The sequence below is a fragment of the Crotalus tigris genome, unplaced genomic scaffold, assembly GCF_016545835.1.
Source record: "Crotalus tigris isolate CLP2741 ecotype Arizona unplaced genomic scaffold, ASM1654583v1 scf7180000017999.2816498, whole genome shotgun sequence".
In the NCBI taxonomy this organism is placed as follows: Eukaryota; Metazoa; Chordata; class Lepidosauria; order Squamata; family Viperidae; genus Crotalus; species Crotalus tigris.
The window spans coordinates 1,161,288-1,305,466 of NW_024096765.1; the positions used below are offsets into that span (position 1 = coordinate 1,161,288).

Sequence of the window (144,179 nt, forward strand, 5' to 3'; positions counted from 1 at the left end):
AGGCCTTCAGCTGGGTTTTATAAAACCTTTTCGCTTTAGGCCGCCGCCGGTGCCATGTGCAAAAAAAAAAGGTTCAATCAGTCAATTTCAACTTGTTGTTGCTATGGAGACCCAGGTTTATGACACTGTGTGTCATCATTATTGTGGGTCATTTCCCTTCATTTCCCAGTGGATGTTATTGGGTACCTTTTTGTAGACACTCCTGGTAGATGTATGGAAGCTCCTCTTCAAATTTAATTAAACAGAACTAAAGGGACAACTTAATATCTATCCTGTTGCTTCTGATACATGGAATTTTTCCTTCCCTACCCTACTGCGTCATTTGAACATGCCAATAAAAAGAACGTTATATCCATAGACAGCTCTATGCATTTTGCTACTCATAATAAAATATTATGAACATTATTAATCATGCCCTCAAATATTCAGATTTTTTTAAAAAAAGTAATATATTTTGAAGGTTATCTAAAAATATTTGTATTAATTAAAAAAAACAATCTGCTTAATTCAGGATTATTTTCATTTATTAAGCATCAGCTGAATTTCCCACATATTCATTTGGCTTAGACAAAATATTATTAAAATGTCAATTAACAAGTACCACAAGAAACAAACACAGATTGAATTATTTAGGCTATAGATTACACATAGCAACACGTATCACTACATTGTTCCCCCTTTTGTCCATTATTATTATTATTTTAAAAAAATCTCAGAGCTTCAGTTGTGATTGCTGATCTTGGAACTATTGTGCTTAAATAACTGAACTGAAAAATAACCAATAAAGGAGAATATTCGTAGCTCAGGGTTCCTTGGTGCTCTCTGAGGTTGCTTGTTTTCTTTCACTACCTCAGGGGTCTTCAAACTTGGCCCTTTTATGACTTGTGGACTTCAACTCCCAGAATTCCTCAGTCAGCATGCCTGAGGAATTCTGGGAGTTGAAGTCCACAAGTCATAAAAGGGCCAAGTTTGAAGACCCCTGCATTACCTAAACCAGATAACATCATCAGTGCCGACTTTCTCACTGAAAAAAGAACATAAAGAGATTTATGTTGAGCAACCCATGTTAGAAGTGAGATCTGTTAGTGCTAGTAAGTATAACAAGGTACCATAAAATACATTTGTATTTCTATGTCAGCTTATTTTGGTCAGCTAAGAGATAATAGTTTGGTCAGTTTCTTATCTCTGCAATTGTTGGCTTGTTTGGTGAAAGTAATAGTATTTAATTTATATTTTAATGTCTTGCTTTTAGATATTTACATAGATTAATCAAGCCATTTTTTTAAAAAGGCAAGGTATAAGAAGTGAAGTTAAATATCATTTTTAACAAAACCATAAGCTTACCTGTTGTACAATGGTATCACAGCCACCAACCTTTGCAAGGGGATAAGAAGTAAAGTCCCATTCTTCTGCTTTAATAAAAAGAGCTCGTGAATAATTTTGTCATATTTAACTCCACAGCTAGATTTTTTTTCCCCAAGTTCTGAAAATTGCTGTTTGATTGCTGGTGTAAATGATTATTAAAGGAGAAGGGCAAAACTGGAAGGTTAGAATTGGCTGACTCTGGGCTGAAGGATCCATATTCATAATGTTTTATTTATTTATTTATTTATGAGACTTATATACCGCTTTAAGTGCAAGCACTCTCTAAGTGGTGTACACCAGTAAGCAATGTATATATATATATATATATATTTACATTGCCCCCAACAATCTGGGTCCTCATTTTACCTACCCCGGAAGGATGGAAGGCTGAGTCAACCTTGAGCCGGTGAGATTTGAACCGCTGACCTGCTGAACACAGTCAGCTAAAGTGGCCTGCAGTACTGCACTCTAACTGCTGCACCACCTTGGCTCATGTTTCCACTCTGAGAAAGTAGGAAGCTGGGGATTCCCCCCTCCTCTTTAGGGAATTTGCTTGCAGATGGTCCAAAGCTGAAGCAGCTCCAGATAAGATCTGGAAAGTTGCATTGAGAGTCAGGATCTAGAATGAGTTTACTCTCCCCACTAAAATCAATATTTTTCATTAGTTTTTGGTTTTGCAGGCAGTGTCTGCTGATTCCATTATAGTTTGTAAATGATGGTTTAAAGTTATAAAGTGTTGTATGACTTGTAGTTCATACTGAAAACCTAGTGGGAGAAACAAACTAGTATAAGGTATTTTCTTGTTTTCTTGTTTTATTTTCTCACCTTTCCTTGTGAGAACTACCTGATCAATAAAATCAGCAAAATCCTCAGGGTACATTTGTGACAAATACAGGTAGTCCTCAACTTAACAATCATTTCTTTAGTGACCAATCAAAGTTAAGATGGCCCTGAAAATAGTGACTTATGATTGATTGGTCCTTGATAATTGGTCCAATTAGCATCCCTTAAGTCAGGGGTGTCAAACTGCCAGCCCATGGGCCAGATGCGTCATGAAGAAACCGTGCCTACCCCATTGCTGGCAATGGGGAAAAAGCTCCGATAGGTCGTGTGATGTCACGTGACGTTGCGAGTTTGGCATGTCTGCCTTAAGTCATGTGATTGCAATTTGGGCTCTTGTCAACTCCATTATCATGAGTTCAGGTCCTGGTGACAGGTGATTGCCATTTGTGACTGTCCCATCCAGCTTCTGACAAGCAATGTCAATGAGGGAAGCAAAATGACTGTAGCAAAAAGGTTGTAAAATTGGGTGCAATTCACTGAATGAATGCATTACTTAGTGACGGAAGTACCAGTCCCAATGGTGATTGTATGTTGATGACTATCTGTAGGAAATTGCTTCCAGAAGAGAAGGTGCCGGTGGTAGACAATTTGTGTTGTGTAGGTTCAAAATTTGGAAGCAAGTAGCCTTGAACAAATCATTTTGTTCCTCTTCTTCTTGCTGTAATTGTGAAAAGGTGCTACTTTGTGTGCTTTGACTTTTCTACACGTGTTGTGGTTCTATGCACACATTTGGATTATGCGTAAATAAAAGAGATGCTATAAGCATAAACAGAGTTTCACAGATGTAACAATCTGTGGCTAAAGAAGTGGGAGAGACTTGGTACAATTTGGTGCGCTTGCACCTTAAAGGAATAAAAGAATCACTGGGTTAGTAACCACTAATATTTACTGTTGACTTTACATGTTGACTTAATGGTTTAATATGAAAAGTCAGATTTAAACTTAGCCAATTGTAACTTATTTCTTAATGTTTTAGTGTACAGGTAGTCCTTACGACCACAATTGAGTCCAAAATTCCTGTTGTTAAGTGAATTTTGCTCCACTTTATAACCTTTCTTGCCACAGTTAAGCAAATCACTCCAGTTGTTGAATTAGTAACTTGGTTGTTAAGTGAATCTGGCTTCTCCATTGACTTTGCTTGTCAGAAGGTCACAAAAGGTGATCACATGACCCCCTGGACACTGCAATCATCATAAATACAAGTCAGCTGCTAAGCATCTGGTTTTGATCACATGACCACAGGGATGCTGCAACAATCATAAGTGTGAAAAACGGTCATAAGCCACTTTTGTCAGTGCAATTGTAACTTTGAATGGTTACTAAATGAACTGTTGTAAGTCGAGGACTACTTGTACTGCCTGAACCTAGACTGATCATACCTGAGGCAGATGACCACTAGGTGGCACTAGAAGGTGGCCTCTAGTGGTCATCTGGAGTTTTGCAGGCCAAATAATTGGTATATGTCAGGCATGTCAAACTGTCATGCTGAAACCGCGCCCACCCCATTGCCGGCAATGGGGAAAAAGTTGTGATACGTCGTGCAATGTCATGTGATATTATGAGTTTGACATGCCTGGTCTATGTAGAGTACTTGGTTGTTGGCTCTTGATTACTCTTAACAGCTAGTGTATAAACTTCTTATAAGCTGAATTTATACTAGACTAGAGGAAGTTGGCTAGTTTGTACACCCATGATCAGTATGCTTTGCAAACCCATACAACTGCGTTAATAAACCATAGATTCTTTCTTTCTTTCTTTCTTTCTTTCTTTCTTTCTTTCTTTCTTTCTTTCTTTCTTTCTTTCTTTCTTTCTTTCTCTTCTCCTCTCCTCTCCTCTCCTCTCTCTCTCTCTCTCTCTCTCTCTCTCTCTCTCTCTCTCTTCTTTTTCTTTATTATGTTTACAATAACTCAAGGCAGTGAATATATCCAACACACTTTCCTCCTATTTTCCCCACAACAACAACTGTGTGAGGTGGGTTGGGCTGAGAGAGAATGATTGGCTCAAGATCACCCAGCAGAATTTCTTGGCTGAGGTGGGACTTGAACTCACAGTCTCTTGCTTTTTAGCCTGATGCCTTATCCCAGGGGTCTTCAAACTCCCAGAATCCCTCAGCCCAGTCTTCAAACTTGGCAACTTTAAGACTTGTGGACTTCAACTCCCAGAATCCCTCAGCCTGGCTGGCTGAGGGATTCTGGGAGTTGAAGTCCACAAGTCTTAAAGTTGCCAAGTTTGAAGACCCCTGCCTTACCCAATAGACCAAACTGATTTTACTCTAATTACCCTAAGTGGTTAGTTGTGAAATCAGAGCCATGCTATTGATCATGGGATTGAATGGTAAATATGTATAATTAGACCTTTATGTTTATATAGCTGTGCTCATTTTCTTGAGATTAATCAACGTGTCCATTATTTTCCTTTTTCTGATTAAAACATACTGGTAAGGCTTATTACAATAAACACTTGGTATGTTTTCTGCTTGCTGTTGCCTATAGTTGAGGTTTTTAAGAATATATGGGGTTTCTAAATGGAGATGAATATCTGTTTGCTGGAAAGTTTGCATATAAATAAATTCAATAAACATTTGAACAGATCTGAGTATGTAATAATAAACTATCTAAAAATAAAAAAAATGGACAGGTTTGCACTATGTCATTTGTGTGGGCTGTATACTGTATCATGAAAACAGCTTGTATGTTGTCTGGGATTTAACAAGATTTCTTGTTCTGGCTTTGTTAAAACATAAGATATGTGGCCTCATTTTTTAAAAAATTCCAATTATTGTCCATATATTGTTGCATTGTCTAACTCAGGGGTAGGCAACTTTGGCTCTTTTATGACTCGTGGACTTCAACTCCCAGAATTCCTGAGCCAGCCATGTTAAGGGGAAAGGGAGAGGTTTCCAAGCTGAGCCATGCTGGCTCAGGAATTCTGGGAGTTGAAATCCACGAGTCATAAAAGAGCCAAGGTTGCCTACCCCTGGTCTAACTTATCAGGATTGATTTATGGGGCTTTATTTGCCTCACCATCTTCTAAAATGTGGGTGGTGCGATGGCTCAATGGTTAAGACACTGGACTTGTCGGCTGGAAAGCAATAGCCCAGGTTAGAGATCCGAGTGTTGTGTAATGGGGTGAGTGCCCTTCTTCACCTAGCTCTTGCCACCTACTGGTAGCAGTCCGAAAGGATGCAAATGTGAGTAGATAAATAGGTACCACTTCAGGAGGAAACAATGCTTTGCAATGTCATGCTGGCCACAGGATCATGGAAATGTCTTCAGACAGTGCTGGTTCATGGCCTCAAAATAGAGAAGAGTGCTGCCCCCTATAGTCAGCAATGAGTAACAGCAGTGGTGGGATTCAAATATGTGAACAACCAGTTATCTGTGTGGAAGCTGCTTCCGGAAGTCCATTCTGGGTCTGGGCAACAAAAAATTAGCTACTGGTTCTGCTGAAGTGGTGCGAACCGGTTGAATCCCACCACTGAGTAGCAGGGTAAAATCTGTAGTGACTTTCCTTCTTTCTAAAATGAATTATTGTTTTATAGTCTAACTTAAGAAACTGAGATCAACCAAACTTACCGAGGAAGAAGGTTAGATAAATATAGGCTGAGTGGAATGATGTGAGATATCTCTAAGGCTGTTTTTCATTGCTTATCAAAGCCAGTGGACGCATTGAGATGTGTGACATCAGATTCAGCCCTGGCCTTCTACTTTTATATTCATAATTCAGATAAAAAATTACATGTGTGTGTGAGAGAGGGACAGGACATAGGTTGTTTCAAGAATCAAAAGGAGATCGTGTGCAATAGAAAAGATGATGATTTTATTGACCCACAGTGTAGGACACAGAAGGATTTTGTTACAGAAAGATGGATTCTAGATGAAAGTAAGAGAGAACTTCCTAAGAAAGCAGTTTAGTAGATGATCAATTATCTAGTGAAGTAATGTTGCCCCCTTTTCAGAGAGGCTGGGACACTTTAATACAGATTTAGCTGAGCAGAGCACTGAGTCCAATGGCTTTTTATAACTTAATGGTGGAATTGACATAATATGTTCAATGAGATCTAGTGTAACATTTAATAATCTAGCAGCTGCATTATCACACTTAAATTTAGTTAGTTTTAACTTCAGTTGTGCTTTTATGCTCACTGGTATCAGATATTAGTAAATACCTGATTCAGGATATTGAGCAAATCCTTCATCATGGTTCAGTCCAAGCCGGGGATAAACAACATGGTGACTGCTTTAGAAAGAAGGTTGCAGTTTATTGAAGAGGAGAGCCAGACAGAAAGATGGGTCTGGGAGAAAAGAGAAAAAGGGCTGAGCACATGTAGGGAGTGGGTTTTTATACCCTCTGGAGCCTTTTGTTTGGAGTTGCTTCCAAAGTTGATCTGTGTCCCTTTGGCATCTGTGAGTTAATCCTATTATGTCCTGTCTTGGATTTTGGGTGGGGTATGTAGATTTTAGGTGTCTTTGTCTTCTTAATCTTCTAGCTGGGGCTTCCAACCTTACTGGATGGTTTACATCTACATTTGTACAGATCTAGTTTCTGCTTGGGGGAGGGAGACCTGGGGCTATCAAGAAAAACTGAGCATGCTTTTCTGCCTCTTTAAAATCCTTTGAGGAAATATATTTTTCTGCCCTTTTAACTTTTAATATTTCCTTCTCTGGGGGGGCTGACTTCTCACACCTGAAAATGAGTTAATCTAGTAACCAAAGTTGTGCAAAGAGACGAGATCCTCCTGGATATGAACCATCTGGACCAAAGTCTATGCCCTAACTATACTTGTACAAATACCTGTAGTTCTCCATTTATGACCACAATTGGTTCAAGAATGTCCATTGATAAGCAAGGTAATTAAGTGAGTTGCACTCAACTTTATGAACTGTTGTTAAGCAAATTGCTGCAGTTGTTAAATGAATCATATGATCATTAAGTGAATCATTAAGCTTCCCTCATTGTCTTTGCTTGTCAGAAAGTGGCTGGGAAGTTTGTAAATGGTGATCATGTGACCTCAGGATGCTGCAAACACGGTAGATATATTCTGGCTGCCAAGCAACCAGATTTGGACCATGTGACCATGGGAATGCTTTGAAGGTCGTAAGTGTGAGGAAGGGTATAAGTTTTGGACTACCTGGATAAAAACCCACAATAGTGCGATGGTAAGAAAGTTTTCTGTAGTTCCTTGCTCTATTGATGTGTGCAACTTTTGTATCTACAATCCTTCAGGCAGAAGGAATTATGGGAGTTGAAGTCCAAATGCTGGAACACAATAGATTATAGAAAGCTGTTCCTTCACTTCGTTTGTGTCTATGTGTAGCATAGATGTTGGTGGTCTCAAATTGCATGGGATGTGGAAAGCCTGTAGGTCTTCATAGTGAGGTCCAGCTGTTAAAATGGAAAAAGTGCCTTGAATGTTGGCTTCTCTAATGTTGCCAGCCTCAGAGGGAAAGGGAACAAGTATTGAAGTTCAGATATATTGTTTTGGAAGAAGGATAATTTTTTAAGTTGCATTTGAGAATAAAGTTCTGTACTGAGCTAAGGAAAAATTAAAATAAATTAGGTGCATGCTAGTATCATGGTAGATGACTGCTATTGTAGGAAACGACTATTTAGAATATAGATATATTCTAGAATCAAGAAAAAGAATAAATTGCCTTAAAATGTTAATTTGGCAGAGGAGAACAAAAACAAAATGGGCAAGATGTGTGGGAATAAATGGGCAGGAGTCCATATGTATATAAGAAGCAATATTGATTTTTGAAAATATTGAACTATGTTTAATTATAATTGCACTTTTAAAGGGACAGTAGATAATGACAAGAATTTCAAACATGATAATTACTGTGCTATACATTCCACTGAGACGGCATGTCTAAAAAAGCAGCTTCCAACTCTGCGGGCAGAGACTGAGCACACATTATGTGACTGGGGACTGTGAGTTTGTGTATAATGACTGCATCCAGGGTTTATGGGTATGTTAGTACTGTAACGATCTACTGATGTGTTAGAAGCAGCCATTTAAATAGGGTATTTCTGATAATTCCAGGTGCAATCTGCTCAGGTATTTCAGCTTTTATTAAATGTATATGCCGCCAAACAATTTCAGACTGAGTGGCTTAAAGTAACAATTTGCTGCCAGCCAAAAGCAATAAGAAATCTAGGAAAGAAAAGAATATATAGCCATTTTAAATGCTACGGTAGTTGTATTAGGTAGTCTTTGAATTGTCTCAAATGTGCTTTTTTTCAAAAGGCAGCCAATCTTTCTTGGTTTTTCGTTGAAGATATTTTACTTCTCATTTGAGAAGCTTTTGACTAGATCAGGAGTAGGCAACCTTGGCTCTTTTATGACTCGTGGACTTCAACTCCCAGAATTCCTGAGCCAGCACAGCTGGCTCAGGAATTCTGGGAGTTGAAGTCCACGAGTCATAAAAGAACCAAGGTTGCCTCTCCTTGGACTAGATGGTGTGTGGGGGGGGGGGGGGATGGAGGAAGAACCTCTTCATCCACCCACCATCCAGTCAGAACTGATGACACTTCTTGGATGAGAAGCGAGACCTCTTCAAGGAAAAACCAAGGAAGTCCTCTTGCCTCTTGAAAAAGCACCTTTGGGACAACCATGACCTGGATGACTGAGGATCTCTGTAGACCAGTGGTTCTCAACCTTTTTAATGCCGCGATCCCCAACCGGTCGTAAGTTGAGGACTACTCAACTGGTGCAGCACCGTTTGCAGAATGGGACTTTTGGCGGGCTCAGCAGGGCAGAGACAGCCTGGACAATTCCTATTGGCTTTTGAAAGCCAATAGAATTAAACTCTATTCAAGAGAGGGAGTAGCACAGCTACAGCTAAAAGGGAGTAGCACAGCTAAGGAAAAGGGGAAAAAAATGGCGGACTGCGTTGTTTGGCAACCCCTGTGAAATGGTCGTTTGACCCCAAATGGGGTCCCGACCCACAGGTTGAGAACCACTGTTGTAGACATTTAGTCCTTGAATTATGACTGCAATTGAGCCCTGAAGATATGGTTGCAAGTCATGATGGTTGTAAAGCAAGTCACCAAGTCACCAGACTCAATTTTACTTTTGCGGTGGTTGTTAAGCAAACCCATCGTTCGCTATGAGGCGTCTTTTGCCGGAAACCAGACGTAAACATTGTTTTTTTTTGGCATAAACATTGTAAATTATGGTCATATGACCATGGAGCGTTGCAAACTGTCGTAAATGTGGGCTGGTTGCTGAGTGCCCAGAATGCAGTCATGTGACAATAAAGAACTGGAGGGCTGGATGTCAAAACTGAGTTGTAAATAGCTTTTCGGTGAGCTGTTGTAACATCAAATGGTTGCTAAGCATCTGGTTGTAAGTCAAGGACCTCACCTGTATTCATAAAGTTAGGGTGTTTCTCAAGCTGCTGATGCTGTTCAACTTATCTAAGTTAGACGTACCCTGTAATAGCAGAGGGATCAATTGCTCAAATAGTGTAAAACACGCAAAGAGGAAATACTGTCATGAAATCGTTCTTTGCTGTCACCAGCTGTCCAGACTATTTTGTTCGTGTGGTTTAAATGGGTACTCATTATTGAGCAAATAGCAAGAGGTCATATACTGTAGGCCAGTGATTGCGAGTGTAGGCCAGTGGAGGACTAGCTGTACATAATTAACCTTTAGGACTTAAAATACTTTCAATGTACTTGTAAGGTGATATCAATCAGTCAATCAGAATACAGCTGGGAGGGACTTTGGAGGTCTTCTAGTCCAACCCCATGTTCAAGCAGAAGACCATTGATGGCGAACCTTTTAGAGACCGAGTGCCCAAACTGCAACCCAAAACCCACTTATGTATCGTTGGGTGCCGGGTGGGAGTGGCCTATTGGGTGGGTGTGGCCCATTGGGTGGATGTGGCTCATTGGGTGGGCGTGGCTGCGGTGGTAACGGCAGACTGGGTGGGACTAAAAAGTTCAATCAATCAATTCCAACTTTGCGAGAACTTTTTTTTCCCGTGAGAAGTTGAAATTGATTGATTGATTAAACCTTTTTTTTTTTTTGCACATGGCAGCAGAGGCTTAAAGCGAAAAGGTTTTATAAAACCCAGCTGAAGACCTAGGACTGGGGCGACGGCGTGCACGCCCACAGAGAGGGCTCTGTGTGCCATCTGTGGCACGTGTGCCATAGGTTCGCCACCACAGCTGTAGACTTTGAAAGGAAAATGCTAATAGTCATCATTTTAACCGTTGTCTATCCCAGTGGTTCCTAACCTTTTCTATACCCCGCACCCCTAGAATGCTTCTGATATATTCTCGCATCCCTTACAAAACAAATTATGCATATACACTATAATTTTGAAACTTCTAAACCCAAGTTTTCACATCCCCTGGGATATTGTTTCGCACCCCCAGGGGGTGTGAGCACCTCCGGTTGGGAACCCCTGGTCTATCCAGTGCAGGATGAAGGCCTCTTCCGCATGTTTCCAACCAATACCGTCTTGAGCTTTCCTTTGCCAATTGGGTAGCTCCCTCTGCCTTCTAGTTTAATTAAACATTCACCAGCTAAAACTTCCAAGAGAAAACAATGGTAATTTATTTGTACTATGTCAATGCTGCTAATATTGAATATTCTTGTTTTGACAAAATATGCAGAACTGTCTGGTATTTTTAGAGTTAATTCAGATGACAGAGAAAAGGGAGAGGAAATAACAAAAGCCAGGGGAAAGGAACGGAAGTGAATCTCTGCCCTCTGGGCTAATTGGAAGATGAGACTTGTGACTGCAAGATAAGGGAGGGGTTTAGCAAGAAAAGTTAGATGCCAGCAAGAGGAATTCAGATTCTGGCATAAACATCCATGATGTGCCGTCAATTTGTGACACTGGTAATAAAGGCTTTAGGACAGTGGTTCTCAACCTGTGGGTCAGGACCCCATTTGGGGTCGAACGACCATTTCACGGGGGTCGCCAAACAATGCAGTCCGCCATTTTTTTCCCCCTTTTCCTTAGCTGTGCTACTCCCTTTTATTCGATTGGCTTTTGAAAGCCAATAGAATAGACTCTCTTGAATAGAGTCTAATTCTATTGGCTTTCAAAAGCCAATAGGAATTGTCCAGGCTGTCTCTGCCCTGCTGAGCCTGCCAAAAGTCCCATTCTACAAATGGTGCTGCACCAGTTAAGTAGTCCTCGACTTACGACCGGTTGGGGGTCACGGCATTAAAAAGGTTGAGAACCACTGCTTTAGGATAAACATGCCTGGAAGTTCTTTGAAGTGTTTCATTAGTTGGAACTATGACATCCTACTTTGCAAAGAGGGTGTATCATGTACACACAGGTACAGTGGACACACCTTAAATCATTAATATTCTTTCTTTATATTCTCTATGGTCCTTGCAAAATTACCTCCCACCTTGTCCTCATTGGCTTAGTACTCATGCCATCTCAACCTATCCAAAGCGCCCAAAGTAAATATGTTATCTTCACACCTGATTACATCTCCCATTACTCTAATTCTATCTTCCCCATGCCCTTATTTACAAATGACCTTTTATGACTATAGTTCCTAGGGGTTGTCTTTAGAGTAACTATCATACCAGCAGATTCTGGTTAAAACCAATTTCTAGCATAGCAGAGGCATTCCTACATACAATTCTCAAGCTTCAACTAGAGATTAAAATATATACAATGTATTTCTTCACAGGCTAGCATATCTTCTTACAGTTTCTGTAAAAACAATAGGCCCTTTTTCCCACACCGCTGCCATGGGTAGTTTCTCTAGGGCAGGGGTAGGCAACCTTGGCTCTTTTATAACTCGTGGACTTCAACTCCCAGAATTCCTGAGCCAGTCATGCTGAGGGGACAGGGAGAGGTTTCCAAGCTGAGCCATGCCGGCTCAAGAATTCTGGGAGTTGAAGTCCACGAGTCATAAAAGAGCCAAGGTTGCCTACCCCTGCCCTAGGGCCTCCGGGAAATGAGGGTTGTTTTTGAGGTTGCATTCACATGTTGAAGGAATAGACGATAATCTGCCACGTTGGTCCAATGCAGATTGGCAGATGTGATTGGTGGTAGTCTAGGCCAGGGGTGTCAAACTGCCAGCCTGCGGGCCGGATGCGTCACACAGAAGCTGTGCCTACTCAAGCACCAGCAAGGGGAAAAAAGTTATGATACATCGCGACATGTCATGTGACGTGGCGAGTTTGACATCCCTGGTCTAGGTAGTATCCATCATGGCTTGGATGATCCTTCTGGACATATACATGTCCAATGACATAACCCACGAATTCATTTACTCACACAAGCCCCTTCGCCTCGTCAAGGCCCTGATCATAGAAGGGAGGCAATAGTCATACTGGACTTGATTTAGATTTTGGAGCTACTTGTACTGTAGTGTAGTGGTTAAGGTGCTGGATTGCTACTGCGCTAAGAATGAATTTCCACTGCAGAAGCTCATGGATGACTTGAGACTTTGGCCCAATCATTTTCTAGCAGTCCAGGGTGGTTACGGGATAGAAAAGTGGAAGGAGGGAATAATATAATCTACTTCTTGAACTTCTGAACAAAAGGTGTGAAATAAATCTAATGAATAAGAAAATAATTTTATTTTATGCTCTCTGACACAGCTTAATTAGAAAACTAGGCCTGAGGCTGCAATCATCACTATGAACAGCCATGTTGGTACTTTGTTGTCTGAATTTACTACGCCACATGAAAAAAGACGCTTATATTTCTCCTCTCCTTTAGACCACTAAAATTGTCTATAAGTAGTTCTTGACATATGACCATAATAGGGACCGGAAAATTTGTCCTTAAGTAAGGCAGCACATAACTACCCCCCCATTTTATAATCTTTTTTTGGCACGGTTGTTAAGCGAGATGTGACTTGCAACCTTCCCTGCTGGCTTCCCCATTGACTTTGCTTATCAGAAGCTGGCTGGAAAAAAATCACAAATGGCAATCAAGTGGCTGCAGGATGCTGTGACTGTCGTAAATGTGTGATGGTGGTCAAGCATCTGAATAACAATCACCCAATTGTGGGAATGCTGTGATGGTTTTAAGTTAGACCGTTTATAAATCATGTTTTTCAATTTTGTGGTAACTTCAAACGATTGTTAAAGGAATGGTCATAAGTTGAGGAGTACCTGTATTAATACATTACCCATTTCCATGAGACGTTATAGGCCAGTAAGGTACATCTAAATGCATAAACAGCTTATTGCAATATGTATTTATCAAGTGATAAAATAGATACAGAAGCATCCCTTTAGATAAAACATTCTTGTAGAGAATTCAATGAAGCTATGTTTAGTTTTGTTCTAAAAAAAATCTATGGATTCCAATTTTAAACATGGGTTGTATATCCGAAAGTGCAATTGCACTACTCAAAGTTAAAGTGTTTGTTTAGGATCTCAGTCTTCTTTTTTTTAATTGCAAAATTTTTTATTTTCAATTTTTCATTACATTGAATATCATCATAAAAATTTCAGACAAAGAATAAAATAAATTTATACACACCACTTCCGGAATTGCCCACCCATCTCCCCCCAAACAGCATCCACCCTCTATCTTCTTCTCTCACTTCCCTCTTACCTCGCTCTTTTTCTTTACCCTGCTCCTCTCCTCCAACTTCTCCTCAACCATTCTACTTGCTTCTACCCTTCTTACTCTCCCACTTCGGATGCTGTCCTGGGGAAATGCCCGGGCAATTCCTCTCTCCAAATTGAAACATTCATAATATATACAATAAAACTCATTCTACTTATCTGACCTATTTAACCTCCAACCTATCCTACCCCCCTCCCCCTCCCCCCACTCCCTCCCCCCCCACTTCTCCGAGCTAAGTACAGGGTTATACAAATATATATTTAACATAATCTACTTAAATTTACTAATTATACAATAACCAAAATCATATTAACCCTTAACTCTCTTCAAACCTTAACATCATAATTTTATACACAAATCTATGACTCATAAAATAAATGAAACTTTGTAGTTCCATATTTCTTCTGAACATATTCTATCCATCTTCTCCACAGAATAGCATGTCTCTCTTGCGAATGGTCCTTTAAATAAGCAGAAATCTTAGCCATTTCAGGATCTCAGTCTTCTTGTGGGTGTTAAGTTGTAGGTCTTTCTGAATTTCTAGGATTTTGAACTGGGATTTTGCCCATGGAAACAGAGGTCTATCATTGGATCCAATTACTTCTCAATTGGGGAGAATTTCTTTATTCTATCAAAATGGAGCCTAGGAAAATAAATACCTGATCAAATTTGAGATTTGTAAAGAAAGGACAAAGCCGAGCATTGACGAATAGGAAGATGAACTGTAGTGCTAAGAACACCTATGGTAAGGATTTTGACCAGTAATAAATGAAAGCGATTATGTATGGCAAACATTTTTTAATACAATGGAATTACAAAAATAGGCCAAAACCTTTTCAGAATATTTTTATGGCTTCAGTCTGTAAATTAAGTTAGGCAGATACTGATGGCTGCATAAAAATCCACCAGACTTAGGGCTGGCAGAAAAGAATGTCAACAGAAAATTTGTTCCCCAATTGCTGAGCACAATAAATAAATGGAAACTGGTGCTGTCCTTACTGTTTTAATGTGGGAGAAATTTAAAAAAGCAATTAAGCAGGTCTCCTATCCTTTGCTTCCTGTTCCATCAATCGTTGCCTCTCAAACAGAAAGCCACCACTGATCACTCTCCCTAGCATGGGTAGGGCAGAACTGGTTGAGTGTTTGTGCAAGAAATGAGACAACTGGCCACCTGACAAATTACTGGATTAACAGATTTTATGGATCAAGTACTCATCGGCTGCTTGATTTCTGAAGATGGGTTTAATGCTCTTTTGAAGGAGCATTGAACCATGTCCAAATATTATTGGGCTGACAGCCACAGGTTTAGAAGAGGAACAGTGAGCGAAATGATGAGTGAGTTTTGTGCCTGAGTAGATTTGCAAGGAATAGCAGTGCTAGCAGGAAGTTTAATTGTTTTCCTCCTGGTAGCACCTGGAAATGAGCTTGTGGGCATCATGGAGAAGGAATGGAATATAGCTAGTCCTTGACTTGCAGCTTACATTTGAAATTATGACAGACAACCTCATGACTATTTATGACCTGGATTTGAAGTTACAAAGGCCAGTCCCCCACTAGAATAACTGAATAACAAAGTTGGAAGGGACTTTGGAGGGCTTCTAGTCCAACCCACAGCTCAGGCAGGAAACCCTATACCAGTGGTTCTCAACCTGTGGGTCGGGACCCCATTTGGGGTCGAACGACCATTTCACGGGGGTTGCCAAACAACGCAGTCCGCCATTTCCCCCCCCCCTTTTCCTTAGCTGTGCTACTCCCTTTTATTCTATTGGCTTTTGAAAGCCAATAGAATAGACTCTCTTGAATAGAGTCTAATTCTATTGGCTTTCAAAAACCAATATGAATTGTCCAGGCTGTCTCTGCTCTGCTGAGCCCTCCAAAAGTCCCATTCTGCAAACGGTGCTGCACCAGTTGAGTAGTCCTCGACTTACGACCGGTTGGGGGTCGCGGCATTAAAAAGGTTGAGAATCACTGCCCTATACCATTTCAGGCAAATGGTTGTCCAATCTCTTCTTAAAAACCTCCAGTGATGGAGTACCCACAACTTCTGGAGGCACATGTTTCCACTGATTAATTGTGGAAATGGTCAGGAAATTTCTCCTTGGTTCTAGGTTGCTTCTCTCCTTGATTAATTTCCATCCTTCAGGCGCTTTGGAGAATAGGTTGACCCCCCTCTTCAACCTATTCAACCCCCGGTCATGTGATTGCATTTTCAGCGTTTGGCAACCAGCCCACATATATGGCTATTTGTAGCATCCCATGGTCACATGACCGCAATTTACAATGTTTTTTGCTGGAAACTGGTGTTTGTTTCCAGTTTTGAGCAAAAAAAAAAAAAAAAGCCCATTGGGAACAATTAATTTGCTTAATGACCCCCATACTTGCTTAACAGCCACCACGAAAAGAATGGTAAAATTGGATGCAGTCACATGGACACCTGCATAATGACTTATGACCATAATTTTGGGCTCCATTATGGTCCTAAGTCAAGGACTACTCCTAGATAAAATAGTGTGCCTTAGACACCAAAGTAATAAATAGCAATAAACAGAAAAAGTAAAGCTACTTGAAATCCTAGTACTGTAGTGAAAGCAATGGAAAACTTTTAATGGTCACAGAAACAGCAACGCACAGCTGGCAGAACCCCCTCCACCTGTACTTGTGGTTTAAAACAACCTTCTCTAAAAGACAATTATTATGATACTGTCAAGGGAGAGCTAGACCTATTTTTAAGCACAGATCTAGCTGTCCTTCAGAGGAGTGCTAAACCCATTTGTTTTAACTGTCTGGTGCGCTTTCAAAAGACCATCAAGTCTTATCTTTATAAGGAGCCAATATAAGATTTGACAAGCACGTGGTCAGTGGTGATTGGGCATCATGCAGTCAGATGCATCTGCATAAGCCCATTATCCAATCTTTTCGGCAGTCTATGTCCATGGAAAGTAGTTCCCAGTGACTGGAAGGGAATGGACATACTTACAAGTAGTCTTTGACTTGTGATGATTGGGACCAGAATTTGCACAGCTAAGTAAGCGAGTTGTGCCTGATTTGACCACCTTTTTGCCAAGGTTGATAAGCAAATCACAACCTGAATTTTGATCACCTGGCCATGGGGAAGCTGCAACAGTTGTAAGCATGAAGACCAGTTACAAGTCACTTTTTTTAGTGCATTGTATCTTCAAGCACTCCTTCAATGAGTTGAGACTATCTGTACAGTGATCCACAGGAACCGAGATGATGCTTGCTTGTGCTGCAGTTAGGACTGTATGAGGATGAGCTCAGTGGTGGGATTCAAATATGTGAATAACTGGTTCTCTGCATGGATGCCGCTTCTGGAAGTCCATTCTGGGCTTGGGCAACAAAAAATTAGCTACCAGTTCTGCTGAAGTGGTGCGAACAGGCTGAATCCCACTACTGGATGAACCTATACTTTGATTTATCAAACATTTAATGTTTCGTTTTCCTCCAATCCCCAATTATTAGGTACCTTATACCAACTTATTAAAAAAAAAGTACTTTCCTCCTTTCTTCCTGATATATTCCAATGCTTACATATGATTACACCCTTTATTTTTTTAATACCTTGAAATATGCTGTGGAAAGATGTTAAGCACCTGAGAATAACTGCCTTGTTTTACCCTCAAACTAGTATCTACTTAATAAAATCTAAATAAAAAGGCCTGGGTTTGTTTTTAGCCTCATCCTAAAATTGTACAAAAAAAGATGGGGAGGGGCCAAGTTCAGTTCCAATAGCAAGTTGTTGATTTGAGATATATCCATGGCAGGATACAAAAAAAGGTGGAAAATCTAATAGCACGGACAGATTGTAGGGCAGTGGGCAATCCTGCAACTCAGCATTAGCCATAGTGTTCCGGTAATCCTTGATTTACAACCACTCTTTTAGCAACTGTCCAAAGTTACAGTGACGCGGAGCCTTCGTTGTTGTTAGTTGCGAAGTCGTGTCCGACCCATCACAATCCCATGGACAACGTTCCTCCAGGCCTTCCTATCCTCTACCATCTTCTGGAGTCCATTTAAACTCATGCCTACTGTTTCAGTGACTCCATCCAGCCACCTCATTCTCTGTTGTCCCCTTCTTCTCTTGCCCTCAATCTTTCCCAGCATCAGGCTCTTCTCCAGTGAGTCCTTCCTTCTCATTAGGCGGCCAAAGTACTTGAGTTTCAACTTCAGGATCTGGCCTTCTAAAGAGCAATCAGGGTTGATCTCCTCTAGGACTGACCAGTTTGATCGCCTTGCAGTCCAGGGGATTCACTGGAGTCTTCTCCAGCACCATAGTTCAAAGGCCTCAATTCTTTGGCGCTCAGCCTTTCTTATGGTCCAACTTTCACAGCCATACATTGCAACTGGAAAAAACATGGCCTGGACTATACACACTTTTGTTTGCATGGTGGATGTCTCTGCTTTTTAGTATGCTGTCTAGATTTGCCATTTTTTTTCTGCTTGGCTCATCATATTGTGTGAACCAGCCTGTTTCTGGTTCAGTGTACAGGTATCTTCAGCTTACGACCACAACTGAGCCCAACATTTCTGTTGTTAAGCAAAACATTTGTTAAGTGAATTTTGCCACAGTTTTTAAGTGAATCACTGGAGTTGTTAAGTTAGTAACACGGTTAAGTGTTAAGTGAATCTGGTGTTTCCATTGATTTTGCTTGTCAGAAAGTCACAAAAGGGGACCACACGATCCTGGAATACTGCAACGGTGATACATATGAACCAGTTGCCAACCATCTGGCTCAGGAATTCTGGGAGTTGAAGTCCACGAGTCATAAAAGAGCCAAGGTTGCCTACCCCTGTAGGAGATATACATTTTCCTCATATTCCTCATTCTCTGTTGTCCCCTTCTTCTCTTGCCCTCAATCTTTCCCAGCATCAGGTTCTTCTCCAGTGAGTCCTTCCTTCTCATTAGGCAGCCAAAGTACTTGAGTTTCAACTTTACGATCTGGCCTTCTAAAGAGCAATCAGGGTTGATCTCCTCTAGGACTCCTCTAGGTTTGATCGCCTTGTAGTCCAGGGGACTCGCAGGAGTCTTCTTCAGCACCATAGTTCAAAGGCCTCAATTCTTTTGCACTAAGCCTTTCTTATGGTCCAACCATCCCTAGTAATGTGATCAAAATTTGGGCATTTAGCAACCGGCGTGTATTTTACAATAGTTGCAGCTTCTCAAGGTCGTCATTTGTGATTTTGTGACAAACCAAGTCAATGGAGAAAGCTGGATTTGCTTCACAACCATGCGATCCGCTTAATAACCATGGCAAAAAAAAAAAGAATGTAAATTCAGGCACGTTTCAGTTAACAACCTCCTTGCATAGCTATAAAAAACACTAGTCCCAACTGTAGTCGTAAGTCGAGGACTACCTGTATAAGGTTTTAATATGCCTCAGTGCGCATCTTGGCTTGAATCCATTAGTAACTAGCGCTCTGCAGCTGTTTCAACATAGGACTGATGTGGGACTTTATAAACACATTACTCACTAATTCAGTTATCCCCATTCAGTCTTTTTGCAGTTTCCAGGCTGTTTTAAAGAACATGGATACCTTTAGCATCAAATTTATTTTTCTATTCGGCAGGCTTACATCGCAGAAGAATTTGCCACTGGAACTGCAATAATAATCAAAGCTAGAACTGTTCTCTAGGAATACACTTGGATTATCAGTCAAAGATGACAAAAGACCCCCGTCCCTGTTGCATCACCTGTCCTCTGGAATGAGTTCCCCCTAAGATTTGAATGGCTCCCCCCCCTTTTCATTCTAGAAAGCCTCAAAGACCTGGGTTAGAAGGATTTGATGAGCCCTGGATTGGATGTCAGTTGCTGGTAAGATGTTTGGAGGGTTGCCAATTTGCTATTTTTTCTTCTTTGTCCAAGCCTGTGGTTAGTCCCTGTTATAATGTTCTGATATTATTTTGGTGGTATTGTGAGCAACCTAGATTTGTTGGGAGTTGGGCGGCATTAAATTGAATAAATAAATTACGCTTAAAAGTTGCTTTGAATCTCAAAAGAACTGAAGCTAAATCCAGTTAAGACACAGATAATGTAGACAGGTGGTTCCCAGGCCTGGGAATTAGGAAGATGGCATATTGCAGGAAACATTTTTACTTAAAGAGCAGGTATGTTATTGGTGCAGGTAGCCTTAGTAGCAAGAAAGCGTAGACCGAGTTTTGAGCAGGTGAGGCAGTCTTAGACCGGCATAGCCTAGCTCAGCGATTCATACCTTAGTAGCTACATAACTGGACTACTGCAATGTACTTTACGTGAAACTCTTTGAAAAATGGTCCAGAAACTCAAAATAAAGTGCATGGCTGTTGAAATGTTGAGTAGGATGTGAAATAGGATCACCCATAACCAGTTCTAAAAGCGATGCATTACTATAGTTATACTAATGAGGCCAAGTTAAGATGCTGACATTGACATACTGCGTTAAAGCATATGGTATCTTGGTACTTATAAGATTACCTCTCCCAACGCCATCCAGTAAGTCCAACTGAAGAGGACCTTATGAACGTAAATATATGTGTCCCAGGATATTTGAATAAGACATGCATTCTATTTAACAGCTACTATGATTGTTGGCTGAGCAGGGACAAAAATACCCAGAGAAATGATTGAAGCCTGGGAAATGGGCCCCTTGTCAGTCAATAGGAGTGCTGACTTACCACCAGCCTATTAGATATTTAGGATCCAAAGGTGCGGTGACTCAAGGAAACAATAATTAACAACTAAATAGCCAGCCATTAACAGCCTAACTAACAACTGAAAGCTATACACAACCAGCAACCATATAAATTTAACATGTAGAACAACCTAGTGCATATTCTGGGGAGAGAAGTTCCCAGATGATGGGCTCCATCATGAGCTCGAAAGCTTGGAAGAATAAACCTTTGGTCCAGATGACCAATTCAGATTGGATCCTGAAGAGGACCTCTTTAGGGTCCCAGAGTTTGGCCTGCCCTGTATCGTACTGACCAGGAATAAGGCCCTCATGGCAGTGCCCTGGTTAAGAAAATTTCTCCCAAAGTAAACTTGGCTTCCCGTCTTAACAGCCTTCTTTTAGGTAACAGTTGAAGACTTACCTACCAATACAGACATTTGCAGAGGGAATTTTCAAAACTATACTCTCCTTTAGGTCATCATTTACACTGCTTTTTCCTTAAGTGAAATTTAATTTTGTATTTTTTTTTGTTTCATTTTAATAATAAAATCAATAAAATAAAATAATAAAATTTATTCCTAGCGTTTTCCCACAAGTACAGGGTCTATTCTTTTGGGATCAACTGAGTCTTGATCCATTGGTTGCAAAAGGAATTGACCGGCTGGCTTGCCATCTGAGCCTGATGTCATGGGCTGAGAAATAGCAACCTGTACGAAGTCACCCAGCGGGCTTTCATGCCTAAGGCAGAGTAGAATTCAGAGTCTCCAGGTGATTGGACCAAAGTCACCCAGCCAACTTTTGTTATTAAGGTGGGACTAGAATTCAGTCTCCTGATGATTGACCCAAAGTCACCCAGTGGGCTTTCATGCCTAAGGCAGAGTAGAATTCAGAGTCTCCAGGTGATTGGACCAAAGTCACCCAGCCAACTTTTGTTATTAAGGTGGGACTAGAATTCAGTCTCCTGATGATTGACCCAAAGTCACCCAGTGGGCTTTCATGCCTAAGGCAGGACTAGAACTCAGTTTCCTGATTTCTAACCTGGTGTTTTAACCACTAGACCAGTGTTTCTCAACCTTGACAATTTTAAGGCATGTGGACTTCGACTCCCAGAATTCCACAGCCAGCAATGCTGGCTGTGGAATTCTGGGAGTCGAAATCCACATGCCTTAAAATTGTCAAGGTTGAGAAACACTGCACTAGACCAAAGTAGGTGTCTTGTTCACTACTATAATTGTACGAGCATATTATACTATTGTATTTTCACAAACTGCTCTAATGAAAAAAGACATAAAAACAAACAAGTAAAAAAATGACTCTGTCAAACAGAAGTAAGCAACAGTTCATTTTACTAAAATCCATAGCAAAACTATTCCGCTTAATAAGATTAAACTTGTTTAACTCTGGCTAAGTTCACACAACGTGCTGAAATCTATTTGCTAATCTGTGGTTCACCAAGCTAGATGAACCTAACCATTATCTTAGTATGTTGAATGAATCAGTCTGTTGTGCTAAGTCAGGCAGTTCATTTGAACATAGCGTTGGTTCTGTTTCTAGAATTGCTTCCTTCGTCTTCTCGATAATTTGCACTTAGACTTGATTTACAAAATATGGTAGCAGAATCGTCTTCCTAGTGTTTAATACTGAATTTTATTATTTCAAATGGAGCGCTTTTTTAAAAAAAACTCTACCAGAAGTTTCAAATATACAATCTAAAATTCTGCCCCTCGTGATGCATCCAGTGTACATCTTCATGTATGGATCAGCTGTCCACGCTCATTATGTTAAGAACAAGGGATTTAGTTCTCTGTCTGGCTTCTCTCTGTAAAACAGAATGATGTACGATGTCTCCAGGAGAAAGAAATTGGTGCTATCAAGCTCAGACTTGGAGCGAGACTGGCCTGCCAAAATCTTCCTAGGTACTCCAGATCATATTGTCTTACTGGGAGAATAAACTACAGTATGTTCCCATAGCTTTGTATGCTCAGCATAAGAATGCCAGAGGCCATGTTGTTCATAACCAACCAAACAACTAAATAAAAATTGCTTCATGTTACTACATGATCAATGTGTAAATACAATTTATTATTATTTTGACTCATTCTAATAGAAGACAATGATCTTATATATTAGAGGCATTTAAATTTTTACAGCTCTGGGTGTGTATGATGAAAAAAGAGAAATAATGAATTTAGAGACAAAATGTGAATCTAGAACAGATGTGGCGTATGGGTTACATGCAGCCCTGGACAGCTAGTAAAGCGGCCTCACAAGATTGTAAAACTTTTAACATTGTGTGATGTATATTATATATTTTATATGCGGCCAAGACAATTCCTCTTCACTTGGTGCAGCCCAAGCAATCAAAAAGGTTGCTAAGCCCATGATTTAGAACATACTTCCTAATAGTTAAGGATATGTAGGTAGGATAAATATGCCATCTATTTTTATTCTAAACAATATTTAAGGCAGTAAGCTACAACAAACCTAAATTTTGTTGCTTGTTGTCTTCTACATCAAATGTGCTTTCTATAAGTATGTCTCACATATTAATAAATATATATACTAATCAAAACTAAATGAAACTTACATGAATTGTTATTCACGTATTCACTTATTGTGAATTGTTTTTAAACTGTGAGTTTAAACTGCTTAGACTTGGAGTAGCCTGAATGTAGCTATATGGAAATGTGTGTTTTTTATTTTAAATTTAATTAAAAAAAACAGGAAAAACTTTCTTAGAGCAAATGAAATAACCCACCATCCACTACAATGATCCCAAGCCTTTTTAAAATGTGTTCTAGATTCCTTTAACTAAAGGAACTAAAGGAGAGAAGCAACCTAGAACTAAGGAGAAACTTCCTGAAAATTAGAACAATTAACCAGTGGAACAACCTGCCTCCAGAAGTGGTGAATGCTCCAACACTGGAAGTTTTTAAGAAGAGACTGGATGGGCATCTGTCTGAAATGGCATAGGGTTTCCTGCCTGGGCAGGGGTTGGATCAGATGACCTCCAAGGTCCCTTCCAACTTTATTATCATTATTATTATTATTGATCATCGCACAGTCAGCCAGATGTTCAGACTGGATTTGGCATTTTGTCTACCTATCGAGTCCTTACCCAGGACCTGGGATAGGCAGATGTGGATGTTTGATGGTATTACATATATCGTTGTTGTTGTTGTCATCATTATTATTATTATTAAATAGAAGCTGACGTGGTGCAGAGGGTCTAATCCATAACTGATTTATTTTCTTGAAAGCTTCCAAATCCAGACACCAGAGGCACACCAAGAAAATAAAAAAGGTGCACAGCTACAACCCAGTGTTGATTGGCAATGTGCATGCTTACCCAGAGAAAGGACGAGATACAGATGTTGTGGTCACAGAAAACAAGCAACAGGAAGCAACCTGACCTGTTTGCCTTATAGGAAATAGATGTTTTATGACTAGCTGTGACTATCATACAGAGCCAGTTTGGTGTCAGGGTTAAGGCTTCAGGCAAGAAACCAGGAAACTATGAGTTTAAGTTCTGCTTTGAAGCCAGTTCACTTTGGGCCAGTCACTCCCCCTCAACCCCAGGAAACAGGCAATGGCAAACCACTGCTGCAAAGCCTTGCCAAGAAAACTACAGGGACTTGTTTGAAAATTTTGTCGGAGAATCAGACATGAAGGGAAAAAATGACTACCATAGTAATGATACTATATTGTGATAGTCAAGTTCTCCTTTAGCAACCATATGGTCAGAATACCACTAAACGTTCTTAATATCCCAAATGTTCTTTCAGACTCCATGCTATTCCTTCTCCCTGATAAAGGAAATGGAGAGTAGGATCACATACGGGCCACGGTTTGCCTCATGCTTGCATCTGAACTGACTTTCCTCAACAGCGGATTGGACTTTGAGCAGCAATTGTAAGCATGCTTGTTATCACATCATTGCTGCCATGTAAGCTACAGTTAAGCCTACTTCAGAAGTATTTTGTATCATGTAAATGTTTTTTTTTTCCTGTTCTGAAGACTGATTAAAAAGGTTACTGATAATTAGTTCACACACACACACACACACACACACACACACACACACACACACACAGAGCAGGTGACAGAAAAGGCAAATTTCTTTAGCTTGGAAGCTTAGTGGCAAGTCTGTACCAAAAGCAGATAGGACAAAGGTAAATGAAAGCATAAATAAGGAAGTTGATGTAGGAAAGAATGACTGACAACTTGTAACTTGTTCCTAGCCAACCTGGACTTTGGTAATTTGCATACAGTACTGCCTACTTATTGAATACCACAGCATTTCTACAATAGCTCTTTTAATTGTTTAACTTAATGGTTCTGAAGCACAATCTCAACTAATGGCAGACACTAGCAGTAACTAAGCAAAATGTCTAATTATCCAAGTGGAAAAATGAGGGCAAATGTAGAAGAGATTGCAAGGTGATCAATTACTGTATTGAGGACTACCTGCATATTTTTTTTTCAGCGTTGAAATCCCAAGTAGATTATATATAGTGTGGGCATTAGTTTGTATGTTGGTGGTCAAAACAGAAGACCTGGTAAATCTTTCTTAAAGCAGATTTGGTAACTTTTTTATTTTATGTAAAGACTTATCCATTGCAGGGAAGGGTTAATATTGTTCTCTATGATTCATTGGGGCTTCAGGAGGTCCAAGCATCTTCTAGTCCATCTTGGCTCTTCTAGAAAGCTAAGCTAAAGTAGCCTTGGTATTATTTGTATGGGAGACCACCTGCAAATCTTGGTGTTGACTAAAATATAAAGTCAAATCTTGAAAGATGTCAATGGCACTCTCCCCCACTTCATGATGTTCCAAAAATTATATTGACGCACCTTAGAAATTCAGGAAGAGTCAACCTGGATTCAGTTTGAGGCTTCTCCTGGACTTGCAGCTTCTCCTTGAGGAACAAATTGCAACTGTGGCTAGAAAAGCCTTTCCACAGCTTCATCTTGTAGGTTAATATTATCATTTCCTGGATCAGGAGGCGCTTCTCATGGCCACTCATACCTTAGTCGCTCGTGTATAATTACTATAATGTGCTCTACATGAGGCTGCCCTTGAAGAAAACTCAAAAACTAGAGCAAGTCCAGAATGCAGCAACATGTGCGTTACAGGTAGTGCTTGACTTCGTTTGTTTAGTGACCAATATGAAGTTACAACAGCACTGAAAAAAGTGATTTACGAGAGTTTTTCACACTTATGACCATCCCCATGGTCACATGATCAAAATTCAGACACTTGGCAACTGACTCATATTTATAACAATTGCAGTGTCCAAGGGTCATGCAATCAACTTTTGTGACCTTCTGACAAGCAAAGTCAATGGGGAAGCCAGATTCGCTTAATAGCCATGTTACTAACTTAACAACTGTGGCAAGAAAGGTCATAAAACGGGGCAAAACTCACTTAACAAATGTCTCACCGAGCAACAGAAATTTTGAGCTCAATTGTGGTCATAAATCAAGGATGAGCCTTGGTACCCCCATTAACTCCTCCGCTACTTAAGTTGGAGGTTACTAGTAGGCCTCTAGTTGCAGGTAAATATTTGTAAAGCACAGGACATTTACAGCACTGTCTTCTTCCAGGGCAGTTTCTGCTGACCCATTAGTTCCGATAGTTTGGCGTACTTTGCATCCCATGTATTCAACAATGTCATTTCATGGTACCTGGGACACATTCTATGTTGCTATTCCTGCTCTCTGGCTGGAGAATTCTGGGAGTCCATACATTTTAAAATCCCAAGGTAAGAAACACTACCTGAAATGTACAATATACCATTGCTAGCTCCCATTATCTACAAAATTGACAAAAGCAACACAACAGTACAATGAGCAGCTCCCTTGTATACAATGTGCTCATTATTCTTAGCCACATTTTAATTAAAAAAACAACAGTTAATGTATTTCCTGCAAGTTGCCAACTAGACCTTTACAACGCTGTGCAGTGTCACGGACAGCAAATCTTGATCTTATTAATACTTTTTAAGAATAAAACAAGGAAACTCCATCCTTTTGTCTTAGCAATGGGACTCATTTGAGTTCTTCAAGAGTTTAATATTCCATAAATTAAAAAAAAATCCGCTTTGCACTGATTTTTAAAGTAAAACATCAATTTAAACAGATGTTTACTTCCCTTCTAATTTGACCAATTTAAAAGCCTCACTAGAAGCATAAATTATAAAGTATTGCCACCCAATATGAGTCCTCAGGATGAGGCGGGTTAAAAGACAGTAATAATAAAGGGCAAAAGAAACATAAGGTATCTCTGCAAGGGTGATAGTGATTATAAAATCCAAAATGTTTTTCAATTTCATTCTTATAAAACAGAAAAGGGGGATGGAATACAAAGGGTCTGCTGAATGATCTATTATTCAATTGATCTGACATGGTGAAGTATTGATTTTGCGTTCTTGTCTGGAGAAGGGAGGAGACAGCAAGGACCAGAATAAACAATTTTAGAACATAACCTAATCTTTTTTTTTTTAAAGCATGTTTTTGCAGATGGTTTTATTCAAGAAAAGGGATCCCTAAAAAAATCAGGTTGGCACTAGCAGAAAAAGGCTACATGCAAGAAGCTGAGGAAGTCAAAGTAAACAATTTCAGAGGGGGAAAAAAAAATTATAGGCAGAAAGAGATGGGCCCTCCCTTCCTTTTGGCTGATACTTCTCAGGACGTCTGCTCTGGCTTCTCCCTAAAATAAAACCTATAAACAGCTGTATCTTATCTTTGCACCACGGAATCTATTTTTGACTGCCTGTGACAGAGAAGGTAGGAAGACATGGCTGCGATACGCATTTTCAGCTGCTCGCAACTAGTCCCTAAAGTGTGCAAGTATGTAGATGCCATAAATAAAAAAGGCGGTTGGACGCGTAAGTGATGCTTGACGGAAAAGAAGGAAGTAGCCGAGCGCTTGAAAAAGAAAGGCGGGAGAGGACGCTGTTTTGACACCCGCAGCTCCGTCGAAACGGCAGCAGCTTTTCCTTTATGGGGAACAGAAAAGGGACTGTTTTGGAGGTGACAAGGCAGAGCCATAGTGTCAAGGGGTAGGGGAGCAAGGGGGATTCGGAGTGCGCGGGCCATTGTCCAGCAAAACCGGCCAGCCAAACTTTGGCACAAGTGTGGAGGCGAGGCGGAGGAAAGCCTGGCTTAGCTGTCCGCCAATGCGGAGGCGCGCTCAGGCCGGACTCAAGGGCGCGGCAACAGCCTGACCCACGTCCCGAGGTCGGTCAGCGAGGAAGACACGGGTCTTTTTCGGCGAGGCTCGGCTGGACACGAACGGGCGGCGGGGAACGCCCGCTAACTCGACACGGCGGGACGCGGCCGGCCTTGTCCGTGCACCAGGCAGGCCCCACGCCAGCCTCCCCGTCCAGAGAGGCCGGGTTGTTTTCATAAGCTGGCACACGTGCGGGGCATCCTTCAGGCTCCAGCCGGCCAGGGAGCCCCAGGCGCGCTGGCAAGAGGCGCCTCAGCCGCTGCCGCGGAGCATGCAGCCATTTTGGGCTTCGCCAGACAAAGGACGACAGCGACCGTCGCGGCCAGCCCCGAGGCGTCGGCGGCCGCAACCCGTAGCACCGCCTCCACTTCCCCTCATCGTCTCCTCGGCCAGCACCGGGCGCGCGCGGCCAGCCCGACTTTCGGCGGCCAGCCCCTCTCGCTAGGCCGCAGCCGGGCCCTTGGCGCCCGTTCCCTGTCTGAGCGCTCGCAGCCATTTGCCTCAGTATTTATAGCCGGTCGCCGGCCAATCAGGAACCGACGGAATCCCTCTCGGGCCGCTGAGGTGACGCCTCGACGCTCCCCCTCCCCAGCCCGCTCGCGCGGAGTTTTCGTCGCGCATGCTCCGTGGCGGAGGCCGAGGCGGGAGGGGAGACCAGCGTATGTGTAAAATGAGTGAGTGAGGTGGGGGGGAGAGCAGGAGGAGGGCGGAGGAGGAGGAGGGCAGAGGGAGGAGTGAAAGGGGGGGGCGGCGGGCGGGAGGGAGCCGCTCGCCAGGAACCCTCCGAAAAAAGATGGCGGCGGGCTCGGATCTGCTGGATGAGGTTTTCCTAAACGCTGAGGTGGATGAGAAGGTGGTGAGCGACCTGGTAGGCTCCCTGGAGTCTCAGCTGGCGGCCTCGGGCCATCACCACCCGCACCACAAGGCGCAGGAGCCCCTCAGGGTCGCCGGGGGGCTGCTGGGGAACCATGTTGTGAGCAGCGGCAGCAGCAGCAGCAACAGCCCTAGCCCTAGCCCAGGAGGAGGAGGAGGAGGAGGAGGAGTAGGAGGCAATGCTAATGTCCAAACAGAGAACCCCGGCAGCCGCACCACCGGCAGCAGCACCAGCAGCACCGCCGCCGCCGCCGCCGCCGCCAAGATGGGACTCAGTGGCCCGGAGATCACCAAGCCAGGTAACCTGGCGAGGCAAGCCGGGGCGCGGGGGGGTTGCCTCCTCCTCTTCTTCCTCTTCTTCTTCTTGCCCTTCTCTCTCAGGAACGGGGGCCTCCCCCCTCCCGGGCTGGCTCCCTTTCTTTCTCCCCTGCCCCCCCCTCCCCTGATGGGGGCAGCAACTGGAGGGTGCCAGGGGGTGGCATGGAGTTGGGGAAGGGGAGGCGGCAAAGAGAGAGAGGCCTTCCTCAAATGCCAACCCCCTCCCTCCCTCCCCAACACCCTATTTTTGGCCGGGACGGTTCTCCCTCCTGCCTCTGCTGCACCTAGAGCCAGGAGCAGATGGGGGTGGGGGTGGGGGGGGTGAGTGTTGTGGTCAGGGAGTGCGTGTGTGGGTCCTGTAGGGGACGAAGAACCCGCTTCCTTTGCTGGGGTTCCCCTCCTCTGCTCTTAATTCTGTCATCTCTCTGTCTCCCGAGAGCAGGAGTGTTTTGGGGGGCTCCTGAGGACGAGGAAGGAAGAGACCTTACCTTTGGACTTCTGTGCCACCTTTCTCCCGCGTTCCTGGAGTCTGGAATCAGAAATGGTGCTCCCTGCCCTCCTTATCCATTTCGATATTCCCTGGCTGTCTTGGATTCTTTGCCCTCCCTGCCTGAAGTGCATTGGGGAGGGGGGGGGGGTGAGAGAAGCAATGTTATTAATCACAGCAGCAGCAGCAGCAGCTTCCCTTGGGAAGAGGAAGTGATGGGGGGACCTGAGGATCAGGAACCCCTTTTATAGAGATCTCTTTGCAAATACGGCACCGCTTAACTGCTCCTCCTCTGTGGTTGTAGGGGTTATGCCCCCGAACCTTTTGCTTTTCTTGAAATAATATGCCAGGCTGGGCTATGCAGAGAGTCACAGCACAACCTCTACTGCCTGTGGGACTGGAAGAATGACAGTCCATCTGTAAATATTTTCCCCCTTGTAAAAAGACGGTGCACGCTGAAGGAGTATGCTAACTCCAGGGTCCTGCCTTTCTGTACATGCAAAGACGGCCTTTTAAAGAAAGCAAAGGCAATGCTGATCCATTTACCCCAGCACAATTCCAATTCTATTCCTATGTATATAATCCCCCCCCCCTTTCCAGTTGCTCGAATATTACAAGGACGCTGTTGCTTGTCATGATACCAGGTTAATGAAAGGGGTGGGGTTTCAGAGAAATAACCTTCCCTTAGTCCTGATTTTTGTGACCCTGTGTTTCTGACTACAGTCCTTCTATTTGTGTTTACTAAATGCAGAGCCTGCGGAGACAGGGCTGATTTAAGTGACACTGGCAGGTTTTGGTAGGGATATTTGCTTTCTGGGGACATCAGGGGAAAAAAAAATCCCTCCCTTTCTGCTTGTATTTGTTTTCCTCTGAAAGCAGGGCAGTAGAACAGCAGGATTTAATGATTTTAAGAGAGAGGATGACGTCCCCTAAACTACCTTGCAATCTTTTCACTTATGTCACTTCTCTACTACTTCAGCCTCACTTTTTTCCACGTTGCTTTATTAGTCAAGAAATGCAATGGTTTTTGGATTTTTGTTCAGAAGATAAGGAGATGAAACAGAGGGGTTAGAGACCATGGGGTTTTCCTTTTTTTTACTTTTTCCTGTCTCTCTCCCCCCCCTAATTTTTCACCAATCTGATACAATTGCATGAGCAGACTTGCAGTAAAATGTCATTTAATGTGAAGTTATAAACATTGAAAGGGGGGGGGGGGAACTTGAAAACTTAGTTTTTTGCTGCATGTCAATGCAATTTGTATTTGTTTGTGTGACTACTTAGTTGTTAATGGAAGAGCATTATAACCATCAGTAGAGAGGGAACAGTAGCTAACTCTTAACTGTTATAAGATTTTTTTTTTCCTTTTGCAGTAGTTGTTTCAGTACTGTGGATGGATTGACACACAGACAGTATAGTTCGTGCTGGACTTATTGAGCCTTAGAATCTTTTGTTTTCTTTCTCACCTTTTATATTGTAATTAAACTTTTTTTTATTTGCAGGAACTGGTGGAGTACAAGGGAGTGTTATCAATCATAATGCCAGGTCCCAGGGCTCTACGTTGGATGGGACCACTACAACTAGCAGCAGCACCACTACAACTGTCCAAGGTGGCTCTGAAGCTGCTATTACCCCAGGGACCCTCAATCAGGGCAAATCAGTGGTAATCAGTACCATGGCAACAGCTTTATCTACCAGGAATGGTAAAATTGGGACCACTGCAGTGCAGACTTTGAATGGAAGTAACGTGGTGATGAATTCCCATGCTTCTTTCTCCGCCACTCCTGTAACAGCAAATCCTACTGTGGTCCCTGCTGTTGCCCCTCTCGTTAACAATGGACCTGGAAATATTGGAAAAGTCAACACCGTTAATGCTGTCTTGCCATCTGCTTCAAGTACTGTCATCCAGACTTCTTTCCTTGGCGCTGGAGTGTCCTCTGCCTCTTCACCTTCACCTACAGTGATCTCTTCACAACAGCCCCCCAATATGGGGGCTGGGGGGCCAACAGTAGCATTGGTAAGGCCGCCCATTCACGCGGCAGGACCCTCATTGGCTGCCGCCACCCAAAATGGGAGCAGTACTGTGATCAATTCAACCATCAACGTGGGAGGTTTCCCGACTGCAGCTGTTGCAGCTGCCACGGTTGGTTCAGGGGTGTCTCTCCAGACCTCTCTCGTGAACAGCCAGCCAGGCTCTGGGGTATCAGCTGCTGCACCCACCACACAGGTCATCAAAGCAGAGTCTCCTAAAACTATTGTGCAAGCAGTCACCCAACAGCAAACTCTGGCTGCAGCTGGCCAGCCTAGTACTACAGGGGGTAACATGATCATTGGGCAAACTATGCAAGCTGGCCTGCCCAACGTAGCTCCTAATCCTGGTGGAGTACCTCCTGCACCTCCAGGGACTCCCACAGGTCTGGCTAAGGGTGCTGCCAATACAGTGGCACAGAGCCTGCCCAGGACTGCAACTGCAACCACCGGTGGAATCAGAGCAACTTTGACTCCCACTGTTTTAGCACCTCGTCTGCCTCAGCCTTCTCAGAATCCAACAAATATTCAGAACTTTCAATTGCCACCAGGTAAGAAAAGACTGGAGAGACATTCCTGTTTTACTCTAGACTTGCATCGGGATCTCTTGCTTAAATAAAAGGGTTTGGGAAGTCTGCGTAAAAGCACGGTCGGACAGCCTGTGTGATGGGATGTCTTTGGGGCTGCATTTTGTCCTGCAGTTGTTGTTTGTGAAATAGATAGTATGGATAGCCCTCGACTTACGACCGCAGTTGAGCCCAGAATTTATGCTGCTAAGTGAGAAATTTGCTAAGTGAGTTTTAACCCAATTTTGTGACTTTTCTTGCCACGTTAGGTGAATCACTGCAGTTGTTAAATTAGTAACACAGTTGTTAAGTGAATCTGGCTTCCCCATTGACTTTTGCTGGTCAGAAGGTCGCAAAAGAGGATCACGTGGTCATAAGTCACTTTTTTCAGTGCTGATGTAATTTGGAATGGTTACTAAATAAAACTTGTTGTAAGTCGAGGACTACCTGTAGTACAAGAACTAATGAGAGGTCTTGTGTTGATTTGACAGCATTTTGAATTGGACTCTGTTTTTAGATTATTTTTGAAGAAAAGAGACTAGGTTCTGAGCTTTTCTCCAGTATCTTTGGTCTGTTGATTTCTCTAGATGTGTAAGCATGCATGAAGACTAGAAGTGCAAGTTTGTTAAGAAGTGAAAACTGAGATTGTTCAGGTTCTAACAGTACCTATCAGCTCCACAACTGTAAATCATATTGATGTGTTTTTTTTTTCAAAGAGGCATATGACATCTACAGAATTTAGGGTTTCATGTGCACATTGGCTTAAATCTTTTAAGCTAACGCATGGCATGATAGATTTTTCCATGCGTGATCAAAGTAGCAAACCTAGTATAAAATGAAATGTTATGTTAATATATTCAGGGAAGATGAGCTGTCCTAGGATATGTCTAGTCTTCATACTTCTCTGTTTTAGCTTGCTGCTGTTGCCACAGAAGCAGCAGAGAGCAAGTACAATTTGCTACTCTTGAAAAATTTCTGTCAGTTGAAAATTATCAGGGACTATATGACATGTCTACAGTAACATTCCAATTACAGTCTGTCCTCACCTCACCTCATTTTGTGTAATGCTGTGTAGCACATGCAGTCGCTAAGATCATGTTTGAAGACCAGATAACATAGGCAGGAGTTTCTGGGTCTAAACCTAATTGGATTGCATGAATTTCATTGCTTCCATTTGATGACAAAGGCAATCTAAACTTCATATTTAGTAACTGAGATTTTTTAAATGTTCTTATTGAATGTTACATAGACAACTTTCTCACATTTTGAGAAATATCTTTGGAATTCTAGAAAAATGATGGCAAGGATCTTGCTTTCCCAGATCCTTAGACCACTTAGTTTTAACTTAGTTTGAGTGTCTGTGGAATAGTTGAGCGTAAGATGTTTTATTTGCCAGGCGTATGTTTTAATGTGCTTCTTTGAAGGGCTTTAAATAGCAAAAATAGTATTTGTCTTGATCTATACTCTGTCTATCTTGATCTATGCTTAGACTGATAGGCATACTATATAAGAAATTAAGGATTCTACATTGCTTTTCTGATAATCTCCGAGTACTTTGCAAATTGTAACAAGTTACCTAGCTAGCTTTTTACACATTCAGAAAGCTTTGGACACTTCCATTGTTAAAATCTTCCTGCACCGCGTGTTGCCTATTGAAATACAAAATGATGCTCCAGTGAGTTTGGTCTTCTTGAAGAAACAGTCACGAAAATGACAGTTACAAAGGACCACTAGTACCCTTTTTGTAAAATGAAAGATTTTTTTTCCCCATTTAAAAAGTTGCTAGCTTTCAAACATGTGCCTTAAAGGTGACCCAGTGGGTGGTTTACTCTCTAGAACAGAGGTCCCCAACCCCTGTTAGGAACTGGACTGCACAGCTGGAGGTGAGCAGTGAGTGAGCAAAGGTGAGCAGTGAGTAAGCGAAATGCGCATGCGCAGGAACTAGGTTGTGCGCTTCTCCTTCCTTGCCCCCCCCTCCTCCGTCCATGGAAAAATTATTTCTACGAAATCGGACCTTGATGTCAAAAAGGTTGGGACCGCTGGTATAGAATATTTGGATTTGTGATCATGGCAAAATACCAAAACTTCCTTAAGAGGAAAATTAAAGTCTTTACCAGAACTTTGTTGTACTCACTTCAGTAAACATGCAGAGAATTGGGTAAGTTGCATCTCTTGTACTGCAAAAGGCACAGTGTCATAGCAGAAATGTTTTTGTGTGCTCCTTTTGCACATGAAGGCCATCAGCTTCATTGCTTAAATATTATATTTAATCAGCACTTTGTGAAAAATGCCCAATGTGACACATGTGGTTTAGGTTTGTAAAAGAATAACACAAAAGTATAAAAACTAGTAGAAAATTGCAATATCAGGGATAAAAACCAGATAATTTCAAACATGCCAGTGCTTTTTAATAACTTACTGGATCTGGATAGCCCTCAGCTCCGAACAAGAGCCACACCCTCCAATTTGGGGAGGGTCTAGAGTGCAATATTAGAGCGCCTGATTCTGTCTTAAGTGGATATAGTTGAAAGAAATTGTAACAATGTCAGATTGAGGGATATTTGGGGTACAGTACAGAGGAATAGACTTTTGTGTTTTGGCACCTGAAAAGAAATATCATTTAGGAAAAACTGAAAACAGTTATTCTCAGTGACACCTGCACAAGAACCTTAGTGAGATGGAGGGTGTATAGCAGTTTAGCAAGCTTAAATTCTTAACTGAAATTTTTCTTGTAGGCCTCCTCACTGAGCTAATATGCATATTATAGTGAAGACATCAATTGCGATCGAGTTTTATAATGTGAAGTGCCTCCACTATGGAATTAGGAAAATCCGGATGAGGAGGGGAGCGTGATGCAGATTGCAGAATGTTGTTCTGCTCTTTTGCGTACAGGTAGTACACAGTTCTCGACTTATGACCACAACTGAGCCAAAGCGAGACATTTGTTAAGTGAGTTTTGCCCCATTTTACGACCTTTCTTGCCACAGTTGTTAAGCAAATTGCAGTTATTAAGTTAGTACAGAGGTAGGCAACCTTGGCTCTTTTATGACTCGTGGACTTCAACTCCCAGAATTCCTGAGCCAGCGATGCTGGCTCAGGAATTCTGGGAGTTGAAGTCCACGAGTCATAAAAGAGCCAAGGTTGCCTACCCCTGAGTTAGTAACATGATTGTGAAGTGAATCTGGCTTCCTCATTAACTTTGCTTGTCAGAAGGTCACACAAGGTGATCACAGGACTCTGGGATGCATCATAAATAGGAGTCAGTTGCCAAGAGTCCGAATTTTGATCACGTGACCCCAGGGATGCTGCAACAGTCAGAAGTGTGAAAAATGGTCATAAGTCACTTTTTTCAGTGTCACTGAATGAACGGTTGTAAGTTGAGGACTGCCTGTAGTTTAATAGATGGGCTATACAACTTAATCTGACCAAGACAAACTGCATCCTCACAAGTTGGAGTCAAAGCCTTCCTGCCCCAAATGGTGCAAGTACTTAGAAATGACGAAGAGATGAGGAAGAACGTTACTGAGAATCGCCAGGGTTCAAAATAAGACTCAAGATTTACTCAACCCTGGACATTTATTGGGATTTTTTAAAAAAATGTGACTGTGATTGGAGCTTCCTACCTCCCTCCTTTCCAAATTACTGCTAGCTGACTCTCTGTAATTAGGGCAGAATGCTGCAGTTAAATTGCTCAGTAGGTCTCCTTACCATATGTGTGATGGGTCTATAGCCAAACGTTTACCTCAGTGCCATTTTCCTACGTTATTATTGGTTTATAAGACCCTAAACAGTTTATGGCTAGGCTATCTAGACTGTATTCACTCACAGCACTAATGTGGCTTGTTCAGTCTAACTTTATATACGTTGTGCACAGGCAGTCTTGGTGGTTTAATCACCATGGTTTACATTTTTAATATGTTCTGTGCCTGTGGTAAATTGCGGCTTGTTGAACCATAGCTAAACAAACGAGTGTGAACTAGGTTACTATCTAGTTAGATTGTAACATTCTGTGGCAGATGTTTTGCTTATTATGCAGTGATTTACTTGAGTTTGTTTAACATGCGGAGGAAGACAGTCTTTTTTGTGATGTTTCTGTGGAATTATCCTCCTTTGGAGAGTAAGTAGGTTTCCAGAATAATACCCCATCAACAATAAAATATGTATTTTTTTAGCCTGAGACACTTGACTATATCATACCAGATTCCCTAAGTAATTTATTTAACTCAATTTACTGTTGATGCCACCAATTTTAAACTGATTCTGTGTGCAATCATATGATTTAATTTTTTGATGGGATTTTATTGCATTTATTGCATTTTAATGTATTACATAACTATCTTGATTTTATTTTTATTTATTTATTTATTGAATTTGTTTGCTGCCCATCTTGTAATGAAATGATTCTGTTGTAATCTAAGATATAGGATAAATCTAAAATGCAAATAAAATGCCACTGAAAGTACTTAATTGAATAAAAAAGGACATAATTTTTAATCTATCTATCTATCTATCTATCTATCTATCTATCTATCTATCTATCTATCTATCTATCTATCTATCTATCTACCTACCTACCTACCTACCTACCTACCTACCTACCTACCTACCTACCTACCTACCTACCTACCCATCTACCAACAATTTCATTAAAAAATTCTGCTCACCTTGTCCTACTTTGCCCAGGTTCATTCTCAAAATATTTTTGACATGAATATTCTTCACCTTAAAACAAAACAGTGAAAGATAATGGGCTGATGGAAGCAGCTGATAATATCTTGGAAATGATTAATGGTGAATTTTGCTTTTGGTGGGATCCAGCTGATCTTTTGTCTTTTGATATCTTTTCTCATAGCATGGAGGTTAGGTGAGTTGTTTTAAACAGTTTGCATTTCATTTGTTAGATTTTGGCATTGGCTTGTTTTCCTCTCTTTCTGTGACATCCTTTATTTTGGAGGATGTGAACTAATGTGTTTGGGGCTGCCGGGCTGCCTTGCATGAAGTGTATATAATTCTGCCGTTGGTAGGAAGTAAGTTGGTGATTCTTTAAGTTTTGGTAAATTTATTTATTTATTTATTTATTTATTTATGAGACTTATATACCGCTTTAAGTGCAAGCACTCTCTAAGCGGTGTACACCAGTAAGCAATGTATATATCTATTTACATTGCCCCCAACAATCTGGGTCCTCATTTTACCTACCCCGGAAGGATGGAAGGCTGAGTCAACCTTGAGCCGGTGAGATTTGAACCGCTGACCTGCTAAACACAGTCAGCTAAAGTGGCCTGCAGTACTGCACTCTAACTGCTGCGCCACCTCAGCGCAAAGCTGCAGGATATTTGAGGGCAGTAAATGAAACTGTAAATCTCAGGATTTGTTGTCTTAATGTCTCAGTTGCAGAGAGCATGTTCATACATTTGCACACAGCAGCATTCTAGTTCCTTTTCCAGAAAAATGCCTAATCCCACTACTTTGGGATCTGTGATTAAGTATCCTTGTATATCTTCATTCTGTTTTGAGAGTACAATAGGTTTAGGGACTTTAGCTCATTAATTCAACTACTGACAGTTGTGTGCTCTCCAATTTCTTCTTAGGCATCTTTATAGTAAAAGTCCTGAAGGATTGGGCTCTGAAGCATTAGAATACAGTTAGTCCTCGTTTTACGCTTACAATTGAGCCCAATATTTCTGTTGCTAAGTGAGACAGTTAATAGAGTTTTGCCCCATTTTACGAACTTTCTTGCCACAGCTGTTAAATGAATCACTGTAGTTGTTAAATTAGTAACATAGTTGTCAAGGCAATCTGGCTTCCCCATTGACTTTTCTTGTCAGAAGGTTGCAAAAGATGATTACGTGATCCTGGGACACTGAAACTGTCATAAATACATGTCAATTGCCAAGTGGCTGAATTTTGGTCACGTGACCACAGGGGTGCTGCAATGGTCATAAATGTGAAAAATGGTCATGTCCTTTTTTTCAATACCATTGAAACTTCAAACGGTCACTAAATGAACTGTTAAGTCGAGGACTACCTGTACTTTATTCAGAGATAGTGATGTTAATAGAATGCTGCTGAGTCTCAAAGAAAATTGTTTGTTAGTTTACCTGGTTCACCTTTTGGTTTTACTACTGATCTTAGGTGTTTATTCCATTTATTAATATTTCATAAAAGTAGGGTTTGAAACATTCAATCATTTAGCCTTTATTCCTTACAATTACCTGGTGTTTTTCAATGCTGCCATTCTCCAGCCTAATTTAAATATAATGATGCACATGGAAAGAAACGAAGCCCTGTGGCTGACTTCATAGTTATATTAGGTCTTCAGTTTCATGTGCAGTGTTCACCCATGGATGAATTTATGAATTTCTATTTGGACCATAGATTTCTCTTGTGTTAAAACTCTTATGTATGAGTGAAAATGGGCTTAAATGACATGTTAGTGTGGAATGATGGAGAACGTCAGGAGAACATGGTTGCCTAATGTCATTTGTACAAAAGTAGTCTTACATATCTTCCCTAATGCCTGAAAGTGGTTTGTTTGGTTGAGGTTTAGTTTATTATATAAACCTTTAGATTACACTTCATAATGCCTTGGTAAGGCCACACTTGGAATACTGTATCCAGTTTTGATTGCCATGATACAAAAAAGATGTTGAGCCTCTAGAACAGGCATATTAAACTGCCGGCCTGCGGGCAGATGCGTCATGCCAAAACCGCACCCACCCCATTGCTGGCAATGGGGAAAAAGTTTGCGTGATGTCATGTGACATCGCGAGTTTGACATGCCTGCTCTAGAAAGAGTGCAGAGAAGAGCAACAGAGATGATTAGGGGGCTAGAGCAGAGGTCCCCAACCCTTTGAGCACCAGGGACTGGTTCCGTGGAGAAAGGTTTTTCCACGGACCGGAAAGTGCGTGGTTTTGTGTGCTGCCTGCATCCTGTGCTTGTTTGTGCGGACCGGTTGCTGGCATGCCGCAGCCTGGTACTGGTCCATGGACCGGAGATTGCGGACCCCTGGGCTAGAGGCTACAACAAATGAAGAACGGTTGCTGGTTTAATGAAAAGAAGAACTAGCGGTGATATAGTAGTAGTGTTCCAATATCTGCCACAAACAATAGGGGTTAACCTATTCTCCAAAACACCTGAAGGCAGGACAAGAAGCAATGGATGGAAGCTTATCAAGGAGAGAAGCAACCTAGAAATAAGGAGAAATTTCTTGACAGAACAATTAATTAGTGGTACAACTTGCCTCTGGAAGTTTTTATGGGTACTCCATCACTGGAGGTTTTTAAGAAGCGATTGGACAGCCATTTGTCTGAAATAGTATAGGGTTTCCTGCTTGAGCAGGGGGTTGGTCTAGAAGACCTCCAAAGTCCCTTCCAACTATGTTATTCTGTTAACCCCAGTTATTGTGGTTAGCAATAGCATAAGTGAATTCAACTATACTTGGCTTAATAAAAAATAATGATTAAGTGATTCCTGTCTTGGGCAGACGGTTGGACTGGAAGACCTCTGAGATCTTCGTAATTCCAGATTTTTAAAATTGTAAGTACATTGTGGTATTGTGCAGTAAGTAAACTATCACTGCAATTGTGTGCATTCATTTCTGCTTTTATTTTTTTTTTACCTTCCCTTTCTTCTGTTCTGTGCTCTTTCTGTTCCTAACATTTCATTCAGGAGCTTCTTGTTCAACTGTATTTTTTTCTTAAATATTTTTGTAAAGCATGACATTAGTTAAATGTTCCTAACTATGAGTATATTTTTAACATATAGGTTAAAAAGGGAAAACTTTTCTTCCTTTTAAAAGGAAAAGTTTGTTACTAAAACCTCCTATCTTATTACCTTGTTTATTTTTATTTTCTGCTGTCAAGTCAAGCTCTCCAAAAAGATTAGATGCCTGGTCTCATAAACTTCTAATTGTCTAGTGGTTGACAAGTCAGAAAAAGTTTGGTTTCCAAAAACATGAATGACTCCTAGATATTGCAAATATCTCTTGGTTCTAAACAAAGGATGATTGTGAATATTCCATCTTTGGGGAGAAAAATAAAAGAACTGTCAGTTATTGCGACAGTTCCCAACCTGAGACATGCAAGGTGCAGACTTTTCATTAGATCATGCATAGATTTTGACAGCTCCACCTTTCTGCTTGTTGTCACTAACCCATTATCAAACCAAAACTCCCAAGATTTTTTTAAATTCTCAAGATGGCAAGGAAAGATATATATGAGACCAGAGGAACTGGGGTACATATTCTCTGTTTTGTTACAATCAAGAACTTGTGATAGTTTTATGTAGGTGTTATTGTGTCATGAACAAGGTTTTAAAAGGTCAACCCTTTTTGTGTTTATGTGGTTTTTTATTTTGCAGTGTGGTTATTTTTATATACTCACTGCAGTTCTGGTATTTTCCTGATAAATTAAATAAACACTTTCCTATGTTACTGATGGCTTATATTGTACTCTCCTTTTTATCTTAAGCAAAGAAGGCCTAAGAATGTTCAAAAAAGGATAGGCAGCTATAGAGTATGAAATAGTTCCTCAGTTTGACATTTAAGTCTAGAGAGGATTTAGTGTTACCTATTATTTCTTGGTTGCGGTACTTTACACAAACCAACACCATCAGGTTAAATATTGTCTCCCATTTTCTTTTAGATATCATTTTTATTAAAATGTTTTAAAAAGAAAATTAAAAATAAATATAAAGTAATATAAAGTAAGAAAAAGAAAAGTATCAAAATCAAAGAGAAAGCTAAAAGTGCAAGAACAGTTAGAACAATTAATCAGTGGAACAACCTGCCTCCAGAAATTGTGGGTACTCCAATACTGGAGGTTTTTAAGAAGAGACTGGATAGCCATTTGTCTGAAATGGTATAGGGTTTCCTGCTTGAGCAGGGGGTTGGACTAGAACAGCGGTTCTCAACCTATGGGTCGCGACCCCATTTGGGGTCGATCGACCATTTTTCGGGGGTCGCCAAAGAAGGCGATCCGCCATTTTCTCCCCTCAGAGGGCGCCGCCGCGCATGCGCGCCACGCATGGGGCAGCACCGCGCATGCGCAGAACGTTTGTGTGACGGGGGTCGCCGTCACACAAATGTTGAGAACCACTGGACTAGAAGACCTTCAAGGTCTCTTCCAACTCTGTTATTTTGGTAAAGGGGGGGGGGAAAGAAAAAATAGAAAAGAAAGAAAAAAAGATGCAAAGAAATCCCTTCCCATCTTCTTTTTAGCAATTACATAATTATAAATTTACCTCTTACGGTATAGTTACATAAGTTTCTTCTATCTATAATCTACCCGGTCTAATCATCAAAACCATAAATCATAAGTTTATTTTTTTCTATTTATGCAAAAAGTCTATGAGGGGTTTCCTCTTAGCAGCAAATGTAAATATTTTCTCTGATGAAAGAAGACAATTTGCTATCTCAGAAAGTTCCATCATCTTCGCCAATCACTCCTTCATTGTGGGTAGGGCTGAATCTTCCTATCTTTGTGCCTCTAATAATCTCTCTGCAATTATCATGTACAAAAGTAAAGTTCTATAACTTTTTGCAACTGTTTGTCCATCAATCCAAAAGAAAAACTGCTAGTTTTGATTGTATATTAAACTTTAAAATTCTCTGAATCAGTGCATTTATTTGTACCCTGAATTTTCTTGCCTTTCTACACATCCACAAAACATGTTAAAATAGCCTGCCCCGTTCTTCATATTTCCAATGTAAATTTGAAGCGCCTTTATAAATTCTAGTCTAGACAATTTCTCTGGTGACATATACAAATATGTATACATGTCTACAAATGGTACATCATTTTATAAATATTCTCTTTAAGATTTTTAACATAATTTCAGTCCTTTCAGCCACATATTTTCCCATTGTTCCATTTGTATATCATAACCAAAATGTTTAGCCCACTTTGCCATAATAGTTTCACTTGTTCTTCTGTTTCAAATTTTAATAGAAGTTTATACACTTTAGCAATTACATGTTCTTATTCACGATTCAGATGCAGTCTTACAAACACAAAACCATAAATTCTTTGCCTACTTTAAAACCTAATAATTGTAAATTAGAGAATTATTGACAATTACATCCCTGTGCCACTAGTTTTCCTCTTGTTTTTATTTTACATTCCTTGACAAAATTCTAGTATCTCACAATAAGTTAGCCATAAAGGTGTTTTCGGGCACAACTTGGGTTTATATCTATTCTATATTCTCAACATGGCATGTCTAACATAATGATTTTTAAAATGTATATTAACTTTGATTGTGCCACCCAAATCTCAGGTCATGTCCTTCTAACTCCCAAAGCTTTCTATTTCTAACCAACACCCATCCTTTCATTTGAACAAAACAGTAAGTTGTAGAATATAATTTCAAATCAGGGAAATCCAACCCTTCTTTTTCCTTTGCATCATGCAATGCCTTATATTTAACTTAAAACACAAGCTTTCTCCCACCACACAAATTTAGATCTATCCTTTTGCCACTGTTGCAATGGTGCATCAGTTGTCAAAACAGGTATTGTTTGAAAAAAAAATAATATTCTAGGCAAGTTACAGAATGCCATGTAATTTCTCCCATCTTAACATATCTTTTTAAACATCATTCTATGTCTTAACATAGTCATTTTGAAATTCATATTTGTCACAGTGGTACCGAGATACCTGCAACTCCATTTAATGAGAGAATTTCTCTTTCTCCCTTTTCTTTTCCCTTTCCTGAATGGTTGATTACCAAGGGACAACATTCTTTAATATATTAGAATCTGCGTGGAAGCAAATACAGCAATCCATAAAAGGTGCCTTAAAAGTCTTCCTGTTCCCATCTCTTGATTGCAGGAACCCTGTTTCATATTAGTGACAGAGGGAAATGAGAATTTATAGGTTAAGAGTAGCCTGCCTCTAATTTAATTAGGGTTAGGCAGAAAATACTCTGAGGTCAGATTAATATCATCCAGGTATTGTAGTTATTGCTGGACAAATGATTTCTTTCTGCAGGTAGCTCTCTGATAGATTTCCTTTTACATCAAGACACAAATAAAAAAATAGTATTATGGATAGCAGAAAGTTTCTTAAAACTATACTGAAAGATTTGTTTTGGAATACAATTCATTGATATCCAGAACAACTGGATATAGTTCATTTTTTTAAAAAAAAGTGTATCATATTGGGTTTCAGATTATTCTGGCAATGCATATTATTGTCTTGGAAAGAGGGCACAATAAACTGTCAGATCAAATAGAACACTTCCATTCAGATAAACAGTGATTTCTCACTGCTTAACACTAAAAAAAATTATCTTGGTCAAGTGATAAAACGTGAGCAGAACTTCTTTGAATCCTACTTATCTTCTTTGAGAGCCAACGCAGGCGGTTTTAAGAAGTGTATTTGCTTTTACAGCAGCGTCTATTGATATTTCAAATCATCCTTTCCCCCAAGAACTGGAGGGGGGAAAAAGAGAAGAATTAGCCTAGTACAGACTCATCAGGTGTATGACCCTAACAGAGTAGTTTAGCAATGGAATCATTGACTCAAAGGGACTAATTTCTTTTTAGTGGACATGGTCAAGTGGAGGCTACACAGATGTCAGTCTGGGATGCTTTAGTTTGCATTCATGGACTAAATGCGAGACACGGCCCCATAGCTGACATGGTCCCTTTCAACCTTGATTCTGTGTGAGCTTTTTGTAAAAAAATATTCCAACAGCGACTGCTAATTTGTCCAGTTTAGTTGTAGTTTTTAAACCCAGGTATTATGTTTACTGTATTAAGTTATGGTTTATTTTATTTATGTGTATCAAACCTTTGTTATTTTTTTTACAAATAACTCAAGGCGACAAACATATCCAACATACCTTCCTCCTCCTATTTTCTTCACAACAGCAACCCTGTGAGGTGGGTTGGTCTGAGAGAGAGTGATGGGCCCAAAGTCATCCAGATGGCTTTCAGACCTAAGGTGGGACTTGAACTCCCAATTTCCTGCACTTTCTAGCCTGGTGCTTTAACCAGTAGGCCAATAGCTGCTGCATTTACGTGTTACACCTGGAGTAAGACACTAGGGCTTGCTTTAGCAAATTATGATTAAAATAAGCTATGAGTTAGAGTGAGATGACCCAGCCAGTAACTGATTCTGCAATGTATGCCTACATCCATAGCTGTGTGTCTAATAATAATGATAATAATAATAATAATGATAATAATAATAATAATAATGGGTTTGAATGGCTCCTCTCCAAATCTAGCTCTATTACTTCGTCACACTGGTTGTCTTGTGAGATAGCATTTTATGTAACATGCACAGATGTTTGGTAACCAAAGCAATGCTGTGCTTTTGTAAATAAGCTATACTTTTGAGAAATGTTAGACATATTTACTCTTAAGATGTTACATACTACACGCATGTTTGGGCTTCTGCATGCTCCAAAGCACCTTTTGCAAATCAAATATGAAGTGCTATATAGTCTTAATATGAAGTATGGAGCAGCCAGCCAGTATAACACAGTGTTAAGTTGTTGCACCAGTATCTCAAGAGACTCGGAATCAAGTTTACTTCAGCCATGGAAGCTGAATGAATTAAACATTCCTTGCTGACAAAACTGGACCAAAGAGCACTATATGAGCCACTGAGAGGTCCAGAATGAAAGGAGGGATAGATTTCGAAGAAATAAAATAACTATAAAAACAGGCTGAATTGTTTGTTAACATGCATTATTAAAGTTAGTTAGATTTTGTAAAGTTGTATACATGCACTTAACTACACTAGTAATAGTAATAGTAGTAAAGTTGGAAGGGACCTTGGAGGTCATCTAGTCCAACCCCCTGCTCAGGCAGGAAACCCTACACCATTTCGGACAAATGGCTGTCTAGTCTCTTCTTAAAAACTTCCAGTGTTGGAGCATTTACTGCTTCTGGAGGCAGGCTATTCCACTGATTAATTGTTCTCACTGTCAGGAAGTTTCTCCTTAGTTCTAGGTTGCTTCTCTCCTTGATTAGTTTCCACCCATTGCTTCTTGTCCTGCCTTCAGGTGTTTTGGAAAATAGCTTAATTCCCTCTTCTTTATGGCAGCCCCTGAGATATTGGAATACTGCTATCATGTCCCCCCTTGTCCTTCTCTTCGTTAAACTAGACATACCCAAATCTAGCAACCGTTCCTTATATGTTTTAGCCTCCAGTCCCCTAATCATCTTTGTTGCTCTTCTCTGTACTCTTTCTAGAGTGTCAACATCTTTTTTACATCGTGGTGACCAAAACGATGTAATCATAAATGATATTCTCTGGAAAACCCTATAAAAAGGAAATTGAGGTCTTAACACTGTTTCTAGAGACCAGGGCATGTGTAAAATTACAGATCTATTAGCTTAGATTTCCCTGAATAAACAGTTGAAAATTCAGAGAATGTCTTTCATATCATTTGTATATTGAGTTTTCCAGTGTTGTGTTTCTCAACCTTGGCCGTTTGAAGATGTGTGGGCTTCGATTCCCAGAATTCCCCAGACAACTATGCTATGCTGTCTGGGAAATTCTGGGAATTGAAGTCTACACACCTTCAAACGGCCAAGATTGAGAAATACTGAATTATTCTACTAAACTTCTTTGACAAGTTTCAATTGTGTTTTCAGAGAAATTGAATTTGGAGTGGGTGTCCCAATTACCAGTGTAACATTCATTCTTGCAGAAAACTGCTCAAATGCTGGGTATCTAAAAACAAGGCTTAAGTGTCATTACAGTAGTGACCAGCAATAGGGACAAAGAAAATTGACGTATCCAATGGAGACACCTTCAATCATTGCAGCTTTTAAATCTTCCTGCTCTTATATTTTCTTTTTAAATGCCAGAGATGGACCTTGTTTCAGCGTGCAGGCTTCTTAGAATTGTACCTTAATGAAAGGGTGGCCATTTGAGTTTTTGTCAAATGCTATTTGAAAATTATTTGCTAATAATGTGTCCTTACAATCAGTTTCTGAACATTCCGCTTCTGTTTTAATCTGTGGCTTCAAAGTGGATCCCAAATAGGAAGGAGAGCCAGGTAGAATAATGACCTCTTGAAAAAGGGAATTTTCTACTTCTATAAGAATACAAAGAGCTTTCATTTTATCCTCGATATCTCTACTCCCTCATACACAGGTAGTCCTCGACTTATGAACACAACTGAGCCTAAAATTTCTGTTGCCTAAGTGAGATATTTGTTAAGTGAGTTTTGCCCCATTTTACGACCTTTCTCACCACAGTCGTTAAGTGAATCACTGCAGTTGTTAAATTAGTAACATGGTTGTTAAGTGACTCTGGCTTCTCCCTTGTCTTTGCTTGTCAAAAGGTCACAAAAGGTGATCACATGACCCCAGGACACTGCAAGCGTCATAAAAAATATGTTGCCAAGCTTCCAAATGTTGAACACATGACTGTGAAAAGTGGTCATAAGTCACTTCAGTGCTGTTGTAACTTCGAACAGTCACTAAATGAACTATTGTAAGTTGAGGACTATCTGTATATGAACTGGTTTCAAGTGGATTCAGTATAGCAGGTGTAACACGGACAATCTTCTCTAGAGCACTTCAGTTGTATTAGAAGAGCAGATTGTTTGTCTTGTGTACTTGATGCTTGACCCTTAAGATAATAAATGGAGCTAAAGGCTACCAGGACCGTGTTCATTTGCAGTGTTTCATAAAACTCTCCACCACAACTGCCCATACTTCACAGAGATGGTTCTCCACTATTCTTAAAAAAATTATTTAAAGCACTGTGCCTTTAAATATGCTAGAGAAATAAAATGAAAAAATACCTCTTCCAGTGTCTCCCCCTCCCCAATAGAAACTCACACTGTGAAGAAATATCTATATAGAGATGGGGGGGAGGGAAGGCCAATAATGTCCCTGAGACATTGGTGGGTTCATTCATTGCACTTAAGTTACATTTTGGGGTATTTCAATTTGGATTAAAGTGCTATACGGGTAATCCTCGACTTAAACTGTTCATTTAGTGACCGTTCGAAGTTACAACGGCACTGGAAAAAAGTGACTTCTGACCATTTTTTGCACACTTATGACCGTTTTAGCATCTCCATGGTCACACGATTTACATTCGGATGTATTTATAACAGTCGCAATGACCCGAGGTCATGCGATTGTCTTTTTTGCGATCTTGGACAAACAAAGTCAATTGTGAAGCCGGATTCACTTAACAACTGTATCACCAATTTTAACACCTGCAATTTTAACAAATGCGGGCAAAAAGGTCGTAAAACGGGGCAAAACTCAATTGTGGTCATAAATTGAGGACTACCTATAGAAACCTGCCTTTTTTGAGTTGCTAGCTGTTGTTGGCTTGTTATGCAAACTCAGCCAATTGTAGTCGGTTGAATTAAAATATACTTAAGTACAGGTAGTGCTCGGTCACAATTGGGACTAGAATTTCCATTGTTAAGGAATGGAAAATTTCACTGCTAGGTGAAAATTTTAATGTATAAATGAATTAATCAGATTAATCACCACTCTGGCAACTGCATTCTCACAACATGCTAAATGTTAGCATTAACATTGGTTGTTGTTAGTTGCGAAGTCGTGTCCGACCCATCGCGACCCCATGGACAATGTTCCTCCAGGCCTTCCTGTCCTCTACCATCTTCTGGAGTCCATTTAAGCTCACACCTACTGCTTCAGTGACTCCATCCAGCCACCTCATTCTCTGTCGTTCCCTTCTTCTATTGCCCTCCATCTTTCCCAGCATCAGGCTCTTCTCCGGTGAGTCCTTCCTTCTCATTAGGTGACCAAAGTACTTGAGTTTCAACTTCAGGATCTGACCTTCTAAAGAGCAGTCAGGGTTGATCTCCTCTAGGACTGACCGGTTGTATCGCTTTGCAGTCCAGGGGACTCGCAGGAGTCTTCTCCAGCACCATAGTTCAAAGGCCTCCATTCTTTGGCTTTCAGCCTTTCTTATGGTCCAACTTTCACAGCCATACATTGCAACTGGGAAAACCATGGCCTTGACTATACACACTTTTGTTCGCAGGGTGGATGTCTCTGCTTTTTATATGCTGTCTATATTTGCCATTTTTTTTCTGTTTGGCTCATCATATTGTGTGAACCAGCCTTTCTCCAGCAGGATGACTGTAGAGTCCAAATGGATGGTTCTATGACGGCCTTCCTGCCTGGCAGACTGGGTAAAAACTTCGGCCACACCCCTTCCTTTGGGCGTGACCCCAGTTTTGACTCAGTCTCGAAGCCTGGTACAAGTGCGAGAGGCAGCTCTCAGAAACAAACGAATTTAAACTCAAAAAAAAAAAAAAAAAAGGAATCCCCTCTTCTTCCCTTGACAAGAGAAACTTCCCGGCAGCGATTAGAACAGGATCGGCGGACTCGTGAGTGGGGCTAGCCGGGGAGGCTCGGAACGGGCCGGATCGCTCGCTTTCTTCCGGCCCGCCGAGCAGCTGTTCGGCGCGGGGGGGGGTTTTTCACCGGGTTGCGCATAGCCCTCCGGGCCCTCCCAACAGCTGAGCAGCCTGGCCGAGGGAGCTGAGCGCCACGGCGCGAAACAGCTGAGCCGCGCGGGAAGCGGCAAACCAGGTCGCCGCTCGGCTGCGATCAGCTGAGCGGCGCGATAAACAGCGCGGCAAGAGCAAAGCCGGCGCTGAATTCCCCTATACCCAGAGGAAAGGCGCAGCCCCTCATGACTAGAGGAGTCTTCCTGATTGCAAAAATCAGGATCCGCCATTACTCTTGAACCTCGTGGATTCCCGGGCTTCCATTGGGAGGCGTGGCTTCTTCCCCATTCACCATTTTGGAACTTGATCTTCCCGCCGTTTCCCCTTGGGGGCGGGGCCTTCACCCGGACTCCATTTTCCGGCAAACAAAGGGCTTTTTCCCTTGCAAGGATCTGAGGTTACCCAAGGAAACTGAGACAGAGGAAGGAAGAGGGAAAGTAAAATAACCGTTTCCTATCGTGGTCTGTTGCCACAGCCACAGACTGGGGGAGAGAGAGAGACATATGAACTGCACCTTGTCTGGACTAGGTGAGGAGGTGAGGAGGAACATTCTTCCCTAACTGTTCCCATAGTGGCCTTTAGTCACTGCCTTGCAGGATCTTCGGTCCAAAGAATCCTGTCTGTCCGGCCATTGTTTGTATAGGCAGAGGAGGGCACAGTCCCAAGCATCTGCCTCTGATCTGCGTACCTCATTCCCCCATCCCAGGCATTTCCTACTCGGGGTGTCTGGCACAATGGCAGACAATGTCTCGTATTCAGTCACACAGGTCCCTCAATTGTCCCCCCCACAACAGCAGCGAAAACGCAGATCCTCTGAATCAGAGGTGGGGGGGAAGAAGAAAGCTAAAACAAAGCACCTTACTCAGAAGGGACAGTCTAAAACGGCTGAGCGAGAGGCTCTGAGGAGACATTTGGCTTTAGAAAGACAAATTAGCAGGGCACAGAGATCCAATGCCAATGGGACAAATTTGGTTTCCCCTGTCCCAGTGGCGACCAGCACAGAACCTACTGCCGAGGAAGTGCTCAAGACTTGGTCTCCTCCTGGGGAAACTGAACAGTTAGATTCCTCCAATCCCTCCTCACCAGCTTCTTCTCCCTCACCCGACCACACTCCAGCGCCTCACCCCAGCGACAAAGCGCAGGAGAACATATGGTCGGCACGATTTCAGGCATTCATGCAGGATGCATTCTCCCAATTCATGGCCTCCAAAGGGCAAGTGGCCTTTCACACACCCCGTAAGGGACGAGCTAGGCCACCCCCTACCAACATCTCTGAATCTTCCTCTCAACTAGGAGAGGGTGACTCAGTAGATCTTGACATGTCAGACATGCCCCTATCGGAGGACGAGGAAACCGCACCTGAGCAGGAGACGAGCTCTGGCCTCTTTAACCCAGCGCTCCTAAAATCACTCCTGATTAAGGCAGTTTCCACAGTCAGCCTAACATCAGTACAGGATGAGAGGCCATCGACTAGCAAGGAGGCCAACCCTCTGTTTGCCAAAAAGGTCCCACAGGACAAGTACATTCCATGTGCGGAGGTCTTCATGACCACGCTGGAGGAACAATGGTCCTCACTTGCAAGCCCACCGGCACCTAACAGCGCGGAAAGAAAGCTTTTCAACCTATCTCCCTCCTTCTCTAACATGTTAGAGGTTCCCACTGTAGATAACCCCTTGATCTCATTATTCTCTACCTCCGCGATTCCAGGAGACATGGCGGAGGTCTTGAAACCTGAGGAGAAGAAATTTGAACACTCCTTCCGGCGTTCCCACATGGCTGCAGCCTGGGCGGCCAGAGCAGCCACCTCATCATCATTCTTCGCGAGGGCCTGCATCATGTGGCTGAGGGAACTGCAGGGCACGGTGCCTCCAGACCAGGTCAGAGTACACCAGACATTGGCCAAACTCCTCGCGGCCTCTCAGTTCATGTCTGACGCTTCACTGTACGCAACAAAGTATGCGGCAAGATCCATTGCGGCCACAGTGGCCTCGCGTAGGCTACTGTGGCTCAAAAACTGGAAGACAGACCTGAGGTCCAAATGGCGTCTCTCGACGTCCAAATACAGTGGAGAGGCCCTATTTGGTTCCATTCTGGATCCACATGTCAGCGAAGGCAGAGACAAGAAAAAAATCCTAGTACATCCATCAAAGAAGTTAGACAGGAGAGGCAGTCAGGACTTCCGGAGGCAGGGCTCCCGCCCAGGAAGCCCCTGGGAATGGAGGCAGCCCTTTCGATCAGGGCAATCCTGGGACTGGCCCAGAGGCTCACGATCCTTCTACCCGAGACAGGATCGAACCCAGGATCGCCAAAGCCCGGGAGCCAGGGGCCAGTTCCAGTCCAGACGCCCATATAGAGGAGCGGGAGGCAGATCCTTTAAGCGTACCAAGTGACGCCAAACAGGACACACCCATCGGGGGTCGGTTAGGAAATTTCACCGAGGTCTGGGAACAGACCACGACCGACGCCTGGGTCCTGGAAACGATCAGGCATGGCCTGACCTTAGACTTCTGTTCTCCCCCTCCAAACCGGTTCATCAGATGTCCCATCTCCAGAAGAGCACACAAGACAAGGCTGATAACTTCGGCCATAGATCACCTCCTGTCAATTCAAGCAATAGAGAAGGTACCAAAGGAAGAGGAAGGAAGAGGATTTTATTCTATCCTCTTCGTTATCCCAAAGACATCAGGAGGGTGGAGAGCAATCTTGGACCTGAAGGGCCTGAACTATTTCATAAAGTACAGGAGGTTCAAGATGCACTCCTTAAAGTCCATACTAGCCAGCGTCAGGGAAGACGATCTACTATCCTCAATAGATCTCACAGAGGCGTACCTACACATCCCCATCCACCCCAGCTACCGGAAATTCCTCAGATTTACCTACGCGGGGCGACATTACCAATACAGGGCATTACCCTTCGGACTGTCGTCAGCACCAAGGGTATTCACAAAGATCTTAGCTGTACTAGCGGCCCATCTCAGGTTGATTCCGGTTCGCGTCCAGTTTTATCTGGACGACATCTTGATTCAGTCCAGACCTCGGGAACAAGCAAGGACAGACCTCAAGACCACAATCCGAACCCTACAGGGGCACGGATTCTCGGTCAATCTAAACAAGAGCCACCTCATTCCCTCAAGGAGACTGCAACACCTGGGCGCGGTGATAGACACGTCACAGTGCAGGGTATTCCTTTCCCAGGAGCGACTGATCAACATATCCAAGCTAATCCACCAAATTCAAGAGATCAGGAGAGTGCCCTTGCTACAACTCTCGAAGCTCCTGGGAAAGATGATATCTTGCATGGGCATCATCCCATGGGCAAGGCTCCACTCGAGGGAGTTGCAGTGGTTCCTCCTACCCTACCAGAGGAGGAACCTCAGCACCTCCAACAGGAGTGTGCTGGTACCAGCACAGGTGATGAAATCACTAAAATGGTGGCTATCCCCCATGACACTCAAGGGGAGCATATTCAGGGAACCGAACAGGGTCACGCTCACGACAGATGCGAGCCTGTTCGGATGGGGAGCCCATCTGGGGACCCAGATAGCACAGGGCCAGTGGGGTCAGAAGGACCTGTCACACAGCATCAACTGGCTAGAGCTCCGGGCCATACACCTGGCCCTCCGTCATTTCTCACACCTAGTAACGAGGAGACACGTCCTCGTGCTTACAGACAATGTAGCAGCCAAGGCACATGTAAACAAGGAGGGAGGAACGAGATCAGTGGAACTAATGAAAGAAGCATTGGCTCTGGCTCGGTGGGCAGAAGCCAATGTGAGTTCCATCAGAGCGGAACACATCTCAGGGGAAACAAACACCCAGGCAGACTCCCTGAGCAGAGCCAAGGTGGACCAGTCGGAATGGCGTCTGGACCCGGCTCTCTTCGAGGAGATCTCCCGGAGGTTCGGACAACCGCACCTAGATCTATTTGCCAACCACAAGAATACACAACTCCCCAGGTTCTTCTCCAGATTCCCGTCCCCGGGATCGGAGGGAACGGATGCTCTCAGGTGCCGGTGGCCGGCGCAACTCCTGTACGCCTTCCCACCGCTGCCACTAATACCGGCAACCATACGCAAGATGATCCTGGAGGGCGCAGAAATGGTCTGCATTGCCCCTCACTGGCCACGGCGCCCGTGGTTTGCCGACCTCGTGGACCTTTCGATATCACCTCCGTGGAGGATTCCCCCGGACAGGGTAAAACTCAGTCAGGGCAAGCTTGTACACCCAGATCCCCAGTGGCTACAACTAGCCGCTTGGCATTTGAGCGGCAAAGCTTAACTAAACAATCTTATTCTGCAGGGGTGATATCGATCATACAGGCATCACGAAGGGCGTCCACCAATAGGATTTACGACGCTACATGGAAGGGATTCTGTAGGTGGTGCGCTTCGCTTCACCTAGACCCGACCGCAGTATCTATCCCCAATATCCTAGACTACCTATTGGAGGGTCTTAATAGGGGCCTATCAGTCAATACCATCCGCAGACAGATATCGGCCCTCTCAACCGTACTCTCCTGCGACAACTTAACTTCCCTAGCACAACATCCAGCGATTAATGCCTTTTTAAAAGGGGCGTCTAACACAAAGCCCCCAGTCATACACAGGTACCCGTCCTGGAACCTGCCTAGGGTCCTTCTAGCCTTGACATCTGCACCCTTCGAACCTCTTGAAACATGCTCACTCCATCACCTATCACTGAAGGTAGCTTTCCTTGTGGCAATTACTTCAGCAAGGAGAATCTCAGAACTAGCAGCACTGTCAGTAAGGAAGGATCTGTGTACCTTTTTCAAAGACAGGGTCGTTCTTAGACCAGACCCGACCTTCATCCCGAAGGTAAATAGCACCTTTCACAGATCTCAGGAACTTACGCTTCCTGATTTCTGTCCAAGACCCAAACATAAGCTAGAACACAGATGGCACAAGCTAGACGTACGGAGAGCACTGTGTTTCTACGTGAAACGCACCTCGGCTTTCCGAAAGACTGAAGCATTATTTGTGTCCTTTCAACCATCAACTATGGGAAAGAAGGTATCTTCTTCCACCATAGGCAGGTGGATCAGAGCCTGCATAGCGCAGGCCTACGTCTCACAGGATTTGCCAGCACCCACTCAGGTGACTGCCCACTCAACTCGGAGCGCAGCCACATCTGCGGCGTGGCTAACGCAAGCTCCGGTGGAAGAGATTTGCAGGGCCGCAACCTGGTCCTCACCTTCGGTTTTCATTCGACATTACCGTTTAGACTCCCTAGCAGCAGCAGACGCGGCTTTTGGCAGAAGAGTTCTTCAACAGGTCGTATCTGCTCAGAGTTCGGTAGCCTAGACATTCCCTCCCAGGGGGACATGAGGGCTTTGGTATGTCCCATCCATTTGGACTCTACAGTCATCCTGCTGGAGAAGGGGCGTTGTCTTACCTGAACGCCTTTTCTCAGCAGGATGATGTAGAGTCCAAGCCCACCCAGAGGATAGGTCTAGGCAGGGATATAATAAAGATATAATAAAGAGCTGCAAGGTTAATTCCAACAAAGTTTCTCGCCTAAGTCAAAACTGGGGTCACGCCCAAAGGAAGGGGTGTGGCCGAAGTTTTTACCCAGTCTGCCAGGCAGGAAGGCCGTCATAGAACCATCCATTTGGACTCTACATCATCCTGCTGAGAAAAGGCGTTCAGGTAAGACAACGCCCCGTTTCTGGTTCAGCATACAGGTATCTTCAGCTTACGACCACAACTGAACCCATCATTTCTGTTGTTAAGCAAAACATTTGTTAAGTGAATTTTGCCACAGTTTTTAAGTGAATCACTGGAGTTGTTAAGTTAGTAACACGGTTAAGTGTTAAGTGAATCTGGTGTTTCCATTGATTTTGCTTGTCAGAAAGTCACAAAAGGGGATCATACGATCCTGGAATACTGCAACCGTGATAAATATGAACCAGTTGCCAACCATCTGGCTCAGGAATTCTGGGAGTTGAAGTCCACGAGTCATAAAAGAGCCAAGGTTGTCTACCCCTGTAGGAGATATACATTTTCCTCATATTTGGAGCATTACAGTTTATGCATACAGGGAAGCATTCCACATGTTTAAAGAAAGTCTGGAGTTGGAGAAACATAACTTATTTGTTGAAAATCATTCCAAGTGGGCAAAAAAATCTGAGTAAACTCAATGACCCTACAACGCTGACTGACATGAGAAATGTGGGAATTGAGTGGGTTATCCTAGAAGACATGGATAGGTATGTGTCAGAATAGAAGCATTTCTCTACGGCAGCAATTTTTTGTGGTTCCCAGTTGTCCCATCCTTAAATACAAAGACTGAAAAAAAAAATACTCATTCTGCCTAGCTTTTTTGTTGGGGGTGGGTGGGGGTTATTTATGGTTTAATTGTTAAATAATTGGTTGGGTTACTATAAGAACACCGAGCCTAAAGCCACTGTTTACCAATCAGAGTAGTTGGGATCAGTGGTGGGATTCAGCCAATTCGCACCATTTCGGCAGAACCGGTAGCTAATTTTTTGTTGCCCAGGCCCAGAATGGACTTCTGGAAGCACCATCCATACAGAGAACCGGTTGCTCACATATTCGAATCCCACCACTGGTTGGGATCATACAACACTTTAAAGCAAAATCAACCAAACATATGATGGCTAGTGTGATTTGTGACCTGAGTCACTGAGTCTGAGCTAGCTCTCTGCTGTTGACTCTTAATTATCTGGTCTCCAAAGTTTCCAGAATGGGGTTTGTTTGTTTGTTTGTTTGTGTGTTTTGTATTACTTGGGTTTTTTTTTGCAAGAAAGACTGTGTTTTCTACATTTTAGATACCTCAGTTCTTCCCTTCTGCAGATTATTACTATCTACTTTTTAAAACCACGAATTAAAATTAGTTCAACCACCGTGGTCCCAACCCACAGAAATTTGCATCTGGGAGGGTTGGTTTTTTTTTTTTTTTTTAGTCAATGTTCTCTTCTGTCAAAGAAGCAGTAATTGCTATGATATGATATGGTAAAGCTTGCTTTGTCTGCCAGTCTGTAAAGGCATGTAAAGGGGCATGAGGGAAAACACGAGAGAATCTTTTTGACTGCAGTTCGATTTCCATAACTGTATACGATGAAAGAAGTGGAGCTTGTCTTCAGTTAATGATTATATTTGGGACTGGAAAGTTGCTAAGCCAGACCTGGGCATTTTACAGCCTGTGGGCCACATCTGATCTGCGGGATTGTGTGGTGATAGTGGTCCCAGTCTGGCCTGCAGCACTGGCAGGGTTGGAGGTGAGGGGCAGGGCAGCAGTGGGAAGTCAGGGCATCGTTGGTGGGCAGGGCATTGGTGGATCGGTGGGGCAGGAGGGGGGAAGCATCAGGAGCATTGGTGGTGGGACAGTGGCCATGATGATGGGGTGTGGTGGTGATAAACCTCCACAGCAGTCCCAGTTTCTCATGAGGCCCTTTGGGAAAATTAATTGCCCTTCCCTGTGGTAAGCAATGCAATTGCAAGCTGAACAACCACGTGATCGTGCTGACTCACAATGGCAGCTCAGGTTGTGATTGTTAAGGAATTGTGTGTGGTCGTTAAGTACAATATCATATGATGGCAGGTTTCCTCATTGACTTGACTTATTGGAAGTGAAGATCACAATGATGGCAATGATGTGACCGTGGGAAGCTGTGACCATTGTTGCCAAGTGCCCCAGTCATAATCATGTGATTGTGGGGACACTGCGACAACCACAACTTCAAGGACTGGCCATAAGTCTCCTTGTTGAGCCCCATTGTAACATCGAATGGTTGCTGAACAAGAAGTCCCTAAGTGAGCACTACCTTTATAGTTAAAAGCCCTTCTCTGTCTTTAATGGTTGACAAAATATAATGATACCTGATGGGGGAGAAAAGAAAATGGAGTTTCTTGGCCTCTGGTGGCTATATTTAAGGTTTTCTACAATATTTCTAGAGAGATAAAAGGGGGAAATATAGAACCTGTGCTCAATTTATTTCAGATATTTAAACTGTTAAAATATTTAACTGCAGTAATTCTGCCAGCCTAGGTTGCTCTCTCCTCTCCATCTATCAAAATAAAGTGTTTCCCTTAGAAATTTTGCTTTTGAGTGCTATGTATAGTCGGTTCCTTTGAGAGGTTAGCCATTGGCCTAAGTATCTACAAATGTGTTATTTTGAGATGGAAATAGAATGCAAAAACATAAGAGGAGCACTATATTTTGAATATGCAATGGATGGATGCTTATCAAGGAGAGATCCAACCTAGAAATAAAGAAAAGTTTCCGGACAGTTAAAACAATTAATCAGTGGAACAACCTGCCTCCAGAAGTTGTGGATGTTCCATCACTGGAAGTTTTTAAGAAGAGATTGGACAACCATTTGTCTGAAATGGTATAAGGTCTCCTGCTTGAGCGGGAGTTGGACTAGATGACCTTCAAGGTCACTTCACATGACCCTTGGACACTGTGACCGTCATAAATATGAATTAGTTGCCAAGCATCTGAATGTAAATCTCAAGACCCTGGAGATGCTGCAACATTCCAGCTGATCGGCGCTTCTTCTGGGCTCAGCAGAAGCACCAGGATCAGCGCTGAGCTCCAGCTGGAGCCTGGCACTGATCCTGGTGCTTCCACTGAGCCCTGATAGTCCCGAAGAAGCACTGATCCTGGTGCTTCCGCTGAGCCCTGACAGCCCTGCAGCTCCAGCCATCTCTCGCTCAGGCTTGTGCGGTGCTGCCACCGGTTCAGCTCATTCCCCCCCCCCCCCCGTTACCACTTTTCTAGGATGGTTGTGTACCACCTGCCAGGTGCCAATGTACCACAAGTGGTACTCGTACCACTGGTTGAAAAGCTCTGCTCTATATTGAATATTCTTTCTCTTTATTTCTCTGAATTGGGCCCAGGGCTTTTTTTCTCATAAAATACCCAAAATGGAGTTCCGGCACCTTTTTTGGATGGAACCTTGTAGGGTAGACAAGGCGGGTTATATGATATGTGTGAGTTCTGGCACTTTTTTATTTTTTTTTGGAAAAAAAGCACTGATTGGGCCCAACTATTTTTTACGTTGAACAAGTGATGGAGTTCACTTCAGTTCTAAAGGGTTGATTTTCAGTGTTAGTGGAAACTTCTGTGGCTATTGGGTAAGAACATTTTATTCAGCACCAGGTGAGTGTCTGGACATGTGTGCATCCTTGCTCTTTCATTACTATATGGGAAGTAGGAGAATAGGATATTAATATCCCTATTATGTTATCAAAGAAAAGCTGTTGCCTGATGTCCCAGTTACTGCATTCAGTAAAGTAAGCAACTAGGATGAACTAATAAAAAAAATTGTGTTGGCATAATTGTGTAGATTGTTAAATTTGCTTCTAAGCATAGTAAAAGACCACCATGTAACCTGGCAGATATTCTAGTAATTAAGACCACTGATTTAAGCCTGACTAGGAAAACTTTATTAGGGAGCAGTGAATATTACATAGGTGCAAAAGGATCTCGTTGAGTGGTTTGGAATGGTTGGTCTTTCTTGGACAAAGTGGTTGCCACATAGACAAAATCAAAGTGTTTTGTTTCCCTAGATGAAAAAGTGTTTGCTGTTCGCTTGGCTGCTCTTAATATGTATTCTTTGGGAAGTTCACCGTGACGTTTTTACAATAAGATTAAATAATATAAGAAATAGGTGGACTGGGAAGTTATAAGACAGGGGTCTTCAAACTTGGCCCTTTTATGACTTGTGGACTTCAACTCCCAGAATTCCTCAGCCAGGCACGCTGGCTGAGGAATTCTAGGAGTTCAAGTCCACAAGTCATAAAAGGGCCAAGTTTGAAGACCTCTGTTATAAGATATCACTAGAGTTTTAAAAAATCTGCAAGAGTTTTATTCCTTGAATTGAAGTTGTCTATAAATGGAAAAAATGAATTTAATTTTAGATTTATTTATCTAGTTAGATTTAAATTATTTATTTAATTATTTATTTTATTTTATTTTATTTTTAAAATTTATAAGCCACCCCACTCCCGAAGGACTCTGGGCGGCTAACAATAAAAAACGCATAAAACATAACAGGACAACAGTACAAAGACAATCATCCAGGGGTCAGGTTTTATAAACCCCAGGCCTGCCGGAAAAGCCAGGTCTTAAGTAGCTTACGGAAGACCAACAGGGTGGGAGCGGTCCTAATCTCCGGGGGGAGCTGGTTCCAAAGCATGGGCGCCATCACAGAGAAGGCCCTCCTCCGCGGCCCCGCCAAATGGCACTGCTTGGCCGACGGGGCCTGAAGGAGGCCCAGCCTGTGGGATCTAACCAGACGTAGGGAACTATGAGGTAGTAGGCGGTCTCGCAAATAGCCTGGCCCTGAGCCATATAGGGCTTTAAAGGTAATGACCAACACCTTGAATTGGACCCGGAGACCAATAGGCAACCAGTGCAGCTCACGGAGGATAGGTGTAACATGGGTGTATTACTGCCCTTATTATTATTATTTTTTATTGAAAATTTTTATAAATTTTTACAGAAAAACAAAAAAAATGACAATACAACAACAGTATAAAAGAAAAAAAAACCAAACCAAACCAAACCAAACAAAACAACCCTTCCCCAAAACACCCACTCCCTCCCCCCCCTGGAGCTTCCCAGAGCAGAATATAGGCTTAATTAAAAAAAGTTAAACAGATTATATAAAAAAAAGAATATAACACTAATATATATATATAAAAATAAGAGTTATAAAAAGGCTAAATGATATTTTTTTATATCCAATTTAAATTGTATAAACGTTATCCATTTATCCCAAACAGCAAGAAATTTCTCTTGTGATTGTTCTTTTAGGAAAGTCGAAACCTTTGCCATTTCCGCCAGATAAGATACTTTAAGAAACCATTCCTGCAAAGTAGGCAAAGATTCCTTCTTCCAATATTGTCCTACTAACAGCCTTGCGGCTGTAATCAAATTCAACATCAATATAACCTCCTTTGCATCACAATCAGTAACTATACCTAACAAAAATAATTGTGGAGTAAATTTTACCCTCTTTCTGAAAATTCTCTGAATATTCCACCATATCTTAATCCAAAAAGCTTTTATATTTCTGCACGACCACCAAATATGATAGTAGGTGGCATCCAAACAACCACATCTCCAACATTTAGGCTGTAGGTCAGGGTACATAAGAGACATTTTTTGTGGATCAAGGTTCCATCTATAAAACATTTTATAAAAATTCTCCCTTAGATTCTGTGCTTGTGTAAATTTAACATTTCTCACCCAAATAATTTCCCAGGTATCCAGTAGAACTGGTTTACCAAAATTCTGCGCCCATTTAATCATACAATCTTTAATTAATTCTGTTTCTGAATCCAATTCCACTAGAACCCCATAAATTCTCTTAATATGACTTTGTCTTTGGTCCTTTACTTGCTTAATAAGATTTTCATCTTCTCTGAGAAAACCCACCTTACGATCCATCTTCCATCTATCTGCTAATTGTCTATATTGAAACCAAGAATAAGTAATATTTTCATATACTAACTCTTCCAATAATTTTAACTGCCAGTTTTGTCCATCCCATCTGAGTAACTGTGTATAAGACACCGTATCCATTCTGACACCTCTTTTTATCCCCTCTATCGAATGCCAAGGTATAGCCCATAATGGTATTTTAAAGTCACTCTTATAATATTTTCTCCAAACCCTAAGTAAAGAGATTCTTATAATATGAGATTTAAAAACCCTTATTATTTTTATAAGTAATTGAAGGCAATGAACATACCTAATTCTTCCTCTTCCTATTTTCCTCACAAGAACAACTCTGTGAGTTGGGCTGAGAGAGGGTGACTGGCTCAAAGACACCCAGTCACCTTTAATGCCTAAGGCGGGACTAGAACTCACACTCTCCTGGTGATTGATCCAAAATCACCCAGCCAGCTCTCCAGCCTAAAGCGGGACTAGAACTCACTGTCTCCTGGTGTCTAGCCTGGTGGCTTAACCGTAAGTTAAGCAAAGCCATAACATGACATGCAACAGTAGCTAAATCTCTGTACTAGATTTATTTATGTATTTATTTACTGCATTTATGATCTCAAATGATTTAGGGTGGTATACAGCAAAGTAAAAATAAAATAAAAAGACAGCAATTAGAACCATTTCTGCATAATAAATTGTACAAATACTTAATTACATAAATACACAGATGCAATTCATCAGTTGCCACAGCCACTCAAAAGGAGCTGAACACTTGATGAAACAAGAACATTTTAACAAATTTGCAAAATATTAGAAGAACCTCTTTGGGTTTCTGCGGGAAAATATATATTTTTTTCATAAGACAGGGCCTGCTAGACAAAATGCCTGCCATCTTATCCTAGTGCCAGGAACCTAACAAGAGGAAAGTTTGGGTCCTGGATGGGTGAAATTGACTTTGGTACACCCCAGGATTGTTAGCTTTGAACTGACTTAAGTAGTGTGTTTATGCTCCTTGTTAATTGCTGTCTTGAATGGAGTTGAAACGCACATACTTATTGATTAAGAAAATTTATATGGCCACCCAACTCACAGTGACTCTGGGGAACTCACAAAAATAAAAACCCAATACAAAAGCTAATACATCCCCATCCCTGACGACAACAATCCGATCAACCACTTGGTGGGCTCTGTATCACTCTGGGATTCCAGGCCTGCTTGCAAAACCATGTCTTCAGGGTCTTTTGAAAGCATGTCAAGGTGGGGGGGGGGGAAATCTTACTATTTCCACATGGATGATGTCCCACATATATCTTCAATTCCTCCTGCAGAAATCCAAAAGATAAAATGTTTTAATAATGTGAAGACTGACTAAATAAAAGTAGCAAGCTTCTTGCCAAAATAAGTTTATTTTGCTATGAAGTCCATAGATATATATATTACTTTGGTCATAAAAAAAGAAAACCTGTTAATGCTATACAGGGAAAGTCCAGTACAAGCAAATAATGATTTAAATCAGTGGTTCTCAACCTGGGGCTCGGGACCCCATTTGGGGTCAAACGACCATTTCACGGGGGTCGCCAAACAACGCAGTCCGCCATTTTTTCCCCCTTTTCCTTAGCTGTGCTACTCCCTTTTATTCTATTGGCTTTTGAAAGCCAATAGAATAGACTCTCTTGAATAGAGTCTAATTCTATTGGCTTTCAAAAGCCAATAGGAATTGTCCAGGCTGTCTCTGCCCTGCTGAGCCTGCCAAAAGTCCCATTCTACAAACGGTGCTGCACCAGTTGAGTAGTCCTCGACTTACGACCGGTTGAGTAGTCCTCGACTTACAACCGGTTGGGGGTCGCGGCATTAAAAAGGTTGAGAACCACTGATTTAAATGGATCTAGTATCCCTACTGTATCTGTTTAAGAGTATATACAGAATAGATAACGTTTCTTTATGTAGAATAAACATGCTTTTATCTGGTTGCAACAGAAACATAATATTGCTTATATACAAACTATATGCCTCTGGAGAAACTGTTACGTCATAGAAAAAAAAATCTGTAATTGTTTTCTGCCTACCATTAGGAACCGGGGTATCTGGACCAGAAATAATCTTAAACAATGGGTCTAAGATTTCATATGGGAGACCCAGTCAAAGTACAAATCTGAAATGATGGGGCTTAAAGTCCTCATATTTCATAATATGGTTTTAATTAGATAACTCATTGCTAAGCTTTATGGGAGAAAGGGATTGGAAATAAAATTGCTGTCCTAATAACTTGAATATAGATGTGATGCAATTCAGTTGGATGAAGGAAAGGACAAGGAAAAAAAACAGCAACCATTCCAAATAGCCCTGATTGCTTCATCTTAAACAGATTGCCATAATCTTGCAAAGAGAAACTAAAGCGATGAGGTGTTGTTGTTGCCTTTTAGCCATGCAAAATAAGCTAAATACTGCACAGTTGGAATTGTTTTGGGTGGAGGTAGTAGGTTTATAAAACTATGAAGTATACAGAAAAGAGACATAAAGAGAAAATGCGCAGAATATAAAGTATTGTCCAATGAATATAATCGCATCCATTCAAGGACAAGAAAAAAAAAAGTATATGAATTTCTATAGAATTCCCAGCCCTGTTGATTTCTGTGACTTCAATAGACTATCTATAAAAAACATATCACTATGTTAACATCTTTGGGACAGAATATTCATGAGTATTAGTTTGTGAGACATATAACAGGAGCCATTAAGCCCTATTTATGGGTTTTCTGGAAAACAATGTCTGCTGTTGGTTTTAGGAGTCTGAACTTAGAAGCCCTAGTAGAGCAGGGGTCCCCAACCGTGGCAACTTTAAGACCTGTGGACTTCAACTCCCAGAATTCCCCAGCCAGCATGGCTGGTTGGGGAATTCTGGGAATTGAAGTCCACAAGTCTTAAAGTTGCCACGGTTGGGGATCCCTGTAGTAGAATTTAGCATTATGGGGACTCCTCAACTTACAACCGTTAGTTTAGTGACTGCTCAAAGTTACAGTGGCATTGAAAAAAATGACTTACGGCCATTTTTCATACTTACGACCCTTGCAGCATCCCCACGGTCATGTGATCAAAATTTAGACACTTGGTAACCGGCTCATATTTATGACGATTGGGATCACGTGATCACCTTTTGTGACCTTCTGACAGAGTGAAAGGAGGAGCCAAATTCACAAAACCACCGTGTTACTAGCTCTCCCCCCCCCCCGAGGGGAGTCATGTGATCTTAATCTGAGTGCTCGACCACCTGTTTGCACTTTACAATGGGTTGCCAAGTATTCACGATCCTTGATCACCATTTGCAATCTTTTCTGCTAGTTGATCACCATTTGCAATCTTTTCTGCTGGCTTCCCCAGAAAGTCACTGGGGAGAAATTTGCAGGGAAGGTTACAAACTGCTGCCACCTGCCAAAGGATTTCCCCTCCCCTCCAGGATTGGGGCAGGGAGCCGTGGAAATGCTTTGTGGGGCTGTAAAAACAAAGCTCAGATCTTCCCTTCCAAAAGGGAAGGAAGAGGAATTCCTGCGATGAGCCTGAGCTGGAGAAATGAAGCATGGAGGTGAAGGAAACTCCTCCAGAGGGTTGCAGAAATGATCCCGAAATCAGATCCCAAAAATCCAAGCTTTGTTTCTGCAGCCTGCTCTGGGAGATCCCACAGACAGAGTGGAGGAGCTGCCTGCCCTCCTTGGCTCTCTCGCTCTATTGACTTAATGATCCACCTGGTCGCTTAAGCGCAACTGAGAGAGCTGGAATTGCAGTCGATAAGAAAAAGCGGTCTCACTAAACGACCACTTTACTCAAAGACCAAGATTCTGATTCCAGTTGTGGTCATAAGGCGAGGACTACTTGTAATTCCTGATGGATGGGGGATTTATTTGTGGAAGTGAACTATTTGAGTGCAAGTGATTTGTGTAGCATCCATGACCTATTTCCTTTATGTTTGTGTAACCATAAATAATTAAGTTCAGTTCAAGGTTTCATTTTAGCGTGCTTTTATTTTTATAGTAGCCTCAGTTGGGATACGAATGCAATAAAGAGCGAAGACAGTAAGTCTTTATTAATGAAGTTTAGTCCATGTGAATGTTACAAGCCCTGAGTTCAAGTGTCTCGCAAAAGGATCTCCATCACACGGGTACCACTCTGTTACTGTTATACAGAATAAAACAAGCAAAATCATTCTTTGATATCATAGTGGCTTTTCTCAAGTTATGCATTAAACCAATGTATATGTCATTAACTCTAAGGCAACATTTCAAAACATTTATGCTTGACCAAAAAAAAAAGGGAAGATTTTGATTTCTGGGTTCTTCCTCTGAAAAACTCTTCTGTGTCTATGTTAAGAGATCCTTCCTGTATAATTCTGTTTACTTTTAGCCTGCAGCATTCTCTGCTAAATCTATTGGAGCTTCACCTGCTGCATATCTCACATAATGGTTTAAGTAGACTGTCAATGGAGCAGTCCATCTCTTCTTCATCTGATTGCTGCATTTCTGTGTTCAACATATAGAAAACTGCTTCTGCATGTCCAATACAGCAGTGGCCCCCAACCTTTTGGGCACCAGGGACCATTTTCATGGAGAGAGGTTTTTTCCGCAACCCAGAGGGGATGTGGTTTTGTGTGCTACCTGCACCCCATAGACGAGGCTTTGCTTGTTTGCATGGCCTAGTTTCTGGCATGCCTCAGCCCAGTGCCAGACCATGGATTGGGGGTTGGAGACCCCTGCTATATAGAAATGTAGTCAACTGCCAGCAACTGACTTGGCTTCTGTCATGAATGGAGAAAAAAGTTCTTACTTAGATTTAACAGAAATGCAACAGACTGAGATGGTTCAAAAGAATTATGCTTCTTCTGGAAAAGTTACATACTCAAATGAAATTCCAAATTACTTATGGTGACCAGGTGGAAGCCCCCAAAACATCTGATATAATTGCTTTTTAGAAAATGAAAACATTTTCTTTACATTCTTTCAAAGGAGTGACAGGTACTTCAGCAAATCTTCTTGTTCTTCTACAAGTTAATTCTATTTGTTTTCTTCTTCACTACAATAATATGAACCAGTAAACTACTGACATTATTGGTATCACAAATAAATAGAGGTTTTAAGCAAAGATCCTGAAGTAGCACGGTACTGAATGAAGTGTAATAATACCAAATGTGTTCAATTCATTATTCTCCCCCACTATAAAACCGAAAGAGACACTCCTTTTTAGATTATAAATAGAGGAGGAAAAGACAAGAAGCTTTGCTATAAACATATGGGACAGAAGAGAAACAACTGCTAAGTCAAAAGTGAAGAGCCTAAAGCTGAGTCATTTTTCTTTTTTTTATGAACCATAACCGGTGTGTTTAATTGCTTTTAAAAAATGTGATTGTACTGGAGGAAATGGAGGATTGATCTTGGCATCCAGCTGTAAATTGTGCACAGAATGTGAACTGAAAACCTGTGGATAACTTGGAACACAGAAGCTCACTTGGAGCACAGAAACATATGCATAAGTGTGGTGCATCAGACAAATTTTGCACTAAAGTGGTCGCATTAACTCGGCCATAATCAGTCAACTGTTCAAATCCTGTTGAGCTGTAGAATATTAGGAGTGTTGGGTGCAATGATTTCTCTGCAATCATTCACATTTAAAACCACTGCTTTTAGCCTTAGATTTTGATGTTAGAAAATAGTTTTTTTTTAAGTAAAGGCTAGTAAGATAAAAAAAATTGGTGACAGTTTTCCAGAAAGCATGAAAACCTGAATTTTTCCAACAGGCTGTAAGCTGAGTATCATCTTGCATGCAATCATAAGATTGTTCTGTGTGGATTTTATTGATGATTTGGAGAAGGTCTATGTGATTTCTAAAAAATATGGACTTGATGGTGCACAATCATAGCTCATATTAATTTAAACATTATTCATTTTGCTTTTTATGAAAGTTAGTAATAGTAGTAAAGTTGGAAGGGACCTTGGAGGTCATCTAGTCCAACCCCCTGCTCGGGCAGGAAACCCTACACCATTTCGGACAAATGGCTGTCCAGTCTCTTCTTAAAAACTTCCAGTGTTGGAGCATTTACTGCTTCTGGAGGCAAGCTGTTCCACTGATTAATTGTTCTCACTGTCAGGAAGTTTCTCCTTAGTTCTAGGTTGCTTCTCTCCTTGATTAGTTTCCACCCGTTGCTTCTTGTCCTGCCTTCAGGTGCTTTGGAAAATAGCTTAATTCCCTCTTCTTTATGGCAGCCCCTGAGATATTGGAATACTGCTATCATGTCCCCCCTTGTCCTTCTCTTCGTTAAACTAGACATACCCAATTCTCGCAACCGTTCCTTATATGTTTTAGCCTCCAGTCCCCTAATCATCTTTGTTGCTCTTCTCTGTACTCTTTCTAGAGTCTCAACATCTTTTTTACATCGTGGTGACCACGTTCTAGTATCATAGTGTCCACAATGCATGTTTTATTGTTACATTCTTATCAGAGATGTTTTAATTATCTGTTTAAGCATCCCTTATTCAATGGATATTTTTATTGTTTTGTAAGCTGAAATGGACTGGCATGTACACATTTTATAAATAGTAATAAATGGTTTTGAGGGCATGTGATTGAGATTATAGAATACCAGATTTGAAATGAAAAGACTCACATTGAAATTTGTCTATAAAGAATAAATGATAAACCCGAGCCTTATGAGGGTAAAAGGAGAAGAAGAAAATCTGATTCTAAAATCCTGGAGGAAGGTGTGATAAACATGCGATAGAGGTTTGGGCTGTTTAACACTTCAGATTGACTTTTTTTTTTAAAAAAAAAACATTTTAGAGCAGTGTTTCTCAACCTCAGCTACTTTAAGATGTGTGGACTTCGACTCCCAGAATCCCCTAACCAGCATAAGCCTAAACCTGAAAATCATGCTTATCAGATGTTATATTTTTTCTATCCTGCTCTATGGAGTAGAGAGTTGGTTTCTGACAGAAGGCCACCTGAAGAGACTAGAAGTATTTGAAATGTGGATTTACAGGCGGCTGCTACGTATAAAAGCTGGATTGACAAGATCAGAAATGAGGCGATAAGCCGCCTGGGAAAGCCAAGGGAAATCATCAAAACAATTAAAAAACGAAAGTTAGAATATTTCGGACCTGTGATGCATCACCCAGAAAAATATGGCATACTCCATTTAATCCTCCAGGGAAAGATGGAAGGCAAACGAAGTCCAGGCAGAAGAAGAACATCGTGGCTTCAAAATCTAAAGGACTGGTTTGAACAAAACTCAGCAGCACTTTTTCATGCGGCTGCTGATAAAACCAGGATTGCCAACATGATCGCCAATGTCCGATAACGGATATGGCACAAGAAGAAGAAGAGCAAATTTTTAGAGCAGACATGAGCTTGTCAGAGGGAGATCCAACTTGGAACTAAGGAGGAATTTCCTAGTAGAATAATTAATAAATGGAACTCCTTGCCTCCTGGAGTTGTGGATGCTTCATCGCTGGAGGTTTCAAGAAAAGATTGGATAACTGTTTGTCTGGAATGGTATGAAGACTCATCCTTGGGCAGGGGATTGGACTAGAACAGGGGTCCCCAACCTCCGGTCTGTGGATCAGTACCGGGCTTGCGGCATGGCATGCCAGCAACCGGTCTGCACAAACAAGGAAAGCCCCATCTGCGGGATGCAGGCAGCACACAAAACTCCAGTCTGCGGAAAAACCTCTCTCCATATAACCGATCCCTGGTGCCCAAAAAGTTGCGGACCTCTGGACTAGAAGACCTCCAATTCCCTTCTAGCCCCATGATTCTATGATTCTAAACATTTATGATAACGGTTGATCAGTCCTGCATATCAGCTTGAAGGAAGTTTAGCCCATTCCTCCTTGCAGAACAGTTGCAACTCTGGGATGTTGGTGGGCTTCCTCACGTGACTTGCTTGTTCAAGCCTTTCCATAACATTTCAGGGACACACAGACACTGAAGTGGAAAGGAAGTGGAAGAATTTATACTCTTACTTATACCTACAAACCTTTATTCTTTTTTGATATGCCCAAGATCACCCCACCACTACCTACCACATCACATTACAGTAAAACGTCAATTTAATGGACCATTTGAAAGGGATCTCCATTAAATTTATACTTAATTGCCAACTATGTAAATGGACGCAGTTGACATAAAACGTCAACTATACAGTGATGCAAATGATGTTAAGCTAAACCAATTTGCCAGACTGCTTCAGAGACTGCAGGTTCTGTCCCTTCTTTCAGAGTGAAGTCCCCCCTAAAATGTCAATTACAACTGTCCTCTGTTAAATGGGTGTTACTTTAATTCTGAGTGTCCAAGAAGTTTTGGAGTTTGCATTTCCTGATCAGCAGGTGCTATTTTTCATTTTTCATACCCTGTAATATTCCAAGTTTGAGGCTGAGACAAACAAATGTTATTTATGATGGATCCTCATAGTTTTGGCCATTGCAGAGTCTCTGCAGTCATGCGGAGTTCACAGTTTTGACATTGCAGTGAGTTGCATTCACATGATCACAATTTATGATATTGTCTGTTGGCTTTCCATAGGCAAAGTCACTTAACAACCTGTGCAGTCCTCAACTACATCATGTTTTGCGACTGTGCTGGTTAGTGATGGCAATTGTGGTTCCAGTTTTTGTTGTTAGTCAGGGATTCCCTGTATTACATAGGAAAATCAAGAATCAGATTATACATATGGCTACAGAATTCGTTGGTTGCCTCTAATAAATTTCTTTCTTAGCTCAACATAATTTTAAATTATCGTTGTGAAAGCAAAATGAGAAAGATGCTCTCGCTATACTATATAGGTGGGACAACCAAATAAAGTTTTGAAAACTGAACCACATTAGTCCTTGAACAGTTTTTTCAGGTTTTATTTATTTATTGGTTTATGACATTTATATGGCTACCTATCATTCACATACATACATACATACATACATACATACATACCTAACAAAATGAAAAATGCAAATGCACAGGTATAGTTTAGGAGGTACCTTGCTCAGTAGTAGTAATTGTGAGAGGGATCGTGGAGTCCTAGTGGACAATCACTTAAATATGACCCAGCAGTGTGCTGCAACTGCCAAAAAAGCCAACACAGTGCTAGGCTGCATTAACAGAGGGATAGAATCAAAATCATGTGAAATGTTAATATCATTTTACAATGCCTTGATAAGGCCACACTTGGAATAATGTATCCAGTTTTGGTCACCATGATATAAAAAAGATGTTGAGACTCTAGAAAGAGTACAGAGAAGAGCAACAAAGATGATCAGGGGACTGGAGGCTAAAACATATAAGGAATGATTGCTAGAATTGGGTATGTCTAGTTTAATGAAGAGAAGGACGAGGGGGGACATGATAGCAGTGTTCCAATATCTCAGGGCTGTCACAAAGAAGAGGGAATCAAGCTATTCTCCAAAGCGCCTGAAATCAAGACAAGAAGCAACGCATGGAAACTAACCAAAGAGAGAAGCAACCTAGAACTAAGGAGAAAATTCCTGACAGTTAGAACAATTAATCAGTGGAACAACCAGCCTCCAGAAGCTGATTGAAAAAGTCAGTACTTTCAGTGCTACGTATTTATTTCATGAAATATATTTATGTATTTCTGTGTGTACTACGTTTGGAGTTTCCAGCCTGCTGCTTGTAGACATTAGTATGCCTTGAGAGATCTCCTTTACTATCTATCTCACTTATTTCTGTCCCCCTCCGTTCTTTAATTAAGATTTGAAATTATTATATTTAAAATAAAAATAAAAATATGAGAAGCTGGTATGCAGTTACCAGCATCTTTCCTCTGCTAAGAGTACCTTTTTATAGATGAAGATAAATTACAGTGATAGCTGACCTCAGCTCAGCAGTTGGTTCTGAAGCGTGCCCAACCAGCAAGAAACCTCAGAAACGAACAAAACCCCAAACGTAGGCTGGTAGACACTGGCAGTGTTTTGGTGTGGTAATATGTGCTTTGCCTGTTTTACTGTTTTGCTTTTTTTAGCTAATGTGTGCACTTTTCTGAGCATCAACAGGTTTCTGGTAATGGTATCCTGTTATGCTATGTTGGACACCTATGGCAATAGCACTTATATATTGCCCCACAGCACTTTGCAGCCCTGTCTGGGCAGTTTCCAATGTCAGACTATTGCCCCCAACAATCTGGGTCCTCATTATACTGACCTTGGAAGGATGGAAGGCTGAGTCACTTATGTGTGTCTGATTTTTGGAGCTCAGATTTTACTTCTGCTTGCATTTGGTTTTGATCAAGATATTTGTGTTCCTAAGTTGGCCCTTTGTGAAATGGGTGCTAAAGTTAAAAAAAAAATAGGATCAAATGAATGAAGCCAGTAATTAATAAAAACAATAAGCATCATTTAGTTTCTGAGCAATTTCTAACCCCTTTTAATTGAACGTACTGGTAGTCCTCAACTTATGACTGGTTGCTTAGCACCCATTCGAAGATACAATGGATTTTCCCCACCCCTTGTCTCAAAGTTCTGACATCCCCTGAGTCACGTGATCATATTTTGGCACTTGCCAACTGGCTCTTGTTTACAACCATTTGCAATGTCCTGTGGTCACATAACAGCAATTTACAACCTTTATTTTTTTTCTTGAAACTGGCATTTACTTCTGGTTTCCAGCCAAAAACGCCCATTGGGTTCAATGGGTTTGTTTAACAGCCCTGGAATTTGTTTTAACGACTGCGGCAAAAAAGGGTCATAAAATTGGGTACGGTCATGTGATCTGCTTAACACGACTTACAACCATAATTCCAGGCTCAGTTATGTCTGTAAGTTGAGGGCTGTTGCAAGTTTGTAGTTCATGAGTATAATCTTTTGTAGCAGTGTCTTGCAATCACAACTGAAAGAATTCCCATCAGGGATGGCCAGAAGTCCAGCTTGCCTGGAGGGCATGAGGCAGAAAACAGCTGTGCAACAATGTTTTTTGTGGCCCTCTTCGAAATGACTGGCGGCTGTTGTAATTATTAATGTTGTTAACACTATTTTATAGCCTCAGAAAGGGGTATTTTCTCTCAGGAAACAGTCAATAAAGTATTTTATTTGGATTTGCAGTTGAGAGTGCTGTCAAAATTAAGTGCCTGTCATCAGTAGTTCAGCATGGCTGAATGAACGTTGTGATCATTTTGAAATGATTTCAGAAAAAAAAGGATGATATTTAAGGCAACTTGTTACTCTGTAAAAGAAATTAGTAAACGCCTCAAAGTTTGGATTAAACGTTCAATATTGGGCTAGAATGGAATGGCTGGTGAACACAAAACTCCACCATCATGATTTCTTTTACTGTAATGTGTTCCTAAGCACATTTACTTCAGAGTAAGTCACATTGATTTTGCTTATTCCCTACTAAATTTACTTAAAATTGTAACCCCAATCACTTATTGGAACTAAGATCGTAACCTTGCCATTTTTACTAATACAGTTTCCCAATTACCACAACAGGTTGCATATGTAACTGAGACTGGTAATAGACTAGCCAACTTAGGAGACATTGGTAGTTTTGGAGTGCCCCTCTGAAGAATCCCAAAGTTCTTCATTATGAATACACGTAGTCCTCAAGTTACGGCAGCAGTTGGGACTGGGATTGCCATAGCCAAGTGTTGAGGTCACGAAGTGCGAAGAAAAATGTAAGGACTTAGTGACAGCAATACCTGCAGTTCTGGTTGTTGCTGTAATTCCAAGACACACAGGTGAATAAATGGGAAGCGGTGGGAGTCCCAGGGTAAGGGATAGAGGGGAAGGGCTGGTGTAAGCCATGTGTGAGTACAAAAAAGCATGGGAGAGGGATGGTGTGGTGGGGCATGAGTGGGGGGTACCGGGGTGGTGGTATGATGTGAAGGCAAGCAAGCCGGGATGTGTGGATAATAATAATAAAGTTGGAAGGGACCTTGGAGGTCATCTAATCCAACCCCCTGCTCAGGCAGGAAACCCTATACCATTTTGGACAAATGGCTGTCTAGTCTCTTCTTAAAAACTTCCAGTGTTGGAGCATTCACCACTTCTGGAGGCAGGTTGTTCCACTGGTTAATTGTTCTAACTGTCAGAAGTTTCTCCTTGCTTTCTCTCTTTGGTCAGTTTCCATACGTTGCTCCTTGTCCTGCCTTCAGGCGCTTTGGAAAATAGCTTGACTCCCTCTTCTTTGGGGCAACCCCTGAGATACTGGAACACTGCTATCATGTCCCCCCTGGTCCTTCTCTTCATTAAAATAGACATACCCAATTCCAGCAGCCGTTCCTTATATGTTTTAGCCTCCAGTCCCCTAATCATTTTTGTTGCTCTTCTCTGTACTCTTTCTAGAGTCTCAACATCTTTTTTTACATCGTGGTGACCAAAACCGGATGCAATATTCCAAGTGTGGCCTTACCAAGGCATTGTAAAGTGGTATTAATACTTCACGTGATCTTGATTCTATCCCTCTGTTAATGCAGTCTAGTACTGTGTTGGCTTTTTTGGCAGCTGCAACACACTGCATGGCATGATGGGATGTGGGCACAGGGAGGCTGTGAGGTCGACCAAGAGTGACTTGCAACTTTCTCTGCTTAGCTTCTCCATTGACTTTATGGAAGCCAACAGGAAAGGTTGCAAATGATAGTCACATGACCACAGGATGCTACAATCTTCATACGTGCAAGTTTGTTGCCTAATCCCCGAATGGCAATCACGAGACTGGTGTTTGTGGGGTGCGATGGCTTAAACTTTAAGGGCTGGTTGCAAGTGCCACTCGTTCAGCACCATCACAACTTCAAACAGTCACTGAGCAGGTGGTCAGTAAGCGAGAACTATCCGTATCACTAAACAAGGGCAGGCTTCTTTAATATGATTGCTTGGTGCTTGAGTGGGTAATGTAACTTTTAGAGCCATTTTCAATCTAGGCTGTCATGACCTGAGTGTCCCAAAGGTATTTTTCCAAAAAGCAACAGGAATTTTTTGGTTTTGTTTTTCTCCCTTTGAAAATGTTTCGCTTTTCATCCAAGAAGCTTCTTAAGTTCTTGGAGCTTCTTGGATGAGAAGCGAAACGCTTCCAAAGGGGGGGGGGAAAAACCCCAACCCAAGAAAGTCCAGTTGTTTTGGGACAATCACCTTTGGGACAACCATGACTGGGACGATTGAGAATCTCCATCAACTCTTGGCCTGACTATGGCTATGACTCAGTACTCAACAAAACACAATGGAAAACATTGTGGGAATTGCTGAACAGAAAGGGTGCTTAAAAAGCACCTTTTTCTATAAGATGGATAGCTACTGGTAACTAGATTTATTGATTATGTGCCATCACGTTGGTGTCAACTCTTAGTGAATATATAATTCTTTTGCATGCCTATCTGTCCACAACTTGTTCCTTTAAGTCTTACGATTGTGTCCCCATTGATACTGGTATTGATTTCATCCACCTGGTTGTTAATTGTCCTCTTCTTCTAGAAACTGAGTCATATAGATATTGTATCTCTTGGGAGACACTTATGCCTTCCTCATTTGTCTCCGAAACCTCTGCTTTGGTGATCAATATTTAAAAGTGGCACTTGATACATTGTTCTTAAGAGCAGATTTCTCCCTTTCTGAGTGTGGTGAATCACTGTTTCAGAACAAAGATGTAACATAGAAATGGGCAAAAAGTACCTTGCAATTTTATAGGCACGCTAGAACAAAGATACCAGGTTTTGAAATGAGAGGCTCTTAAAAGTTTATAGCAGTGCTTTCACAACCTTAGCAACTCTTTAGGATGTGTGGATTTCAACTCCCAGAATTCCACTGCTAACCAAGTTGTCAAGGTCAAGAAACATTGGTTTAGAGTAGCTCTCAACTTGTTGCACCTGATAAGCATAATCTAGTGAAGTGAAGTTATTTCTGCATCAAAATCGGGAGTGGGAACATTTAGCCGTGCATGTTTTGCTTCCAGTATTATCTGTGAGACAGCAAAATCTCAGTTTAGCATACTCTGATGCAATGGACTTGGCACAAAGGAGTCCAGTTTTCCTCAGACCTATTAATATCAATTTGTGTAATAATGTTATTTCACAGACGATGCCTTTTACATAATGTGTGCAGTGATATTGTGACACATATGATACAGTTTGCATCATGTTTGAAATGGTTATTTGTTGTTTATACTGCTACTGAAAGTTGTGATGTAGATCAACATGTTTAAAAATATGAATCCTAAACCTATTATTTTTTTTAACTGTTTTTAAAACTTTTTTTCTGAGGTTTCCAGTATTTTAATCATAGTGTATATTACTGTATTCAGCCAGCATTCGAAACAAAATAATCATTCTGGTGATTTCCTCCAGAAAAATTAGTGGTGGATCGGAACAAACAAAGAAATCCTTCTAGGGAAGATTACATTTTGTGTGTGAGTGTGTATTAAAGTTGTTATATCAGCTATCACTGAATTTTCTCAGTGGTTTGCATAAAACTAATAGTATAAGCTTTCATATATTGCCAAGTGTGTGACCTTTTATCAAGTGTGCATGTATATATACATCTATTTATGAATGGGTAATTGTGGTGGTGACAGTAATTTGTGAAGTCAGAGGAAAATTGCATGTAGAAGGAAAAATGTTTCTTGGATATCTCCATATTTTATGTGGTTCATGCTCATCTATTCTTTAATACAGAGATTAGCCAGTCTGGCTTATATATATAGCAGTAGAGTACTGATGATTATATCTTATTGGAAAGTGAATGGATGTATAAATTACAGGATGGCCTTGTTTAGTGACTGTTCAAAATTATGGCAGTGATGAAATGGTAAGTTTACGACCAATTCTCACATTTACAAACTTTTCAGGTCTGTAAAACTAAGGAAATCTGAATCTTAGCTTCCTAAGCACAGTTCTAGTTTTACTTAGAGACAGGTTTACTTAACGAGTTGCCTATCCCAGTTGTGGTTGCTAAAGGAGGACTAGCTGCATTGCTGTTAAAGTGTTTAAGTGATGGTAGTAATATTCTGCAAGAATAAAAGTGTAGGCTTAAATCTATTATCATGTTTGGTTCACTTTTCTGAATTGCTGGCCTGTTCTGTTCTTGCTGGTAAATAGCTGTTTTAACAAATAAGTAGCTGTGGATTTGAAATGTAGCAAAATAGAAATTTCTGAGCGCGGTGCATTTGGATCGGTATTTCAGCTTTACTAATCTCTTAAGGACTTCTTTAGTTTTAAGAGTAGAAGATTTAGATACATATTTTTAGATATCGACAAATTTTTACCTGAGCTTTTGTTAGGCAAGATTTAGTTACAATGGCCATCAAAAATGCAGTCTATATTAAAGTGGCTTTCCACTCCTGCAAGATGCATTTCGTTTATGCTTGGCAAGCATGAGCTTACCCTGTAACAGAATTAAGGAGCCCAGTTCACTGTATAGACAATATTTCTGGCCATATGCAGTCCCTTTGTGCAAATTAAATTTTGCCCATTCTGCTGTGGCAGGTCCTAGCCTAGAAAGCACCTGTTTTCAAAACTTAAAATGATAAACATGATACTTTCCTTTCCCATAAACAAGTTTCTCTCTTCTCTTCTCTTCTCTTCTCTTCTCTTCTCTTCTCTTCTCTTCTCTTCTCTTCTCTTCTCTTCTCTTCTCTTCTCTTCTCTTCTCTTCTCTTCTCTTTCCCTTCCCTTCCCTTCCCTTCCCTGCCCTTCCCTTCCCTTCCCTTCCCTTCCCTTCCCTTTCCTTTTCTTTCCTTCCCTTCCCTCATCCCATCCCATCCCATCCCATCCCATCCCATCTTCCTTTACTCTCCTCTCCTCTCCTCTCCCCCTCTCCCCCGTCCTTCGAGCTCCGTTTCACAGTCTTTTTTAGCTGGCATAGTTTCAGTTCTGGAATGTGTGGAAGAAAGTTTCTAAAAATGTGCACACACATCGATAAAGATAGGAACCTGCTGCATGTGCAGGGCTGGTGAATACACACAAAATGAAGAGGTAAAGGATCAGAGGAAATAATCAGGTGCAAAAAAGATTTATTAAATAGATGAGAGAATCTCAATTAAGCAATTTACAAAGCAAACTTCCTATTATTGGTTACAACAAAAAAAATCTATCCACAGTTACAGGGAAGTGGCAGGAGTGTTCTGAGGGAAAGACTAAGCAAGGAGCGTGGCCAGGGGAGAAAAAAAAGTGGCTAAGTGTGAAAAGCAGGTTTGCACATGCAGAAAACGAAAATGGAAATGCAATACTAGATAAGAATTTGAAGGGTGATCATAACGGATTCTTTAGAATTGTTTCAGAAAGCAGGGGAAGAAATAACAGCCCATGTTGAACTGGGCAGCCATAGAAATGGAACCAACCAACCAACCAAACAAACAAATAAATAAATTTCAAGGGAATAAAAGAGTTTTGTTGGACATCAGAGAACAATTCCTAACAATAAAAGTTGTTTAACAATGAGCAACCTGTTAAATAGAAGCTGGATGGCTGTGATAGTGAATTCCTGCACTACTCAGGAGGAAGGATTTGAAGGTCTCCTTCCAACCCTTATATTGTAGCTGGTCCTTGGTTAACAATGGCAACCGGGATCAGAATTGTCATAAAATGTGATGTCACATGATCATGCCCCTTAGTGACGGCAATTCCAGCAGTCCTGGTACTTGCGGTTAAGTGTGGGCTGCACAGTTATTAAGTGAAGACCTTGTGTGTCCATGAGTTTCAACTTCCTCCTGGCCTTCCCATTGACTTGTGTTTGTGGAAAGCTGGCAAGGAAGACCACAAATCACAATCATGTGAACGTGGGGATGCTGCGACGGCCAGAACTCTTAGGACCAGTCATAACCAGCCCTTGTTCAGTAACCTTTGCAAGTTTGAATGACGAATCATTAATCAAGGATCACCTGTATATGCTTCTATAAAGCTTAAAACGGACTGTTGTGTTTCCAATGAGTTGAGGTTACAGTGGGGCTGTTTTGATCTTGGAGCATTCTCAGAAGTTAGAACAATCCAATTTCCATTCAAAAGACCTAATCTGATCAGCCCCCCCCCTTTCTCTAGGAAGATCTCCTCAATAAGCGCACTTTTTTAAAAAAATAGCAAAAGAACATTCAGCTCTCTTACTAAACTTTTACATTTTAAAATGTTTTGATTTTCCAAATGAAAGCAGGTATTCTTATGGCACCAATTTTGTTACCACTGTTATCTGCATGGAATGAATAGTAACTTGAAGATCTAGACCAGGAGTCTTCAAACCTGGCCCTTTTATGACTTGTGTGCCTGGCTGAGGAATTCTGGGAGTTGAAGTCCACAAGTCATAAAAGGGCCAAGTTTGAAGACCCCTGGCCTAGACTAGGGGTAGGCAACCTTGGTTCTTTTATGACTTGTGGACTTCAACTCCCAGAATTCCTCAGCCAGCACGGCTGGCTCAAGAATTCTGGAAGTTGAAGTCCATGAGTCATAAAAGAGCCAAGGTTGCCTATCCCTAGCCTAGACTTTTGTTTGTACATACGTTAACATACCTTCGTTTATTTATATTTCACTTATTTTTGTGTGGAACGTGTGAAATGCATTATGCTTTGAAAGGATAAAAAAAAATCAATCTGTAATAGCTGTTTTATACCCACAGTAATAAATATGCAATTTTAAATTATTTCCATTTAAATGAATTAACTGTATTAATTTTGCTGCGTTCCAGTTTTGCTCCTCGGAATTGGAGCCGCTGCATGGACTTTTAAGCTTTTCCTTCTTCTCCCTGCCCATAACTATTGTAGTAAGCTCATTCTGTAGATCTATGAAGCTGAGCAGAGAACGGCAAGCCTACTTGCCTCCCTTTAATTTTTCTTTGGGGATGTAATTCAGTGCTGCACCGTCTGTTACAGATGCACTGGAGGGCAGTTATGGTTTTTATAACCACTTTTGTGACTAAATCTGTTATGGAAAATTAATTTAGAAGTTTGTGTTTCTATTTCTGAAACTTTGCGTTTAATTGGCTGGTGGCTTTTAAGGCTGGTTGAATAAAACCATGTTCAGTGTTAGGTTTTTTTCCCTCCAGTTGTTCTTTTCAGAAGGGAGTAAAGTATTGGAAAAGTGGGAGAGCATTCCAAGACAAATATTTTTACATATGTGTGAAACCAGCAAAATGTAGTGAACTGTATGGTAGATGAAAGAATGGAATTTAAATCTACTAACAAATAAGTTGTCCCTCATTGAGACTTTTCAATCATTCCTCAACTTAACGCTATTTTGTGTGGTTATTATGCAGTTAATAAGGGTGGTCCACATGTATATTAGATTGGACATCTTGAAGGAAGGATCTTATTTAGAGATACAATTTTCCAAGACAGAAAGACCTCTCCATGGCATTTCTTTGCAAAATTTCAAGTGTTCATACATGTATTTTCTTTTTTTACCTTTTAAATGACTGTAGAACTTACTTTGCTGCAGACAGGAGAGAGCTAAGATTGAGTTGCTTGTCAACTAGTATTGCCGCTCGCTGAAACTCAGAATGCATCAACGGAAGCTTTGTTGAAGAAAATTTCTGTTTTTGTTGTAAGAGCTGTCCAGCAGCTCTTAATCTTTGTTGAAACTGGGTCAAAATAAATTTTGTATGCTGGCTCTCTATCTAAACGCTATTTGCTTGCAAATTATGAGGTGAAGTATAAAGTTTAAAGGCCAAGTAATCCTTTTTCTCCTCGGAACAGTATCTTAATCAAAACTCAACCAATGTTTCTCTTAGCCTCTTCAGTGATGTTTGTTTCATCTTCCTTCCTTCTCAGCTGGGGTTGACTTCCTTTCTAAAACCAACTCTGATGGGTGATTTCTCTGTTTCCTGTCAGGCATGGTCATTGTACGTAGTGAGAGTGGCCAGTTACTGATGATCCCTCAACATGCTTTGGCGCAAATGCAAGCCCAAGCCCATGCACAGTCTCAGTCTCAAACGACCATGACTCCTCGTCCTGCCACATCTACCAGTGCTTCTCCGGTCCAGCTCTCGACTGTGCAGGTCAGTTCCCTGAGAAATGTAAGTAAAATAATACCTCAAATTCTTCCTTACGTTGAAGGTATCAGTAATGGAATGTGAGAATGATCTTGGAAGATGGGGAGGAAAGATGCTACTTAGGGAATGGTCAGATAAAAGGGGGAGGAACCCACAATTAAATAGTGGGTGGAGAAAGAAATTTAGAAAGGATCCGCCCTAATTAATCAGGTGGTAAAAAGAGATGGCGGGAGATTTGTACTTTCAGACTTGGTTCTGCTAAGGTAGTCTCTATAATAAAGGAGAATTTGCTCATCTTGTTATGTTTCCTATCTGGTCTACTTGGGAGGCTGACATTATTGGAGTTGGCTTTTTTCACTCTTTTGTTCTGCCTAGGAACCCCTGCCCTATACCCTGTTTTTATCCTAGGATCCTCTGAAAAGTATTCTCTGTGCTAGCCAGATGTAGCCCTGCCCTGCCCTATAATATTCAAGTGTTCTGCTTCTTGTCCTTCAGGAATCAAATCTTACATTTCCAGTAGTTTCATAAATGTGGGTTAAAAGATGTCCTGGAAAGCAAGCAGCTAATTGCTGGAATCTACCTGGGTTCCTTCTGCTAGAACCTCTGCAATTCTGCCAGAGGCGCTTCATAATCCAACCACGCACCTGGTATTAAGAAAGAGTAAAACCTCAGCCTCAAAAGACAAATGCCCAAATGGGGGGCAAAACGATGAAGATCAATTTTGTGTCCATCTGCAGTATTATTATCAAGCTGAATCTTCCGAACCTCTTATAAGTGAGGGACTACAAAATGTCTAAAAACTTTATGTGTGGGAATCAATGCTGATATTGATTATAATTGTATGAAAAAGCCCTCCTTCTTCATGTGATATCGCCAGCAGATTATATTTATGGCTAGCACTCTCTGTTTTGATTTTGACACAGAAGCCATCCATCTTGTCTTTCTTTCCTCCCATTAGAATTGAGGTCTTTTAAGGGTTTTTGTTAATGCATGTTGACAAACTACAGAAGGAAGTCAAACTAATTCCAGGATGACCACTCTTGACATCAATCCTTAAGCACATATTACCTTATGTATTATCAAATAAAAATGATATATTGATAATTCCTGATTTTGATTGTTTGGCTTCAAATTTTAAATAAGTGGGAAGGAACCCTAGGAAGTTAAAAGGAAAAATACTGTAGTTCCCCTAGTTTACTTTACTATGTCTCTTTTCAGAATTGCTCCCCTGATCGATCGATCTATTTATTCTCATTCTCTCTCTCTCTCTCTCTCTCTCTCTCTCTCTCTCTCTCTCTCTCTCTCTCTCTCTCTCTCTCTCTCCCTCCCTCCCTCCTTCCCTCCCTCCCTTCCTTCCTCTCTCTTTGTGTGTGTGTGTGTGTGTGTGTGTGTGAGAGAGAGAGAGATGTGATTGTTGCAGCGTGTGAAGAGAATTGGATATCTTCTTCTTCTAAACAGCTTCACAAATTATCAGCTTATGATAGTTGCATATAGCTTTGAATAGAAAAAATAGAATAGAAAATTTTTTTGGCATGAAAGAGTTAAGAATTTCCATGCCAGGGAAAAGAAGGTGTTATCTATTTCTGTAGACTGAAGGTTTTATTTTCTAATTACTTTTTTTTAAAGATTATTTTGATTTTCTTTTGGGAAAGCCTGTGGTTATTGAATACCAAAGCTTCAGTCCCATTTATCTTGTAATGGCTTTTCAGTGATAATGATAATATTGAATAATAATTAGTAGTAATTAATAATCAGGAGAGCCAGTTTGGGACATCCTGTTAATACTTAGTTGGTGCTGAGCATTTTCTAATTCTGAAGTAAATTGCAATCAAGAACCTTTGGGGGAAATCAATACAACACAACACAACACAACACCAACCACACACCACACACAATACAAAACACAATATAAAACACAATACAATACACAATACAATACAAAACACAATACAAAACAACACAAATCACAATACAAAACACAACACAACACAATACAAATACCTTGGAGGTCTTCTAATCCAACCCTCTGTTCAGGCAGGAAACCCTATACCATTTCGGACAAATGGCTGTCCAGTCTCTTCTTAAAAACTTCCAGTGTTGGAGCATTCACCGCTTCTGGAGGCAGGTTGTTCCACTGGTTAATTGTTCTAACTGTCAGGAAATTTCTGACAGTTAGGGGGTTTCTTGACTGGCTTTTGTTTGTATGTTTATCCTTTGCTTTTAACAGTCCACGTTTTTTTAGTAAATCCAATTTCCTCAAATGTAAAAGAAAAAAAAAGTTTGCGTGCTTTATATAGTTTTTTTTTTTAAAAAAAAAATTCCATACATTTAAGATTTTAAAGGTGCTGGGATATTTAGCCACATCACAAGGACATAAGCAGTTCAAAGCATTTGAGATGCGGATGGAAGCTAGGGCGGATCACTTTAAGTACCTAGCTGAGAGTTTTGCGTTTAATAATTAATTATATTCTGTTTCCCAGTTGTGCCAGTTTTCACTTTGAGTGTATACAGGATAGCTTTTATATTATTAATATAAAATATGTAGCATCCTTACTTAATATCAATGCCATCACACTTCTTGCAGCCTGGAAAAGTGTTTATGTCCATCAAAATCAAATTGATAGCTTAAGGCAGAGGTCTTCAAACCTGGCCGCTTTAAGACTTGTGGACTTCAATTCCCAGAATTCCTCAGCTGACCATGCCGGCTGAGGAATTCTGGGAGTTGAAGTCTACAAGTCTTAAAGCGGCCAAGTTTGGAGACCCCCTGGCTTAGGGTCTCAGAATCAAGTCAGAATTTCTGATGAAATCAGCTTTGGTCTTAAATTTTAGACAGAGGTTTTTGTGATTTGATTTTTTTTTTTTAGAATTTAATGTTGAAATATTGTAGCAATCGTGTACATTACCTCATAACAAATTTTACTCCCAATCATGGCTTGATTTTGATTTACCTTCTTAGCGTTTCTTTGCAACTTGTCCTTTCAATTTTGAGGTCAGGATTGTTTTTATATACAGGTAATCCTTGACTTAACAACCATTTGTTTAGCGGCCGTTCACAATTATGACAGAAGTGACTCAGGACCAATCCTTATGCTTTTGACTATCACAGCATCTCCACAAATCACGTGGTCAAAATTTGGGCAACCCAACATGTATTTACACTGATTGCAGCATCCCAGGTCACTTGCTTGTATTTGCAGCCTTTCCAAGGTGCTTCCAACAAGTAAAGTTGATGGGGAAAGCTGGATTCATTTAATGACCATAGCAAAGAAGGACATAAAATCAGGCACGGTTTGCTTAATGACCAACTCACTTAATGACGGAAGTTCCAGTTCAAATTGTGGTTGTAAGTTGAGAACTACCCATGTTTTCTTGCTTGCTAAACATTTTTCCAAGGCCGTTGAATGTGACTTTGGGCAGGGTGCAACCCTAATAGGAGAATTATACTACAGGTCTGCTAGTAGTAACTGGCCCTGGTATACTTTTTCTTCTCTGTTTACTTTTTGTCGTAGTTTCCTGGTGGGCTGGAATTCTTCCTGATGGCTTTATTCTTCCAATCCTCTTTTTCTAGACCCCTATCTCAGAGCCCATTTGTGACATCATCACAACTTAACAAAAAACTGTCATAAGCCACTTTATCCTCATCCTCATCCCCCACCATTTGCATTTAATCCATCTTTGAATGTAGCGGTTCTCTGTTCTTAGTATTCTTTATTTTATATTAATTGCATTGAATGTGAAAAATAATTATTCAGTGACCTCTGGAATCTCAGGGGAAAAAAAGAGCTTTGTTCAGATTTTAGCTTGCAAAATTGCAATGCTCTGTAGGATTGTGTTGTCACAGGCAGGTTTTTATATTTACCGTAAACCTTAGTGAAAAAGGTCAAAAACCACGTTTTTGAAATGACTACAGATCAGATAGCAATTAGGCCACAGGTGTCAAACTCGCGACGTCACGTGACATGTCGCGACGTGTCATGACTTTTTTCCCATTGCCGGCAATTGGGTGGACACAGTTTTAGTATGATGTTTGACACCCCTGAGTTAGGCTGTAGGCATATTTTGAAGGAGAAGCAGCTGAAGAAAGTGCATGTTATTTTAAGTCAAGTTTTACAAAGTACTGTTCTCCCTGTCCCTCTTTCTGCTAAATTATTTCATGACTCCACTTTTATTTAATTATATTAAACTGCTTCTTGGTGAATGTACCTTTTTGCAGGCACCGGGAACCCCTATAATTGCTCGGCAGGTAGCACCAACCACTATAATCAAACAAGTGTCTCAGGCACAGACAACTGTACAACCTACAACAACGTTACAGAGGCCACCTGTAGTCCAGGTAAGTGGTTTCATTTTTGTTTTTAAAGCCAGCTGATATTCCTTCCGATACTTATCATAATAATATTATAAATATCCCTGCTACTTTCTCCTATTGGTTTCTTATGATTTATCAATTGTTGTTTGTAACTTATGATTAATAATTGTAACTATAATTATGACCTATGACCTATTTGCTATTTATATGTTCACTGTGAGTTTGTGCACCTGAGACAAATTCCTTGTGTGTCCAATCACACTTGGCCAATAAAGAAATTCTATTCTATTCTATTCTATTCTATTCTATTCTATTCTATTCTATTCTATTCTATTCTATTCTATTCTATTCTATTCTATTCTATTCTATTCTATTCTATTCCATTCCATTCCATTCCATTCCATTCCATTCCATTCCATTCCATTCCATCCCATCCCATCCCATCCCATACACCCTACACCAGGGATGGGGAGCCTTGACTCTTTTATGACTTGTGGAGTTCAACTCCCAGAATTCCTGAGCCAGCATGGCTGGCTCAGGAATTCTGGGAGTTGAAGTCCACAACTCATAAAAGAGCCAAGGTTCCCCACCCCTGCCCTACACCCTACACACTACACTCTACTGAAGGGAACAATTAGCCAATTTTCCTTCAGTCCAGTTACCTTTTGAAAAAGCAACTTTGAGACAACCATGACCTGGATGACTGAGAATCTCCACAGACAGGCTTCTGTGTTAACTAAAAATACTTGGTGAGGTTAGTGGACATTCTCCCAAATAGACAGGTGTGCCCTACTATACAAAATGGGTTTGCTATTAAGCCATATGCAAAGGCTTGCAGTTGACTTCTTGAAGTAGCAGTGGATCCCGAACAAGGAGATTGATTGGGAACTTTGTAAGGCTCTTTGATCAATAAAAGTCCTAAGCTTCTATGAAGATTGGGAAGCTGAACAGGATTGTTTGGGCATTTTATTAAAGTGTAATCTCAGATTTGTAAGATTATCTTCTTATAGCTGGAATTCACACACATTACAAGTAATATTCCAGAAACCCCTCTTAGATATTTACTTTTAATCACTAAGACTTTGTAAATTAGATAGCATAAGTTCCTATATTTGGACATTGTTCACAGTAGATAAAATTCAGCACAAAAATATTCCCGATAGATTGCAAGCTTGAAAACCTTTGGGAAAAACAACAAACCTGGATTTGTCCGTGTCAGGTTAATGCAGGCATTATTGTGACTGCATGGTTATCGCCGACTTATATTTATCCATCCTCTGTTTCAGTCTGTCTTAGCAGATGACTCCCTTTTTATATTTCATTTCATGTATATAATAATAATAATGATGATGATGATGATGATGATGATGATGATGGAAGGGACCTTGGAGGTCATCTAGTCCAACTCCCTGCTCAGGCAGGAAACCCAATACCATTTCGGACAAATGGCTGTCCAGTCACTTCTTAAAAACTTCCACTGTTGGAGCATTCACCGCTTCTGGAGGCAGGTTGTTTCACTGGTTAATTGTTCTAAATGTCAGGAAATTTCTCCTTAATTCTAGCTTGCTTCTCTCTTCGGTTATTTTCCATCCATTGCTTCTTGTCCTGCCTTCAGACGCCTTGGAAAATAGCTTGTCTCCCTCTTCTTTGTGGCAGCCCCTGAGATAGGGGAACTTTGCTATCATGTCCCCCCTCGTCCTTCTCTTCATTAAACTAGACATACCCAATTCCAGCAGCCATTCCTAATGTTGCAAATGGTTTAGATTAATGCTTGTAAATTAATTATTTCCTGACATTTGGACTTTTGATAGTTGTCATGCAGTAAACCCATTGAAGAGGCTTTTCTCAAAGGAAGCTACATGCCTGAAAATATGTTTGAGCTGTTCCTTTAAATAATACCTTTTAAACTACCCAATACATTGTTGTGCCTTCTTTCATAAATTGTGGTTTTAGGCTACTGTTGGGACATGTCAGCAAACATTCCCACCTATCATCCACCTTCCCTGTCCATGATGAATGTCTTATGTGTGTTTGTTTGGCCAGCAGACCCATAGTTGGGGGCAGTTCTTAACAAGCGAAAGCGAAACAAGTTTATTGGCTCTATCAGTCAGCTGTAAGCAAGGTCAGCTGTAAGCAATTGCTTACAGCTCTGTGTGCAAATTCTACCACCTTCTGCTATTTTAAGCAGTACTTTTTAAAATCCACTTCCAAGGTTTTCAGTTGAATGTATGGGAGTTTGTGCCATCTGGTGGCCCTTCTTTTAAGCAGCATTAAACAGCAGCAAAGCGGTATCTGTTTTGGGAGATCTACTACGGAAGACCATCTGATCGTAATGAATTCTCTCTTTATTTCTTTTCCTTCCTCTTCTCCCTCCCCACCTCCAATCTGATATCTTTTATGTTGCAGCCTCAGATTGTTCTGGGCAGCCCTGCACAAACAACAGCATTAGGAACAGCAACGGCTGTGCAGACTGGAACCCCTCAAAGGACGGTGCAAGGAGCCACAACAACCTCCACAGCAGCCACAGTAAGACGCTGATAGCAGTTTTGCTGCTAGTCAAAAGGCGGATCTTGTTAGCTTGTCAAGAACAGAATCTCTCGTCAAATAAACGTTCAGTGTGGAACATGAGATTGTTAGTAGAGTCCTATAGAACAGGGGTCCCCAACCCCCAGTCCGTGGACCAGTACCGGGCCACGGCATGCCAGGAACCGGGCCACACAAACAAAGCCCCATCCGCGAGATGCAGGCAGCACATAAAGCCACGCCTCCTCCGGTCCGTGGAAAAACCTCTCTCCACGGAACCGGTCCCTGGTGCCCAGAAGGTTGGGGACCTCTGATATACACTATGACAGAGGTAGGCAACCTTGGCTCTTTTATGACTCGTGGACTTCAACTCCCAGAATTCCTGAGCCAGCCATGCTGAGGGGAAAGGGAGAGGTTTCCAAGCTGAGCCATGGCTGGCTCAGGAATTCTGGGAGTTGAAGTCCACGAGTCATAAAAGAGCCAAGGTTGCCTACCCCTGGACTATGACATACTTTAAAAGTATGAAACTACAGTCCCTAAGTAAGTCCTTGGTCTACAAGCACAATTTTTCCCACGGTTGCTAAGCAAATCACTGTAGCTGTTAAGTGAGTCATGTAGTCATTAAGCAAATCCTGCTTCCACCATTGACTGTGCTTGTTGGAAATTGGCTGCCCATAGCAATCACATGACATTACAGTTATCGTAAATACATGCTGGTTGCTAAGTGCCGGAATTTTGATCACTGACCCTGGGGATGCTGCAGTAGTTGTAAGCTTGAGGGACCAAGTTAACAGTCATTATTCAGTGCTGCTGCAACTTTGAAGGGTCACTGAATGAACGAGTTGTAAGTCGAGGATTAATCTGTATGTTGTGATGCTATAAATGTCAATGGGAGCGAAGATAATAATACTAATACTAATAATACTAATACTACTAATACTAATACTACTACTACTACTACTACTACTAATACTACTACTACTACTACTACTACTAATAATAATAATAATAATAAAGTTGGAAGGGCCATTTGTCCAAAATGGTATAGGGTTTCCTGCCTGAGCAGGGGGTTGGGCTAGATGACCTCCAAGGTCCTTTCCAACTTTATTATTATGGCCGACTGTGCGATGATCCATAATAATAAAGTTGGAAGGGACCTTGGAGGTCATCCAATCCCCTGCTCAGGCAGGAAACCCTATACCATTTAGGACAAATGGCTGTCCAGTCTCCTCTTAAAAACTTCCAGTGTTGGAGCATTCACCGCTTCTGGAGGCAGGTTGTTCCACTGGTTAATTGTTCTAACTGTCAGGAAGTTTCTCTTTAGTTCTAGGTTGCTTCTCTCCTTGATTAGTTTCCATCCATTGCTTCTTGTCCTGCCTTCAGGCGCTTTGGAGAATAGATTGACTCCCTCTTCTTTGGGGCAGCGCCTGAGATACGGGAACACTGTTATCATGTCCCCCCTCGTCCTTCTCTTCATTAGACTAGATATACCCAATTCCAGCAGCCGTTCCTTATATGCTTTAGCCTCCAGTCCCCTAATCATCTTTGTTGCTCTTCTCTGTACTCTTTCTAGAGTCTCAACATCTTTTTTTTTTTTAACCTGGGTGCTATGAGAGCAAAAATCTTCACTAATGTGGCCTGCCACGTATCATGTTTTATGTAGTGTATATTGGGGTGAATGCAGCAACATTTCAATTTCATTTTAATGTATGCTGATCAGTGTACATTTAAAGTGACAATAAAGTTAGTCTGTAAGCAAAATCCACATTTTATCATTTTATAAAAGTAATATATTGTCTGTTTAAATTCTTGTGGTGTTTTTGTTTTGTTTACTATTAAATTTACTCACGTCAGACCCTTACAAATGGTATGAGGGTCAAAGAGCTGCACACAGCTATGCCCATTTCCTTAAGTTGATTATCCAGTCACCCTTTTAGATCTCAGAACCTGTTTTTTTCCCCCTATCTTGACATTTTAAAAGCTGACCTGTTTACCTTATTTGTTTTAATAGGAAACCATGGAAAATGTGAAGAAATGCAAGAATTTTCTCTCTACGCTAATAAAACTAGCCTCTTCTGGAAAGCAGTCGACGGAGACTGCAGCTAATGTGAAAGAGCTAGTCCAGAACTTGCTGGTAAGAGAACGATAGGATCTGTTCAAATAAGGATTATAACCACGGATGGCTTAGATCATGTGATTTTAAGCAATGTTGTGGATACAATAACATTTTTAAAAAATTAAAACACAATATTGTTTAAAGATTACCTCCTTAACCATAACTTTAAACCTTTTACAGTTTCTTGGAAGAGCCAAATCTTGACAGTTTTAGGGGTTACTTTGTGAGATTTTGCAAGGCCAGGGGTCGGCAACCTTGGCTCTTTTATGAGGCGTGGACTTCAACTCCCAGAATTCCTGAGCCAGCCATGCTGAGGGGAAAGGGAGAGGTTTCCAAGCTGAGCCATGCTGGCTCAGGAATTCTGGGAGTTGAAGTCCATGAGTCATAAAAGAGCCAAGGTTGCCGACCCCTGGCCTAGGTTATGATGCTGACCCGTGGATTAAAAAAGAACTGGCGGGTCTCTCTTCCGTTCTCTCCAATGTTTGACTTATCTAATAGTCCCTTTTTCATTTTAGTAAAGTCCGTAAGGTGTCACCCTTAAGCAAAAGTAGATATTTAATTGAATTAGTAAAAGACTATTTATTATTTTATTTTATTTTTAAAATTTATAAGCCGCCCACTCCCGAAGGACTCTGGGCGGCTAACAATAAAAAACACATAAAACATAACAAACAACAATACAAAAACAATCATCCAGGGGTCAGGTTTTATAAACCCCAGGCCTGCCGGAAAAGCCAGGTCTTAAGTAGCTTACGGAAGACCAACAGGGTGGGAGCGGTCCTAATCTCTGGGGGGAGCTGATTCCAAAGCGTGGGCGCCATCACAGAGAAGGCCCTCCTCCGCGGCCCCGCCAAATGGCACTGCTTGGCCGACGGGGCCTGAAGGAGGCCCAGCCTGTGGGATCTAACCGGACGTAGGGAACTATGAGGTAGTAGGCGGTCTCGCAAATAGCCTGGCCCTGAGCCATATAGGGCTTTAAAGGTAATGACCAACACCATGAATTGGACCCGGAGACCAATAGGCAACCAGTGCAGCTCACGGAGGATAGGTGTAATGTGGGTGTATCGAGGAGCACCCACTATCACTCGCGCGGCTGCATTCTGGACCAACTGTAGTCTCCGAATACTTTTTAAAGGTAGCCCCATATAGAGCGCGTTGCAGTAGTCTAAACGTGAGGTGACAAGGGCAATTAATTAACGAAAGAAAGTTGTATAATGTTGCTATGAATTATCACAATTATGGTATCTTTATTTGTGAGGTTAAACATAGGAAGATTTAGTATTGTAATTTATCTCTTGTAAAGTATGAGTTTGAACTGTGTTTCACAGGATGGAAAGATTGAAGCAGAAGATTTCACCAGTAGGTTATACCGGGAACTTAATTCTTCACCTCAACCATACCTTGTGCCTTTCTTGAAGGTAATAATATATCTTTTCATTAGTTTTGTATTTCCTGCAACAATAAACTTGGTTCTTCTTAGGAAAGATGCTGCAAACAAAGGCACTGGAAAAGAGCTAACAGAAATGCTGAATAATTATTCCTCTCTTCCTTGACAAGATTGTAGAGGACTCATAGGAAGATTTGGTGATACAGAAAAACTCATAACTGAGTTCAGAAATAGTAGTAAGCAGAATATTAAACTAATATTGCTGATTGTTTGGAAGTGTCTTATGCTGAATAAAGTAACAAACCTATAATGTAATCGGCATAGTGGTTATTGTATACACAGTGAGTATACGTATACTTCATTTTTTTTAAAAAAGGGTATGTATGTGTGAGAGAGTGTACATGTGTCTAAGAGCTAAAGTTTTAAAACTATAACGCAGAGATGTCTAACCTTAGAAACTTTTAAGACTTCAACTCCCAGAATTCTCCAGCTGACTATGTTGGCTGGGGAATTCTGGGAGTTGAAGTCCACAAGTCTTAAAGTTGCCAAGGTTGGAGACCCCTGGTATAATATACTATACAAGTTCGATATAATTAAGGGCAATGTGGTTTGCTATAAACTTAGGGCATTGATAGGTCAATTTTGTGAATTGTTTGTAGAGCAATGTGATAATGGCTCTAATTACAATGCAATATATGTTACCATATTTGTTTGAATCCCTCAAATGTTGTAATAAAATCTATAGTATTTCCAGGCTGTCTTAAGAGATTCACACGGGAACACCAGTGCTTATGTCCAGAAACCATTCTTTGTCAGAAGTTGGAGAATCTTAAGCATTTCTGTCTGTGTACACTATGGTTTTTCTTTTAGTTTTTGATTGATTCCACACACACCAGTTTTCATGTTGGGAATATTGAAAAATGTGCAAGTTATAAGCAGTCCCTTCAACACCATCAACATATGCTTTCATGGGACCAATAATTTGTGCCAATGTATAATGAAAAAAATGAAATATTTTATGGCGGTAAATGCTTTGCTTATAAATAAAAAAAGTTTTCCATTCATAAATAATGATATTAATCTATTCTGCTGCTTGTTTAAATGCTTGTACCTTTCTGGTTAAGGACTTTAGGGTGTGGTTGTGATGAAGTTTCAGCTAGTCTAGAACACAGCGGTGTGGATAGTCATGACTATGCTTCATTTCACCTTTGTAGCACATTTACTCTGCAAGTTATATTGGTTCTTTAGTGGATTTCCAGGTGCAATTCAGGGTGTTGGTTATTACCCGCAAAGCCTCTCTCGTAAGCCAGGCTATTTGCAGGACAGTCTGTCTGATTGTCTGCTTGTCCCATGAGGTCTGGCAGGGTCCCTTCTGTCAAGCCATGTCACCTAATTGGACCCTGGGGGTTGCCTTCTCTGTTATGGCACTTCCCCAGTGGTGCAACATAAGGTTCGGATGACCCTGATTGTGCCAGCTGTTTAAGGCATTAAAGACCTGGTTCTTCTCCTGAGCTTTGCGCCTGAGTATTGGGTGAGTTTCTTTAGTGGCAATTTATTTGCATTTTGCTCCATGTATGCCATGTCCCTTTTGTTTCAAGTGTGTGTTGTGGTTGTTTCATTGATTGTTGCTGAATTTGGGCAGCCGCATACAATAAATCTATTTAAATAACCCTAAATAACACCCGCTGCATGTTTTGAGAAAAGTGAAGAAGAGAGGTTATGATTCTACCTTATATCATTGGGTGTAAATAGTTGAGCTGTCTCTTGGTCCTAATGTAGGGGAGACTAGCAAAAGACTTACTGTAACTGACAATGTTCAATAAGTGGATCTTTGAACAGCATAATTGACATGCTGGCTTTTCTGAATTGCATTTATCCCCTAATTAATCTTTGTACAGTTTCCTCTCTTTGTCCGGATAATTAGGACTCTGCACTCTGAAACCTATTTGAAGCTGAGTAATGAAATGCTTCTTGTGATGGTTACAATGGAATGGGTGCAGAAACCAGTATGTGCTTTTGATTGGTAGGTGGGGTTAATGAATGTGTGACTCTAGTCTTGCCATAGAAGAAAATTTGGATCCCTGAGATAGAGCTCACATGATTGAATTTCTTCCCCATAAAAAAAAAAAAAACAACACCTTGATATAGGAGATTACTGCTGAAATGAGCTTCCTTTCTCCTTTGACTTAGTATGATCTCTTGAGTCCACACATTGTGGTTCAGAGACCATACTCAGTCAAAAGCAGAGGAAGCTCATTATGGAGGGGAAGGGTTTTTAAATTTATTGAAGAGAAGAGCTATTGAAAATAATCTAGCTCAGTGGTTCTCAACCTTTTTAATGCCGCGACCCCCAACCGGTTGTAAGTCGAGGACTACTCAACCGGTCGTAAGTCGAGGACTACTCAACTGGTGCAGCACCGTTTGCAGAATGGGACTTTTGGCGGGCTCAGCAGGGCAGAGACAGCCTGGACAATTCCTATTGGCTTTTGAAAGCCAATAGAATTAGACTCTATTCAAGAGAGTCTATTCTATTGGCTTTCAAAAGCCAATAGAATCAAAGGGAGTAGCACAGCTAAGGAAAAGGGGGAAAAAATGGCGGACTGCATTGTTTGGTGACCCCCATGAAATGGTCGTTCGGCCCCAAATGGGATCCTGACCCACAGGTTGAGAACCACTGATCTAGCTGAAGGCTGAAGGTGCTGCTGCTAAAAAACACGGTTTGAGAGAGAGACCATGCCTGTTGAATGTTGGGAATATGCCAATAGGAAATCAATTACATTTTCTGAATGGGATACCTTATTTTCCAGGCAGCTTATGTTAATTAGCAATTATCAGCTCAATTGATAATTGGCTGGGTTTTTTTGAGTGCGTGGTTTCTGACAGGTGGGTCTCAGGACATTTCTTTAGAGGGGACTCATTGAGTGGATCTGTGGTTGAAAGTGAATTGAAAAATGACATGGGCCCAAAACAAGGGACAAATCGCAGCCAGGTGGTAGATTCAATTTAGAAAGAGTTTATTTTATTTAGTCATTCCATTTACATATTCTCTAGAGAAAAATTCTATCGGCAGTCCTCAATTTATGAAGCTTTGTTTGATGATGGTTCCAAGTTACGCTGGCCTCGGAAGTGACTTACTACTTGTACCCACACTGTTACATCACCCTCGAGGTCACGTGGTAACAGTGTGAGGACTTAGCAACCAGTTTGCATTTACGATCGACCGGTTGCCGTGTGCTACAGTCATGTGGGTGATGATTTGCGACCTTGTTTTGCTGATTTCCAGCAAAAAAAAAAAATTGTGCTTTCAGAAAGCTGAATTTGCTTAATGGCTGGTGTGATCCTCTTAACACACTGTAAAAAATTGTCATAAAAATTATAAGTTGAGGACTATCTATTCTGTGAATTATTCAGTTCTCTCATCCCCCCCCCAAAATAACAGCCTTAAATTAACTTCTGGTACCCAATTACAAGTAGTCCTCACTTAAGACCATTCGCTTAATGACTTGTTGACGTTAGGATGGACTTCAAAAAAGCTATTTAACGATCCGTCCTCAAGGTTACGACTGCCTCCCTCCCCCCCCCACTGTCATGTGTTCGGATTTCAGGTGCTTGGCAACAGGCTCGCAATAGCCCACAATTAATGGACCACAGCTTGTGACTTTTTTCCCCATTTTCTTGCAGAAAATACCCTCCCCCCAAAAGCCCATTGGCTATGCTGGATTTGCTTCTTAACCACATGATTTGCTTAACTGCAATGACTTGCTTTACAATGATTGTAAAATCAAGTCAGGTCATGGGGTGACCGGCTTAACGGCTGCAACTACTCAATGACCAACATTCCAGGCTCGATTTTGGTTATCAGTCAAGGGCTACCTGTATATAGCAAACTTTATATTCCCTTCGTAACAATATATTGCATTAAAAGTGCCATTTATGTAAGCTTTTGTTATTTGAACTACTACACTTTTAGGTACCTCCACTGTCGGTGGAATAAACAATGCAAAAAGGAATTTTTTGGGGGGTGGGGGGTGGGTAGTTTGTGATTTGAATGGTTCTCTTCACTTGCCAAGAGGTATTGCATCTGTTTCTTTTCTGATCTTACAGCGGAGTTTGCCTGCCTTGAGACATCTGACTCCCGACTCGGCTGCTTTCATTCAGCAAAGCCAGCAACAGCAGCCTTTGACACAGCCCACCACTGCTCTGACCGCTGTGATGTTGAGCAGCTCGGTCCAGCGTACGGCGGGAAAGACCACCGCCGCAGTCACGAGTACCTTGCAGCAGCCGGTCATCAGCCTAACACAGCCAACCCAAGTGGGGGTTGGCAAGCAAGGGCAGCCTACGCAGGTGGTGTGTAAACCGAACTGGATTCCTGTCTCTCTTGGTCTCCCAGCACCTAAAACCCATTTCCTTCCTAAACCTAACCAGTGACGCATATATAAATATGATTTATGTACAATATGAAAGCAACACATTCCCTTATCCCACATGTTCAGCATCAAATTAGCTGCTACGCATGTTTAATTCTTTCGGCTACAGCCCTGTTAAGCCCCCCAACCAGGGAAAACACATTGTCAGCAAAGATACAAACGATTTGCATTTTAATTTTTTTCGTACCTGACGCATTTTTGCTGAAAAGTCATCTTGGCTGTGTTCTAGACGCTTATCAATAAGGGGAAAAAGAATGGTTCATTCAGTCGTACATCCCTATTGTGCTGTTCTCTCCCTGCTCAACATCATTATGTTGATCTGGGAGGGAGCAGCATAATAGGACCCCCTCATCATTATGTAGAGTGCAGAAAAGGCATAAGTAAAAGCCAGCCAAATAAATGAAACATGTCAGAAAAGAAAAGAAAAAAAAAAAGAATGATTATAGCTGAACACTGTTTGCTGTATTTCTTCACAAGTGTGTGACTTTGCAGATCATTCTTGCTTCTGGATGCTAGTTCATACATTGCCTCTTATTCTTTAAAATCGGTACCATTTTTCATCTTAAAGATTCTATCCAGCAACTGATCTTCCATTCACTCTCCATATATTTCTTTTACAATTTGCTCCATATGACCATATGGTGGCGCGGCGGTTAAGATGTTGGGTTTTTCAACTGAAAAGCAGGCCGCCTAGGTTCGAGACCCGAGCGCCACACAATGGGGTGAGCTCCTGTCCTTGCCCCAGCTGCTGCCAAACGTGCAGTTTGAAAGCATGCAAACACGAGTAGATAAATAGGTATCACTTCAGAGGGAAGGTAACATCACTCTGTGATGTCATGCTGGCCACATGACAGTGGAAACGTCTTCAGATAGCGCTGAAACAGAGAGGAGCACCGTCCACTATAGTGGAGTGAAATCCTCAAGAGACCCCTTTATCTTTTACTTTACCATACAACAAAACCACTTCAAAACCCTTTAATATTTAATTCTCTAATATGTATCCAATCATTCTCTAATATGTACCTTGGACCCATACCAGCGTTCTGTTAACCACATGAGGAATATCCACACCACTTGCATATCTTTGCCTTGATTTAAACTGCATTTCTCCAGTTGTTTGCTTTTATTCGAGAATCTAGATTCTTGCTAGAAAAGCCCCCCCCCCAAAAGCCCACCCTGATAAGTTCCAGGCTTTGTCAGTTGCAGCTTTTCTCAAGGAAGCTAAATGGAGGAACAGCAACTGTTGAATCTTTTCAGATGCAAACTTGTTCCTCAGGTAATGCAATAACACTATTGTTGTTTCTCCAAACTTTTTCCAGGTTATCCAGCAGTCTCAAAAACAAGGTACATTAATTAGGCCTCCGCAGGTGACATTGACCCAGACGCCCATGGTGGCCTTGCGGCCACCCCACAATCGTATTATGTTGACTGCTCCTCAACAAATTCAGCTGAATGCACTTCAGACAGGTAAGAGCTAAGCATTCTCGGTGTGCCATCTGGTGTTCGCTGGTAAAACTGCGCCTGGAAATCGTGTCAGGTGCAAGTAACCAGGAGCGAGAGTTGAGTTCAAAGCACTAGAAGTTTATTACACCTCTACCTATACACAAGAATCTTCTAATGGTCAGGCCAAATTGGTGCTAGATAAGGGTCACCATAATTCATGGGGGGCGGGGAGGCTGGACCTGGGTCTCTTGTGGGAATATAATGACTCCAGATTTATGATGCATTTAACTCCGCCCTTGGGCTTAGCTTGCTCATCTCCTGTAATAAGCCCCTTGATTTTTTTTTTTGGCCTGGAATAAATCAAAGTATGCTGCTAACAGAGATGGTCTGGGCTGTCAATGAACAGACTGCATCATCTGCTACTTACTGAGTAGGTCATATTCTGAATTGTGTGTTTTAATCTCTCCTCTCCTCTCCTCTCTACCCCTCCCTTCCCTTCCTTTGAATAAACTTACAATTAGAATCATTGTAAGCTCCAATTATAGCTCTAATTTCATTATTCTATGTATTTGCCCCATCATCTTTTCTGTACAGAAATGACAACGGAGCAAATAGAAAGAATAACGAACTCAGAGCTATAACATTGGAGCATCCCTTATGTAGATCTTGTGCGCAAAAGAGAGCAGTTTAAATTTTCCCTTTTCTTGATTCTTCCCCAAAGCAAGCTTGGATTTGTGAGCTACTTAAAATTCTGAGTAATAAGCAAGTTTACACCTCTCACCTTTAATTTGCATAGATTTTTCTGCAGTTTTTGGTGTGCTAATCTCGCCTACGGAGCACCCATGCTGATTTCCTTTTCTTACAGTCCCCGTGGTAAAGCAAACAGTATTACCAGGAACCAAAGCTCTTTCTACTCTTTCAGCCCAAGCTGCAATTGCTCAGAAAAATAAACTGAAAGAACCCGGGGGAGGTTCTTTTCGGTAAGTGATCTTATTCGTTCTTGAAGAAAAATTGTACCATGTATTCCTTTTTTCCTGATTTATTTTGCAAAAGAGAGTTTGTAACTCTAGGAAGTAAATTCTGGACTCTTTGAAGACTTCTCACAAAAAGATAAGGTTACTTTGCTTATGTTCGGCTCCATCCTTCAACATTTAATTCAACATTCAACTTCTCTTCCTCTGATGGTGTGGAATTGGGGCTATTGTCAACAAAGTAGAACAACGTAGAACCAAGGACAAATTTCCTGACACTAAAAAATAAATAAATAAATGGAACAACATGCCTCCAGAAGTTGTGGGTGCTCCATCACTGGAGATTTTTTAAAAATTGGACAGCCATTTGTCTGAAATAGAATAGGCCCTCCTACTTGAGCAGGCGATTGGACTAAAAGACCTCCAAGGTCCCTTACGACTGTGTTATTCTGTTTTTCCAACATAACCTGGCTATGTTGATTAGTAATGATGGAAGTTGTAGTCCAATGTACTTGGAAAGTGCCAGGTTGGAGAAAGCTGGGTTAGTTCATGCTATCTGTGATTATACATAAGAGTTTGGAGATTTACGCAAAAGGATGCCAAGTCCTCAATTCCCACTTCTGTGAGACATTAAGGGATGCATTGAGGTGTTTGGAGGGAGAAGAGCAATATATGTGGGCATGAGTATGTTTACTAAAAAAAAAAGGGGGGGACAGGAAGGGGTTTTTGGTGACATTGCCTAAATGCTGTTCCTGATTTTAAAAATAATTTTAAAATTGAGTGACTTGGGGAAGGAGAATAGGAAAAAGTCATATATCAAGTGGTCTTTTTTTTACACACTTTTAGTAAGGGTTCTCCAAGCAGAGGGAAATCAGTATTGATATACTGTTCAGTATTTGTAATGAATCTGAGCTACTGTTATCCGAAGGAATTCTTCTCTCTCTTATTTTTATCTCGTTTTTTCATTTTTGTATAACTATGTCAAAAGCTGGGAAACTTTTCCCACCTCCGGCCACCGGAAATAGGAAGTTGCTCTCTCTCTTGTCTTCTCTTCCACTCATAAGGACCTGCCTCGTTACTTTCACTTGAGATGAAATTGACATATTTTGGCTGCAGAGCGGTCTACCTGAGTATATTTGATGGTTTTTACCAGTGGGAAGGGAAAGGAAGAGGAAAACATCGTGCTAGAAAACAGTGAGATAAATTTAACAAAAGAATAAATAATAAAATGAAGACTAATTAATGCAGTGGTTAGAATGCAGTGCTGCAGGCTAACTCTGCATTTCACTGCCATGAATTCGATCCATACCGGCTCAAGGTTGACTCAGCCTTCCAGCCTTCTGAGGTCAGTAAAATAAGGACCCAGATTGTTGGGGGGGGGGACAATATCCTGACTTTGTAAACTGCTTAGAGCAGTTTTTCTCAACCTTGGCAAGTTTAAGATCGGTGGACTTCTGGGAGTTGAAGTCCACCCATCTTAAACTTGCCAAGGTTGAGAAACACTGGCTTAGAAAGTGTGCAGTATGAAGTGATATATAAGTCTTAAATGTTATTGCTATTGCCAACTAACGAGAAAACAAACCAGATAGTTTCTCTTTATGTTTTAGCTTCCAGGTTAGGAAATAGCACCCCTTGCTGGCCATTGAATAGTTTAGTGAGCTGAATCCCCCTCTCCCTCCCCCAAAAAATCTGCCTTGGACCCACAGCTCACCATTTCACACACGCGAGACACTTTAAGAAGTGTCATTCCAGCCAGCTGAGAGGTCCTGTGAATTCTATACCAGGTCTATTCTTCACTTCGTGTCCTCAGAAAAGGTGTTTATTTTAGTTTAGTCTTGCCAAACTGTTTCTAAATTCTTGGCACGTTGATAGCACTTTTTTTTTATAGGTGTTAATAAGATGTTTTCTTTTTTTTTTCTGAAGGGACGATGATGATATTAACGACGTTGCCTCTATGGCAGGAGTCAACCTATCGGAAGAAAGCGCACGTATATTGGCCACTAATTCTGAGTTGGTGGGCACTTTAACAAGGTCGTGTAAAGATGAAACTTTTCTTCTCCCAACACCCTTGCAAAGAAGAATATTAGAAATAGGTGGGTTTCCGCTAGCAGCGTGATTTAATAGTTTATAGCAATCTGTGCTTTTAATAGGAAATGTATTTAGCACTTTATAATAATTTATTGGCTTGGAGGGCTGTTCCACATATTACCCCTAAACCAGGGGTAGGCAACCTTGGCTCTTTTACGACTCGTGGACTTCAACTCCCAGAATTCCTGAGCCAGGCACGCTGGCTGAGGAATTCTGGGAGTTGAAGTCCACAAGTCAAAAGGGCCAAGTTTGAAGACCCCCGGCCTACAGAAATAAAACCCCAATGCAAAACACAATATACCCCGACACCTCTCGCAACAACAGTCATAGCAACTACTCGATGGGCTCCATATCACCCTGGGGTTCCCAGGCCCATAGGCAAAACCATATCTCCAGGGCCTTTTGAAAGAGTATCAAATGGGGGACCAATCTTACTTACACAGAGATAATGTTCCATAGGTTCAACATAGGTGTGAGTAGCAGAAGGGATCAAAGAATGGGATTTACTGTGGTGTGAATGAGGTTGGAATAGGCTTTCCCATTAGTGCATGTATTTATTCAGCCATTTATTTATACTTTATATTTATATTTCACACTTCTTAACCACTCATCTCCCTCACAGAGGGGCTCTGGGCTGTGTATTTCATGTATTATAGTGAACAAAAGAAGCTTTCATATTTATTTATTTATTAATAAAATTTATATGCCGCCCAATCCCTAGGGACTCAGGGCGGCGTACAAAATTAAAACAATAAATATAACCATAAAAATGAGTGCATTCATACAGCATGTCCCAATTGTGCCCCGGCCCCCGTGGGGACATCAACCCCAGGCCTGCCGGAACAGGAGAGTTTTAATGGCTTTCTTGAAGGCCGGCAAGGTGGGAGTAGTTCGAATCTCGGGGGGAAGTTGATTCCACCACGTCGGAGCCACCACAGAAAAGGCCCTTCCCCGAGTGCCCGCCAGCCGACATTGTCTGGCCGACGGGACCCGAAGGAGGCCAAATCTGTGAGACCTCACTGGTCTCTGGGAACTGTGCGGCAGTTAATATGTTACATATTCTCAGTGGTCACTGGGCATTCACAGATATGGGGTTTTGCACCTGCACAGGAAATTCTTCTGGTACACTTAGATGGTTGGAAGAAGCCTTCTTTTCACTTGCCATTGCATTGGTGTAGATAGATAGATAGATAGATAGATAGATAGATAGATAGATAGATAGATAGACAGACAGACAGACAGACAGACAGACAGACAGACAGACAGACAGACACAGACAGACAGATAGACAGACAGACAACCTTTATTGTCATTTTTACTGTGGGCACAATGGCACCCATTAAAAATGAAATTTAGTTGCTTGCTCTCAAAGTGTACACATACATGACACACATTTAAACATACTATATACAACGTATGTATAGACTTACACTCTTACATATAAGTAACATATAAATATTAATCACTGTCCATTTTGAATACATAACGGAAGGAGGAAGCTTTAGAGTTCACAAGGTTAATACTGTAAATAATAGTGTATTATTTATACTGTTAATACTGTACAACTGCAGCTTTAATTTCCTCCATAGTTCTTCTATCAATCATTCCAGATAGAATATTCACATTAAAGGCAGCATATTTTGGGAATTGCACCACACCTGTTCATCTGCCACTCATGGAAAGAGAAATCAGTTCATGCAGCTGCTGATAAAAAAGTTAGCTCTAATTCATCAATGTGGGCTTATGTACATTACCATTTTTTTTTCTCGGAAACTCAGGTAAAAAGCATGGAATAACGGAAATCCATCCCGACGTAGTTAGTTATGTATCACATGCGACGCAACAAAGGTTACAAAACTTGGTAGAGAAAGTATCAGAGACTGCCCAGCAAAGGAATATTTCTTACAAGGTAACTGACGTATTCTTTATTGGGAAGGTATTGGCAATGCCTTAAAAACAACAACAAAAATGCTCTGAGTAATGGCCTTAAATGCAGTCTGGGCCTCAAAGCAATTAGATTCTGTTTTAGGCACAGTTATTGCCGGTAAATGTCCTTAATATCTAATACAGTATATCTCAAACTAACTTGACTGCCAATTTTAAAAATTAGCTTGAACCGTAAGAATGATTTTATTCTAATCAATAGGTCAGGAATTCTCCTGCATGTAAAATGTGTGCATCCATTTCACATGCAACCAGGGAATTGCTTCCTTGGACTGTTGAAATTGGTTATCAAGTTAAATCTTTCACACAGCTCTGGCCATTTGTGTACTGTTACATACTGCCTGCACATCCTCGTGACCTGTACTGCTCCTCTCTTAGCTTTTCCATGCAAGATGCCGTTAGGTTTTTGGGAATGGCTTCTTGCAAGGCATTAACTTCTAACAGAATTCTGTCTTCAAAGTGTTTTAAGTTAGGGGTCCTATCCATGGAAAAGGTTCTTTGCAAAATTTACAAGAACAAGATGATCTTTAGCCCAGATCTGCCCCTGGTCCCGATAGTGAACTCCAGAGTCTGCAAGGTCCATGAACTAATAATAACTTCTGTGTGCTCTACCTTCTCCTAGAGCAGCGGTTCTCAACCTATGGGTCGCGACCCCATTTGGGGTCGATCGACTATTTCACGGGGGTCGCCAAGCAAGGCTGTCTGCCATTTTTTCCCCTTTTCCGGCGGGTGCCTTACCTCCCTTGGGCTGGGCCAGCTGGTGGCCCAGCCGGTGGTCGGCCTGCTCTGTCCCTGCCGCTTGCCAACTACGCCTCGGACGGCGCAGGGGGCGGCACCACGCATGCATGGGGCTCCCGGGCAGGGAAAGTCCTCGACTTACGACCAGTTGGCTAGTCCTCGACTTACGACCGGTTTAGTCCTCAACTTATGACCGGTTTAGTCCTTGACTTACGACCGGTTGGGGGTCGCGGCATTAAAAAGGTTGAGAACCACTGTCCTAGAGAGGTGGAGTGACAGATGCTTGCTGGACCTTAAAACTCAAGCCTGTAGAATGGGGCCATTCATACAGGACTGTTCACTATTTGTATCCTTGAAAACTACTCACTAGGCAAGAAAGTGTTGTCAGGTCAAGGAATGCACAACTTTGGCATGTTTGTCCCACAGTCTGGAAGCCATCCAACAGCTGCATTGGATACTTTAGGAAAATGGTTTCTCTGGGGGAAAAAATTGTAGAGCAAGTTCTCTATTCATATTTTAATATAATATAAAGTCAATACTTTCACTTAAACCGAGAGGTGCTTCAAAAAGTGAATCCTCTAGAAAATTCCTTAGCTCACGCTTGTTAGTGAGCTCACCCAGGATCTATTGCTCTTGCACATGTGTAGTTAGTTGGCCCCTTGGACACAGGTGGGGAGAAGACTATATTGCCATTTTTTTAATGACTGTGAATTTCTGAATATTTTGAGCTGCAATGGTCAGGTAGGCTCACTGATCTATCAAAGCTGTTCTCTGGAGAAAGGATTCATTTTAAATACTCCACTGGGGGCAGCTGTATTAGTTGTTAATGTATAATTATGAGTTCCAGCTGAGGAATCTGATAGTCACACAATGACAGGGGATGGCTCTTCCAGTCCCAGCAGGTCACCATGGAATAAGCATAATGGTTGAAAGTTTGTGCTGGTGTCCTAAGGACACCTTACCTCAGGCAGTCAAACTGTCGACCCGCGGGCCGGATGCATCATGGCAAAACCACGCCCTCCCCATTGCCGGCAAGGGGAAAAAAGTCGCGGTACATCGTGACACGTCATGTGACGTTGCGAGTTTGACACCCCTGCCTTACCTGGAAGACCTAGGACAGTGTTTCCCAAACTTGACAATTTTAAGGCATGAGGACTTCAACTCCCAGAATTCCACAGCCAGCAACGCTGGCTGTGGAATTCTGGGAGTTGAAGTCCACATGCCTTAAAATTGTCAAGTTTGGGAAACACTGACCTAGGAGTCTTATTATCTTGATCTTGAGCAGGGTATTCCCAGCTGGTTGGACTCAACTTTGGAGAAGAATGGGAATTCACAGTCAACGAAATACTTCCATTCTTTTCCAACAATGCAATTTGAAATACTGCTTTGTAATTTCTCTTGCCCATCTTTTATTTATTTATTTATTTATTTATTGCAAATCACCTTGTTTTCAGGATGATGAAAGATATGAACAAGCAAGCGACGTTCGGGCACAACTCAAGTTCTTTGAACAACTTGATCAAATAGAAAAACAACGGAAAGACGAACAAGAAAGGGAAATATTAATGCGGGCAGCAAAGGCAAGTGCTCTGGGGTGTTATGCTTAATAGATGAAACATATTTGTAATATTTGTCATTGGAAGAGTAGAGAATGCGAAAAGAGTAAGGAAGCTTGGTTTGTTTCAAACTTAGTTACCGGCATGTTGCTGTTGAGGTACCGGCTGCCATTCCTTGTCATAAAAGAGCTCCGTAAGGAGAACAAAAGGGTAGTCCTTGATTTAGCGAAAGATTGAAAAATCAAGCGTAATAACGTGATGACTTGCTTAATGACTGGCACCACTTTGAATTGTAATTCTGGCTCAATTACAGTCATAGGTTGGGGACTATCTGTACTGTTAGTGTCCTGCAGAGTCTGGAGGTTATTTCCAAATATTTTGAAAACTACTTTCGGCAGAATATAATGTTGAATAATGTCAATGGAAGGTTGTCCAACTCTAAGGAAGTCCCGCAATAAAGTTGGGCTGAGAGACTGATTGTCCCAAAATCACCTAAGCTGGCTTTTATAGCTAAGGCAGGATTGGAATTCACAGCCTCCCACTTTTTAGCCTGGTGCCTTAATCATTAGACCAAAGTGCAGGTACATGTAGGCTGTTGGGACCCCATAAAACAGGGGTCTTCAAACTTGGCCCTTTTATGACTTGTGGATTTCAACTCCCAGAATTCCTTAGCCAGGCACACTGGCTGAGGAATTCTGGGAGTTGAAGTCCACAAGTCATAAAAGGGCCAAGTTTGAAGACCCCTATCATAAAATCTTGAAGCTGGTCCCATTCTACCTATATTTTATTTATTAAATTTCTGCACTGCCCATCTGCCATTTAAGTGACTCTGGGTGGTTAACAACAACATATTAAAACAATGTAAACACCTGAATGAAAGCACAGTTTAAAAAGAAATTTAAGAACAAGTTAAAATTAACAAGTAAAAATCAAAGTTGCAAATTCAGAAGACAAAGTTGGTGCACAGCTCGATCTGAATCAATTGGATCCACAATTTCTTCTCCGGATTATGCATTAATGACATAATTGCTTTTAAATGCCCCATTAATCTATTCTTAAAGCTCAAGGTGTCCTACTCCATTTACAGTAGTTCTCAACTTACAACTGGTCCCTTAATGACTGAAGTTATAATCAAACACCCCAGAGTTACTTACAACAAGTTTTTGGAGTTATGATTGCTGCCAAATATCTGGTCATGTGATATCTCAACTTACGACCACAACAATTGCAGTTTTGGGTTGGAAGTTGAGGACTATTTGTAACAATGTGAGTGGATGTTGTTTATAAACGTATTGACTATTACTTTATAAGTTATTTTAAAATGTAATTTTAAAAGACCCTCTCTCTTTCTTCCCTCCCCCCGCATTCTCTCCTCCATTTTTTAAATCAACACAGTCTCGATCTAGACAAGAAGATCCAGAGCAACTTAGGTTGAAACAAAAGGCCAAGGAGGTATGTTTAAACCATATTTACCATTTTGGAACCAGAACATACATTCAGCAATGTAAAAGTGATTGCATTAAAAAAAAAAGCATAAGTGAGAATAAAAACTGCAAGGAAATAACAGCAATTTTGTTTTGCCAAACCCAGATGCAACAACAAGAACTAGCACAAATGCGACAGAGGGATGCTAACTTGACTGCGTTGGCTGCAATAGGACCCAGAAGAAAAAGGAAACTGGATTCTCCAGGGTCTGGATCAGGGACAGAGGTATGAGAGAAGAATTCTCTTTGGAAACACCTGCACCCTTCCAAATCCTACTTTCAGGAGTTCAAGTCCGTCTTCCTACCAATAATAATAATAATAATAATAATAATAATAATAATAATAATAATAATAATAATAATAATAATAATTCACTATTAGTCAGTTGCAAAAGGCGGCCTTACTAGGAACTGCTTCCATCCTGCGACGATATCTGTAATACCATCAAACATCCACATCTGCCTATCCCAGGTCCTGGGTAAGGACTCCATAGGTAGACAAAATGCCAAATCCAGTCTGAACATCTGGCTGACTGTGCGATGATCGATAATAATAATAATAATAATAATAATAATAATAATAATAGACAAAATGTCAAATCTAGTCTGAACATCTGGCTGACTGTGCGATGATCAATAATAATAAAGTTGGAAGGGACCTTGGAGGTCATCTAGTCCAACTCCTGCTCAGGCAGGAAACCCTATACCATTTCAGACAAATGGCTGTCCAGTCTTTTCTTAAAAACTTCCAGTGTCGGAGCATTCAGAGCTTCTGGAGGCAGGTTGTTCCACTGGTTAATTGTTCTAACTGTCAGGAAGTTTCTCCTTCGTTCTAGGTTGCTTCTCTCTTTGGTCAGTTTCCATACGTTGCTCCTTGTCCTGCCTTCAGGTGCTTTGGAGAATAGCTTGACTCCCTCTTCTTTGTGGCAGCCCCTGAGATACTGGAACACTGCCATCATGTCTCCCCTCGTCCTTCTCTTCATTAAACTAGACATACCCAATTCCAGCAACCGTTCTTCATATGTTTTAACCTCCAGCCTCCTAATCATCTTTGTTGCTTTTCTTTGTACTCTTTCTAGAGTCTCAACATCTTTTTTACATCGTGGTGACCAAAACTGGATGCACTTAATTGAACAGAAAACTCAGTTTTATCCTCAACAAAATGAATTATTACAGGTTTTTAAGGGTTGGCCATTTTGTTTCAGTAGGATGTGGTTTAAGTTTTGATAGGCAGAAGCTTAGCTTAAGGGGGTTTTGACCTGTAAGGTCCTTCAAAGAAGCTGGCCTTGATAATTTCAAGATGTATTGGCATTGAGATGGCTTCTTCTTTTGTATTCCTTTTGCAGTGTCCAGCTTTTTAAAAAATGTAACAGGAAACCAAGTATGGAGTTATGTTTGCTAGATGTCACTTCTGCGGTGCTTGTATGTGCGTATGTGTGTAGGACTTGAATTAAAGATGGGGGCAGTTCTCTTGTCCCTTCCGTTTGTCTCCCCTTTAGCGCCACAGGCCAAAAGGCCATCCACTACACCTGTTTGATTCCCACCCCCAGAGCTAATAAAATGGCTTCTGCCCCTTTTTCATAAAAAGGATTTTTTTTCCTTCGTCCCTGGAATTTGAGCCATCCATTGTGAGAAGGACAGCTACTGAAGCCGAAGCTCAGATATTTTGGCCACAAATGAGAAGAGAAGACTCACTGGAAAAGACCCTGATGTTGGGAAAGATTGAAGGCGAAAGGAGAAGGGGATAGTGGTTAGATAGTGTCATTAATGCAGTAGTCTTGAATTTGGGCAAACTCTGGGAAACAGTGGAGGACGGTGGGGGGGGGGAACACTGGCGTGCTATGGTCCTTGGGGTTCACGAAAAGCCGGACACAACTTAGCCACTGAACAACAAAAAACAATTGCTAAATGGGAGAGGTAGCAGTTCCCGTTAAATCCATCAAAGTTTGCAGTTTCTGTTCTCAAGACAGAGTTGCACATGTCTTAGAAATAGTCTGTGCTCCGTGGTACCAACCAGAGAGAGTTGTTTTTGTATATGGCTCACCCCAGACACCCCTGTCCTTAAGTCATGCCGAAGTTAGCTGTCTTTTAAGCAGAGAATAGCTTCTTATTTGTGTGGCCGGTTTCAAATATTAGGGCTTTTTCAGAGTGCCGCTTAATTTGGTTGCAATTCTATGCAAGTCTGTGCATGGACGTGTTTAATTTAAAATCCCTTTTAAAAACTCCAAATCTGGTTTTGTTCCTCCCCCCATCCTCCCGAAGTCTTGCCTGCACTTCAAAAAAACTGATTAATTGAGTTTCTTTAAATTAATCAGTTCCTTGGAAGTTCAGGCTGCCTGAATTGAAGCTTTTTTTTGCTTAATTAAGAACCAGCTGCTTTGGCTCTAATGAACTCACAGCTGTCTGGCTGCTGTTGCATACTGAGCTTCCCTTGTCTGTCTTAATGGGCCTGTGCATTTTTGTTTCTTGTTTTTTGTTTGAAGAGAAAGCATATTGCCAGTGGTTTGCTAATGTCCAAAGAATCTTAAGGATATACAAATCACCTTTAAGCAGGGCCATTCAGGATTTATTTAGCTTCTAAATGAATCCCAACCAATTAGCCATGAAAGAGGGAATCCATTTTATTATACAATTAACAAATTGGCAAGACTTCAAATACCAGAAGGAACATGAAATGCTGATTTTTGTCTCTTGACAAATTAATTCCTCATTCGTACTGTAGAAAGTTGTTTGTCTGGACATTTCTGCATACATATATATGCCTTTTGGGATAAGGAACATTAGGCAGAGCAGAGAAAAGACACATGGTCATCCACAAACACACACAACAAGACACACAATAAGAACAATTTAATGTTTTAATGTTTTAATTTTGTAAGCCACCCAGAGTCTCCTCGTGGTAAGATGGGCAGCAAATAAATTTAATAAAATAAATAATTGGGGATTTTTTTGAAAAAGAACAGAATGAGATATAAAAACAGTTTGCACCAACACTGTTCAGTATTCCTCTTCATACCTTTCTATATTGCAGAAGAGTTGATTGCCTTTATTTTATTTTTTAACTCATCGTCTCATGAGGATCTTACCACTATCTGATCACAACTTTCTCAGTATTTCTCTTCTTGGCCCATTCGCTCTTCCATATATATTTTACTCACTTCATCACTTTCTGAAAAAGCACCACAATATACTCTTTTCATACTGATCGCTCGCTTTTGTACTTAATCTTTATGTAGTAGTGAATTGTTCTGAACTGTGTCTTCCATTGTCATTGTATTTTGTTTTTCTCTTGGCATATACTAGTGTCACATATATCAAAGTGGTCAGAATGATTTCTTTTATGTACATGCTCACTGACCTTATAACAGAGTAACAGAACGACAGAATAACAGAGTTGGATAGGACCCCCAGCTCAAGCAGGAGACCCTATACCAGACATGTCAAATACAAGGCCTGGGGTCCGGATGCGGCCCGCTAAGTGGTTTCATGTGGTCTGCAAAGCCATCCTGGAAACAGTGAGGGAACGGCCCCCGCTGCCTTGGCCCTGGCCCAGGCCAGCCGGGAGCCAATGTACAATTTTGTGGTGGCCATCTATGCTGAAACGCATTCAGTCTTAGCTCCATAAGGCCATCTAGAAACAGCGAGGAACCAGCCCCTGCTGTGTCGGCCCCGCCCCCTGGGTGCATGCTGGGGTGGTGTCACCCTTTGTGAGGAATGAAGAAATGGACCATGCCTTGGCGCTTATCCCGGTCCCACCTTCTGCCAGAGACCCTCAGATCTGTCCCACTCCTGCCCAGGCTCCCACAGGTACCCTTGATGCAAATGATGTAGAGCTGGCCATGCCCACCCAGTAGGCCACACCCACTCCATCCACGCCTACCGAGTAGGCTGCACCCACCCGGCCCCCCCAAGGGCAACCGCAGTGCTGATGTGGCCCTCAATGAAATTGAGTTTGACACCCCTGCCCTATACCATTTCAGACAAGTGGCTGTCCAATCTCTTCTTAAAAACCTCCAGTGATTGAGCACCCACAACTTCTGGAGGCAAGCTGTCCCACTGGTTAATTGTTCTCACTGTCAGAAAGTTTCTCCTTAGTTCTAGGTTGCTTCTCTCCTTGATTAGTTTCCATCCATTGCTTCTTGTCCTGCCTTTGGGTGTTTTAGAGCAGAGGTCCCCAACCTTTTGAGCACCAGGGACCGGTTCTTTGGAGAGAGGTTTTTCCGCGGACTGGAGTGGGGGCCCGCGTGGTTTTGTGTGCTGCCTGCATCCCATGGATGGGGCTTTGCTTGTTTGTGCGGACCAGTTGCTGGCATGCTGCGGCCCGGTATTAGTCCATGGACCAGGGATTGGGGACCCCTGTTCTATAGGACTCTACCAACAATTAGTTTCCATCCATTGCTTCTTATTTTGCCTTCAGTTGCTTTGGAGAATAGCTTGACTCCCTCTTCTTTGTGGCAGCCCCTTAGATATTGGCACATTGCTATCATGTCACCCCTAAACCCTCTTTTCATCAAACTAGACCTACCCAATTCCTGCAACTGTTCTTTGTAAGTTTTAGCCTGCATCCTCCCCAATCATCTTTGTTGCTCTTCCCTGCATTCTTTCTAGAGTCTCAATATCTTTTTCATGTCATAAAATATGCTATTAACTGCCTCTCTGCCAGCATCTGCTAACATCTTAAAATGTTATTTTCCCATCTTTAATAAATATTCTACACAGGTACGCAAATTCATGTACTTAATCTAATATTTTTGTAATTTCTGTATAACTTGCAATGATTATTTCCCTGTTTCCTGTCAAACAGAATGGCTTTGATTTTTGATCTGTTGATGTGAGTTTTTCAGTCTAAGGCATAAGATTATTGATTTAGTCATTAAATTTCTGTGCTGCCCACTATAGTTATCATTATAGTTTCTTATGAAATCCAGAACTCCAGCATTATACATCACTTCTCCAGTGTTCTATTATTTCCATTTAGTCTAAATCTTCTCTCAAACACTCTTTTTCTCGTTCTTACTTCCCATTAGTGCAACTTTTTTTTGCATTTTGTAATGTAATCCTTTGATCCAAGCAACACGTCCATGCTCGGTTCATTTCGTTGGCTGATTAGCTAATTTTCTTTCATGCTGGGTTTCTATTTTCTCTTCCTACACTCGTTCTACTTTTACTTTAGTGTATTTAATTGATTGTAGTAAATTAAAAAGCTGATCTCAGATTTTGGTCTTTTTTCACTCATTAATTTAGTGATAATTATTCCTTTTACATTCCAAATTGCAGGCTTCCATGCAACATAATTGTCCCCTGATGAGCACATTGATATAGACCTGTGCTACTCATCGTGGCTTTGGCCAATGAAAGCTTTCACATGACATTTTTCAGGGAGAAGATATACAGGTAGACCTTGACTTACAACAGTTCATTTAGTGACTGTTCAGAGTTACAACAGCATTGAACAAAGTGGATGGCTGTTTTTCACACTTAACGACCCTTGCAGCATCTTCATGGTCACCTGACCAAAGTTCAGATGTTTTGCCACTGACTCACGTTTATGACGGTTGCATTTTCCCCGTGGGCATGTGATCAGCTTTTGTGCCCTTCTGACAAGCAAGTTCAATGGGGAAACCAGATTCACTTAACAACCGTGTTACTAACTTAACAACTGCAGGGATTCACTTAACAACTGTGGCAAGAAAAGTCATAAAATGTGAGTCAGAATTCACTTAAATATTTCACTTAGTAATAGAAATTTTGGGCTCAATTGTGATCGTAAGTCGTAGACTAGTTGACATTACCAGCCTTAGCATGCCCATGTCATATGTGACATTCCCTACAGACAGTAAGGGCAATATCAATAGGTTTTGACACATTTTAGATCACGTTTTACCTCAGGCAGGTTCAAACTGTTCTATGGAAGCTAGATTCTCCAATTCCTTATCTTGTATTCATCTTGTATAAATCTTGTATTTATACAGGTAATCCTCGGCTTATGACCACAATTGAGCCCAAAGTTTCTGTTGCTAAGTGAGACAGTTGTTAAGTGAATTTTGCTCCATTTTATGACCTTTCTTGCCACAGTTGTTAAGTGAATCACTGCAGTTGTTAAGTTAGTAACGGTTGTTAAGTGAATCTGGCTTCCCCATTGGCTTTGCTTGTCAGAAAGTGGCAAAAGGGGATCACGTGACCCCCAGGACCGTGCAGCCGTCATCAGTATGAGTCAGCTGCCAAGCGTCTGAATTTTGACCCTGGGATCATGGGGGATGCCGTAAAGGTAATAAATGTGAAAAACAGGCAAAAGTCACTTTTTTTCAGTGCCATTGTAACTTCGAACAGTCATTAAATGAACTGTTGTAAGTCAAAGACTACCTGTACTTCGGGCATCTTTGCTTGGCTCATATAAGAAACAAACTAGCTGATTTAAATTGCTCTTTGGCTAATCCAGCAAGGTTGTTCTTAGATTCATTCCAGGCACAAAATCTGCCATTTTGTTTTAATTGAGTCCGAAATTTTCTGCTAAGCAAGGGAAACCTGGGTAGCCTTGAGATATATTGGTCTATATATCTCAAAGCTTACCCAAGTTTCTTGAAGGTTTTCTGCTTTTTTGTTTTAGCAGATTGTCTTCCATTTACTTTTTTTTCATTTTTTCCCTTTCTGTTTCAAAATTTGGATATAAAATCTTCTAAAAAAATCTGTCCGCCAAGCACCATTGCCGATGAAAATTAGCTGATAAGCGAAGACAAGCTAGGAAAGAATTTCTTTAAAAACAGTAAAGTCAAGTAATTTGAAGCACAAGACTTTCTCAGAATCCTCCCGAAACAGGTTTAGGAGACAACTAAGCCATATTTAGGCGTTCTCTGAACCATTCAAGTGATATGGATAAACCTTGGTCCTGCTGACATCCCTCAGATGCTATGAGGCTCCTGCAGATAGTTGCGTTTTCATTGTGACTGCAGGAGGTAAATCTTGTCATGAGGTAGATAACTGCAGGAAACTGAACAGGGTTTTAAAGTTATTCCTACTTGGAGGTCGGTTTAGACAAAAGTGAAGTGGAATTATATCAATTCTAGTCCAATGTTAGAAGCAAGGAAGCTAAGATGACACCTCTAACATGGATCAAAGAAGCATTGATAGAAACATGGACATAGAAGGGAAAAAAGATGGATGGCATAGAATAATTACCAAGTGAAAGAGTTATTTTCTCGGAGAAGACCAAGCTACAAAAGGAGTGAATACAGGTAGACAATAACATTAACAACAATGATAAAGTTGGAAGGGACCTTGGAGGTCATCTAGTCCAACCCCTTGCTCAGCAGGAAACCCTATACCAGGTGCCGGGTGGGCGTGGCCCATTGGGTGGGTGTGGCTGGGTGGTAACAGTAGACTGGATGGGACTAAAAAGTTCAATCAATCAATTCCAACTTTGCGAGATTTTTTTTCCCAGCAAGAAGTTGAAATTGATTGATTGATTGAACCTTTTTTTTTTGCACACGGTGGCGGAGGCCTAAAGCGAAAAAGTTTTATAAAAGCCAGCTGAAGGCCTAGGAGTGGGGCGAGGGCGCGCATGCCCACAGAGAAGGCTCTGAGTGCTGCCTCTGTCACCCGTGCCATAGGTTCGCCACCACAGCCCTATACCATTTCAGACAAATGGCTGTCCAATCTCGTCTTAAAAACCTTCAGTGTTGGAGCATTCACCGCTTCTGGAGGCAGGTTGTTCCACTGGTTAATTGTTCTGTCAGGAAGTTTCTCCTTAGTTCTAGGTTGCTTCTCCCCTTGATTAGTTTCCATCCGTTGCTTCTTATCCTGCCTTCTGGTGCTTTGGAGAATAGCTTGACTCCCTCTTCTTTGGGACAGCCCCTGCGATATTGTAACACTGCTGTCATGTCCCTCCTCGTCCTTCTCTTCATTAAACTAGACATACTCAATTCCAGCAGCTTTTCTTTATATGCTTTAGTCTCCAGTCCCCTAATCATCTTTGTTGCTCTTCTCTGTACTCTTTCTAGAGTCTCAACATCTTTTTTACATCATGGTGACCAAAACTGGATGCAGTATTCCAAGTGTGGCTTTATCAAGGCATTGTAAAGTGGTATTAATACTTCATGTGATCTTGATTCTATCCCTCTATTAATGCAGCCCAACACTGTGTTGGCTTTTTTGGCAGCTGCAGCACACTGCTGGCTCATATCTAAGCACACTGCTGGCTCATACTAATTTGAAAGATATGTAGATGACTTTTAAGAAAGTGACCCTCACTTTCTTGCTGGGATGGCCAGTGGGGAAAGTTATAATGGTTTACAAACTGCTTTTAATTTCAACTTCCCCTTATTTTAAACAGATAATCTCAACAGTATCAACCCGTTCACACCTTTGGATTTCTGTGGGGGTGTGCTTATTCTTAAAAAGACAGTGTAATACTATCTCCATTTTATTGTTTGTGTTCATTTTGAGCATGCTGTTCCTTTCACTTCTACTCCAGATAAGAGAAATGCCCCACCAGTTCTCAGTTTCACTAGTCCAGGGTTGGGGAACTATAACCCCCTTTTGATTTGTTCCATGCTGGCTCAGGAATTCTGGGAGTTGAAGTCCACAAGTCATAAAGGGGGACCATAGTTCCCCATTTCTGCACTAATCAGTCCTGGTTTCTCAACCTTGTTCCTCCTGATTTTTACTGGATATTTTAAGAGGCTCTAGTACAGTGGTTCTCAACCTGTGGGTCGGGACCCCATTTGGGGTCGAACGACCATTTCACGGGGGTCGCCAAACAAGGCTGTCCGCCATTTTTTCCCCCTTTTCTTTGGCCACACCCCTGGCACCCGGTGATGTATAAGTGGTTGGGGATCACCACAACATGGGGAACTGTATTATGGGGTCACGGCATTAGAAAGGTTGAGAACCACTGTTCTAGTAACTTATTTGCACAATGCCTAAATTATTAAAAAGTTTTTACTTTAAGGATCTTTAAACTCTCACACTTTTTAAAAGTCAAAATAGAAATTACTTTCCTGGTCTTTATGTGCCACCTGCTGGTTACAGATATTTACTGTCTCCATATATTTTCATGAGAATGAAGAGACTACGGTCCTCTTGTTTATTTTCTCTTAGTAAGTCCCTCCTTGAGGCATTTTTTTTTTTATTTTGCATTGGTCCGGTGACAAACATTTAATTGGGCAATTTCTGAATTGTTGAAAGTCTGGTTCCAGAAAAGCCAATATTTTAACAGAGTGAAATCCAAAGTGTAATATGAACTGACTTGATTAGGATTTAAAGCTAGGACTTCTATATCTGTGACATTATTATACCAATCTCACTTTCCTTAAATCTTTGAGTTTAATTACACAAAATGTTAACATGCAAAGTCTATACAAGTAGTCCTTGACTGACAATCATAGTTTAGTTTGAAATTATAACAGCACTGAAGAAGATGACCTATGACGGGTTTTCATATTGACAACCTTTGCAAGATTCCCATGGTCACATGATCAAAATTAAGGCGTTTGGCAACTGGCATGTGTGAATGATGGCTGCAGTTTCCCAGGGTCATGTGAACCCCATCTGTAATCTTCCCAGCTGGCTTGTGACAAGCAAAGTCAATGCGGGGATTCAGAATCACTTCATAACTCTATAATTCACTTAAGAACTGCAGTGATTTGCTTAACATCTGTGCCAAAAAAGATCATAAAATGAGGCAACTGCCTCGCTTAGCAACCGAAATTTTGGGCTGAATTGTTGTCGTAAGTCAAGGACCACCAGTATTATGCAGATTTTTTTTTTTTAAAAAAAGAATTGAAATACGTATGCTGAATGAAATGGAAGCAGATTAAATCAGAGTAAGCAGACAACTGACAGTCAACAACAATAAAAATAACCTGGAGCATGAAATCACTCCCTATAAAAAGCCAGAACATTTGGTATTCTTTTAGGTTGAAAGGTGACAGAGGAATTACACAATCGACTTGGAGGAAACTGTTGCTCTGTATGTGAAATGAGCTGTTTCTAAATTTGGTAAAGAAATAAATGAGATGCCCAGGGAAGATATTCTTTTGTCTGTTAAAAGATCAAGAGCAGGGGGGTTATTCAATAGCAAAAGAAGGGAATTATTCATGCAGTACGCAATTGACCTGTGGAAACCATAACCCTAAGTTATAGTGAGGACTGCTGGCTTGCATGGCAAAAAGAAGATGGAATAAACTCACGGTGTACAGCTCTGCCAAGGGCTACTGATCATGAAGATTCAGAGTTACTCTGGGTTGGGGGCAGCATCCCCTTGCAGAGGATGGGAAAAGAGTGGGTTTCCATTTTCATTTGGGACTACAAGTTGTTCTCAACTTGCTACCACAATTAAGCCCAAAACTTACATCGCTAAACGAGACAGCTTTGCCACATTTTATGACCTTTCATGCCATAGTTGTTATGCCAGGGGTAGGCAACCTTGGCTCTTTTATGACTCGTGGACTTCAACTCCCAGAATTCCTGAGCCAGCATGGCTGAGCTTGGAAACCTCTCCCTTTCCCCTCAACATGGCTGGCTCAGGAATTCTGGGAGTTGGAGTCCACGAGTCATAAAAGAGCCAAGGTTGCCTACCCCTGTGTTAAGCGAATCACTGCAGTTGATAAGTTAGTAACTCGGCTGTTAAGTGAATCTGGCTTTCCCATTGACTTTGCTGGTAAGAAGGTCAACTTTGGTGATCACATGACCCCGGGGCACTGCAGCCATCATAAATATGAGTCAGTTGCCAAGCGTCCGAATTTTGTTCATATGACCAGGGGGATGCTGCCACGATTGTGAATGTGAAAACAGTCGTAAGTCACATTTTTTCCAGTGCCATTGTAATTTTCAAGCAGTCACTAAACAAATGGTTGTAATTTGTTATAATTTGCCTGTACTCCGGGCATCTTTGCTTGGCTCATATAAGGAACAAAGGGCTGGTTTAAGTTGGGCTTTGGCCTAATCCAGCACGGCTCATTCGAGGCACAAAATCTGCTCAAAGCTCGTGAGTCAAGATTTACTTGTAGTTTATATATCAGTGATGGTGAACCTTTTAGAGACCGAGTGCCCAAAAACTGGCCCCACCCCGCTCCACCCCCTGCCCCGCCTCTGCTCCGGCCCCACCCCACCTGCCCGCAGGGCCACTCACTGTCTCCAGGGCCTGCTGCAGATCGCCCAGCAGCGCCATGGTAGCCACGCCCTCTGCCCGTGCCCCGCAGCATCAACTGTGCGTGATGGGGCGTGAGGGCAGAGTCTTGTCTACACTGCCTGGCTGCCATGTCCTTGACTGCACTGCTCCACGTGGGCCACGCTCGGGGGCGACTCTTCTCCAGGAGGGCTGCTGGTGAGGAGGGGGTCACGGGTGGGGGAAGCAAGGCTGAGGCAATGGCACGTGTGCCCACAGAGAGGGCTTCGAGTGCTGCCTCTGGCACCCGTGCCACAGGTTTGTCACCACTATTATATATGATTCTTACTGAACTATCCTTTCCCTTGAAAAAAATGTCTTGCCATCAAATTTTTCCGGTTTCTCCGATATCCGATATGGGTTACAGATAATCTTCCATTTACAGTATATTTGTTTAGCCCCCGCAATATTACAGTGGCACCGAAAAAAGTGAGTAACAATCAGTCCTTGCAGTTACAACCGTCACAGCATCCACACGGTTATATGTCATGAAAATTTGGATGCTTGCCAACTGGAAATTATAGTCCCAAGTCCCTTGTTCATGACTGTAAGTCAAGGACTACCTCTACCACTTAAAACCACAACCGAGTCCAAAATGTAGGTTGCTAAGTGAGAAATTTGTTAAATGAGTTTTGCCCCATTTAACAATGTTTCTTGCCACAGTTATTAGGTGAATCACTGTAGTTTATACATTAGTATCACGGTTGTTAAGTGAATCTGGGTTTCCCAGTGACTTTGCTTGTCAGAAGGTCGCAACAGGTGGATCGCATGACCTCGGGACACCGCAACCGTCAGAAAGACGAGTCAGTTGTAAGTGTAAAAAACGGCCATCAGTCACTTTTTTCAGTGCTGTTGTAACTTCGAGCAGTCATTAAATGAAATGTTGTAAGTCAAGGACCACCTGTAGTCAGCTTTGCAAGGGGATTCTGCTTGAAGGATTAAAAAAAAACATCCTTTTTCTCTCTTTTTTCTCCCAGGGATCCAGTCCGAGTGTAGCAGTACCAGGATGCTCCGGAATCGGAACAACCAGACAGTTTACACGGCAAAGGATAACTCGGGTGAACCTCAGGGACCTCATATTTTGTTTAGAAAATGAGCGAGAGACAAGCCATTCACTATTGCTCTATAAAGCATTCCTTAAGTAGAAGTGGAGAAGATCAAGGTATTTTTTGGCAAAAGAAGACCCTGGGGACACTTTTTATATATATTTGCAGATTACGCCTTTTTGTAACAAGCCTATGGGATATTGTTTTAAATCCAATCAGAACACCCCATCAACAGCCACCGCCCTGAGACCGCCATCTCTTTGCAAGGAGCCCGTTTTCTATTTCCATTGATCATTAACCCTTTGATGTGAGAGAGAGACCTCTGTCTTTGACAGTCAGGAGACGTGGAAAGGCCTAAGGAGACAATATGCGGACAGTTGAAAGTTTAACTCATCTCTTGGAGTGGCCTTCTTGTCAAACAAGCCATATTATAGAGACTGAGGGAACCATTAGCAAATAACCAGCTACTCTGTGTCAGATGATCCTGTAGCAATTCAACATTAATTGTGCATTTTATTTCAGTTGTACTTTAACTCAAATCATCTAGGTGTGTGTGTGTGTGTGTGTGTGTGTGTGTGTGTGTGTGTGTGTGTGTGTGTGTATATATATATATATATATGTTTTCTGAGATTTTCGCGGGTGTTTGTATGTAGGTCTTTGGTTGTTCGGGTTTTCTCCCACGTAAAATTGGAAGTGTCTTGCCGACGTTTCGATGAAGTCCCATTCGTCATCTTCAGGCTGGTGTTTTCAGCTTCGTGCTTCGTGCTAAGACTACACATTGCTCCTCGAAGCACGAAGCTGAAAACACCAGCCTGAAAATGACGAATGGGACTTCATCGAAACGTCGCCAAGACACTTCCAATTTTACGCGGGAAAAACCCGAAAAAAGACCTACATATATATATATATATATATATATAGATATATATTATATATATATATATATATATACACACACACACACACACACACACACATACATACATACACACACACACACACACACACACACGTATGCCTACAGCAGGTGACCTCATTTTACTTTAGCTTTTAAAAGAAGTCAGTTAGCAAAATAAATTGATTTTAATAAATATTTATCTTTACCTTCCTGCCCGAGATGGTTCAAATTCTACACAACATTTAATTTTAAGCGTAACCTCAATTCTTTTTTAATCTTGTTATTTTTGCTTATTAGAGGCACCCCGCCCAACTCTGAAGATCCACAAAGGACAGTTCCTTCTGAATGTTTTATCAGCATCTGTACAAAAAAAAAAAAAAAAAATTAAAAAAGGAAAAAAAGAAATGCATTTATTTGCTATAGTTTGTAAAGCTGTAAAGTTTAAAACAAAAAAAACGAAAAACAAAAAAAAACAACTTTTCAGCATAAATATATTTTACTTGCACTGTGTTTTTTAGCGAAAGTGAAAGCTTAGATTAAATAAAAATCAGAGTTCAGAGGAATCATCAAAAAGGCAGTTTTCTCAGTGTGAAATCAAGTGTTGAAAAAAAATGGTTGGTGTATTTTGTCAGTAATTGTACATAATTTTTTGGCACATAACATTAAAAAATGGCTATGTAAACTATAATTATTTTGCTAAAAGACTGTATGCAAAGCTTATGGGCTTAACTTTAAAGATGTCCAGAGCAAAATTCCCCTGTTTCTACCTATTTTTTTATTACAAATATACTAATTGGTTCTTTATATTTTCAGAGGTTATTGTATTAAATTGTCTATTGATAGTACTTTTATGACTGTAAATATGTCGGTTTTCTTTGTGTGAACTCTCATGTTAGATTTTCAAGGGCAGGGCAACTGGGGACCTTCCTTGCGCAAACCCTACCCGGAATGAAGGTTTGCTGTGCACGAACTGGCATTGATTTGAACAGAGCCTTGTGCAAGGAGAGTTTCCAGTGCATTTGCACCTTTTCTCCTTTTTTTGTGTGTGTAAAACTGAATGCTGATCAGTATTTTTATCAACATCCAACAAACTGTTACACCTTTTTATTTGTCTTTTAGGGAAAAAAAAATAAGAGAGAAATCCTGTCTTTCCATTTTTTTTATGTAAATTTTGCACAGTCCCTTGTTCATATGTAAATATTTTACTTTCAAAAATGAAGTTTTTAATTGCTATTGTTTTATATAGGATTGAAAGAAAATTAACTCCTTTATTAAAAACAAATTTATCTGTATCTGACTATGTATTTTTGATCTATAAACTATTTTCGTCTCTGGATTTATTTAAACCCTACCTTTTTTTTTTCTCTCTCTCTCTCCTTTCTTTGCATTGCTGCATAATCAAACTTCTAGATGAAGAACAGTACTACTTTTTTTGAGTAGTATCTAAAAAGCACAGTTTGAGAGCCCTGTGCCTACATACAAATGCAAACTGCATTGAGTGAACTTAACTTTTGCACATGGAATAAATATTACCAGTTATGTAAACCTCCCAATATATACTTTGCCCAGTTCCTTTTGCATCTGTACTTCGGTCAGCAAGATTTAGTGATTAGAACTGGGTTGACAGTACTCCAAATGATGCTTTTGAGTTTTCAAAGCCCTTGGAAATTACCAGTATTCCATAATATATTGACAGCCTCTAGAGATTTGGGAGAAATTAAGGTGTGGGAGGATGCAGTACCCCAGTCCAAGAATTAATCAATCTTTACCTCAGAACATTAGGCTTACTTCACAGAGGCCTTCCTTCCTTCCTTCCTTCCTTCCTTCCTTCCTTCCTTCCTTCCTTCCTTCCTTCCTTCCTTCCTTCCTTCCTTCCTTCCTTCCTTCCTTCCTTCCGGATAAATATCTAATATCCAGTTTGATATTATAGAGATACAGAGCCAGTCTGGTCTAGTGGTTAAATTAGCAACTAGAACCTGGGAGAGACCATGAGTTCTAGTCCCACCTTAGCCATGAAAGCCAGCTGGATGATTTTGGACCAATCACCAGAAGACGGGAAATTCTAGTCCCGCCTTAGGCATGAAAGCCTAAGTGACCTTGTGTCAATCACTCCCTCAGCCCAACCCACCTCAATGGATTGTCGTTGTGGGGGGAAATAGGAGAAGGAAGGTATGCTGGTTATGCTTGCCGCCTTATAAAAATAATAAAGGTAGGATATAAATATTTTAAAAAATAAATCCAGATTTTAATAGTTTAAGGCTTTTATTTAGCTCACTAAGATTGATTTTAAAATTGGAATGGAAAGGGTTTGATTTTTACAGGCTTACAAACTCTGCACTAGAAAACTCCCTTGACAATAACACCTTAAGGTTTAACATCTTGAATTTATTTTCCTATATTTGAATATCTAACACTTGAAATATTGCATCCAGTTTTGGTCACCATGGTGTAAATTTTTTTTTAATTATTATAAATTTTTATTAATACAAAATTAAAAACACATTGGACATAGATATGACGTCACTGGTTCCATACATCTTCCAACATTTTACAATAGTATTACTACTCATATAGTTCTTGAACTTTGCTCACTATTTATAATATACTATTAACACTTTTTCCCTTATTTCTATATATCTATCTTTTAAATATACATTTGTCTATAATCTATATTTTATTCTAGCACTATACATTTATCTTGGCTACCTTCTTATTGTCTATCCAATCATAAAATTGTTCTCAGATTTTATAGTACTTGGTTTCACTTTTGTCCTTGAGTTCCCATGTAAGTCTATCCATTTCAGCGCAATTGAAAATTTTCAATAATATTATCTCTTCGGTTGGAGTATCTTTCTCTTTCCATCTTTGAGCGAAGGTTATTCGTGCCGCTGTTACTATATGCATAGGTAAATAATTTGTGTCTTTCTTATATTTTCTTTCTATAATTCCCAATAAGAAAAATTCCGATTTGGCTTCTATATCTATTTGCAAAATTTCTTCCAACCACTTCTTTAACAAGTTCCAAAATTTTTGTCCCTTTGGGCATTGCCACCACATGTGGTAGTAATTCCCAACAGTCTCTTCACAATTCCAGCATATTGAGGATTTCCCCTTGTTCATTCGTGCTAATCTTGTGGGAGGAAGGTGCCACCTATAAAACATCTTATAGAGGTTTTCCTTATAGGAGGTTGCTAGAGTAATTTTTAGATTTTTTTCCCATAAACTTTGCCAAATATCCGAATCAATATTGTGCCCAAAATATTTACACCAAATTGTTTTACCTGTTCCTCAATCATATCTTGCTCTAATAAATATCGATATAATTTACTTATAGTCTTGCCTTCCTTGCTAAATAAGATTTTATCTAGTTCTGAAGAGTCTTGCTTTATGCCTTTTTGTGGTCCTGAAACACAGTTGTTCCTTCACTCACTGGAGACACTATTTTGAGTTGCTTGTTAGAAACAACCAGAAAGCAGAAATGTGAACCAATGTATCTCTGGAAATTTGTTGCTAAGATGCTTGTAAAGCTCTTCTCACCTTGCCCAGCTGTTTTGGCTCCAACTTCTGATGAAGTGGTTTTTGAGTTGCAGTCATGTTTTTAAATGGACTAGCAATTATTCTTCAGAAGCAGAAAACTTGTCTCACAAGAGTATCACCTGGCAGAGAGGCAGACAGAATAACAATAACAGAGTGGGAAGGGATCCTGGAGGTCTTCTAGTCCAACCCCCTGCACAAGTAGAAAACCCTATACCATTCTAGACAAATGGTTGTCCAATCTCTTCTTAAGAACTTCCAGTGTTGGAGCGTTCACAGCTTCTGGAGGCAAGTTGTCCCATTGATTAATCGTTCTAACTGTCAGGAAATTACTCCTTAATTCTAGGTTGCTTCTCTCCTTGATTAGTTTCCATCTTTGCTTCTTGTTCTGCCTTCAGGTGCTTTGGAAAATAGCTTGACTCCCTCTCCTTTGTGGCAACACCTGAGATATTGGAACACTGGTATTGTGTCACCCCTCATCCTTCTCTTCATTAAACTTGTTGTGTTAGTTGTGAAGTCGTGTCCGACCCATTGCGACCCCATGGACAATGTTCCTCTAGGCCAGGGGTAGGCAACCTTGGCTCTTTTATGACTCATGGACTTCAACTCCCAGAATTCCTGAGCCAGCCATGCTGAGGGGAAAGGGAGAGGTTTCCAAGCTGAGCTATGCTGGCTCAGGAATTCTGGGAGTTGAAGTCCATGAGTCATAAAAGAGCCAAGGTTGCCTACCCCTGCTCTAGGCCGTCCTGTCCTCTACCATCTTCTGGAGTCCATTTAAGCTTACGTCTACTGCTTCCGTGACCCCATCCAGCCACCTCATTCTCTGTCGTCCCCTTCTTCTATTGCCCTCAATCTTTCCCAGCATTAGGCTCTTCTCCAGTGAGTCCTTCCTTCTCATTAGGTGGCCAAAATATTTGAGTTTCAACTTCTAAAGAGCAGTCAGGGTTGATCTCCTCTAGGACTGACCGGTTTGATTGCCTTGCAGTCCAGGGGACTCGCACGAGTCTTCTCCAGCCCCATAGTTCAAAGGCCTCAATTCTTTGGCACTCAGCCTATCTTATGGTCCAACTTTCACAGCCATACATTGCAACTGGGAAAATCATGGCCTTGACCATACGTACTTTTGTTGGCAGGGTGATGTCTCTGCTTTTTAGTATGCTGTCTAGATTTGCCATAGTTTTCCTCCCCAGGAGCAAGTGTCTTTTAATTTCTTGGCTGTAGTCCCCATCTGTGGTGATCTTGGAGCCCAGGAAGATAAAATCTGTCACTACCTCCATTTCTTCCCCATCTATTTGCCAGGAATTGAGAAGGCCAGATGCCATGATCTTGGTTTTCTTAATGTTGAGTTTCAAGCCAACTTTTGCACTCTCTTTCTTCACCCACATCAACAGGCTCTTTAGTTCTTCTTCACTTTCTGCCATTAGAGTGGTATCATCTGCATATCTTAGGTTGTTGATATTTCTCCTGGCAATCTTAATTCCAATTTTTGATTTGTCTAGCCCTGCCTTTCTTATGATGTGCTCTGCATATAAGTTAAATAAACTAGTTCATTAAACTAGACATACCCAATTCCTGCAATGGTTCTTCATATGTTTTAGCCTCCAGTCCCCTAATCATCTTTCTGATTCTTCTCTGACAGTCATCTTAACCCCAGAAAATTCTTCCTAGAAGCGATAATACCAATATACAAAAGAGTCATTACAGATTTTGAGCTTCACACCAGCCAATATTATGCTTCAAAAGTAGAAGAAAGGAAATTTATTTACTTACAATTATTAAACTTCTATGCTGCCCGTTTTTCCAAGATGATTCTAGGCGGCTTACAGTCATACAATTAAAATGCCATATAAAACACTAAAACTATAAATAAGAACCATATATTTAATGAAGCAATTAATGAAGTAAAACTGCTGTGGAATACAACATAAAAAGGATTAAAAATCTGGAAGACATAAAAACAATTTAAAAAAAGAAGAGACTGAAAACTTGCCAAAAGGAATTGGCTTACATTCAAAATCAAGCTTGTCATAAAAATTGAGAGTGCTGGGTTTCTCTAAAGTTGGATGAGCGTCTCTTATCATATGGGGAAATGTTTCCAGATGTTCCAATTGGAATATGGAGATCTGCTAGAAACAGCTTATCAAGTGCCAGCCAGGTTAAATCTATTTGCAGACTGAGCCCATTTTTTTTCCAGAATGTTTTGCAGTTATCCAAGAAGACAATTACTCAATATAAAGGGGGAAAATAAGAATATTTCCTAACTAGCTTTAAGGCTGAAAAATGAGAAAAGAATTTAATCTGTCTTCCCTATCAGAAAGGGAAAGCAGGGTTAAGTTGCAGGTCCCATCTGTTAGGGAGGTACAACAAAGTCTTCTTGGTGGTGGCCCCTTCCTTATGGATCACCATTTCCCCGAAGGTATGATTGACCCCCATTTTGTTCCTTTTTCAAAAGGTCCTGAAGATATGATTTTGTCACTGGGCCTGGGGACCCCATATGGAAATGGACCTGATCAAATGGTTGGTTGGATTGTGTTGCTGCCGCCATGGGGGTGAATGTTGAGTGGGTATTTATGTTTTTTTTTATGTTGTGCATTTTATATTGCAAGCTGTCTGGAGTCACCCATTTGTGAGTTGGCCATATAAATTTGTTAAATGAACAAACAAACAAACAAACTTATATTGGAGACCACTGAGAAATGTAGGCTAGGCTAGAGAGGAGAAGAACACCACTAACAAACACTTTTTTTCTTTTAACAATCCTGTAATTCCTTGCATGGGGGTGAATTTGGGACAACTGAGCAGAGCCCAAGTGTTTACTGGCTGGATGCCCTTCCTGACACCTACGCGGAGTTTGCAGCAGACAATAACTCATTGCGCCCAGAGAGAAATACAGTAGCAATATTAGCAAAAACACTGGCTAAGAGAAATGCTGTGGACATAGTATGTTTAGACGTCAGTAAGGCATTTGCCAAATCAGATCACACCCTACTTCTCAGTAAGATAGAATAATGTGGGATAGACAGTACCACCACTAGATTGATTTGCAACTGGCTGACTAACCACACTGAGCATGCAATCCTCAATGGAATTGCATTGACATGGAGGGAAGCCTGCAATGGGCTGCCCCAAGGTTCTGTCTTAGGCCCAGTACTCTTCAATATCTTCATAAATGATTTAGATGAGGGGATAGAAGGGGAGCTTATCAAATTTACAGATGACACCAAGCTGGGAGGAATTGCTAGCCCTTTGGAAGATAGACTCAAGATTCAGAAGGATCTTGACCAACTTGAACATGTGGCCTTCTACAAATAAAATAATCAGTGGTGAGAAAATAGAAAAACCATATTCATGGGTATGGAATAGGTGCAGTGGTGGGACTCAGCTGGTTCACACCACTTCAGCAGAACTGGTAGCTAATTTTTTGTTGCCCAGGCCCAGAATGGACTTCCAGAAGCGTCATCCACACAGAGAACCGGTTGTTCGCATATTTGAATCCCACCACTGAATAGGTGGTACCTGGCTCAACAGGAGCAATTGTGAGAAGGATCTAAATTCTAGGTTCTAAATCCTAAACTTCTGACATGAAAACTGCAGGAAGCTTTTGTGAAGCCAGCAAAACATAGTTTGACTCGGAACAGAAAGTGGTTTTATAGCTTTCTCTTTACAACCTGTATCCTACACAATTAAAATGAAATAAAATCAGATCATTGGAAGAGAGACTTTATCTTCCATTTCTTTGAAAGTCTGGAAACCTTACCTGAACTTTTTGTGAAGGAAGAAACAAACGAAACACTGATTTATGGATCTGAAGATTGAAAAAGATGTGTTAAATAAAGGGGTTGAAAGGATTTATGGACCATCCAAGGAGGTAGGAAAAATAAAAAGTTTATAAAAATCTATTGAAAAGAAGTTCAAAAGTAAGTTATTTCTTGACTTTTGTTTTTTTTCTGTCTTCCATTTTTTCTTGTATTTTTTCCTCTTTCCTCTTTTTCTTTTTTTATTGTTACGCAAAGCAGACCTTTCTTTCTTTCTTTCTTTCTTTCTTTCTTTCTTTCTTTCTTTCTTTCTTCCTTCCTTCCTTCCTTCCTTCCTTATCTTTCCTTCTTTTTTCTTTCCTTCTTTTCTTTCTTTCTTTCCTTCCTTTCTTTCTTTCTTTCTTTCTTTCTTTCTTTCTTTCTTTCTTTCTTTCTTTCCTTCCTTTCTTTCTTTCTTTCTTTTGATGTTGCACAACTCTATGACATCATCTAGAAAAGGTGCCCTTTGAAGACTTAAAAATGGATTGAAGCAAGGTGGGTCATCCTGCAGATTATTTGTTCTTAAGCATGGATAGCTATTATTGTTGTTACTGGCTTTGGGCTGAAGCACAGATAGCTATTATTTCTATCATTGGCTTATGTTGGAACTCTTATATTTTTAGCAAGAAAGGAACTCAATGACTGACAGATATGAACTTGGAGAACAGTCATATAAAGACACAGCATGGAAGGAAAACTTGGGGCAGTAGAGGAAGAAAAAAACAAACTCAGGTGGTAGTTTTTAAGGAGCAATTCAGAAACACAACCAGCTGGGATAAAAGCAGTTCAAGTAGTCCCATAAAGTAGCCATAGAGATGACAGTAATGGAGAGTCCAAAATGAATTATTTCTCTGCCAGGAAGATGAAATAGCCCTGCTATTCATCTCTTCTCTTCCTGGATTGCATGAGACAGCCCTAGATGTGACAAGGGCTGAACAGACTTTTGCAACCTACATTTTGTAGCTGTGGATGTCAATCAAGAAACTAGATGAGGATGATGACCAAGACTCATAGCAGGGTTGACTTCTTGATCAGTGTTTCTCAACCTTGGAAACTTGAAGATGTGTGGACTTCAACTCCCAGAATTCCACAGCCAGCATGAGAATTCTGGGAGTTGAAGTCCACACATCTTCAAATTGCCAAGGTTGAGAAACATTGTCTAGTGCAGGGGTAGGCAACTTTGGCTCTTTTATGACTCGTGGACTTCAACTCCCAGAATTCCTGAGCCAGCTGGTCCATGAGTCATAAAAGAGCCAAAGTTGCCTACCCCTGCACTAGACAATGTTTCTCAACCTTGGCAATTTGAAGATGTGTGGACTTCAACTCCCAGAATTCTCATGCTGGCTGTTGAATTCTGGGAATTGAAGTCCACGAGTCATAAAAGAGCCAAGGTTGCCTACCCCTGCTCTAATGAAAAGAAGAATAGAGGGGATATGATAGCAGTGTTCCAATATTGGAGGGGCTGTCACAAAGAAGAGGAAGTCAAGCTATTTTCCAAAGCACCTGAAAGCAGGTCAAGAAACAACGGATGGAAGCTAATCAAAGAAAGAACCAACTTAGAACTAAAGAGAAATTTCCCAACAGTGAGAACAATTAATCAGTGGAATGGCTTACCTTCAGAAGCTGTGGGTGCTCCATCACTAGGGGCTTTTAAGAAGAGACTGGACAGCCTTTGCCTAAAATGGTATAGGGCAGGGGTAGGCTCAGGAATTCTGGGAGTTGAAGTCCACAAGTCATAAAAGAGCCCCTGGTATAGGGTCTCCTGATTGAGCAGGGTAGTGGATTAAAAGACTTCCAAGGTTCCTTCCAATTCTGTCATGCTGTCTTAGACTGATTGGACGGAGTAGTCTCAGATACAGGCTGATCACCAAAAGCAAAGCCATCCCTTGTTAATTACACATCAAGAATTACCCGGGATTAATTACTAGTAATTGCTAGTTACAGTGACTATAGCCATTTCACTGGTTATTAAATTACTCAACCACACAGTACATCAAATCAGGAAAAGGACCCTGCTTATTAAGCCCAAAAATCCCAAACTAATAAACAAACAGGGTCTTCACTTTATATGAATGCAGCCACTTTTTTCCCAAGGGAGGGCTCTGTATTTTTAATACGTGTATATATACATAAACAATGTAAATACATATTTATAGCACTTCATATTTATGTCTGTAGTACTTCAGGTTGCCGATAGGTGGTGCTATCAGCCTAGTTATCAAAAGCAAGGATGCTCTACTACATCCTTTTTGAATAAACTACAGCTTTCCAAAAACCGAAGAGAAAGATGTGCTGGAATGGAAAAATCTCTAATTATTCCTATATGGAAGGGATAGCCAACCTTATGGTATTTGGAGGCTATACTTAAGAGTTGCAAAATGCTATGGATGATAGGATGTGAGGCATAAGGGCTGAGGCCACCTCACACACATGACTGGGCCTCTAATTTTCCAGCTCTTCCTTTTCTGAGTTAAGGAAGCTGGAAAGCTATGTCTTAATTTTATTTTATTTTTTTAAAAAATAGCACTAATTTTATCCAGGAATTGGTGAATATCCATCACAAAATGACAAGAAACAGGGTTTTTACCCTTTATGGTCATTAGAAATTGGGAAGACTATATAGAAAGCTTGACATTGTAAGGGCTAAAGGTCTTTGTGAGGATGACCCTGAAAGAATACAGAATAATGAGTTGGAAGGGACCTTGGAGGTCTTGTAGTCCAACCCCCTCGCCAAGCAGGAGACGCTATACCATTTGGATAAGTGGCTGTTAAGTCTCTTCTTGAAAGCCTCCAGTGATGAAACACCCACAGCTTCTGGAGGCAAGTTGTTCCGCTGGTTAATTGTTCTCACTGCCAAGAGATTTTCTCTTTAGTTCTGAGTTGGAAAGAAAAACTCAGTAGAAAATCTTCTCTTTTAGTAGACCTGATTGCAAGATTTCCCAACCTTGGCAACCTTAAAATGTTTGGACTTCAGCTCACAGAGTGCAACCTGGGAACTGATGTCCACACATCTTGAAGATGCCTACATCGAGAAAAAAGATTGCTATGCCCTTTGTATGTTTAACAGGCTTAACTGATGGAGATGAGGAAAAAAAATTGCTCTGGTTATGCTAAAAGGTGATTTCCATTGTTCAAAGAAAAATCAGGTCCAATTCTAAGCTGGGAATAAAAAAAATGGAGACTGTCTGCTTAGGAAAGAAGGTTCTAGTTTATTGAGAAGAACGAGCAACAGCATGCAGTTCTGGGACAGCTGACAAAATGGCTGAGTGAGTGGATGGATTTTTATGGGGCTCTGAGACTTTGAAGTGGAAATGTTTCTGGGCTGTGCAATAAGGTAGGCTTTTGTGTCTTTTGCTAGTCTGAAGAGTGTGTTGGGTTAATTTTAATATGTCTTAAAGGTCCTGTCCTTAGTTTTTGGGTGGGGGAATGTAAGTTCTTAATCCGATCAGCTGTGGGGGCTGAAGGCGTTTTGTTTATGAATAGATTGGCCCAGTCTTTCGGAATGGATTAGAAAATCTGCATTCCTAAAGGCCAGCCTCTTCAGGTTTCTTAATTTGAAGCTGTTTTCCTGGGGCTGCTTTCTGCCTTGGTTAAGATTTTTTCTCCATTTCTCCTTCAGGGGAAATATTCATTCCTGCCTCTTTTTAATAAGAATAAAGAATATTTTAATTGGGGGGGGCTTCCTACCCCACCAACCTTCTCATTTTCTTAAATTGCTTCCATTTGGCCATCAAAATAATAGCATTTAGGTTTATATACTGAACTATAGTGCTTTACAGCACTCTTTGGATGGTTTACAACAGCGGTTCTCAACCTTTGGGTCGTGACCCCATTTGGGGTTGAACGACCATTTTACGGGGGTCGCCAAACAATGTGATCCGCCATTTTTCTCCCTCAGGGGGCGCTGCCGCGCATGCGTGCTGCGCATGGGCCGCTGTCACGTATGCGCGCCATGCATGCGCACCACGCATGGGGGCGCTGCCGCGCATTGGCGGCGCGTCCTTATGACCGGGGTCGCTGTATAAAAAGGTTGAGAACCACTGGTTTACAATGTAAGCATCATTTGCATATTGCCCCAAACAATCTGGATGCTCATATTTCTGACCTCAGAAGGATGGAAGGCCGAGTTAATATAAAAAATAATTATTGTTGATAATCACTGATTGAATTGTTTTTTTCCCCACCTTTCCCCTTCTTATCTTTTTTTAAGTGTATATCTCAAGCCCAGTTACAAATTTTATGTGTACGATGTAAAGCCAGCTAATTTAAAACAGGATGATCACAAACTTTATTCATATAGAAGTTTAGATTATTTTCAGAATTTCTACAGTGTTACTTGTGTATTTCCCCCACATTTTTTTTAGAAAAAGACTTTTAAAATAAATATTATTATTATTTACTACTTTTACTATTTACTGTGATTTACTATTTTTTTTTACAGGCAAGGCATTCTGGGGATCAGAGAACAGAATATCAACATGTATTAATAAATACATGTTGAAAAGAAGATATGGGTTCAAATGAAATTTCCTTCCTTTTTTTTTTTGGCTGAACAATTAAGCTAAAATGCGAATGTCAGCTTGTTTTTTTATGACAATGATTGTATTTTCCCAACATGTTTGACTTGGTTACTGAATTAATAAAACATTCTAATTTGCATAATGGTTTGAATCTTCAGGCTATCAAGTGTACTAAATTTACACATCAAGCTAAACCATAAAATAAATATCCAAGGTTGATTTGGGGAGCAAAAGCAGCTGCAAGATCTTTTACTAAACCAGTTAGCATGTTATATAAATCCAGCCATGGATTGGCCTACACAAACTTTTTCCCATCTGAATACACATAAGGAGATTTTAAGGAATAGAATAGAATAGAATAATAATAGAATAGGATAGGATAGGATAGGATAGGATAGGGTAGAGCTGGAAGGGACTTTGGAGGTCTTCTAGTCCAGCTTCTGCTCAAGCAGGAGGACCTATACCATCTCAGACAGGTGATTGTCCAGTCTCTTTTTAAAAACTTCCAGCAATGGAGCGCCCATGATTTCTGGGGGTAAGCTGTTCCACTGGTTGATTGTCTTCACTTTCAGGAAGTTTCTGCTTAATTCCAGGTTGCTTCTCTCTTTGATCAGCTTCCAACCATTGTTTATCAACCTCTGGACCAGGCATGTCAAACTCGCGATGTCACGTGACGTTGCGTGATGTATCACGACTTTTTCCCCATTGCTGGAGGTTTAGAACATAGAATAATAAGGTTGGAAGAGATCTTATATAGACCTTCTAGTCACCTCCCCCCCCCGATCGTGCAGGAAATCCTATACCATTGCAGACAACCATTGCAGAGGTTGGCTATCCAATCTCTTCTTTAAAACCTCCAGTGATGGAACACCACACCTTCAGAAGGCAAGCCATTCCATTTGTTTTCACTGTCAGGAAATTTCTCCTAAATTCTAGGTTGGACCTCTCTTTAATGATCTTCCACCCATTACTTCTCCCCTTACATGCTTTGGAGAATAGGTTGGCCCTTCTTCTCTCTGACAGATCCTCAAGTAAAAGGGCTATCACATTCATACATCACTGGAGGTTTTCAAGAAGAGACTGGACAGCCATTTGTCCAAAATGGTATCTGATCTTCTGTTTTAGCAGAGGCTTGGATTAGAAGATCTCCAAGGTCCCTTCCAACTTTGTAATACTGTTACTATTAAATTGATGAAAAGAAAATGTCTCTCCAAGAAACGTTCTCTCTCACAAGGCAGAAAGTATAAAGTTCAGATTAGGGTGAATGTCCACCATCCTAATGTGGGAAGAATCCAGAGAAAGAAATATTTTGGGAAATATTAAAAAGGTAGAATATATTTCCCCAAAGGAATAATGGAGAAGATTTTTTTAAAAAGACAGAAACCAGTCCCCAGAAATCAGCTCCAGCTCCTAGGCAGAGGCCAGCTTTTAGAAATGCAAATTCAATAATCCATTCAGGAAGGTTGGAGCCAGGAAGCTAGAAATGAGGAAGACAAAGACATCTAAAATCCATCACCCAAATTCTAAGGACATAATAGGATTAACCCACCAATACCAAAAGGACACACTGAGTCTCAGGTCTAAGTACATGACACAGGAAATACAAAGCCTCAAACAGGAACAGGAAACAACCTCAAGAGCCCCAGAAGGTATAAAAGCCCACGACTCTGCTCCATGTGGTCAATTTTTCCAGAGCCGTCTGTTTGTCTGGCTCTTCTCTTCAATAAACTACAGCCTTCTTTCTAAAGCACTCTCCATTTTGATTATTCCTGGCTTGGACTGGACCCTGGTGAAGATTTTATCTTCAACTCTAAATTGGTTATATTCTTAATGAACTACAATCTACTTCAAAGCAGTGATACCTTTCATTTTTTTTGCCTCCCATTCTCGTATGGTTCTTTGTTACAATGATACCTTGCTTTATCAGGAAACATGAGAAATAATCCACCTGCTATTGTTTCACTCTCTAGGGAATAAAAGACCACACTAAATAACAGCCCTCGAGACTCCATCTAATAAATAGATGGAAACATTTTTCTGGCATGGAGGGAAAATAATGGAACAATCATCTTTTCATTGTTGTGCTACCTTTTGTTAAGAGAGCTCCTTTGAAAGTTAATCTATTTGGAATATAATTGGCCTGTTTACTGCTAGAGGGTGACAAACCATCAAGTATTATTTCACGATACTGAAAAAGTGTAACCTGCTCTAAAGTAGGAGCCAGCTTTTGAAATGGAAAAGTATTAATTAACTGAATGTTAATTTCTGTGTGCTAATAGACAAAACAAGCAGAGGTTTTATTGAGTCTGACAGTGAGAAAGAGGTTTACTAAGCTGGCTGATCACATATCTTGTTGCAGAGAAGAAGGGTGTTAAAAAGAGCAAGGAATCGTATGGGAAGTAAATAAAAGCACATTCTCATCTGCATACATAAATCATTTCCATGAAGTAGGAAACCTGATTTTTTTTTCTGGAAGGAGTAAGAGAAGGATGCTCTTAGCTGACAACTATAGAACATAGAATATTAGAGTTTTAAGGGACCTTGGAGGTCATCTAGTCCAACCCCCTATTCAAGCAGGAGACCCTATACAGTTTCAGACAAATGGCTGTCCTGTCTCTTTTTAAAAAAATCCAATGATGGAGTACCCACAACTTCTGGAAGCAAGCTATTCCATCGGTGTCAGCCCTGCCTGATCTCTTAGGAAAGCAAGACTCTTGACTCCATTTGCAGGGGAAAGCCAAGTGATTACAGTAAAACAAAGGCAGAACTCAGATTTTGCACGCGAAAGCATCCCAGTTAATTTTCCCTTGCTCGTTCCACCCCGCTGTTATCTCTCACTTGTCCACTCACATTCAAAGAAGTTGTTTTGATAACTGTCTCAGCAAAGGCAGGCTGGATCATGAGCTGTTACATTTCAGTTCCCAACTCCAGGACCTTGGAATGATGAGCCGATGTCTTGGAACTTTTAAATGCCTTCTACATGGGGCTACTCTTGAAAAGTATCATGGCAAATGTAACACCTCTACTGTGCGAGCTGCATTGAGTACCGGTTTGTTTCCAGGTCCAATTCAAGCTGTTATGACTGTTAAAGCCCTACATGGCATGGCACCACATTTCCTGTGGAACTGTCAGGTGCAAATAATCAGGACCTCACATTAAGTTCTAGTTAATAAGGTGATTTATTGCTCATGTGCATAGACAAGAATCAGCACTAAATTGGTGCTGGGTAAAAGTTAATGGAATTCAAGAGGGGTTGGGCTTAGACCACCGGTGAGAAGGTAAGGAATCCAGGCTGATTTCTCTTTTGACTCCACTCACAGGCTGTGCCTCCAGTGGAATGGCTTGTCTTCAGAAGTTGTGGATGCTCCATCACTTTAAGAAGAGACTGGATAGCCACTTATCTGGAATGGTATAGGCAGGGTCTCCTGCTTGAGCAGGGGGTTGGACTAGAAGACCTCCAAGGTTCCTTCCAGCTATGTTTTTATGTTATCTGTTGTCTTTCTCTTACAGGAACCACCTTCTCTGCATTACATCAGCCCATCTCACCTGGTCGGGCAGGGAAGGTATACTGCGGATCCCGTCAATTAAAGAATGTCAAGTGATGGGGTCCAGGAAGAGAGCCTTCTTTGCTGTTACCCCCATCCTTTGGAACATTGTCCCACCAGAGGTGAGGCAGGCCCCCCACTCTCCTGGCCTTTCATAACTGCTTGAAGACTTGTCTCTGGTGACCCACTTGGGTCTCCTAGAGGAGCATGCAGCCTTGGCACTGGCTCGTGTCCTGAAGCCCTATACCGTCTTTTTAATCTTGAACTTGAGATGCTTTATTCCCGTGTTTAAATTGTTTTTATTATAATACTTCTATATAGTTTTTATATCTCATGACTATTTGCACACTGCCCAAAGTTGCCTTTTGAGAGAGCTAGGCAGTTTTTAGATGTGGGAAATAAATAAATACAAATTTAAGAGGTTTAAAAGGCTTGATGTAGGTTGCTGTATGTTTTAATATGCCAGTTTTAAACTTCAGAAGCCTTTGGCTCTGGCTGTTTTTTAAAACAACGCACAGTACAGAAAACTGTACTTTGTTGGGCTAAAGGAATTTCAAATCAGCTTGCAACACGCCAGTTTCTTTCCTTATCTGCTCACTAGAAAATATTAGCAGATTTTGGTGCTACTTTGACTTATGAATCTTGACATGAGATTTGGTGGAAACCAGGCTGAATTTATGTACATATAAATAAATATATAGATCCTTCTTCTCTCCTTTCCTCTCTTTAATCCATCCTTACATAATTGTTTAAATGTCAAAATACGGTTTTTTCATCTATGGGTTTGCCCTTAATAGTTTTTAATGTCCCAAGTGAGCCAGTCTGGTGTAGTGGTTAAGGGATCAGGCTCAAAACAGGGAGACTGTGAGTTCCAGTCCTACCTTAGGCATGAAACCAACTGGGTGACCTTGGGCCAGTCACTCTCTTTCAGCCCTAGAAAAGAGGCAATGGCAAACCACTTATGAAACCTTGCCAAGAAAACTGTAGGGTGATACCACACTTGGAATATTGCATCTAGTTCTGGTTACCACAACAGAAAGATGTTGAGACCCTGGAAAGAAAGCAGAGAAGAACAACAAAGATGATTAGAGGACTGGAGGTTAAACCACCCAATGAATGATTGAGAGAACTAGGTATGTCTAGTCTAACGAAGAGAAGGACTAGGGGTGACATGATAGAAGTCTTCCAGTACTTGAGAGGCTGTCACAGAGAAGGGGAGATAGACCTATTTTCCAAAGCACCTGAGGCAGGACAAGAAGTAATGGGTGGACGCTTATCAAAGAGAATTGATAAGCTAGAATTAAGGAGAAATTTTGTATTGGTGAAAATAATTAATTAGTGGAATGGCTTACTTCCAGCAGCTGTGCGTGTTCCATCACTGGAGATTTTCAAGAAAAGATTGGCCAGCCATTTGTCTGGAATGGAGTGTCAGATTTTCAAGAAGAGATTGGCCAGCCATTTGTCTGGAATGGAGTGTCAGATTCAAGCAGGGGGTTGGACTAGAAGACCTCCAAGGTCCTTTCCAACTCTATTATTCTATGTTCTGTGTTGTAGTCCACAATGACTACAATGACTCAAAGGCACCAAAAATGAATAAATGAAGATTCCCAATGCCTTGGAAGAAGATTATAGTGGATATTTCTTTGATGGAAATGATACCAGAAAAATAACATGTAAAAAGTGTTCGGAATGCTTAAATTTTGAAGTTTTTAAAATATTGAAAGGATTTTATGTCCTGTTAATAGGAGAAATGTTAATATTTGAATTCCACAAGATCAGAGAGGAATTTTAGGACTTTTTGATCTAAACCAGATAGAAAAGGTATGTGAGGTTTTGAAAGATCTCCCCCCCCCCCTCAGTTATTCAAGTGCTCTTGAAAAAGCAAGTCTTGAAATGATTTTGTGAAACCCCTGGGGTCTTTTATATTCGCATTATGAAATTTCAACTTCCCAATTGCCACAAGTTGGCCATTGTTAAGTTTCACATCAATCAATCAATCAATCAATTGAAGTCTCCAAATAAAAATGGTTTTAACCCCCATTTTGCATCATTGTCTCACCTTTATTTGTCTGAGCACCAAAGAATTGAGGCCTTTGAACTCTGGTGCTGGAGAAGACTCCTGCAAGTCCCCTGGACTGCAAGGTGATCAAACCGGTCAGTCCTAGAGGAGATCAACCCTGACTGCTCTTCAGAAGGTCAGATCTTGAAGCTGAAACTCAAGTACTTTGGCCATCTAATGAGAAGGAAGGACTCATTGGAGAAGAGCCTGATGCTGGGAAAGATTGAGGGCAATAGAAGAAAGGGATGACAGAGGATGAGGTGGCTGGATGGAGTCACTGGAAAAGTAGGCGTGAGCTGAAATGGACTCCAGAAGATGATAGAGGACAGGAAGACCTGGAGGAATGGTGTCCATGGGGTCGCAATGGGTTGGACACAACTTTGCAACTAACAACAATCCCTGCCTATCTGAACGTGGGCTGCTCGAGATGATACTTTCTGCCCTTTTTCTTCCCCCTTAGCTTCTTTATTTTAGTGTTGTGTAAATGTGATTTATCTCTATGTGTCTACTGATGTATCTGAATACCATAATTCCAAGATTTCTCTAGAGTTTTTGAATTTAGCTTGGTTTAGTTTCCCAGCTGAAACTACAATTGAGTCATCCATCTGTTGTGAGATTAAGCATGTCTTCACTTTCTTTTCCTTAAATTTCCCTACATTGGTGGGATATAACAATTGACAAAACTGATTCCCCTCGTTCAAAAGCAATGGTCATGCTGAGGAAACCATAGGTTTGAAAGGTTAATAATAGGAAAAAGGTTTCACAAGACTCATGTTGGTACCGTGAGAATAAGAAAATGTCAAACTGTAGAAATTAGAGCTTCCAAAAGTATTCCCAGAATACAGGGGAAAAAGGACTCCTAATCAGTGACAAGACTGAAGCTGTAGAGACAACAGAAGTGAAATTCATAAGTAGGATAAAAAGGGAAGGAAAAAGTGCAGGAAGACATTGTTGCTATTCATGGTGAACACCAGTCCCTGCCAATCAAACCCTGACAGTGAGAACAATTAATCAGAGGAACAGTTCACCTCTGGAACTTTGGATGCTCCATCACTGGAGGAGCTTTTCAAGAAGAGACTGGACAGCCATTTGTCCAGAATGATATAGGGTCTGTCTGCTTGAGCAGGGAGGGTTGGACTAGAAGACCTCCAAGGTCCCTTCCAATCCTATTATTCTATCTTCTCTCTCCTTTCCCTCCTTCACCCTTGCCTGCTTTCTGAAGTCCCGAGTCATTCTTGAATCTGAGTAAGGCTCAACACCCCTAAAAGAAACTTGTAACAACACTGAGAAAGATGAGGCAATTAAAAACACGTGAAGAATTAGGGATCCGTCTTTCCTAAGATGGATGTATCTTTTTGTTTTCTTTCTTCCCTTTTTCATTCAGTTCCCTGCTTTAGAATAGAATGAAATAATGTGTAAACAGTAACCAAGTTTATAGCATGAAACAAAGGTAGTTTAGAAGAGCACCTGGACTTAACCCTTATTAACTCTTATTCCCAGATTTCCCTTAAGAGAACGGTGTGATTAATCAGGCTGTCTATATCCCAGACTTATTGGTTGATTGATTTGAGAATAACAACTGATGTATTCTAGAGCAGAGGCCTCAGTTTCACTATACAGTCCTCTGAGTCAGTTTCTGTTTTTAAGGCATATGTAGCAAGTTGTTCCACTGATTAATTGTTCTGTCAGGAAGTTTCTCCTTAGTTCTAGGTTGCTTCTGTCTTTGATTAGTTTCCATCCATTGCTTCTTGTCCTGCCTTCAGGTGTGTCAAACTGCCAGCCTGCGGGCTGGATGCGTCACCCGGAATCCGTGCCCACCCCATTGCTGGCAATGGGAAAAAAGTTCTGATACATTGCATGACATCACATGTTGCGAGTTTGACATGTCTGTTTTAGAGAACAGTTGGACTCCCTCTTCTTTGTGGCAGCCCCTGTGATGTTGGAACGCTGCTATCATGTCACCCCTCGTCTTTCTCTTCATTAAACTAGACATACCCAATTCCAGCAGCCGTTCCTTATATGTTTTAGCCTCCAGTCCCCTGATCATCTTTGTTGCTCTTCTCTGTACTCTTTCTAGAGTCTCAACATCTTTTTTACATCGTGGTGACCAAAACTGGATGCAGTATTCCAAGTGTGGCCTTACCAAGGCATTGTAAAGTGGTATTAACACTTCACGTGTTAATAAGTTGTCACTAGTTGCTAAATTTCATTTAGAAAAGCAGGGAATGCAAGAAGATTAAATCTTTTTATGTCTTATGAGCAGTGGTGGGATTCAGCTAGAACTGGTAACTATTTTTTTGTTGACTTCGGCGATGCCCTAGCTCTTTTTCGCAAGGCCCAGAACGGACTGCTGGAAGTGCATGGATGCCACTTCCGGAAGTCCATTCTGGGCCCGGGAGGTCTCCCTAGCTCAGAATGGACTTCTGGAAGTGGTGTCCATGCAGGGAACCAGTTGTTCAGGTATATTTATTTATTTATTTCTAAAATTTATATGCCGCCCAATCCCGAGGGACTCAGGGCGGCGTACAAAATTAAAACAATAATATAACAATAAAACAGTAAAATAAGTACATTCATACAGCATGTCCAATCGTATCCCGCCCCCCCCCCGGGGACATCAGCCCCAGGCCTGCTGGAACAGGAGAGTTTTAATGGCTTTCTTAAAGGCCGGCAAGGTGGGAGTAGTTCGAATCTCGGGGGGAAGTTGATTCCACCAGGTCGGAGCCACCACAGAAAAGGCCCTTCCCCGAGGGCCTGCCAGCCGACATTGTCTGGCTGACGGGACCTGAAGGAAGCCCAATCTGTGGGACCTCACCGGTCTCTGGGAACTATGCAGCAGTATGCGGTCCTGTAAGTAATCTGGTCCTATGCCATGAAGGGCTTTAAAGGTGATAACCAACACCTTGAATTGCGTCCGGAGACCCACAGGAAGCCAGTGCAGCTCGCACAGGATAGGTGACACGTTGGGTGTACCTTGGCACACCCACAATCCCACCACTGCTTATGAGCAACTGCCTGTAACTGGTAAAAAAAAAAATACCCCTCAAGATGGTGTTTGCAACCATGCCATTGAATGGATGTCATATGCATCTGCCCACATTCCCCATGCCACATATAATATCTTAGTCTGGTTCCCCCTCACCTGTCTTCTTTCCAAGTCCTGAATGCAGGTTTTCTAGAACCTGGTAGATTGTTTTTGTACTGCTTGCTCAGTCATATTTAAATCACAGTTTAAAATCCTAGCACATTTACAGCCTCTGTCTATTTGTCTGTCTCTCACATCTACCTTGTCTAAAAATGAACTAAAACGTTTTAAATAAACAAATACAGCTAAAACGGAGGGGAGTTGAGGACACAGTGGTAGATTTCACAAAAGTTACTCTACCAAGCTGTGTGGTCACTTCCTGGCTGAGAATGTCGGTTGTTTGTGGCAGCCCCCTTAAAATGACAGGGTGAAAAAGATTTCTTAAATAAACCCATTAATGCAGTTAATAATGCCAGCGACAGATGCCAAACAAAGAATACATACACATTTAAACAGGAAAAAACAAAAACTGCCGTCTCACAATATGACACCAATTTTACACTTGAGATTTCACATTTCTTGAAAAACAGTGACATTTCCCGAAATAGAAGCTCATATATGATTTTATTATGGAAAAGTCCAGGATGCAAGAAAGATGTTAAATACGAGCCCATTTGAGCATCCTCAGATCTGAGAAACAAGAGAAAAACAGCGAGACAGGTTTATTTTTAATCCCAATCTCCCTTGCCTGGTCAGCAATAAGTCTTGAAAAGTTAGGTAAATTGTGGCAGACTTGACATCCTGATGTTACTCTGATTAAGGGTGGCAGCTTTGTCAAAATGTCACTCTAGATCTAGCTCCTTTTGAAATGTGGATTTTGTCCTACGAGTTGGGAAGTGACAAGGAGATAAAGAAAGCAGCAGCTCGTAACCAAAGTGCTGAGCACCACTTCCTTCCAGAAAGGCCTGCAGCAGCATTTGATTTTATTTTTGCAGGGAGAATAAATGAGTGGTGAGAAGTTGGAAGAAAAGTTGGCCTTTGTTGAACATCCCCCCCCCCCTTTTTTTCCCCTTCCCTTTTTTTCCTATTTGAGAGGTGCCATTTCAGAATCATGCATTCATGTGTGGGTGTGCTGGGGCGTGCATAGATATTAAGATCTTGCAAAGCCTATATGTGAAGTAGAATCAATCAATCAGAAGACAGCTGGAAGGAACCTTGGAGGTCTTCTAGTTGAACCCCTTGCTCAAACAGGAGACCCTATAGTACCATTTCAAACAACTGACTGTCCAGTCTTTTCTTAAAAACCTCCAGTGATGATGCACTCACAACTTCTGATGACAAGCTGTTCCACTGGTTAATTGTCCTCACTATTAGGAAGTTTCTCCTTGATTGCTTCTCTTCTTACACTAATTTCCTTCCATCGTTTCTTGTCCTGCCGTCTGGTGCTTTGGAAAATAAGTTGACCTCCCCCCTTTTTGTGGCAACCTCTCAAATACTGGAATACTGCTATTATATTCCCCCTAGTCCTTCTTTTTTTCTAGATTAGCCAAACCCAAATCCTGCAACCATTCTTCATATGTTTTAGTTTCCAGGCCTTTAGTCATCTCTAGTTGCTCTTCTTTGCACTTTTTCCCAAAGTCTCAACATCTTTTTTGTAATGTGGTGACTAAAACTGGATGCAGTGTTCCAGGTGTGGCCTTACTAAGGCTTCATAAAAAAGTACTAATACTTCATGTGATTTTGACTCTATGCCTCTGTTTATACAACCAAGGATTGTATTAGCTTTTTTGGCTGCTGCCCCATATTGCTGGCTCATGTTTAAGTGATCATGCACTAGGACTCCAATGTCCCTCTCATAGTTACTGTTTCTGAGCCAGATTTCACCTAATCTGTACTTGTACCTTTGGTTTTTCCTGCCTAGGTGTAAAACCTTGCTTTTCTCCACATTAAATTTCATGTTGTTGGATATGGCCCATTGTTTTGTCAAGATTGGTTTGGATCCTGAGCTTGTCTTCTGTGGTGTTGGCTATTCCTGCCAGCTTAGCATCATCTGCAAATTTGATGAATTTCCCCTCTATTCCCTCATCTATGTCATTTATGAAGATATTGAAGAGTACTGGTCTTTAAGATGGAACCTTGTGGTACCCCACTGCTTACTTCCCTCCATGTAGATGTAATACCATTAAGGACAACGTGTTGAGTATGGTTTTTTCGCCAGTCACAAGTCCATCTGATGGTGATGCTGTCTATCCCACATTTTTTTAGCTTACCAAGAAGTAGGTTGTGGTCTACTTTGTCAAATGCCTTTTGGAAAAAGCACCTTTGGGACAACAATGACCTGGATGATTGAGAATCTCCATAAACAGCGTGAAAACTAATATTCTTTTCCCCACTCTTGACTGAATTGAAGATTCTCAGTATTAAACTTGGGAACGCCTGCATGTAAGTTGGTGTTTGTCCACTTCCAAGGAAGGTGTTCACCTTCAAGTGTACTGCTATTTTCTAAATGTCCTTCTTAGCATATGTGAGCATAATTTCAGGCCAATATAGTTATGAGGATTTTAGGATATTAGTAAACTTATGTATCTATTAGATTGTTCTTAGGAAATGCTTCATTTCCCCCCAGATGGTTATTTCCTGGAAGCTTGGTGGCACAGTGGCTAGAATGCAGTATTGTAGGCTAACTCTGCCCACAGTCTGGAGTTTGATCTTGACTGGCCCAGTGTCAATGCAGCCTTCCATCCTTCCAAGGTTGGCAAAATGAAGACTCACATTGTTGGGGGCAATCTGCTGACTCTGTAAAACCACTTAGAGAGGGCTGTAAAGGACTGGGGGGGGGCAGCATATAAGTCTAAGTGCTATTGGTATTTCACAATAGCTTGCCCACTTGCCCCTTTGGAAGGGAAGAATAAAGTTCTGAAAAAGACAATTATACACTAACATGCCCAAGGGAGATGTTTTCTTTTGACCTCAACAGTTAGAGCCTGGCTTCTGTTTTGAAGTTCAGAGGTTTATATTCCTTATAAAATGGTTATCTTACCTAATGGATCCCAGTGCTCCTTTACTCCCTAAAATACTTGGGTCCCATTCCACAAACTATTTATATGTAGAACTGTTTGTTAGCATAATACAAAAACCTGAATGGTACATGTTGCATTCTGTTGTCCTTTTCTTCAGTAAAATTCCTCGGATTGTACTGGTTCTAGTTCATTATTTGCTGAAATACTGCTAGTAGAATTTAAGAAAGAGTTATGGAATACCAGCAGACACTAAGAACTTTCTTCACCCGTCTTGGCACACATTTGCCCTGGCCACCTGTATTTTTCTGCTTGACCCTCATGATGCACCTGTCATTTCATCCCCAGCCCCCAGAAGAGACTGGACAGCCACTAAGGTCATCTTTAGCTATACTGGTGTTAAAGCAGTCTTTAGTCATTTACTGTATTCTGACAGAGTTCAAGGTCAGCAATAAGGCTGTAGAGTTTATTACCACTGCTTGTTTGCTAGCAAGTATCAGAGAAAAAAGGCAGTAGAGGCAAGGTAGTAATCAGTAATGAGAAGACATTTCATCCTGGGATAATTCTCCACCACCTCAAGGATCAGTGGATAATGTTTCAGATCAAGAATAGAATAGAATAGAATAGAGCTGGAAGGGACCCTGGAGGTCTTCTAGTCCAGCCCCCTGCTCAAGCAGGAGAACCTATACCCTTTCAGACAAATGGTGGTCAAGTCTCTTCTTAAAAGCGTCCTGTGTTGGAGCATTCATAACTTCTGGAGGCAAGTTGTTCTATTGATTAATTGTTCTAACTTCTAACTGTCAGGAATTCTTTCTAAGTTCTAGATTGCTTCTCTCCTTGATTAGTTTCTATCTGGAAGCAAGAAGGACAGAAAAACAAATTTGAATATCAGCTTCATGGTAGACATATATTTATTTTATATGAGGTCGTCATTTCAATATGGCATTTAACACAGAGATAAAAGGACAAAAAGCTGTTCAAGAGACATGCCTAACTTATTTGTGATCACAGAACAAATGATCATTGAGCCATAGAGCTGAGCAGCTGGATGAGAGGGGTGACCCCATAGCAGACCTGCTATGGAGCCCAGCAAATCCCCAATCTCCAGAAGCTCCTTCTCCTTGGATTGTCCAGGTGAGAGATGGTTTACCGTGATACCTCAGAAGTTGTGGATGCTCCATTACAGGAGGCTTTTAAGAAGAGACTGGACTTGTCTGGAATGGTATAGAGTCTCCTGCTTGATCAGGGGGTTGGACTAGAAGACCTCCAAGGTCCCTCCAACTCTGATATTCTGTTATTCTCTTCTGTTATACCTGGAAACTGCACTTCCCTCCCTACCTGAACATCTTGAGATGGTTTCAGTTGGAGCTGTGGTAAATACATGTCTTCAGAAAATGGTGGACATCTTCACACTGGAGCAAGCACAACATATGGGTGAACCCTCAAGCTCTTGTGTGTTTGAGGGTTTTTTTTTTGTATTTGTGCCTTCCAGTTATTGTTGACTTCTGGCAACTGCATGGACAAGTCCCTACAGTTTTCTTAGCAAGGTGTTCACAACTGGTTTTTCATTTGGCTCCTCCTGACATGGTAGAGATGGGTTCAACCTTGAATGCTTCCCTTTTTTGCTTCTTTTTCAAAGCAACATGGGTTTTAGGTTTTGGGTTTTTAAGTTTTAGAAAGACTAGTGGTCAGATCTGGTGTTTATCAACAGAACAGATTGGTTTGGCTTGGATGAATAATAGGCAGTATATATATATATTCCTGAGGTATTTCTTCCTATTTTTCCATGCTCAAAAACCTGTTTCCAGACACATGAGTTTCTCTAGTTCCTATCCTGTCCGGTCCTATCCTATCCTATCCTATCCTATCCTATCCTATCCTATCCTATCCTATCCTATCCTATCCTATTATTAGAACAGTACAGTACAGTACAGAACAGAACAGAACAGAACAGAAAGGAACAGATCAGAACAGAATAGAATAGGAATACAGCTGGAAAGGACCTTGGAGGTCTTCTAGTCCAGCCCCCCATTTAAGCAGGAGAATCTATGCCATCTCAGATAAGTGACTGTCTAGCCTCTTAAAAACCTTCAGTGATGGAGCGCCCACGATTTCTGAAGGCAAACTGTTCCACTGGTTAATTCTCCTCAGTTAGGAAGTTTCTCCTTAATTCCAGCTTGCTTCTCTCGTTGGTCAGTTTCCAACCATTGTTTCTTGTCCTGTCTGTTGAGTCCGTGGCGGGAAAACAGACACGAGAAGCAGCTGGAGTTCTCAGTTTCATTTATTCAGCGTTCAGCTTACAGGAAGATGGCTTCAGCCTCGCCCAAACGCCTCGCAGCCTCTTATATAGGCAACTCCCGGGTAAATGGGTTACTTTTCCCGCGCCAGCACCCGCGCATGCGCACGGCGCTGGCGACAGCCTGTCTGGTCCCGGGCAGCTTTGCACCTGCCCGGGACTGCCTGCAAACGCCCGAGCCGTTTGCAAAGGCTCGGGACATAACACCCCTTTCCCCCGGCTAAAACTACTACCAACATACAACATTTATTTTATACGACATTTTGCTCCCCAGTGCTCCCACTGTTTACTGGCTTTTGCCTTGCCAGCAATGTTATGTAGTCTTCTAGGTACTTGGGAGATTTCTTTGCTCTCTGTGACCTTCTTAGCTCTGGATTACTGGCATAAGTCCCCTGACTGGAGGGAGGCGTGAGCCTGTTCTCTCTATTGTGCCCTGGTGTCTTCCAAGGACTGTGCCCCGATGCCTGGCCTGCTTGCTTGCCCACCGGGCTCGTCAGGCCAGGGCTTCTGTTACTTTGTGACCTGGTTGACCTACCTAGCTGTAGACCCTCAGGCCCCTTGAAGTGATAGCCGCTGCTGGGCGTCTCTGTAGGACCTCCTAGGTCAGTCCAAGACCTGTCAGGAGGCTGTCCATTCCCTGAACCCCATTCTGTGTTCGGGCTCGTGTGGGTTTCTGTACTTTCCCAAAACTCAGGTGTTCCCTGATTTGTGCTAGGGTTGTTGTAGTCGGGACTTGGTTCCTCGACTAACTCTGTGTATGTTTGACCCCCTGTAGGATTTGGGTAAGGTCAGGCCAACCTTGGGAATTGTGTGCCAGTTCTCTTGCGGGGAATGATTTGTTGGGATGCCCCCGGGTATCCTCCGTTGCTGGAGTGCTGTGTGATGTGTGTGGAAAGTGAGTATGCCCCCGGGGTGACTCCCTGGCTGGAGTAGGCGTGAGTGCCTGTTGTGTGGGTAAGCTCCATGACTTTCTTTTCGGAGCAAGCAAACTTTGGGACGAGCCGTTTGTGGCTCCCTCAGTGGAGATGGGAAGTAGCTCTGCCTTTCCTCTTTGCGCCAAAGGGATCCCCTCCCCCCTTTCTTTTTTTTTTAAACGACCCAGGAGTCTCAGCAGAAAAGTCTCGCCTAGAGCGAAGTTGGTCGAATGTGCCGACGCAGACACGACTGTTGTCAGGGCAACCTCGTAGAGAGAGGACCAGTGATTCCTGGACACAGAAGCGGGGACCCATGTATGACCAGGCCCGTAATGGCGAGCCCAAACCGGGGCACCCACAAGTAGTGGTCTAGGTGCCCTAGGATGTGAGGTAGATGAAGGCAGTCTGTCCGGATGCAACCGGTCAAGTCTAGTAGTAAGTTGGCGCCCCCAACGAAGTTCAGCTGGACTTCTCCCTGTAGAAGTGGACGGTGTGGTGCGATAAGAAAGGAGAACGTCAGCCAACCTGTGATGCCAGTCCCCGTAGGTGAGTCTCTTCAAGGCGTCCTTTGCGATGC

The 144,179-nt window shown here is 41.3% G+C and overlaps 1 protein-coding gene across 2 annotated transcripts; it reads left to right on the top strand.

Moving 5' to 3' along the window:
- The first annotated feature begins 28,432 nt into the window (after positions 1–28,432).
- Positions 28,433–116,624, top strand: TAF4 (TATA-box binding protein associated factor 4). 2 transcript variants are annotated; one of them, XM_039346504.1, is made up of 16 exons: positions 28,433–28,850; positions 30,856–31,932; positions 78,644–78,828; positions 83,018–83,137; positions 85,520–85,639; positions 87,648–87,770; positions 89,081–89,170; positions 93,244–93,486; positions 94,886–95,033; positions 95,875–95,989; positions 97,904–98,073; positions 99,847–99,977; positions 102,205–102,330; positions 103,702–103,758; positions 103,897–104,016; positions 115,932–116,624. In XM_039346504.1, the coding sequence occupies exons 1-16, from the start codon at positions 28,472–28,474 to the stop codon at positions 116,097–116,099; spliced, it is 3,372 nt and encodes a 1,123-aa protein (XP_039202438.1). In that variant the 5' UTR covers positions 28,433–28,471; the 3' UTR covers positions 116,100–116,624. The 2 variants fall into 2 exon arrangements, with proteins under 2 accessions (XP_039202438.1, XP_039202439.1); XM_039346505.1 differs by having other exon boundaries at positions 78,644–78,810.
- Positions 116,625–144,179: the final 27,555 nt, after the last annotated feature.

What these genes read in the sequence shown, in the direction of transcription:
- TAF4 (XM_039346504.1), top strand. Translation starts at nt 28,472, where the DNA reads ATGGCGGCGGGCTCGGATCTGCTGGATGAGGTTTTCCTAAACGCTGAG. An exon ending in GAACTTTCAATTGCCACCAG is followed by an intron (nt 31,933 to 78,643) that starts GTAAGAAAAGAC and finishes GTTTCCTGTCAG; the next exon opens with GCATGGTCATTGTACGTAGT. An exon ending in AGGTCAGTTCCCTGAGAAAT is followed by an intron (nt 78,829 to 83,017) that starts GTAAGTAAAATA and finishes ACCTTTTTGCAG; the next exon opens with GCACCGGGAACCCCTATAAT.